The 143,635-nt window shown below is 42.0% G+C and overlaps 3 protein-coding genes, 1 long non-coding RNA gene and 1 pseudogene across 8 annotated transcripts in view; 3 read left to right on the top strand and 2 right to left on the bottom strand.

Moving 5' to 3' along the window:
• The window catches only part of LOC144280843 (uncharacterized), a 49,547-nt gene extending 29,843 nt beyond the window's left edge, over nt 1-19,704 (top strand). The window contains exon 3 of the long non-coding RNA XR_013349247.1: nt 15,474-19,704. This is a non-coding gene — a long non-coding RNA (uncharacterized LOC144280843). The remainder of the gene's footprint in view (nt 1-15,473) is intronic.
• On the bottom strand, nt 12,413-26,883 carry IL1B (interleukin 1 beta). 2 transcript variants are annotated; one of them, XM_077843269.1, is made up of 7 exons: nt 26,694-26,883; nt 17,469-17,530; nt 16,879-16,930; nt 15,590-15,785; nt 15,322-15,483; nt 13,952-14,082; nt 12,413-13,206 (listed from the first exon to the last, which is right to left on the bottom strand). In XM_077843269.1, exons 2-7 carry the CDS (start codon nt 17,513-17,515, stop codon nt 12,997-12,999), a joined length of 798 nt encoding a protein of 265 aa, XP_077699395.1. In that variant the 5' UTR covers nt 17,516-17,530; nt 26,694-26,883; the 3' UTR covers nt 12,413-12,996. The 2 variants fall into 2 exon arrangements, with proteins under 2 accessions (XP_077699395.1, XP_077699394.1); XM_077843268.1 differs by lacking the exon at nt 26,694-26,883 and adding an exon at nt 17,935-18,019.
• A 41,014-nt stretch (nt 26,884-67,897) lies between these two features.
• LOC144324543 (sal-like protein 4 pseudogene) lies at nt 67,898-72,500 on the bottom strand (annotated as a pseudogene).
• Nucleotides 72,501-74,896: 2,396 nt separating this feature from the next.
• Nucleotides 74,897-95,647, top strand: IL37 (interleukin 37). 2 transcript variants are annotated; one of them, XM_077843271.1, is made up of 6 exons: nt 74,897-74,920; nt 87,522-87,650; nt 92,518-92,580; nt 94,305-94,424; nt 94,824-94,966; nt 95,204-95,647. In XM_077843271.1, exons 2-6 carry the CDS (start codon nt 87,572-87,574, stop codon nt 95,441-95,443), a joined length of 645 nt encoding a protein of 214 aa, XP_077699397.1. In that variant the 5' UTR covers nt 74,897-74,920; nt 87,522-87,571; the 3' UTR covers nt 95,444-95,647. The 2 variants fall into 2 exon arrangements, with proteins under 2 accessions (XP_077699397.1, XP_077699396.1); XM_077843270.1 differs by lacking the exon at nt 74,897-74,920 and adding an exon at nt 85,270-85,858.
• On the top strand, nt 94,830-142,996 carry IL36G (interleukin 36 gamma). Of its 3 annotated transcripts, none has more exons than XM_077843273.1 (5): nt 94,830-94,966; nt 138,905-138,972; nt 139,429-139,533; nt 140,246-140,385; nt 142,728-142,996. In XM_077843273.1, exons 2-5 carry the CDS (start codon nt 138,924-138,926, stop codon nt 142,935-142,937), a joined length of 504 nt encoding a protein of 167 aa, XP_077699399.1. In that variant the 5' UTR covers nt 94,830-94,966; nt 138,905-138,923; the 3' UTR covers nt 142,938-142,996. The 3 variants fall into 3 exon arrangements, with proteins under 3 accessions (XP_077699399.1, XP_077699398.1, XP_077699400.1); XM_077843272.1 differs by lacking the exon at nt 94,830-94,966 and adding an exon at nt 138,165-138,403; XM_077843274.1 differs by lacking the exons at nt 94,830-94,966; nt 138,905-138,972; nt 139,429-139,533 and adding an exon at nt 139,588-139,983.
• Nucleotides 142,997-143,635: the final 639 nt, after the last annotated feature.

Genomic DNA, 143,635 nt, shown 5'->3' with positions numbered 1-143,635 from the left:
CATACCCATATGTTATAGATTGTCAGTAACTGCTTTCGAGATATAACAGTAGGGTTGAATAGTTGTGCCACTGCCCTTACGACCCTCAGGCCTAAAAGATTTGCTATCTGGCTTCTTATAGAAAATGTTTTGTGACTTCCTATCCTAGAGCATTGGATGCTAGTTAGACACTGAAAAAGCATGAGTAGTCTTTTTGCCTTTCCTTTACATTTTAGATAGCTTTTCCTAATACAGTGTTTTAGCCGTTTCCCTCTTACTTCTGGCCTCCAAGGGGCAATTCTATCATAGCCAGTCTCATTGTTTTGACTTTAGTGATGCCAAATCTGTAAAGAGTAGAGAGTCTAGGACATGGGGGTAGAGATTTTAATAGTGTGGATGAAAGAGAGGTGGAGGCAGCTCTTTGGATGCGGGCACGACCACTGGATGAGAGAAAAAGAGAATTCCAAGAAATGTGGCATATGGGCTGTATATACTTTTCATGCAGCTCATGAGAATAAGCAAAGAATCTGAATCATTTTAAAATTGCTTTTCTGTTGCCAGTGTGTGTTTGTGTGTGTGTGTGTATGTGTGTGTGTGTGGGGGGGTGTGTGGATGGGCCTGTTCCAGGACTCAGTGCTGAGACTCAGCAGCATAGTGGCCCATCATAAGGGGTTTGAAGGGACTGTTAATGCATTAGGAAGGAGTAAGACAGGCACAGCTTCATAAAGACCACTTGGAGAGTGACTGTTTACAGTCTGCTGAATTAAGAGCCCTGCAGGCAGGCTGACTTCCTTAATGTCAATGATTTTGGTGGGGATGTGTCATTTAAGAGTTGCTTGTATGCATAGAAAATACATTTTTAGTTATTGGAGCCTAAATTTACATGATTAATTTTATAACAATTATAAATTTCAAAAAACCCAAAATTTTCTTAACATTTTAAGTTCAACTTAACAAATCTTGCTGTTCTATTTATAAGGCCAGTTTTGGGTATAGCAATGAGAAAAACAACTTATACTTTTTAAGTTCATGGCTCAATTACTTTATTGCTTAACATATTAAGGCTCCCTAAATATTAAACTGTCTTTTATACCACAGTTAATCAAATTCTCTTAAGCATTTTAAATGATAAATTTAATGTATCTGCAAATTTAATATATAATTCTTTCAAACACTTCAAATGTCTGCCAAAGCAGACTTAAAAATCTAATAAGCAAAGTCTTCCCAAGCACCTAAGTAATTTCCTGTAACTCCAAAAAGAGCAGATGAAAAAAGTTTTGTAAATTAGACTCTAAAAAATTGAAACAAGTTTTACAAACATAAGCAAATTGTTTTCTACCTTTCAAATTAAAATCAGAAGTCTAATATCAATTACACATTTCATTTTTTTAATTGCTCAGTTTTTTAAAAAGATTTTATTTATTTATTCATTCGTGAGAAACACAGAGAGAGAGAGAGAGAGAGAGAGGCAGAGACACAGGCAGAGGGAAAAGCCGGCTCCATGCAGGGAACCTGATGTGGGACTCGATACTGGGTCTCCAGGATCATGCCCTGGGCTGAAGGCGGCGCTAAACTGCTGAGCCACCCAGGCTGCCCAAATTACACATTTCAAATTGAAATTACAAAAATGTTTCAGATTCTTTAATGTTTCATTTTTTTAAAAAAGAGTTTATTTATTTATTCATGAGAGACACAGGGAGAGAGGCAGAGACACACAGGTAGAGGGAGAAGCAGGCTCCCTGCGGGTAGCCTGATTTGGGACTTGATCCCAGGACCATGGCATCACGACCTGAGCCAAAGGCAGACGCTCAACCACTGAGCCACCTGGGTGCCCCTTTAAACTTATTTCTAAACACAAAAGTGTTAAAGCTATCGGTTCATTTACATCATCAGCTCTATGCTTTTTTTTTCTTAAATATTTTCCTGGACCTGTAAAGCCACTTAATACAGGGGCACAGATCACAGATTAGTCATCTGAGATGGTTCCTAGGCCAAAGATTCTGACCCTGAGGTTCCTGGGTCAAAGATTCAGGAACTTGGTGTGAGCTATTGGCTTGAGAATCTAGGACACCATCATTGGTCTCTTCTTGGTTAACTTGATGCAAACCACAGTCATTTCTTAGAGTTGGGGCCAGACTGTTAAGTCAGTGGGAATTGGTTTCACAACTTAGCCCCATGGACATCTTTCAAATGTCCCCTTGCCCATTTTTTATCTTAACCCCTTTCAACTTTTCCCACCTGATATAGATGAAATCTTGCCCCTTATCTGGATTCTAGTTAACCTCTTTTAAGCTTTATCAGCTAACTTTTTAAAATTTATTTTTATTTATTTATGATAGACATAGAGAGAGAGAGAGAGAGAGAGAGAGGCAGAGACACAGGCAGAGGAGAGGGAGAAGCAGGCTCCATACCGGGAGCCCGACGCGGGACTTGATCCCGGGACTCCAGGATCGCGCCCTGGGCCAAAGGCAGGCGCGAAACCGCTGAGCCACCCAGGGATCCCCTTTATCAGCTAATTTATAATTCCCTTAATATCTGATTTTTTCCCTCAGTGTTTGCTAATGACTACAATTCTGTACTCATAATAATTAATGAACGCTTTCTTATGCATTCATTGCCTATGATGGCATAAATTCTTATGATTTATTGTCTGTGATAGCCGCTGTTCACAGCTTCCAAGTGATAATGAGTAGGAGGGAGATGCCTCTCAGACTCTTCTGGAATCGAGTAGGACCTTAAAGGGGTTGATAGTAAAGCACAACAGTTGGAGTTTGGCAGAGGATGACTCCAAGACAATGTGCCAGTGGCTAGGTCAGCTCAACTTGTTTGGTCTGAGAGAATGAGCTGGGCAGTGAAAATGGTCCTGCTTAGGGAGCCAGGAGAGGAGAACCCAGTCTGTGCAGGAATAACACCCACAAAGCCCTGAGTAGCTAGCGTGGCTGAGCATACTCTGTGTTATCTTATTCAGAAGACAGTTACAATTCAGAAAGAGTTGCCTTGTATTTCTACCCCAGGCATTACTGACCACCTTGCATCTGTATTCATGTACATCACCTCCCTTCATCACCTTCCCTACTGGCTACTCCAGGCTTTGGCTCTTATAATTCTCCTTTTCCTCTCCTGCATTATTTCCCCCTCCTTTCTATTAATTGATTATATGAACCTACCAACAACTCCATCTTAGATGTGAAAATCCTCTTTTGATCCCACAGCCCCCTCCAGCTATCACTGTGTTTCTCTGTCCCCCCCCTGCTTTTTTATAGCAAAACTATTCAAAGAATGGGGCACCTGAGTGACTCAGTGGTTGAACGTCTGCCTTTGGCTCAGGTCGTGATCTCAGGGTCCTGGGATCAAGTCCCGTATCAGGATCCTTGCAGGGAGGGACGCCTGGGTGAGCGTCTGCCATTGGCTCAGGGTGTGATCCCGGGATCCGGGATCGAGTCCCACATCGGGCTCCTTGCAGGGACCCTGCTTCTCCCTCTGCCTGTGTCTCTACCTCTGTCTCTCTCTGTGTCTCTCATGAATAAATAAAAAAAAAAATATTTGAAAAAAACTATTCAGAGGAGCCTTGTCTACTCATTGATTCCACTTGCTTGCCTTTCATTCTCTCCTGAATCAGTTCTGAGAAGGGTTTTGTCCTCAAGCTTGGTCTTCACTTTTGCTGTGGCCATCCACAACGTCTTTCTCAAGTCCAATGGCCAGCCCTCATATACATGACCTCTCAGTATTGTTGGATTTGGTGGATCTCCTTCTACTTTACCCACTTTCTCCTGTTGTCCTCTCTCCTCTCCTGGTTTTTATCTCACTTCATTGGTTACTCCTCAGTCTCCTTCCATGGCTCTATTTCATGGTTTGAACCCCTCTATGCTGTTGTACCATTCTCGCTTTTCTAGCAGTTCACTTTTGTTAGGTAGTGTCAGGTGACTCATGATGGCATCATATGCCTTCTACATGCCAGTTGCCCTTGAATCTGAATCTCAAGGGATATTTGGATTTTATATTCTCATGGCTAATAAATATCTCAAATATAACTTGGCTAAAACAGAACCTTTGATTTACCCCCTCACAAAAAGGATACCCACCGCTTCCTGAGGCTTCCCAATTTCTTTTTTTTTTTTTTTTAAAGATTTTTAAAAAAGATTTTTATTTATTTATTCATGAGAGACACGGAGAGGGAGAGAGAGAGAGAGAGAGAGGCAGAGACACAGGCAGAGAGAGAAGCAGGCTCCATGCAGGGAGCCCGACGCGGGACTCGATCCCTGGGTCTCCAGGATCACGCCCTGGGCCAAAGGCGGCGCTAAACCACTGAGCCACTCGGGCTGCCCTCCTATTTAAAAAAAAAAAAAATTTATTGGAGTTCAACTTGCCAACATTTAACATAACACCCAGTGCTCATCCCACCAAGTGCCCTCCTCAGTGCTCACCAGTCACCCCAACTCCCCGCCTACCTCCCTTTCCACTACCCCTTGTTTCCCAGAGTTAGGTGTCTCTCATGTTTTGTCATGCTCACTGATATCTTCACTCATTTGCTCTCCTTTCCCTTTATTTCCTTTTTTTTTTTTTTTAATTTTTTTTATTTATTTATTTATTTATGATAGTCACAGAGAGAGAGAGAGAGAGGCAGAGACACAGGCAGAGGGAGAAGCAGGCTCCATGCACCGGGAGCCCGACGTGGGACTCGATCCCGGGTCTCCAGGATCGTGCCCTGGGCCAAAGGCAGGCACCAAACCGCTGCGCCACCCAGGGATCCCCCTTTATTTCCTTTCACTAATTTTTATATTCCCCAAATGAATGAGACCATATAATGTTTGTCCTTTTCCGATTGACTTATTTCTCTCAGCATAATACCCTCCAGTTCCATCCACATCGAAGCCCTCCTATTTCTTTAAATAACCCCATTTACCTTACTTACTCAGTTCTCAAACCTGTGAGTCCCCTTGATTTCTCTCTCTTCTTCATCTCCTACATCTACTCCATCAGCCAGTTCTGTTGTCTCTATGCCCAGAATACATGCCCCATCACCTGTTACCCTTGTTGAACATACTGTTATTTCCTTTTTTTTTAAAGATTTTATTTATTTATTTATGAGAGACACGGAGAGAGAGGCAGAGACACAGGCAAAGATAGAAGCAGACTCCATGCAGGGAGCCCGATACGGGACTCCATCCTATGACTCCAGGATCATGCCCTGGGCCAAAGGCAGGTGCTAAACTGCTGAGCCACCCAGGGATCCCGATACTGTTATTTCCTATGTAGTCCATTGCCATGGCCTCCTAACTGGGCTGTCTACTTCCATTTTTGTCATCCTCTCTTCCTGTCCCCAGGGTCCATTCTTCACACAACAGCAAGAGTGATAAAATATACAGAAGATCATCCCTTCTGTGTTTAAGAAATTCCAATGGTTTTGTATGACACACTAAGTCAAAGCTCCATTATAGAGATCTGGTCCTTACTTGCCTCTCTGTCCTCTGAAGCCCCTCTCTCCTGTGCTCACTTTGCTTCAGCCACGTTGGCCTTCTTGCTGTGCCTTATTCATGTTAAGTCTGCTTTTGATCTTGGGGCCCTTATATCTAGAAGTTCCCTCCTCTTGGCACACTCTTCTCCCCAGATCTTTGCAAGATTGGTAGCCTTATCTATATTCAGGTCTCTACTTAAGCCACTTTCTCAGAAGGGCCTTCCCTGACCACCTCACCTAAAATAGCACCTTTCATTGGACCTACCCAGTTACTCTCTATCCTATTGCTGTGTTTAGTTATTTTCCTATCACTGGTGATGAACTGAACCACATGTGATAGAGCTGATTATATGACCTTACCCCTACCCTGCATTATGACAGAGAAAGCAAAAAGGTTAGAGGTAAGAGTGGGCCCAGGCTTCCCACTCCAATCTTCTCTCCCTCACAATGCAGCAGAGCTCAATTAGGTGCTGTCACTGTAGTCACCTGACATCCTGACAGCAGCTGTGGTCACTCTTGGCGTTTATCCAGTCCAATAAACAGCACCAGGGCAGACAGCCACGTGAGTAGCAGAAAGGAGGCCAGACTGACCTTTACATCCCATTGTATGTTTGCCCTTCTACTCTTCAAGAAAGATGAGAACACCAGTCTTCCCACACATTCCTTAACTTAGGAAGTTACACTGCCCCTGGGGCACCAAACAAAGGGAATATTTCAGTGTCCAGTGAAGGACTCTAAGGACTTTTGTAGCTCAGGTGGTTTCCATTTCTTAACTTCCAACAAAACTGAAGGAGAACTTAAATAAGTTGTTGATTAATAAGTCATGAAACATAATTTTTGATGATAGATGATTATGTGATTTTGGCAAATAAGGTTTTCAAAGAATTGTGTGATATTGCTATAATAAATTCCTTTCATTCCTATTTGTTACTTATATGTACATATTTTCCCATTACTTACATTAAAAAACAAAACAAAATAATAATAGGATCAGTGTTGAATAGGATCATTCTAATTATGAGTAATATATAAATATATGAGTAATATATAAATATATGAAATAATTTTTTTAAAAGCTTCGTCTTATTAAGATGCATGTCGATTAAGCATCTGACTCTTTTTTTTTAAATTTATTTTTTATTGGTGTTCAATTTGCCAACATATAGAATAACACCCAGTGCTCATCCCATCAAGTGCCCCCCTCAGTGCCTGTCACCCAGTCACCCCCACCCCCCTGCCCACCTCCCTTTCTACCACCCCTTGTTCGTTTCCCAGAGTTAGGAGTCTCTCATGTTCTGTCTCCCTTTCTGATATTTCTTGATTTCAGTTCAGGTCATAATCTCAGGGTTGTGAGATTGAGCCCTGCATCAGGCATAGCACTGGGTGTGGAGGCTGCTTAAGTTTCTCTCTCTCTCTCTCTCCCCCTCCACCTTGCCCCCCCAAAAAAGTTGGTTCTCATCAAGACATATTGCTAATAATCAACATTAATGATATATTGTGTTTATATATTTATGTTATTTTGAGTAATTGTGTACTAACGATAATTGTAATGATGACTTAATCTAGAAGAATTTTTTAAAAATTTAATATCCTATGATTATATAAAAAATATATTTTTTATTTTATTTTATTTTTTTAAATATATTTTTTAAAAATTAAGTTTTGATTGAACACATTTTTATTGTTGGAAAGAAGTACCATAGAATGATCAGTAAAATGCTTTTAAGCATAATATGTATTACATTATGATAAAATTTCATGGCAGAAATGAATGAAATATCAATTCAAGAAAAAAAAGGAATATTGCTAATTTTTACCTGTTGAAGAGGAATTTGTTAATGTAATTTTTAGATGGATGACAGTAATAATCACTGTGGTATTGGGATTTTGTTGGGTATGTTTACAACTGATGTAACAATTTTTTTAAATGTCAAATTCACAATATTCCAGAAATGATAACATTAGCAATTAACTATTTAAAATTATAAAAAGTTTCAGATTTTCCTAAAACAGGTATGTTGGCAAGGGGTAGGCTTGGCTTTTATAAGCTAAAATATTGGAAGACCAACATCTATAAGGATTAGGGCCCTGAAGGGCCTTTTGGGGAGGGAATTAGACTTGCTGCTCTAGAAGTGAGGTCCATGATGGATGGTACATCAAGAGGACATTATGTACTTGGGACAAAGGTCTTATCGCTATGACTAGGAGGGCACTGAGGCTCAGCTCCCATACTTGACATCTCTTCTAGGTGTTCCTGATATGTTATATTTTAAAACCAAATCACAGTGTGTGTAGATGCTCCTGTATGTATCTGGATTCCACATATCCCTCTGCTCCAAGGATTCATCCAAACCCAGCCTTCACATGCAAACCATGTAGACCCTTCTGCCTAGGTGCTTCAGGTTGACTTGCTGTGTCAGGATGCTCAGATGGTGTCTAGGACTCCCTTGGCTCACACTTTTGATCCTTGGCAGATGAAGGATGTCATACCTTTTTTGGCTCTGAGGGCTGATGGGTTTGGGTGCAGGGAGACGCTGAGAAAGAGAAGCACTTTCACACAGACTATGTGGAAGCTCAGGTCAAGGAAGGGAGTGGCTGAAAACCAGCAATAACTTACACCTTGGTCCCCAGAGGGCCCTACTTGCCCAAGCACAGGCTTTACCTGGACCCCTTTATCTCTAGTTGCCCTATTTGCCAGAAGGTGAGATGTTCTCAGAGACAGGGAGGCCCCTTATTTGAGAGAGCTGCCCAGGCCCCTGGCACCCTCCCTGCTCCTCCCAGACCTACCTTTCCTGGTCCATGTGCTTCATTTCATTTTTTCATTACTTGCTTTCCAAAAAGGATTTGAATTTTCATGATTATTTGTGTAAGCAAACAATCATCTTAATAAGAAAGACTTTGATTCTGGACTTCCCAGGGGAAAATCTAATCACTTGGCTTGTGTCCAAAGTGCCAATTTAGGAGCCAGGGCATGGGTAAGATGTGTTAGAACTAGGAGGAGGCTCTGACTATGGTCCCACACCCCTGGGTGGTCATCACATCACTCTGGGTGGTCATTCTCACTCTGGCTTCCAGTTGAATCAGAGTTTGTGGACAATTCAGCAAGGCTGTATAGGGGGATGAGGAATGGGGCAGGGAGGAGATCTGTACAGAAGACATGCTGACTTATGCTTCCATCACTGACCAGGACATTGTAGCGGCCACCCACCTCCAACCTACCTTTCAGACTAAATGTGCTCCCACATACCATTGCATCATTTACCTTTGCCCCACCAGATATTGGCTTACTCCAGCCCAAGCATATAGGATAAGCCACATCCTAAACTTATGGACTCAAATTTATAAGCACTTGCCTGCTACTCTCTAGGTACGTGGGATATCCTTGAAGACTGGTAGGAGCTGTGGTGGTGTGGTGTATTACCTACTGGAGGTGCAGACAAATAGACTTTTCTGCCCATTGTAAAAACTTCCAGTTATATTTCATGTGGTTGGTAGTGTTGGGGGTGGGTTCTGATTCTCTCTGATTTGCACTCAAATCATCTGATCTTTTCCATTTAGAAAAGGCTATTTCTCTTTTCCAGGATAAGAACACGCAGTGCAGAGAAAGGAAGAGCTGTTACCAGGGAAAGAACTTGGCTCCAAACCAGGAATAGGATAGCCTTTAGAGGGTCAATTTTAGTTTTTGGCTCAGTTCCAGGAATTGAAACTCAGGCCTTTTGAACATTTTAATGCAGAAGGATTTTTTTAAAGAACATTATATAAGTAATTCATGAATACATTCTTCTTTTTTTATTTTTATTTTTTTGAATACATTCTTCTTGTAAAAAATTCTAACAGAAATAAAACAAGTTCCTCTTGATGACCCCCTCTCCTCCCCACCCTATCCCACTTAACCACTATTTTTGGTTTAGCCAATACCCTTCCAAAGCTCTCTGTCTTACATATTGTTAGAAGCACATGGATGTGCAGTACTTTTTTCTTTTATGTGAATAGTATCATCCTGTACTTAAGGTTTTGCAATTTGACCTTTTCTCTCAATGACTTGTCTGAATCTTTTTCCATTTCAGTACTACTTATTTTTATTTTTAACTTGCCATGGTTTATTTAACCTTTTTCTTACCCGTAGACATTTAGGTTGTTTCCATTTTACTTTGTTTAACTTTTTATAAACAATTCTAAAATAGACATCCTTGAAATTGTTTCTTTAGGGAAGACACCAAATAGTGGAATTACTGAGTCATAAGTCATGTTAAAAATAAATTAGACACTGCCAATTTTTTCTCTAAAATGGCTGTACCAGTTTATACTCACATGGATGATTCGCAATCTGGCTTCCTCACAAGATTAGATGACTTCACAGTTTGGCACTCTTTCTCATATTCTCCCTTTTGGACCTGTGAGAGATGGGTGGGATTTTATCAGTCAACCAAGGAAAGGGGACGGTATCATTGCTGGGACTCCCAGGAATACCTCTGTTTTCTTTCCTGCACTAGCAATATCATCATGTACTGGGGAATGAATGCCATTTGAGTAACTTCTCATTCTTTGCACTGTAGTTATGAAGCAGACAGAGCTGAGAGGGGGCTTTGCCAAGTTGTAGGGCCTCCATCCAGCTCCTGAGCCCTAGCTTGGAAAGCTGTGAAGGGGGAAGGGGAGGAGGAGGAGGAAAAGGTACTGGGAGTGAGTTGCTGACAACTGGGACATTTCAATTAAATCATATATATGTATGACTTGATAAGAACTATGAAAATTACAAATGAACATCCCTTTTGGCCCAGCAATTTATACACACACACACACACACACATATATATACACATACACACACATACATATATGTGTGTGTGTATGTGTGTATGTATTTTTTCTTAGACAAATACATTTTAGAAATTTTTACCATTTTATTTCTAAGTAGGTAATATATTCACATGATTAAAAAAATCAAACTATATAAAAAGTATCTAGAGAAATATCTTGCTCCCACCTTTGTTCCCTGTATCTTATTCTCCCTGGCCCCTCACAGTTACTTTTTAAATTTCTTATGTATCTTTCAGAATTTTTGAAATCAAATGCAAACACATTGGAAAGTATTGCCTTATTCCCCACTCCCGCTCTTTGTTACATAAACGTGCACTATAAACACTGTCTGCCTCTTGCCTTTTTTTTTTTTTTTTTTTTTTTTTTTTTTTTTTTTTTGGTTACCAGCATATCTTAGACAGGCTTCCATATTGGTGTGGAGTGCTTTCTGATTTTTTTTTTTTTTTTGAGAGCGAGAGGGAGAGAGGTGGGGGAGGGGGGGAGGAGACACACACACACACACACACACACACACAAACACACAGAATATCTGAAGCAGGCACCATGCCCGATGAGGGACTCCATCTCACAACCCTGAGATCTTGACCTGAGCTGAAATCGAATTAGACACTTAACTGACTGAGCCATCCAGGTGCTCCTCTGATCTATTTTATAGCTGCCTGGCATTCCATTGTATAGATGTCCCATAAGTCATTTAGCCAAGCCCCCATTGATAGACATTTGTGTTTTTTTCCAATCTTTTACTTTTACAAGTCATGTGCAGTGAATAATTTTGATCACGTGTCATTCCACATAGGTATATAGCCACCCGTAGGATAAATCCCCAGAAGTGAAATTGCTGGGCCAAAGGGAATGTTCATTTGTAATTTTCATAGTTATTGGGGGACCTGGGTGGCTCAGTTGGTTAGGCATTTGCCTCAGACTCAGGTCATGATCCCAGGATCCTGGGATTGAGCCTCACCTCAGGCTCCTTGCTCAGTGGGGAGTCTGCTTCTCCCCCTCCCTCTGCTTGCCTCCCCCTACGCCCCCTACTCTTCCTCTCTCTCTCTCTCTCTATCAAATAAATAAATAAAATCCTTAAACATTTTTTCGTAGTTATTATCAAATTTTCCTCTATAGGAATTGTACCAATTTCTGCTCCCACCTGTAATGTTTAAGAATTTCCCTAGTCTTCCCAACAGAGTGTGTCATTAAACTTTCGATTTTTGGTAATGTGATAGGAGAATACTGCTTTTTTCAAAGTACTGTTAATTCAATTTTCTTATCATAAGTAGTATTGAGCATGTTTTACTCTGACCAAGACCTAATAGTATTTCCTTTTCTGTGGATTGCCTGTTAATATAGTGTTGGATTTATGCCTGTTGTTTTGTTGGATTTATGTTCATGTTTTTCCTAATGTTTTGAGGGAACCTAGACAAATTATCCCTTTATCTGAGATACAGTTACAAATATTTTTTCCTTGGGTTGTTTCTGTGTTTTTACTTTGCTTCTGGTGACTTCTGCAATTCTGAAAGTTAACTCCTTGTGTCATTTATTGTCCATTCTTTACTCCATGCTTTTGATCATACTGGTTCCACTACTAAGAATAACGTTTCCCTTCTTATCTATATGAGGAACTCCTGCTCATTCTTTTAGGCCTGACTCATATGTTGTTCTCCTTGACCCTCTGTCCTTCACAATAGATGTTGTCATTCCTCCCGGCTATTCCTTTCATACTTTGTCTTACCTCTATTTGCCACATTGCCTTATTTTTGCTTGTATTTATCTGCCTTTCCTATCTAACTAGGAATGCCTTACCTGTCTTGTTTCTGTACCTTCTAGCTCCTAGTACATAATATTTACTTAATAAATGTTTGTTGAATAAATGAGTAAAGAAATTGTTGGTGGTGATTACCACCAACATTTCCTTCTTTACTTCAGCTGATCTAATTTTTCAAATGAAACTTGTATACCAAATATCCTTTTGTTGAGAAACAGAAGTGAAGGGGAGGGATAAGGAGGCTTGTCTTTGCTGGTTAGTGATGTTCCTAGGTATTTTGCCATGCTCAGTGATGAGGAGTGGACTTCTTGTGTCTCAAGAAGACCTCTTATGGCCCCATTTATCTTGACTCTTCTGTGTGAGATTCAAGAAAAGGCGATGAATTACCACACAGAAAAAAATTGTTTTTCAGTGAAATTTATTTCAGAATCATGGAAGCAGTGTGATCATACATAATCATTCATAAATATTCCTATTTAAACAATCTGAGCTTATACATTTTTTCAGCCTTGGCAAAAGGACTTGATATAAAGATGGCACACCAGTGGAAATTAAATTCACTTCAGAGCTATGACAAGTGGGCTTTTTCATGGACACTGATGCTTCTTGCCCCTCTTGACTTAAACTAAATAGATTAACCCACCAATAAATAAATAAATAAATAAATAGTTCAATGGTTGTTCATCAGAAGCTGGGCACAAAGGAGGGTTTCTTGGAACCTGATGTATAATGACTTCTGCCAGGCTAGCTTCAGATGAGTAGAAGAGATAAAGAGACCTGACTCAGCAGAGGGATTGGCCCTGGGAAGGGGGCTATTCCGCTTGGCTGGTGGACAAGAAATCTTAGCAGTGATTTAGGGAAGGCAGCTGTGCACTTATTAGATAATAGTGAAATTCAGCCTGAGGCCACATTTAAAACCCTTCTACTCCCTTTCCATCAGCCCTAAGGGTTACCCAGCACTTGTGGACTCTCTGGGTACAGGTCTCTAGGAAGAGAATTCCATGGTGAAGTCAGTTATATCCTGGCCACCTCTGGTATTTCCTAGGAAGACAGGCATTCCTTCGACTTGAGAGGTGCTGATGTACCAGTTAGGGTACTGAGAAGACTCAAATTCCACTGTGTTCTTGATTTCTATCTTGTTGAAGACAAATCGCTTTTCCATCTTCCTCTTTGGGTAGACTTTGGGGTCTACCTTCTGCAACAAAACAGAAATAACAATTTTTATCAGGGAAGGGACAAAGACACTCTGGTGAGGTTATTTTCTGGTTCAGCTAGAGAGGAAACTGAGGAATCATAGGACCAGGATCCAGACTCCCGATTTATCTTTGTGGCCCCAATTTTCTGTGTAGTGATTGAAAGAGCTCTTACTCTTTTCTGAAACTTAGTATCAAATGATAGGGAGCAAAATATAGGTGGGAATTTTATTAAAAAGTGAGAATTAGATTAAAATTTCTAAGAGTAGCTAGCTTTCCAGCGACTTTTGCTGTATTTTTCCATATGGCCCTGGCTAGAATGACTTCACAATGACTAGACATGAAACTTTTGCTGGGATAGCTGGTTGTCAGGAGAGGGGAAGGTGATTTTGGGAGTGGAGGAGATGACAAGTGATAGCTCCCTTGAATTGATTAATTTCCCAAGGTGTCATTTATCAAATGGAGTAACTCCAACAATGTTATAATCCTTCTAACCCTAACATTGTATAATCTGTTAGGTGGTAACAATGCCAGGACATAATATCAGAAAAATGACTTAATTTTCTGTGGTGGAGGTGGAAGTTGCATACATTTAACAATTATATTAAATTTGTTGACATTTATGCAGAATTATCAAGTAGATCTCCCAGATTTCCTGGGGGGAAAAGTGGTAGTCTTGGAAGTAAGTGAGGGCTAAGGTTGTTTGAGAGGAGCCTGGGAAGCCTTTAGCCACTTGTACTCACTCACCTCTAGCTGTAGGGTGGGCTTTCCATCCTTCATCACACAGGACAGGTACAGATTCTTTTGTTTGATGCCCAAGACCACAGGTATCTTGTTATTACTTTCATCCCCGTGCACAAAGCTCATGTGGAACACCACTAGGGAAAAGAAGGGGGCCTTGTGGTCAGGAACACATAGCAGTGCAGGGTTAGCCCAGCTACTAGACCCCAAACCCAGGACTCATACAATTAACATCTTCTGTGAGAGCCCACACTGAGGTCCCCATGGCCTAACAGATAGGATAACTTGGCTTCTCATAGGCAATAGCAGGGTTAGTTGGTTGATTCTTTTCTCCAAAGAATGTCTGGGGGTTTCTTAAAGCCTCATCATATGGCAATGAAGAATTAGGGAGTCTAAGTTTTAAAAACTGAAGGAAGGAAGCCATTTCATGACTGGTCAGTGGTGTGCCCAACCACATGAGCAAAACAATTTGATCAATGTGAAAGGCAAGAAAAGAGGTAGATCAGGGTTCCTGAAAGATATCAGGGATAAATCTGTTTCAGGAACATGGAACAACAAGTGGGAAGAACTTTGGAGAGGGGAGGCTTAGCTGGGTAAAAGGGCTCCAAAGAGACTCATTTTATCTTCCTTAGTCACAGCCATCTCATCTGGGGGCCTTGAGGTCATGCTCACAACCCAGTTCTAAAGAAACAGTTTTGTCCTGGCCTGACTGAGATGCCTTTCTCCAAGGTCAGCAGCCTTGGAAGAGAACAGGCTGCTCCCTTCATCTACTCCCTTGGCTGCACTCCTGCATGCAGGTTTCAGCCACAGTGGCAAGGTGCCAGGCAGATTTCCACAACTAATGGGCTCTCTAGACTTGAGACATTTGCTAGTTAAAATAGAGAAATAAGCTCCTACTTGTCAGTAAAATTTCCCTACAAGGAACCATCTGGTATTGGGCGGAAAGGATGTTAGGGTTAAGGGGACAGGGTTGGAATGAGGATGGACACATTATCTCTTCACCATTCTAGTTTTAACCTCAACAGCAGGAAAAAGGGACCCACAGGCAGTTAGGTCATGTCCATCAAATGACCCCTTTCTAATGGAAGGATTGACATTGCACTATCATTCAAAGACTTGGCTAGACAATGGTCCAGGATGTGCTTGAGCATTCTAATTTCTCAGAATCCCATCTCTTGCTGAGAAATGAACACACTAAGGGTGTTCTGGTCAATCTGGTGTCATTGCTGGGACCCAAATGAAAAGTTTATATATTCATTATTTTATGTTTTTTTAGTTATGTCCATAATTCGCCTTATTGTTCTACTTTGTTAAAAATGTGGAGAATTAGCAAGCAGCCAGGGAGCCAAGAAAGGAGTCAAGATGTCCCCCGTTACCTTGTTTGTTCACATTTTCCCCATTGAGGTGGAGAGCCCGAAGCTCATATGAGTTAGACAGCACCAGGTATTTGTGGCTTATGTCCTGTAACTTGCAGTCCACCGATTGCATGGCTGCATCACTCATAAAATTATCCGCATCTGTTTTGCAGATGATAGGTTCTGAAATGTGGAGCACACATGTTGAGGAAGAAAATCAGAAGAGCAGGCCAGATGATAGAAGGCAGCAGAAATTATTGGAGAACATCCAAGCATACACAGTAAATACCTTCTTCAAAGATGTAGCAAAAGATGCTCTTCAGGTCATCCTCCTGGAGGACCTGTGGGCAGGGCTTCTTCAGCTTCTCCAAAGCTACAATGACTGACACGAAATGCCTCAGACTCTTGTTACAGAGCTGGTGGGAGACTTGCAACTGGATGCCCTCATCTACCAGAGAACTGTGGTTCAGGTCTTGGCAGCAGCACTGTGGAGAGACCAAGGAAGAGTTTGTTAAGGTGGTCAGGCCAGAGAACTCCTGTTTTTTACATCAGAGAGGCTGAAGGGGCCTTGGAAATAACTGAGCTTCTAATGTTAAACTCTCTTCTCTCTGAAGCCTAGAGAGGTTAAGTGATTTATCAGAGGGCATGTGGCAAGTTAGAGGCAGATTCAAAACCAGAACTATAGGTTTTCTGATGGCCTATATGGTGTTCTTTTAGAATAAGACACATGTCTACCTCATTTATCTTTTTTATACACTGTTCCACCTAACCATAAATTTACACCTTCTTAACCTCTATGTCTTTTTGTATCCGTAATGCTTTAACACTTTGTATTTAATTTTTCATGGCAATGATGATCATAACATTTTATATTCATCTATGCTCATTCAACAAGTTTTTAATTATTCTATACAAGTTCTTTCTTTTTTCCTAAACACTGTCTTATAAGCATTCTACAAATACTTTAAAAGTGGTTACTATTTGTGAAATATGTTTCCACTTTCCCATTATTCAGAGAAACTTCCCATTATTCATAGAACTGGCGTAACTATGTGAAGGCTTAAGTGAGGTTGCCCTGGTACCATGATAATGGTTTGGATACTCAACAGATAGTTAAAGAGGCCTCTAACAACACAGAGGAAAGCTGAGTATGAGAGAAGTTCCTGCCCAGAAATCTGGGAGCAAAAAACTATTCTACTTTTAAAGGGGAGCAGATATACATTAATTCCCAAGGACTTAAGTGATTTATGTAGGCTGAATCTTCTCCTAAAAGGAGAATCAAATTTGCATTGGAGCCTTGGCTGCTTTCCTAACAAAAAACCAGCAAGCTTTATCATCACTGCCATCCCTCCACCCTGTGCAAGCATGGCCATCATCACCAAGCCATAGTAAGTGATTGTGGGAGTGGTGTAGTGACCAAGTCAGCATGCAGTGCCATCTGCATCTGTCTTACTGCAAGAGATGAAAGTCCTTTCATTACAAAATACCCTGGAAACAAGGTAGCCCAGAACCCTTTTCCTGGAGCCTCTCCCATATCAGAGTACCTCCAGGTGTTGTGAGCTAAGCCCATGGTCTCACCTTCACATTTCCAGGGCCATCAGCTTCAAAGAATAGGTCATTCTCATTGTTACTGTAATAAAACCAGAGAGATTGTTCAAGTATGTCTCTCAGACAAGTTCTTTTTCCTTCCCCCCAAACCGTCTTCACTGTTAATAGGAAACTACAAATAGTATGTCCCTTAAAGTTGCTAAAAGCTGCTGGCAAGTTTTATGGTGATATGCATGGAATGGCGTAGGAGGCAGGGCAGATATCCTAGATACTACCTGTTGGATCCTGAGACCTATCCTTCATCCACTTAACATCTGAGCTTTTCTTCTCTCTCAAGCCAAACTTTGCCAAAAGGTTGCCTGTATTGTTCACTTGTAATCTCTTTTTCCTATTTGCCATTTGCAGGGACCCTTGCAGCAACAACATGTAGATAGCCTATGGGTCCAAAGAAAGGCTAGACTTGCAGTGGGAAATCAGTCTTTAAACCATGTTAACCTAGAGCCCTGCTTGCCACTGGAAGAGGAAGTTTGGAGAACAGATCTGGTCTCCAAGCACAGATAACACCCCACTCTTGAAAGAGGAGCTCTACTCATATGGCTAATCTCAATCACCTCACTGACCTGGAGTAAGCCATCATTTCACTGGTGAGTTCGGGTACTGCTGCCATGGCTGCTTTAGAAACCTGCGTAAAGAGGAGAAAATAAATGATTCCTGCCAGGCCAGTCTCCCCCAGGGCTGCCTTCATATGTGAGTTTCCCTTAGCACCTGGTACATGGCAGGCATGTAAAGAAACAATCTTTAAATGAATGAGTGAATGCATGAAAGAACCTTCCTTTGGGTGCAGAGGAAACATTTGCTAAACCAAACCCAAACCAAGAGTATATTTGTAAGATCTGGAGCAGAGGCTTTGACACTGATTTCTCAGTTGTCAAGCTGCTACATAAGCAATACTCGTTCCCAGAAATTTTCACAAATCATAGCCATAATCTCAGGCAGAGAGGAAGGGAGAGAGGGAGAAAGAGACAGACAGAGACAGAGAGACTTGACTGGAACCCAGTCATAAAGAAGAGTTAGTTCAAGTTGTACCTGAATAGTGAAGACTGGCTGGAGAGAACAGAATCCTGGAGTAGACCACTGTACCTCGACGAGCTATGCTGTTTGCCAATTTCTACCTAACTTTTATACTCTTTAAAAGCAGAAGTAGATAGCTGAGAAATTTCCTGGTCGGTTAACAATTTCACAACCAAGTTAAAAAAAAAAAAAGAAGAGGACCAGTGGAAACTTCTAGGGTAGATTAAACTGAAATAATTGTCTAGCGCATGAAGGGCAAGTGGTAGCAAATGATGACACATTTTCTCAAATGTGTCATTATGCAAATCTATATTGTTTTTTTTGACAACTGTTACACAAATGATGTTAATATTAAAAGACAGGATTTTCCTAGGTTTGAATAATATTTTAATTTAGGGTCTCTGGGACAAAGTGGAAGACACACAGACACCTATACAAACAGGCTCCCTCACTCATGCATTGCACTTACATTTAGGAGCCTTTCAGAGAACCTGGAGATGGATTAAGGGGTATAAAGAAGTGATGGTAACCATTCCAGTCTGAACTAAGGGTGCTGTTCTCTACTTTGGGAGCTTGAGGTCAATTACAGGAGCCCCTGAAAAGATAGTTGACCTCCTAGGATGGGACAGAAAAAATATAGTTGTGCAGGGGTTCAGGCTTCTAATGGGATGGGGGGAACCTTGCAGATAAGCTCATTCAACTCTTTCAGACCAGGTGCTGGGACCCTAGCCAGTTACACATGAAATCTGTATCAATACTTGATGAACAGTGAATAAGCCTGGATTGAGAATGTATTTGAAAAGATTGTGAATAAGTCAAGGTTTCAGGATCACAGTCACTTTTTAAATTGCAGACAAGATGTTTTCTGCCTAAAATCATTTTTCTCCTAACTTTGAAAAATAGAATATTTTTTAAAAGAATATCCAGCTGTGACTATATCTCTTAATATTTCCAAGAGTTATTAGACTGTTTTTTTCCAGGTCTATTGAGATATAATTTAAAAAGATTGTTTAAGGTGTACAACACAATGGTTTGCTATACATACACATTGTAAAAAGATGACCACAATAGGTTAATCAGCATACCCATCAGCTCACGTAATTGTACATATTTATCTTTTTATGGCAAGAGCATTTAAGATCTACCCCTTAGCCACTTTCAAGTATATGATATGGTATAGTTAACAACAGTCACCATGTTGTATAATAGATTCCTAGAACTTATTCATCTTATAACTTGAAGTTTGACCAAACTATTCCCATTCTTTTCTCTGTTACTATGAGTTTGCCTTTTTTCTTTTTGTTTGCTTGTTTTAAGATTCCACATATAGGTGAAATAATAAAGCAATTGTCTTTTCTGTCTGACTTATTTCACTTAGTGTAATGCCCCCAAGGTCCATCCATATGCACAAGTGGCAGGATTTCCTTCTTCTTCTTTTTTTTTTTTTTTTGTGACTGAAATATTCCTTTATATATCATATTTTTAACCCATTCAGCTGTTGATTGACATTGAGGTTATTTCTGTGTCTTGGCTGTTGTGAATAAAGCTGCAATGAATGTGAGAGTGCAGATGCCTGAGACAGTGATTTCATTTCCTTTGGATATGTGCTTAGAAGGGGGAATTCTGTATCATATGGTAGTTCTAGCTTTAATTTTTGGAGTAACCTCTATATTGTTTATTTTCCATAAAGGCTGCACCAATTTACATTCCCACCAACAATGTTCTAAGGTCCCTTTTTCTTTTCTTTTTTTTTAAGATATGATTTATTTATTCATGAGATCACAGAGAGAGGGAGAGAGAGGCAGAGACACAGGCAGAGGGAGAAGCAGGCTCCATGCAGGGAGCCTGACGTGGGACTTGATCCCGGGACTCCAGGATCATGCCCTGGGCTGAAGGCAGGTGCTAAACTGCTGAGCCACCCAGGGATCCCCATAAGGTCCCTCTTTCTCTGTAGCCTCAGCAAAACTTGTTATTGCCTATCTTTTTGATGATAGCCATTCTAAAGGTGTGAGGCAATTATTTCTCATGCTTTCAATTAAATTTCCTTGATGATTAGTGATGTTAGGCATCTTTTCATGTAGCTTTGGTCATTTTAGTGTCTTCTTTGGAAAAATGTCTTTTGAGGTCCTCTGCCCATTTTAAAATTGGATTATTTATTTATTTTTGCTATTGAGTTATAGGAGTTCTTTATATATTTTTGATATTAACCCCTTACCTATAATATGATTTGCAAATAACTTCTACTCTGAAGTTACCTTTTGGTTTTGTTGATTTTTTTTTTTTTCTGTGCAGAAGCTGCTTAGTGTAACATAGCCCCATTGTTTATTTTTGCTTTTTTTTGCTTGTGCTTTTGGTGTCATATTCAAAAAGCCATCAGCAAGACTAGTGTCAAGGAGCTTTTCCCCTATATTTTCTTGCAGAAGCTTTACAGTTTCAGGTGTTACTTTTAAGTCTTTAATATAGTTTGAACTAATTTTTGTAAGTGGTACAAGATAAGGGTCTCCAATTTCATCCTTTTGCATGTGAATATCCAGTTTTCCCAACATCATATATTAGAAAGACTATCTTTTCTCTATTGAGTATTCTTGACTCCCTTATTAAATATTAGCTGGCCATATATGCATGGACTTATTTCTGGACTCTCAGTTCTGTTCCTTTGGTCTACATGTCTGTTTTTATGCCATTACCATACTGTTTTGATCATTATGGCTTTGTAGTTTAGTTTGAAATTAGGAAGCGTGATGTCTCCACCTTTGTTCTTCTTTCTCAAGATTACTTTGGCTATTCAGGTCTTTGGTTCCACACAAATTTTAGGATCCTTCCTTCCTTCCTTCCTTCCTTCCTTCCTTCCTTCCTTCCTTCCTTCCTTCCTTCCTTCCTCTGTCTTTCTAAAGAAAAAAGAAAAAGAAAAAGAAAGCATGAGAAGGTAGGGGAGGGGCAGAGGGAGAGGGAGAGAGAGAATCTCAAGCAGGCTCCACACCCAGCATAGAGCCTGATGTGGGGCTCAATCTCACAGCCCCTGAGATCATGACCTGAGCCGAAATCAAGGGTTGGATACTCAATGACAGCCTCCCAGGTGCTCCAGGATTGTTTTTTTCTATTTCTGTAAAATATGCCACTGGAATTTTAATAATTTAATAATAAGAATAAAATAATTGTAATAATAAATAATAATAATTGAATCTATAGATGGATTTTTTAATAGATGGATTTAAATAGTATGGACATTTTAGTAGTATTAATTATTCTTTTTTTAAAAAAATTTTTTATTTATTTGTGATAGTCACACACACACAGAGAGAGAGGCAGAGACGTAGGCAGAGGGAGAAGCAGACTCCATGCACCGGGAGCCCGATGTGGGATTCGATCCCAGGTCTCCAGGATTGTGCCCTGGGCCAAAGGCAGGGACTAAACCGCTGTGCCACCCAGGGATCCCAGTATTAATTATTCTAATCCATGAACTTGGGACATCTTTCCATTTATTTGTATTTTCTTTAATTCTTTCATTAATATCACATAGTTTTCAGTGTAGAGATCTTTCACCTTCTTGGTTAAATTATTCCTCTTTATTTTATTGTTTTATTTATTTTATTCCTATTTATTTATTGTTTATTGTTCCCACATAAATGGGATTCTTTTCTTTATTTCTCTTTTAGATATTTCATTGTTAGTGTATTAAAATACACCAGCTTTTATTGAACTCAGAGACCAGCAGAGTGCCCACCCAGGGAACTGCTCCAGGGTAGCCTTCACATTTGTAGAATAATTGAATGACCAGATCATGAACTGTGTATGGAGCCTAGGAATGGGGCCTTCATCACCCCTTTTGGCACATCTATAATACAGCACTTATTGCATTGAATTAAAACCTTGCTGACTTATCTGGTTCCCTTAGGAAGCTGTGAACTCTCAGACCTGGGTCTGGTGTAGTAGCTGGCATGCAAACTGAGGCAGCAAAAGTTTCTTGCCTGTGTGGGTAAGCAGGAATTTGACAGATTTTCCCTTAAATGATCATGTGCTTACTATGTGTCAGGTACTGTGCTTGTTCTGTGTCGTCCATGGGACAGAGTCCCTGATTTTCCAGGTAGAAGGGAAATAGACTCTAACATGGGGCAAGGATTGCCCAGCACACTGGCTCACCAAGCAGCCTTCTGATTCTTAATTTGGCTCCTAGTATCTTGATATCAGGAAAGTAGACACAAGAATGCCATATTTGGTAAGTTATATGTTCCACAGGGAATCTGAAGCTGCATCCCATCCAATGCATCAATTTCTTGTGAGTTTGGTAATCAACAGCCAGGTCTCAACTCTGAGCCCTCATAAAATTGGGTGTCTGGCTCTACAGACACTTTAGAGGTCCTGTCTAAGGAGTGTGAGGGATTTTTCTGTTTTGCCTCCATAGACTTCACTTTGTAAATTAAGCAGTGGTCCCCAAACTTCATTGAAGAAACTATCACCTTGCTCAGAGTCTTTATGCTGGAGTCAGCAAGACATGGAGATCTGACAGCAGTCTGGGCTCTCCTGACAGAGAACACAAGGATGCCTTTAGTCTGTTGATGTGGTTAGAAGTTGAGTGAAGGAGGATGAAAGCCAGTGACAGAAAGGCAGTATGCAAAAGACTGAGGTATCATTTCTGAGTTAATCTAATCTGTTTCTAAGGATTTGAGATTGAGGTCAGGAATCTTGAGTCTACTTCTCCATCTTTTAGCATCTAGGGTGCATAAGTTACTATCCATTTTGCTCAAGGGAAATTTTGGAGCCATGAGGCAATGCCCCGTGACGTAGTAATTTCTATGGTTCGGCCATGTCTCATCCCAGCCTGGACCCCAAACCTGGCAGCATCCTGTCCATCTCAGGAAGTGAAACTTCTTATTGTGTCAGGCAAGCATGTTGCAAAATGCATGTATCAAATCCTGTCTTTTCAAGGAGACTACTCAGGCCACAGCACTTCCTTCTAGTCCCTAATCAACAGAAAATGTCTCACTACAGAAACAGTTGCACTGGGGGAGGGCCTGGAAGAGTGATGATGTAGTGATTTAGTTTTGCAATGCAAACTCAAGGAAATGGAACAAGCAGAAGCGACGAGTTGGCAATGCCAGGATGGAGTCAAAAGTTTTGGGGGGGATTCTTCAGCTTTTGAGTCACTCAAGCCCTTCTCATCTGCAAGTTACCCTCTACACTGGCAGATCATTTCTTCAAGACAAGAGACTGGCATTTATTCAGAACAGCAAGTGCCTTGGTACTGTCTTATGTCTGATCTTAAGCTTCTAGCCTCTTTTAACAAGATTGGCCTCACCCAAATGGTCTTCGATCATTTTGAATAAGAAGAGAAAATAATCGTGGGTTAGTTCTTATATTATCATGTGTAATTATAGTAATATCGAGTCTCTGTCATTGGCCATTTCATTTTTGTTGACTGTTTGCACAGAAAAGCATTAAGCCATGACTATCCCCACCATTTTCTCCAAGTCTCATCTCATCCTGGCATTGACTCCCTAATACTATTCTTAAGTCTGTCATGTCTTTCCACCATTTCTATGGGTCTTTCTGGTATCTTAAAGTATTTACAATGTCCTGTGTAGCCATGGTTGTCTCCATGGATACCTCTCTCCTATTCTTTCTGTTTGAGGGGTTATTTCAGATTGGAGAGTCTAATTTTAGTTTTGAGACCTCTGCTCTTCCTCTTATAGCATCCTCTCCATGGAGTCTGCCCCTCTCCTGGATCCAGTTACTCAGAGCAGACAGGCAGGTTCCAAGGTTGCTCTATTCTCCTCCCTGGTCTAGAACAAGAAAGACTCAAACATATGATCAAGCTGCTGAGCCTAGTGAGATATGTGGTCTGCAGAGACTTCTCTCTATTGGCTAAGTCATTATTCCATCTCTGAAAGGCCAATGAAAACTTGTCCTTCCTTTGGATTCAACAGTAAAAGCCCTTTGGTATGTGAGGTGGATGCCAGGACATTTCTACTCTATATCTTTTCTTACACATAATGGGTAAAAGATAACCACAAACACAAGGCTCTCATGATACTTATACTAGGAGTCTGGAAACATTATGTATAGGGACCAGATAGTAAATATTTTAGGCTTTTGTGGGTCATAGTGTGTCTGTTGTAACTACTCAAGCCTGCCATTATTGTGAGAAAGTGTAGATAGATAATACATAAATCAGTGGGCTTAACTGGATTTGGTCTGCAGGTCATAGGATACAGGCCCCTGTGTTATATCATTGTGTTAGACCATATTTCTTGGATATAAATTTAGAAACAATACTAAAAAAAAAACCCTGTCCTTTATTGAGTACCAGGCACTTTTTTTTTTATTGTCTTATTTAATTTTTGCAACAAACTTTAGGGTAGATAATATTGACCCATTTCACCTATGTGAAAACCAAGACTGACAGATAACTTAAGACCAAACAAACAACTAGTAAATACTGAAACCATGACTCAAACATGGTTTAGTTGAACCTAAACCAGATCCTTTTTTTTTTTTTTTTTAAATCACTTTTAGTTGTTACAAGCATTTTTTTGCTCCTGTTTTATGCTGGCCACAGTGTTCATCTGCAGACTTCTTTCTCAATAATTCAATTATATTCTAAAGGGGGATGCCTGGGTGGCTCAGTGGTTGAGCATTTGCCTTTGGCTCAGGGTGTGATCCTGGAGTCTGGGATCGAGTCCCACATTGGGCTCCCTGCATGGAGCCTGCTTCTCCCTCTGCCTATGTCTCTGCCTCTCTGTGTGTCTCTCATGAATAAAAAAAATAAATGTCTTAAAAAAATTATATTCTAAATGACATTAGCTTGGCAGATTGACGTATCTCTGCATCTCTGCCCATAAATGTTTCCACACTGTCCTCTTAGGATTAGGGTAAACTCTGTTCCCTTGTCCTTCCTCCTTTTCCCACCTGGCTGTGACATGTTGTGTGAATTTTCTTCTTTCTCCTTCTCTCAGGGTAGCATTGGGACTTTCCAGATTGGGTGTTTAGTTCTCTCTCTTCTGTTTTCTGAGTTTCTTCCTTATTCTTTTCCATGTTCTCACCTGCAGCTCTCTTGTTTGATTTCCTTTATCCTTTCCTTTTTCTTTAAGATTTTGTTATAGCACTGTCAAAAAAATCTCTTTGGAGTTACTACCCCTGGAATCGTACGCTTTAAAAAAAGTAATGCTTAAAAATACTTTGCTCCTAAAATCTGTGATGAAATACTTCTCTCCTAAACTGTCTGTGGTGTGTGTATTCTACTTGCTGATTATTACATAATTAAATGTGATTTGGCCATTTCCTTCCAGGACTTAAATTAATTTCACTTCTTCAATTACTTCCTCCTTGTTGGCTGGAACTGAGTTTTCTATCTTCTGGGAATAGAAAGGTCTTAGCAAAGCCACTCAGGATTTGTTGGGTGCAATGGTCAAGACTATGACCCAGACTCTAGGTGGTTGGTCTCACCTAATTACTGAGCAATGTGGAATAAGAAAGTCTGACTGTATAAAGATATTATAAAAATTCTGCCCATAATTCAATACAATGGATAGATATTCCAGAATTCAGCAACCTCTGACTTGGGATTCCTTTTTCTCCTTGGTAATAGAGGGTTGGAAACTCTTCCAATATGTAGTAATGAATCTATGAAGCTGCCACACATGACCCATTTTTCAAAGTAGGTTTTCACAAGGGAGGATGTTTGATATGATAGTTCCAGAAATGATTTATGAAAGTTAACTAATGACATGTGCAAGCAGAAAGTTATATGTTAGAACTGGTAGTGATTTAAAAAATATCCTTCTTAGGCTTTTTGTTAATATACCTGCTCATTTTGAGAGTTTCAAATAATACAAAAGTATTTAAACTAAAAAGGAGAAGCCCTTCACTCTCTGTACTCCACTGCCTCTCTCACTGGATAAGCCATGTCACCAGAAAGTATCCCAGTCACTGCCACCCAAGTACTCACCCATCCATTCATTCGTTAACCACCTCAGTTCTTCGAATAGGTCTTTTTAGAGCACTTCCTGACTGCCTGGGATTTGACCATTTCTCTCCATCTTCATCATTATAATTCAAGCCATTCTTCCTTCTTACCTAGGTCATTTAAATCATCTCCTAATTGGTTTGCTTGCTGACATGGAAACCCCACCCATCCATTCCCTATACATCAGCTACAGGGATGTTTCTACAAAGCAAATCTGGTGACATGAAGCCTGTGCTCACATCTTATCATTGACTCCCTATCTTCTTCATGGAGGAGTCCAAGCTCCTGAGCATGGCAAGCAAAGTCCACCATGAAATCCCCTGCTCTCCTCTCCTACTGCACACTTGAGCTCTCCCAAACTATTTGTACTCCCTTGAATGCAATAATATTCTTTCTAGCCTCTGTGCTTTTGCAAAACCTGTTCTTTTTACCTGGACCCTTCTTCTCCTCTTTGTTTGTCCATTGCCTAATCCTTCAAAACTCAGTTCATACTTTGCCTCCTCCATGATATGCTCCTTCTCAAGCTAGAATAGGTGCCCTTCCTCTGTGCTGTGTGCCTCTAATACCCTTTACAAACCTCCCTCATTATGTTTTATTTGCTCATCTCCCTTACTAGTAACATACCTGTTGCAAGAATGGGATTATAGCTCTTATCTCTATGCCTGGCACATGACAGTGTTCCATGAATGTTGGCTGACCAAATGAAGGAAAGTCAGGAATGATCATGCTGCCACTCTCATGGCTTCCATCTTAAGCAACTTTCCTCTATTTCCTTAGAAAAGAATATCTTAGATCAAAAACAGAGACTCACCAGAAGTGCAATGTTCAGCTCTGAATGAATTCCTCAGTAAGCAGCCTTATTGATAATAGAGGTGGCAGGTAGGCCCCAAAGACTCGTAGAGATTTCTGGGCCTGACCAAGGGTGCTGTTCTCTTGGAGAAGTGTAGTTCCTGCCACAAAGGCACAATGAACACCTTGCTGGCTTTAGTCAGAGTCAGTGTCCATCTGCTCTTCTGGGGGAATCCTCAGCTTTTTATGAAGTTTTCTGGGATAGGGAGGTGATAAGAGCTGTGATAGTGTTCGGGATAGGGAGGTGATAAGAGCTGTGTTCTCTTGCTCTGTGTTTCACCAGAATTGCCTCAGGAGGTAAATTTTTGAAGAGACACTCCCATTTTCCCCCAAAAGGCAGTTTTGAAGTATTACTTGAGGACTTTTCCAAATTCCTCTGAGAATTTGGGAGTTCCAGAAAGATAAAATCAGAGGTGATAATACATCAGGATAAGTAGCTTTTGAAATGACTTCCATCATTTCAAAATGTAAGGTGTATTTGTGTGTGCGTGTGTGTGTGTGTGTGTGTGCGTGTACACAGAGAAAGGAGAACAAAACTATACAAGACATGGTACTCATCCTTAAAGCGTTTTTGCAAATGCCTACAATTTAAGGCAGAATATGGCAAGTGTTATGAAGTGTATAAACTGCCACAGAGGGTTGTCTACCCTTTCCTCTACATGTGCTCAGGGACGTGGCCACGAGAGAGGAAGGAGAGAAACATATGATTTGGCTCTCTGTGAACTGAGGATGCTCTAGGCTGCACACTGATATGCTGTTTGGGAATTTGTGGGTTCATGTTGGAAGGATTGTTTACTGCAGAGCAGAGGGAGGACCTGAGAGTGCCAGGAAAGGCATGAGGCAGAGCCTCCTCACTCTGGACAAAGGACTGTAGGAAAGAACTAGGCTGGCCTTGGCAAACTGGGCTGTGGACTAGTGTCTTCATGTGGTCATTGTTGCTGTCTGGATTGAAACCTTGAAAGAAATGGATATTCACTGTCAGACATCCTGGGGACAGGGGACAGGGGACAGAGGATGCTGGGACAGGAGGAGGGCCCTGGTGGGTGAGTGGTTAATCTTTCTCTGTTAGGCCTCATGGCAACTAGGGCCAGGATCCTGGGCCTTGGACCTTCCTGGAACTCACCTTGGTGGGGGGGTTGGGGTATAGAAGTGGGGAAACTGGGAGTGAGAAACATCAGGAATGAGGCAGGGAAGGAGGCCCTGGACATGGTCTGGGGGTAGCCACACTGCCCATGGCAGTATTAATTCCCTTCTTTCCTCTTCAAGCAGCTAGCCTCATTGAAGGCAGGAAGTTGGTCTCAGAGATTTAAGGGAGGGTGACATCCCCTCTCCAGGGCTGATGTGACAGAAGCAGTTAGGAGGCATTGTGTGCCCAGCAAAGCAACCACCTCATGAATGGTCCCTGAGAATAGGGGCCTGGGTGCCTTTGCTCACTGCAGTATTCCCAGACACTAGAGCAGTGTCCAGCAGGTAGCTGATTCTCGGTGCAGGTGCAGTTTGATTGACATGAATGAATGAATGAATGAATGAATGAATGAATGTCACAAGCAGCAGTCTGAATGTGGTAGCCTGAGGTGAAAGTCAGAGGGAGGATTCTGAGACAGTGTCTTAGGGACTCTCAGAAGGTCATCACTGGGAACACATCCAGGGAGATACATATCTGTTTCTGTCCTCATAGTTGGATATAAGGCAAATTTGACCCCTACTGAAACCTGGGCATGTTGTGTGTGGTGGATGAATTAAAAGGAGTAGAATGTGTCATTCAGAATGAACTAACTTGGCATGTGGATTATTTTGGGCTGAAGGCAATTAGGCTCTAAGCTCAGCTTGTTACCTCTCTTGTAACTACCTAAAATAATTTAGATAAGTGGCCTGTAACAGAGAGAGGGTTGTTACCAGAGGGAAATTTTATCTGAAAGACTTTTCTGCATGGCAAGGCAAACATCTGATTACCAAACACCTGCTCTTCTTATTTGCCTGTGAATTGCCCTCTGAAGCCCCAGGCCCCTCTCCCTTTCCCTAGCTCAGAATGGCATACATAAACCCTCCATTGCCTGACTGTCTTATATTTTTATGGGGCTCCTATACAAATGAAATTAAGTTTGCTTTTCTCCTGTTAATCTTTCTTATGTCAATTTAACTATTAGACCAGTGAACAAACCTAGAAGAGAAGGGAAATTTTGTCTGTACAGAATCTTCACCACTGGCCTTCCCTTTAGGAGCCCAACTTCATCTTCCCTCTCCCCAGAAGTCTACTTCAGCAGAGCATCAGGAAGGTTTGTACTGTGCAAAGGGAGGCATAAAGAAATGAGTATGGGGGCCCCTGCCTCAAGACATGATACGAAGGGGAGTGACTCAGTGTGTGCATTGGGGAATCAATCACAGGAGGGCTCTGAGTACCTGAGTGGCTCACCCTCGGCTAGTCCAGGTGGCTAACATTGTTTGCCTTCAGTTGAGGCCTGTCCATGTCTGTAGTTGCATAATGCTTATGGACTGGGGAGCATAGAGTTCATAACTGTGTTTGTGATGGACTCTAGATACCCCTCTTTAGGGGAAAGGCTCCCCCTATGTCCTTGGGTTTGGGGTGGATCCATGACCTCAGTATGCCCCACTGTGATGTCATTGGCTAGTTTAGGTGGTGTCTCCTTCTCTGAGACGCTTCCAAGGCTCACATAGCCCAGCCCTGCTGGCACTTTCTTCATCCCTCAGCCCTCTTTCTGTTGCTCATCACATGCAGCACGTAGGCCTTCTGTCTCATCCTTGACTTGGCGGTCTTATCTCAAGATAAACCCCTTGCAAGTTGGTCTTTTTCTCATCAAAGTCTCCTTTGACAACCCCCCCCCCCCACAGCTTTCATTCTCTGTCTCCAATTCCAACCATTTAAAAAAAATGTTAAATTTTTATAGTCTATGTCTTCCTCTGTGAAATTTCTGTTCATGTCTTTTGCCCATTTTATAATTGGATTGTTTGTTTCCTTGCTGTTGAGTTTAATAAGTTCTTTTTTTTTTTAAAGATTTTATTTATTTATTCATAGAGATGCAGAGAGAGAGAGAGAGAGAGAGAGAGAGAGGCAGAGACACAGGCAGAGGGAGAAGCAGGCTCCATGCAGAGAGCCTGACGTGGGACTCCATCCAGGGTCTCCAGATCACGCCCTGGACTGCAGGCGGTGCTAAACCACTGCACGACCGGGGCTGCCCAATAAGTTCTTTACAAATGTTGGATCATACAATGTTCTATTAGTTTCAGGTATACAACGTAGTGATTTGACAATTCTTTTTTTTTAAATTTTATTTATTTATGATAGTCACACACACACAGAGAGAGAGAGAGAGAGAGAGAGAGAGGCAGAGACACAGGCAGAGGGAGAAGCAGGTTCCATGCACCGGGAGCCCGACGTGGGATTCAATCCCGGGTCTCCAGGATCACGCCCTGGGCCAAAGGCAGGCGCTAAACAGTTGTGCCACCCAGGGATCACTGATTTGACAATTCTATACATTATTGATGCCCACCATGATAAGTGTAGTTACCATCTATAAGCTTACAATGCTTTATAGTATTATTAACTATGTTCCTTATGCTGTACTTTCCATCCTTGTGACTTATTTATTTTATAACTGGACCTCTTAATCCCCCTCATCTATTTCACCCGCTCCATCAAGCCACTCCCTTTCTGGCAACCAGTTAGTCTCTGTATTTACAAGTCTGTTTCTCTTTTGTTTATTTGCTTTGTTTTGTTTTTTTAGATTTTACATACAGACCTATAAGTGACATTGTATAGTATTTGTCTTTCTCTGACTTAGCATAATACTCTTTAGGTTCATCCATGTTATTGCAAATGGCAAGATCTCATTCTTTTTTTTTGGCTGAGTAATATTCCATTGTATATGTACATATATAACATATATACATATATATAATATATTATATTACATTTTTTATAAAACTGGATAGCTGCATGCAAAAGAATGAAACAGAACCGTTGTATTATACCATACACAAGAATAAACTTAACATGGATTAAAGACCTACATGAAGGATCCAAAGCCATAAAATTTATAAAAGGAAAAGGCAGTAGATGCCTTAGATGCAGGCTTCAGCAGCATATTTATGGATATGTCTCTTCAGGTAAGGGAGACAAAACCAAAAATAAACAAATGGGACTACACCAAAATAAAAAGTTCTAGCCACTCATTAGCACATTACTCCTGTGTATTTTCTTCTTGCTGTCTGAAATTATCTCTTATCTATTGTTTACTGACAGATGGCTCCACTAGCCTGTGGGTACAATTGGAGCATACTCCTCTTGTCTTATTTCTATTGTATCCCCAGGCCAGGGTGGATGATTAGTAATTTTTGAGTCGAGATTGATCAGATGAGCTATCTGGCTCCTGTCTCAGGTTTCACTCTACACTTTCCAAAGAATGCAGGGTCTGAAAAATCAGTCATTCAGTTCAATGTCTTTGTGGGGGTGGTTTGTGTCCTTGCCTCCCACCTGGTAGAGTGTGCTGCTCTGGCTATCTATGTAGGTTCCCCTGCCCTCTCTTACTTCTTCTTCTTGGGAGTTCCTCCTGAAATTGCTTATTCAGTCTAGAGAATGACTTTGCCCAACAGAATTCTACTCTACATGGGCTTAAGGCAACCAAGGACTCTTGCTCAGATATCTCCTACTGAGTTCTTGACATCAGTTTATGGATGAAGAACAAGACTACTCCAGGGTTAAACCGCAGATTGGGTAGGTTGCAGATTCCCATACAGATACCCAACTTCTGGCTTGAGTTCTCCCTATACTGGGTGTTCAAGTGGAGAGAGGGGAAGGTGTTACTCTGGGCTCCTTAGGAAGCCCAGGACTGAAATCTTAGCCAGGAGCTGTGTTCTTTATAGGAACTTGCTCAGCCAGTCCCAGCACTGGGAGTTGGCTCCTGCCTGACTGTCTTATTATAGATGGCTTCAAGGACAAGGGGACTAGACTGGTATGCGTAGAGGTGAGGGGAAAAGGGAATCAGCCCACAATATTTGCTCTGAACCCACAGCAGCTTTATTGGCTTTGACACAGATTGATTGTCAGACCACATATATTTTATCCTGTGGACAATCAGATCTCAGGAATCAGATTGTGAATTCTGGCAAGTTCCTTGATTCCCTGTTTCCTGAGATTGATTTTTAGGAGATATTATTTTAAAGTATCAAAGATACAATAGGATTCACCTCAGTCTCACTTTGTTTGCTGGACAGGGAAGTTTGCTCTAACTCTTTTAAGTGCTAGTCATAAGGAAAACAATCCTACAAATAAGCAAACAAACTCATCATGTCAATACCCAGAACAGAACCTTTCAATTTAGTCTCCCCCAAGTAATAAGCCTCCCATGTTGGTTAGTAGGGAGTTGCTTTGAGTGTGATTGTTTGGGAACACATCTGACCTTCCTCTCCTAGAGGGCCATGACAAAATTAGCCACCTCTTCTTCTCCTATGACAAATTGCTTATGATCAACACTCAACCAAAAGGCAGAATTATGACTGGAATGAAGGATTCTAGGAGACATTCAGTGGGTGAGTCAAAAAGAAATCAGATAAAGCTCTACTCTCCTATCCTTATTTCTGAAAGTCACACATCTTCCTGGCCAGAGTCTTTATGTTTGAAATGAAGACAACAAGACCTATCTCTTGGGTTTGTTATGAAGATAAACAAGGTCCTATATGTGAAAGCATTAACACAGAAGTGAACCATGATTGACACAGGAAATACTAGTTTGCCTCCCTCCCTCCTTCTTCCCTTCACACTGAGAGTGGCCTCCTTTTTACTATTGACGTGGAATCTCTGATAGTAGTGAAAGTCCAACAGGGATTACTGGTTATATGTGAATATGTGTGCATTAAGACTGGAAAGTGGGGAAGCCCAGGTGGCTCAGTGGTTTAGGGCCACCTTCGGCCCAGGGTGTGATCCTGGATACCCAGGATCGAGTCCCACGTCAGGCTCCCTGCATGGAGCCTGCTTCTCCCTCTGCCTGTGTCTCTGCCTCTCTCTCTCTCTCTGTCTCCCATGAATAAATAAATAAAATCTTAAAAAAAAAAAAAAAAAAAAAGACTGGAAAGTGTCGGGCAGCCCGGGTGGCTCAGCAGTTTAGCGCCTGCCTTTGGCCCAGGGCATGATCCTGGAGTCCCGGGATCGAGTCCCACATCAGGCTTCCTGGATGGAGCCTGCTTCTCCCTCTGCCTGTGTCTCTGCCTCTTTCTGTGTCTCTCCTGAATAAGTAAGTAAAATATCAAAAAAAAAAAAAAAAAAAAAGACTGGAAAGTGTCAACTGACAACATTCATTCATAACTCACTTGTCCTGAGGCTGCAGTGGGATGGGGAATCTTGTTCCCCAGTATGCATCACTGTCCCTTTGTTTCATTGGTTCCATGGGGCCTTTGTCCAAGGAATGGACCCCCCATGGGCTCACAAGACATGGGCTTCCTGAGTTTTTCAGCATCCTTAACAATTTAGTATCATCCATTCTCAAAAAGTATAATTACCTTCCATATAGTATTTTCAGTATTGCTAGGAATACAAAGATGAATTAAACATGGGTACCTCTCTTCAGGGAACTTACTTTGAATACCAGGAATTAATAGTAGTTGCTGAGAAGAGACGCTCCTTTTTGCTACCCTCAAAGCTACATACCTCTTGGAAAAACTCCATTTAGGCAATCATGCACATAGATATCCTCCTTTCTAACCGCTGCTTCCTGCCTTCTCACTCCAATATTCTCAAAGGGCCAATTATTCAACCTTATCAGGACCTCTAGCCCATAGACATCCTCCCTCTCTATCTGTCCTGCTTTTGCTTCCTTATTTAGCCAGTTTAGTTAATATGCTCCATCTCTTCAACCATTTTCTTACTGGTCTTCTCAGCAGCCTTTTCCTTTTTCTTTCTTCCCTAGCACATCCTAGGCAAAACCCCAGGCTTGGTTATATTGGTGATCTGCTTCTTCTGCATCTCTACAGGGGCTGCTAGGGGCTGTTGGGGAAAACTACCTAGCCTCAGAGATGACTGCCACTTGGATGCATGGGTACCACCACCTACTGGGCTCTGGCATTGTGTGGCAGTCCTATTAAGCTCTCCTAGTCTGCTGTGCACAGCAGTGATTTCAAATACTCACCATTTACCTCAAATCCTAACCCTAATTCTTTCCCTCATACTTCGTCCTAAAAATAGACATCATCATATGAGATCTCCTGAAACTTTTCCTTTGCTTAAAGAGAGACAGAGAGAGAGAGAGAGAGAGAGAGAGAGAGAATGAATGGGGAGTCGGGAGAAGCAGAGGGAAAGGGAGAAGCAGACTCCCTGCTGAGCAGCGAGCCTGATGTGGGGCTTGATCCCAGGACCCTGGGATCATGACCTGAACCAAAGACAGACATTTAACCTACTGAGCCACCCAGGTACCCTATCCCTCAGCATTTCCTACCACACTTCCAACTTGCATCCCACCCAACCCAGCAATCTGCTCTCTTATTGCTGGAATAGGAAGCTCTCTATCCTACATGGGCTCTTCCACCCAGGTCCTGAACGTCCTGACCCATTGTTTTATAATAAAAATTTTATCTGGTTTTTGTCCCAGATTGCTATCAGAGAACCTCTGAAACTCTTGGAACTTTTGACTCTTGGCAGTGCTCTTAGATAACTTCAGGATGGAGGCTAGTCTCCCAAAAGACCAACCATGTAATTAGATGATTGGGGCTTTGAGCCACGATGATATCAGTCAACTCTTCTCCCCGCCTCCTGAGAGGGAAGAAGTGGGGGGCTGGAGATTGAGTTCACTCATGTGGCCAATGATTTAAACAATCATGCTTAACATAATGAAATCTCAGGAAAACTCTGGACATTGGAACTTGGAGAAGCTTCCTTATTATTGAACACAGTGATGTACTGGGAGAGTGATGCATCCTGATTCCACATAGAGAGGGCATGGAAACTGTTCTCTCCCAGGCTTTTTCTCTATGTCTTGGCATTTGGCTGGTTCTCTTGATTTGTATCCTATATAATAAAATAATAATAATAACAGCACTTTCCTGAATTCTGTGAACCTTTCTAATGAATGAAAAAGCCTGAGGGGGTCTTGAGAACTTCTGAATTTGTAGCCAGTCAATTGGAAGTGTGGGTGGTCTCTGGCCAGGACAGTCTTACTGGGGATCATGCTCCTTAATTTGTGGGAACTGCACTAACTCTGGATGGTTATTGATAGGATTGAATTGAAATATACCCAGTTAGAGTTGAAATGGAATACCTATCTTCTCAAGGACCTTGGTGTTTTGGTTTCTGTCTTTCTCCCTCATCTTTGACCTTTTACTTTTTACTGGCTCCTTCTTACCAAACCCTCTCATGCCTTGCTTATCTAAGTCAAATCAAAACAAAACAAAACTGCTTTGTTTCTCTTAAAAAGTGCCTTTGCTTGTTTTTCCTCCTACTCCTCAATCTTCCATACTTTTGCTTCCTTTCTCCACTTGGTTAAAACTTCCGACCTTGTCACCACAGTCAATGATCATTTTCAGCCTTTACAAACAAACAAACAAACAAACAAACAAACAAACAAAGAACCTCTTGATTTCTCCGCAGTATTTCACACTATTGAGCATTTTCTTCTTAAACTACAACCCCCTCCTGCCCCAGTTTCTGCAACTCTACTCAACTTTTCCTCCAGCCATTCCTTTCCCAGTTTCCTATCTAGTCTTCTTCTGTCTGTAACTATGCCAAACTGCACCCATTTTCCACTTCTCACCCTCCTTTTTTAATTCCTAGCCCATGAAAGTCTCACCATCCACCCAAATACCCAGAGAATCACCTTGAGCCCTTTACCTCATTCACCACTTCAACCTCATGTCTAATGAACCACCGTGCTTGGTTCCTTTTACTTCCCAAATACCTCATGTCTCTGTACATTTATACTCTCTGCTTCTGTTACTCCCCAGTCCAGATGACAACCTCCAGCTCACTTCCTCAGTAGTTTCCTTGGTTCTAGTTGTGTGACCCTCCAACCTGTTCACTACCCTACAGCTAGAGTAGTATTTCTAGAACAGATGCAATCATCTAGGTCCAGAGCCTATATGGAGCTTGCCCAATGGCAAGTGCCAGTGAATTTCTGTTGAATGAGTGAATGAATGAATGAATGAATGAATGTTATGTCCTTGCTGAAACCCTTCAGTAGTTTCCCATGGCTCTTAGGTTCCAAGCTCCTGGTTCTAGTCCTCTTGACCTGGCCCTTGCACACTCCCCTTCTTGTCCTTGAATGTATCATGCCCATCCTCCTTCTATCTGCAACATTCCTCCCTTCCTTTGGCTGGGTAAATGTTATTCATCCTTACATCTCAGCCTTCATGGGCTCTTTCCTGCCCCACCTGCCATATGTCCTAATCACTTCCTGCTCCACCTATTATATACTTATTACATTGCATTGCAATTGTTTGCAGTACTGATTTATACACCCACTAGCGGTATCTCAACATCCTCATCACTCCACATTCTTGGCAACATTTGATGTAGCCAAACTTTTAATATTTTGATAATTCATTTAGTATAAAATGGTACCTTCCTATGCTTTAATTTCCATTTTTCTAATTTTTAATGAGGTGGAGCATTTTTTCAAATGTTTCCTAACCTTTTTGTATTTACTTTTTTTGTGAAATGCATTTACTTTTCCTGCTGGATTTTTTTTTTCATATTTATTTGTAGGAGTTCTTTATGTATTCTGAATACCAATCTTTTGTGAGATGTATTTGTTGCAAATTTTATATCCCAGTTTGTGGCTTGCTTTTCTACTTGACAGAGACTGTTCTAACTGACCATGACTCTTTGTGAACTAAGAGTTAACAACATCAATTTACATTTTGATAGTATCTTTAGCTTGTTTTAGATGAATTGTTGATTGCATAGGCTGAAGATTTATAATTTGAGGGGGAGTTGGCTGTTGTCCTTGATGGTCTGACTTATTTCAAAGTTACAGGTTACAGGTAGGGTTGTTTTTTTTTGTTTTGTTTTGTTTTGTTTTGTGAAATAGTCTGGATTCTCAAAAAAAAAAAAAATGTTGGCTTGTATAATGCTGCGAAGTACTGGGCCACTCGTCTGTAAAAGTAGGCCTGAGAAATAATTTGAGCTACTTTATAGAGGGACAGTACTGACATCTACCTCTGTCTTAACTGGCTGCTCAGATATAGATAGGAGGTGATGAGAGGAGTAGGATTTAAAAGTAGGTACTGAGCTATGTGTGATCTGGTTGATCTATAACCCAGAAGACTGAGCCAATGGATCTCAAGAAAGAGGGATGGGCATTTATTGATCCCACTATGTGAAGAGCACTATGATAAGCACTGGAAAAATGAAGCTGAGTGAGAATTGGTCTTTGATATTAAGAGGCTGACAGGTTTTGGGGAAGACAGACAAAAATATTTAATAAAAATATTTAATGTTACAAATGTTCCAACGAAGTTATATTCAAGAGATCAAGAGGAGGGTTGGTTGATTGAGTCTAGGAGAGTGGGAGAGCACATTCCAGAGCAGCTGCTACTGGTACTGAGTCTTGAAGAAGAGTACATGAGAGGGGTGGGGAGTGTCAGGCAAAAGGACTTCAGGTAGCGTCTCTGCAGGAAATGATGAAGGATAAGACCAGGAAATGGGTAAGGGACCAGATTAAGAAGGGCCTCATACAGTAGGCTAAGGAGATCTGAGTGACACAGTCAGTTTTGCATTTTAGTAAGTTCATTTTCACACTGTAGCATAGAAAAGACTGGAGCTGGGCCAGGCTCAAAGCAAGGATACAGAAAGTCTGGGGGAGGTGATGAGGCCCTGAAATAAGGCAGCAGTGGTAAGGAGAGAGTGGAAGAGACAGAGCTGAAATTTTTCCACAGTAAAATCGGAATGGACTTAGTGACCAATTGGATAGGAGTGTGTGTTCAGGAAACAAAAATTGAGGATAACTTTGAGACTTCTAAGTTGACCTACTAAAGTGGCATTATCTAACACCACCTGGAAGCCAGGCAGTTGATCAGCTTTCCTTGTTTATTTGCTTTGGACAGAGTGATATAAGAGGAGTTACTGCATTAAAGTTTGGATATGTGAATTTGGTATGCCTTCAGGATTTATAAGCAAATTTCCTCAGATGGTGATTGAATATGTCTGTGTAGGATAAGGAAATAAGAACTATTTGGCTGGTAATGTACAGTTGCAAGTGGTCATTGTATTTCCCAGAACTTAGAGAGAATAGCTAAATGGAGAGAGCAATCCTAAAGGAGCAGGGTGAGGAACTAGGGGAAAAAATGCTCTCATATCACCTCTCTGCCTCTGACTTCCTCTCAGTTTCTCCTGTTGGCTAAACCTGATTGAAAGCCATGGAGCCCTGTGGATGTAGTCCCATATAGGTCAGCCTCCTATGGACCAGAGCAGGATGGAAAAGGGTGATAGAGGATCTGGGGGTTCAAAAGGAATATATCCAGGACAACCAGCATCTGAGAGCAGGTAGTACAAGAATCGTCAGTAAAGGAGACTAAGGAGCTAGAGGTCAGAGGAAAAACCAGGCAACTTAGAAGCCAAAGTGAAAAGGAAGTGGAAATGGCCAATGGTGCCCAATGTTGCAGAAGTCAGGCGAGACAAGGATTGAGTCCATTGGATGTGAAAATTAGGAGACCTTCACAAATGTAGTTTTAATGGGGTGGTGGAACCAAGAATCAGCCAGTAAAGCTGGATTAAAAAATAAAAAAGGATTTTCATTTAGCAATATGGATGACTAGTCATGTAGAGTAATTTCTCACAGTAAAAGACATCTGAAAAAGCTGGATAACCTAGTTTTAAGATTTATTTATTTATTTATGAGAGAGACAGAGAGAGAGAGAGAGGCAGAGACACAGGAGGAGGGAGAAGCAGGCTCCATGCAGGGAGCCCGATGTGGGACTCAATCCCTGGACTCCAGGATCGTGCCCTGGACCAAAGGCAGGCACTAAACCACTGAGCCACCCAGGGATCCCCGGATAAACTAGTTTTAAATAAAATATTTTTAAAAGCATGACTGAGCTGATAAGAGAAACAATTTGCTGCCAGATGAAATGGGAAACTTATTCTGCAGCTGAGGGTAAACACTAGAGTAGGCAAAGAGTTGGTTCATTACAAAGGAACAACAATTATAATGATGGCAGACTCTTCAACAGTGATAGTAAAGCCAGAAAACAGTGCAATAATATTTTCATAGTATTGTGAGTAAATGCTATCAACTTAGGGTTGTATACCGAGTAAAATTATCTTCCAAAAATAAGAACCCATGCAAAGATGTTGGTGATGAGAAGATTCATACCAAGAGAACTTTATGAGAGTAGCTTCCAAGGGCGGTACTGCAGGGCAGAGAAAATGACCCAACTAGGAAGGCCTGGGTTATACGGGATGGTGGGCCAAGAAGATGGTCAAGGTTTAAATAAAGCTAAACAAATATTAGCTGTTTAAAATAATAATAATATGTCTAATTTGTAAGGGAACTAGAATTCTGGGCAACAGTAGGTTTGGAGAGGTGAGAGATTAGGGTTAAAGCATTCTGTGGTTCTTTTATTCCTAGTGGAGAGGGAAAATATTGATAATTTTTTTATTTTGTTAAATTAGATATGATGTTAAAAGTTCTTGGAGGTGAGGATTGCCTGGGTGGCTCAGTCAATTAAATGTCTTACTCTTAATTTCAGTTCAGGTCATGATCCTAGGGTCATGGAATTGAGACCTTGAATGAGCTCTGTGCTCAGCAGGGGCTTTGCTTGGGATTCTCTCTCTCCAGCTTCCTCTGCTCCTCCCCTTGCTCTCTCTTTCTCAAATAAAAAAAAAAAGAAAAGAAAAAAAAAAGTTCTTGGAGATGAGCACCAAAATAATAGAGATAAAATATATCATTCCCAAATCAGTAAACAAAACATTAATGGCATAATAAAAACAAAGTCATCTAAGAAGAGAAAAATGAAAAACAGAAGAAGTGGGCAAAATACACAAAATAAGATGGTAGAAGGGATTAAAATATATGAAAAGTCACCATCAAAGTAAGTGAGCTAAACTTATTAGTTAAAAGGCAAAGATTATCAGACTGAATTAAAGAAAATAGAGCTACATTTTACCACAAACACACATCAAGATACATAGTAAAATACAATAAAATAAAGGAATAATAAGTCTGAAAATAAAGTGGTGAAAAGAATATATGTTAGACTAGTTTTAAACAAGATAAAGCTGTTGATTAATAATAAAAGAAATAAGCAGTAAGACAAATCGCATTACTAGAGATAAGTAGGTTCACTCATATTGATTAAAAAATTCCACAAAGAGGGGCATCTGGATGGCACAGTCAGTTAAGCATCTGTCTTTGGCTCAGGTCATAATTCCAGAGTCCTGGGATGGAGCTCCATGTCAAGCTCCCTGCTCAGCAGGGAGTCCGCTTTTCCCTCTCCCTCTGCCCCTTCCCCCATTCATGCTTTCTCTCTCTCTCTCTGCTGTCTCTCAAATAAATAAATAAAATCTTAAAAACCTCCACAAAGATACAAAATTTAAACATGTATACACTAATAATATACAAAAATACTAAAGTAAAAAATGACAGATCCACAAAGAGTCACTGACAAAGTCACCAATACAGTGAGAAATTTTAATACACATCTCTTAGTAATTAAAGGCAATGTAGACCCATATCAGTAAAGAAATAAGAAGCTTGATTGGATGGATATACCTAGAATATGGAATCCTACAACTGGTGCCAGTTTTTCTGTGAAATGAAGATAAGAACTTCAGTCAAATGGAATATACTGTTAGGAGTAAATACGATAAACTGCTTAAGATACTTTGTACAGGGCTTAGTATGTATTAAGCACTTGATAAGTTCTTGATAAATATTTGTAATTTGTTCCCTAAGATGCCACTGGGAGATAGTTGAGAACAAACCAACAAACTCTGTCCCCTTTGAGTCTTTGACAGGTAGAACATCAAAGGGCAGGTCTGAATAAAGACGGTGGAGAAATAGCTGAGGGCCATGGGGGCTGGGAGCACCATTATGGCTTGGGGCAGTACCGGGAAAGTTCAAGGAGGGCATAGTAATGAGATTGAATGTGGTCCTAGCCACTGCTCTCCCTGCCCCTGCTTCTACATGCGCATGTAGTCTCTGTCTCAAATAAGTAAATAAAATCTTTCAAACAATTTAAAAAAAAAATCATGTTGCTTGGCAAGGTATCATTGTCTTACCCCAAGCCTGATTTGAGGAAGAGAATGCTCGTACATAGTAGCTACCCAGGATTATGGCGGCTTCTTTAATTTCCTAAGTCACATTCTTCTATATTTGTCTTTCTGAGGCTTCATCTCAGGATAGCCTTTGAGGTTCAGAGTGGCCCACTGAGTTATTCTAGTCCTAGAAGTTTCCAACACTTCTAAATGACAAAGAGACCTGATGTATGTGAGTGTTTAGTGAGGTCCTAGTGACAGGATGCTTAGGAAACATTTAAAATTCTCCCAGCCTAGAGAGAAATTCTGTGAAAAGATTGGCATTTCCAATTCCAGATATATATAAAAAGATGACATTAGCAGTGAGTTGAGGTGACTCACACTGGGTTTGGGTTTCCAACTGTGGCTTCTCACTTAGATCCATTATAAAATGGCTCCAACTTATTGGGTCACATTCTGAGGACCAGCTTGGGATAGGATAGAGTAATGGTTGATACCCCTGGCACCTGCTTGATGCCTGCCCTAAGCATATGGAGGCTGGAGTATATAGCTTTTAAAAAGCTTCCTAGAATTTTACTTTCCTTAAAACAACTGTACTTGAAGAATTTAAACAGCTAGATAAGGTAACTGTTCAGCAGGTCCAAGGATCTCCCAGGTGGAGGTGGGAAAGGTGATGTAGCATATGTTAAGTTTTTCTCTGAGACAAACTGGGAGATATTCTTAGGGAAGATACCCAATCCTTGAACCTTGAATCATCTAGGAAACCTTGGACTAGTAGGGTAGTCATATCTGTGGAAGCCTAAGAATTCCTAGATCGCTCAACTCCTTTAATTCCCAAAGCAATCCTGTATGATATTAAGGAGCTCTTGCTAGTAAACCTCCAAGTATTTACTGGTAAAGGTGGTGGTATTTTTGGCCTAGTGGTGCAGTGGGGCTGTGAGGTGAAAAGGCAGTTCATTCTAAACCTAATAATTTAATTTATTGTTTCAGAATGTTCTGATGCAATTAAACTGAGGTACAGAAGATAGGTGCTGTTGATGGACAGGGATGCTCTATTTAAGTACGTCCAAGGTGTCTTCAACCAGGATCCTTTCATGATGTAATACATTGGCGCATCTGGGGTCTCTGCTTTCTCTACTTTTTCTTCTTGGCCCTGAAATCAGGACATGGCCACTTTGTCTGGACTGGCCTTCTGAAAGCAAAACATCCTACTTCATCTTCATCATGGATTAGAACTAGTGAGGTCTTGGATGGACAGCAGATGGATCCAAGTGGGATGGATAAAGGCTGTGGAGCAAGATGAAGAATGAAATATGTAGCATTTGATGTTGGAGCTAAGGGAGTGAATGAACATAGAATTGGCAGTGAGTGGGAAGAGGAGAGACCCTCCTGGAGGAGGAGTGGATAGAAAAGGAAGTGCCCATGGGAGAGACAGAGGTGGAATGGTCTGCTGGCAGGCAGGCAGTGGTGGTATATGTGTATGTTTTGCATCCCCATGTACTCGATGAACTCTTTAGAGACAGACCCTAGGCCCTAATACTGCTTCAGTATCTCCAAAGCATAGAGCTGCATGCATGGTGGGTGGGTAAGAAAATGCCCACAGATTCATATTGCCTAGTGTTTCATGGCTGATTTTATATATATAAACATACACATATATATGACATATATATCATGATACATATGTTTGTATATAAAAATGCATAGTTCATCAAGGATTTTTCTACTACTGCTGAGATTTGAGGATATATAAGTTGGATACTGTAGTATTAAAATTCCTAGAATTTTAAAATTAGAATTAAAAAAGTGGGCAGCCCTGGTGGCCCAGTGATTTAGCACCGCCTTCAGCCCAGAGTGTGGTCCTGGAGACCCAGGATCGAGTCCCAAGTCAGGCTCCCTGCATGGGGCCTGCTTCTCCTCTGCCTGTGTCTCTCTGTCTCTCTCTCTCTGTGCCCATCATGAATAAGTAAATAAAATCTTAAAAAAAAAGTATATGAGCTTAGGGTGTGCAATCAGTGCAGAAGAGTTCATCGTAGAAAGTACAGTGCTCTGTGTCTGCTCAGGGATGGATATTGTGGCCCAGATACGACTGCCATCAATAGTGATTTTTTTCTATTTTGATGGTTATGTGGGGTGTATAGCTTAGGAGGCTTGACGTTAGGGTGGGTCTTAGAAGATCATTGGCAGTCTCATGAAGATAGACACACAGTGGGGAGATTTCCCATGGGGCTCATTAGCCACTTGTCCCTTTTGCCTCTGTGCCCAGATTGGGCTCAGGATAGCCTGCAGTGGTGGTCAGCTGTGGGGAGCATGCTGGTATGGAGTTATCAGAAGCCCACTTAATGTCATTCTGGGCTACCTGGAAGGTCTGCTAAGGGAACCAGGCCCTCTGAGGGGCTCTTAGGAAGGAAATATGCCTGTCCATTTAGGGTTTTCTAGATCCAGAGTTTAGGGAGGAATGGTTTAGCTTTAGGCCATGAGCCTCTTTGCTAGGCTGAATGGGACGTACCTGTGAGCTATTGGGCTGGGTCCTGGGGAAGAGAGCCAGGCAGGAACCAGAGGCCAAGAAGCTGATGGGGTGTAGGAAATCCCATCAAACAGGCTGGGCAGCAAAGGTGGGGGCTGAGGTGGGGGAAAATGCAGCACTACAAACCCACAAATTTGTGAGTGGTGGTAACCTTGCACTAATTCTCTGTTTTCTTCCTTTTTAAAGATTTTATTTATTTATTCATGAGAGATACAGAGAGAGAGAGAGAGAGAGAGAGAGAGAAAGAGAGAATGAGGCAGAGTCATAGGCAGAGGGAGAAGCAGGATCCCCGTGGGTAGCCCGATGCAGAACTCGATCCCAGGATCCCAGGATCATACTCTGAGCCAAAGGCAGATGCTCAACCACTGAGCCATCCAGGCATCCCTAATTCTCTGCTTTCTTGATGCATTTTGGGCTCTCTAGTAGCAAATAACTGGGCGGCTTGGGCCTCAGCCATCTCCATAGTGTAAAAACTGCAGCTTCTGAACTGGGCAAGACAAGGCTACTCTGAGTCCTGGTAGGAGGAAACGTGACAACGACAGCAGCAGCAGCAGCAGACAGATTGGCTGATGGACAGACGTGCAGGTGGCTACTCTATTAGATTTGTTTTTTGGGGGACCTCCAAGCAGAGAACCCTCAATGACTGACTGATTCAATGAGAAAGAAATGGAGGCCATCTGTGAGTCAGGCCACCACAGATGCTAAGGGTCTTAGTATCCCATCCAGTGCCTGTATCTTCTTTGCAGCTGGATCTGAGCCTAGTTGGTAAAGGATGAACTGATCAGAGAGGCCTGTTACAGAGCTACCACACATTCTTGTAGGAATGCAGTCACGAAAGCATGCACAGGCAGGAACGCTGTCACTTCCCCTTTCACCACCAGAGCCATGTCTAGGTGAGCTGGCTCTGTCATGTGGGAAACCAGATTGTACTTAGTACATAAAGATAAAGGACTTTGAGGAGCCCATCTATCCTGAGACTCTGTGTCCAGCCCATAGATATTGACAGGTGCCTGTTCATCCAAGGCTGGGTCTCAGGGCAGGCTTGTGGTCTTTTACCCACCTGTGGTATTGTCTAGCTCATGAAAGACTCCTCACCCTCTCTCTGCCTGTAGCAAGTACAGGCCCCAGGCCCTGGCAAGGAGTTGTGGCTGTTTGAGTAACTGATGGAGAAAGTGAACCAAAAAAAAGTTATCCAAATGGCATTTCCCTTGGGATGGGGGAGGGGGAAGCTTAATGTCACATGACTCCCATTTACATTTTTCAAACCTGTTCCCAAAGCTGGACATGCCATGGAGGAGGGGCTGCTGAGTAGACAATCAAGAAGGAGCTCTGCTAAGGGGCCCCAACACCTGGCCTGACCAGAGAAACACCTGGCTTCACTCATGGCTTATGTTTTAGATACTTGTGTTGACTCATTTCTGTTTAATCTTACAGAAACCCATTTCCTATGACGAGCCTGGACTGGTTACTTTCAGTTTATGCAAATCAAAAAAGAGGGATGAGGAGTTTATGCTGATGGTGCAAGAGGAAGTGACTGGGGCATCACTAGAATTGGGACTGGATCTTGCTGCCCAGCTGAAGGAAGAAGCTCCACCCTGTTCTGTATCTTGTCTGCTCTAGGAATGTGAACCAGATCCCGGGCAGGACTGGGGCTTATCCCTGCAGCTTAGGGCGAAGATCTTAGTCTCTTGGCAGAGAGTACTTTCCAGGGGCAGCTCCTCCTCTTATCATTGCCTCTTCCTCAAAGCAGCCCATGTGTAGATACACCAGGTGCAGTGTGGCCTGGAAGGCATGGATAGAGGGGAGTGGAGGCACACTGTCCAGCCCCAGGGAACGTGTGTCCTACTGAAGGAGAGAGGACACACATACCCACTTGCATACCAAGAATTGCCTAACACAGGCCACTTAACAAAGATCAGTGACATTTCCAAGTGAGAAATGCAAGCATAATGGAAGTAGGGACCCAAGTAGTCACCAGGTAGGGGCCATGGATGTTGAGGTGCCATGAAGGGGCAGCACTGACTAAAGGAAGATTAAAAAAACAAAAAAAAAAAAAAACAAAAAAAAAAACCCCCAAAAAACCCACTAGTCTATATAGCCAGAACAAAGCCACCTTCCAAGCCTCTTATTTGATTACTGGAGTAAAGGTCAACACCAGGCCTGAGTCTGAGGTTCTTGGGGCTGAAGCCTTTGCCTCGGATGATTTCTTGCTGTCTTATACATACATTATGTCTTTTGATGCATGTATTTTATAGCTATCAGTAACTTGTCATTAAATCCTCCTTAAAATGTTATAAACATTCTACTCTATTCCAATGAATCTTTTCACTTAGCCAGTAACTAACATACAACTCTCTCCAAAATGCTATACTATGCACAGTAAGGGTCTCCCTGAATTATTGCTCCTGAAGAGAACCAGACAATAGCAGTGACCATGGACTGAACATCTTCTGTGTGACCAGTGTGGGTGCCAGTAGGGTACATGCCTGGGGGCCCAAGGGCTGGAGGCTGTTCTTGTAGAAACTGAAAAGGAAGGAAAAGCAAAGGGAGAAACCCAAGTCAGAGTGACCACCATATTGTGGACTTAGTCCCCATCAGAGCCCAATGATGTCCCTTTGCCTGATCTACAGTGGATCAGCCAAGCTCAGATGTGGAAGCAAAACCAAAAGAGCCTCTGACCCCAAGAAACTATTGGAGGCAAAGGCTTCAGCCCCAAGAACCTCAGACTCAGGCAGTGGGAGAGCCTGGCCCTGACCTTTACTCTAGTAGTAAGAGGCTTGGGGGGTGGCTTTGTTCTGGCTATAAAGACTAGTGGTTGTTGGTTTTTTAAAAATCTTCCTTTAGTCAGTGCTGCCCCTTCATGGCACCTCAACATCCATGGCCCCTACCTGGTGACTACTTGGGTCCCTACTTCCATTATGCTTGCATTTCTCACTTGGAAATGTCACTGATCTTTGTTAAGCGGCCTGTGTTAGGCAATTCTTGGTATGCAAGTGGGTATGTGTGTCCTCTCTCCTTCAGTAGGACACACGTTCCCTGGGGCTGGACAGTGTGCCTCCACTCCCCTCTATCCATGCCTTCCAGGCCACACTGCACCTGGTGTATCTACACATGGGCTGCTTTGAGGAAGAGGCAATGATAAGAGGAGGAGGAGCTGCCCCTGGAAAGTACTCTCTGCCAAGAGACTAAGATCTTTGCCCTAAGCTGCAGGGATAAGCCCCAGTCCTGCCTGGGATCTGGTTCACATTCCTAGAGCAGACAAGATACAGAATAGGGTGGAGCTTCTCTCTTCAGCTATAGACCTCCTCCATGTCTACACCTGGCCCCATCCCTAGGGCCTTTAAATGTTACTCCCATATAAAATTCTCCTGCTTTTACACACAGGGAAACCCACGGCATCCAAAACAAATTATTATGCGCTCCCAAACCAGGTAGAAGTTCCCTTCTCTAATCGCAGTTTTGTATTTTTTGACAGTTTTTTTTTTATTACATGTCACGATTCTCCACAAAAACTGACTGCCTTTGCAGAGTGAATTTTATTTTATTTTTTAAAAGATTTTATTTATTTATTCATGAGAGACACAGAGAAAGAGAGGCAGAGACATGCAGAGGGAGAAGCAGGCTCCCTGAGGGGAGCTTGATGCAGAACTCCATCCCGGGACCCTGGGATCATGACCTGAGCCAAAGGCAGATGCTCAACTGCTGAGCCACCCAGGTGTCCCAGCAAAGTGAATTTTATTTATTTATTTATTTATTTTTTAAATTATAAATTTATTTTTTATTGGTGTTCATTTGCCAACATATAGAATAACACCCAGTGCTCATCCCGTCAAGTGCCCCCCTCAGTGCCCGTCACCCAGTCACCCCCACCCCCCACCCACCTCCCTTTCCACCACCCCTTGTTCGTTTCCCAGAGTTAGTCTTTCATGTTCTGTCTCCCTTTCTGATATTTCCCACTCATTTTTTTCTCCTTTCCCCTTTATTCCATTTCACTATTTTTTATATTCTCCAAATGAATGAGACCATATAATGTTTGTCCTTCTCCGACTGACTTATTTCACTCAGCATAATACCCTCCAGTTCTAACCATGTCGAAGCAAATGGTGGGTATTTGTCGTTTCTAATGGCTGAGGAATATTCCATTGTATACATAGACCACATCTTCTTTATCCATTCATCTTTCGATGGACACCGAGGCACCTTCCACAGTTTGGCTATTGTGGACATTGCTGCTAGAAACATCGGGGTGCAGGTGTCCCGGCGTTTCACTGCATCTGTATCTTTGGGGTAAATCCCCAGCAGTGCAATTGCTGGGACGTAGGGCAGATCTATTTTTAACTCTTTGAGGAACCTCCACACAGTTTTCCAGAGTGGCTGCACCAGTTCACATTCCCACCAACAGTGCAAGAGGGTTCTCCTTTCTCCGCATCCTCTCCAACATTTGTGGTTTCCTGCTTTGTTAATTTTCCCCATTCTCACTGTTGTGAGGTGGTATCTCATTGTGGTTTTGATTTGTATTTCCCTGATGGCAAGTGATGCGGAGCATTTTCTCATGTGCTTGTTGGCCATGTCTAGGTCTTCCTCTGTGAGATTTCTGTTCATGTCTTTTGCTCATTTCATGATTGGATTGTTTGTTTCTTTGGTGTTGAGTTTAATAAGTTCTTTATAGATCTTGGAAACTAGCCCATTATCTGATAGGTCATTTGCAAATATCTTCTCCCATTCTGTAGGTTGTCTTTTAGTTTTGTTGACTGTATCCTTTGCTGTGCAAAAGCTTCTTGATGAAGTCCCAATAGTTCATTTTTGCTTTTGTTTCTTTTGCCTTCGTGGATGTATCTTGCAAGAAGTTACTGTGGCCGAGTTCAAAAAGGGTGTTGCCTGTGTTCTCCTCTAGGATTTTGATGGAATCTTGTCTCACATTTAGATCTTTCATCCATTTTGAGTTTATCTTTGTGTATGGTGCAAGACAGTGGTCTAGTTTCATTCTTCTGCATGTGGATGTCCAATTTTCCCAGCACCACTTATTGAAGAGACTGTCCTTTTTCCAGTGGACAGTCTTTCCTGCTTTGTCGAATATTAGTTGACCATAGAGTTGAGGGCCCATTTCTGGTTCTCTTTTCTGTTCCATTGATCTATGTGTCTATTTTTGTGCCAGTACCACACTGTCTTGATGATCACAGCTTTGTACTACAACTTGAAATCCGGCATTGTGATGCCCCCAGCTCTGGTTTTCTTTTTCAATATTCCCTTGGCTATTTGGGGTCTTTTCTGATTCCACACAAATATTTAGATGATTTGTTCCAACTCTCTGAAGAAAGTCCATGGGATTTTGATAGGGATTTCATTGAACGTGAAAATTGCCCTGGGTAGCATTGACATTTTCACAACATTAATTCTTCTAATCCATGAGCATGGAACATTTTTTCATCTGTTTGTGTCTTCCTCAATTTCTTTCAGAAGTGTTCTGCAGTATTTAGGGTATAGATCCTTTACCTCTTTGGTTAGGTTTATTCCTAAGTATCTGATGCTTTTGGGTGCAATTGTAAGTGGGATTGACTCCTTAATTTCTGTTCCTTCAGTTTCATTGTTAGTGTATAGAAATGCCACTGATTTCTGGGCATTGGTTTTGTATCCTGCCACACTGCCAAATTGCTGTATGAGTTCTAGCCATCTTGGGTGGAGTCTTTTGGGTTTTCTATGTAGAGTATCATGTCATCTGCAAAGAGGGAGAGTTTGACTTCTTCTTTGCTAATTTGAATGCCTTTTATTTCTTTTTGTTGCCTGATGGCTGAGGCTAGGACTTCTAGTACTATGTTCAATAGCAGTGGTGAGAGTGGACATCCCTTTGTTCCTGATCTTTGGGGAAAGGTTCCCAGTGTTTCCCCATTGAGAATTATAATTGCTGTGGGCTTTTCGTGGATGGCTTTTAAGATGTTCCCTCTCTCCCTACACTCTGAAGATTTTTGATCAGGAATGGATGCTGTATTTTGTCAAATGCTTTCTCTGCATCTATTGAGAGGATCATATGGGTCTTGTTTTTTCTCTTGTTGATATGATCAATCACATTGATTGCTTTACGAGTGTTGAACCAGCCTTGCATCCCTGGGATAAATCCCACTTGGTCGTGATGGATAATCTAATTAATGTATTGTTGGATCCTATTGGCTAATATCTTGTTGAGAATTTTTACATCTGTGTTCATCAGGGATATTGGTCTATAATTCTCCTTTTTGGCAGAGTCTTTGTCTGGTTTTGGAATTAAGGTGATGCTGGCCTCATAAAACGAGTTTGGAAGTATTCCATCTCTTTCTATCTTTTGGAACAGCGTTAGTAGAATAGGTATTGTTTTTTCTTTAAACATTTGATAGAATTCCCCTGGGAAGCCATCTGGCCCTGGACTTTTGTGTCTTGGGAGGTTTTTGATGACTGCTTCAATTTCCTCCCTAGTTATCGGCCTGTTCAGGTTTTCTATTTCTTCCTGTTCCAGTTTTGGTAGTTTGTGGTTTCCCAGAAATGCATCCATTTCTTCTGGATTGCCTAATTTAATGGTGTATAGATGCTCATAATATGTTTTTTAAATTGTTCGTATTTTCTTGGTATTGGTTGTTATCTCTTCTTTCCCATTCATGATTTTATTAATTTGAGTCTTTTTTGTTTTTAATAAGGCTGGCTAATGCTTCATCTATCTTATTAATTCTTTCAAAGAACCAACTCCTGGTTTTGTTGATCTATTCCATAGTTCTTCTGGTCTCTATTTATTGAGTTCTGCTTGAATTTTTATTAAGTCTCTTCTTCTGCTTGGTGTAGGTTTTTTTTTTTTTTTTTTTTTTTTTGATGTTCTTACTCCAGTTCCTTTAGGTGTGAGGTTAGCTTGTGTATTTGATATTTTTCCAATTTTTGTGGGATGCTTTATGCGATGTTGTTCCCTCTCAGGACTGCTTTTGCTGCATCCCAAAGATTTTGAACGGTTGTATCTTCATTCTCGTTAGTTTCTATGAATCTTTTAAATTCTTCTCTAATTTCCTGTGTGACCCTTTCACCTTTTAGCAGGATGCTCTTTAACCTCCCATGTTCCAATTTCTTCCAAATTTATTCCTGTGATTAAGTTCTAGTTTCAAAGCATTGTGGTCTGACAATATGCAGGGGACAATCACAATCTTTTGGTATGGGTTGAGACCTTATCTGTGACCCAGTATGTGGTCTATTCTGGAGAAAGTTCCATGTGCACTTGTTAAGAATGTGTATTCAGTTGCGTTTGGATGTAAAGTTCTATAAATATCTGTGAAATCCATCTGGTGCAGTGTATCATTTAAAGCTCTTGTTTCTTTGGAGATGTTGTGCTTAGAAGATCTGCATTTGCAGAAAGTGCCATATAGAAGTCACCCAGTATTAGTGAATTAGTATCTAAGTATGCCTTTTCTTTGGTTATTAATTGATTGATATACTTGGCAGCTCCCACATTAGGGGTATAAATATTCATGATTGTTGGGTCCTCTTGTTGGATAGATCCTTTAAGTATGATATAGTGTCCTTCTTCATCTCTTACTAGAGTCTTTGGGATAAACTTTAATTTTTCTGATATGAAGATTGCTACCCCTGCTTTCTTTTGAGGACCAGTTGGATGGTAAATGGTTCTCCAACCTTTCATTTTCAGGCTGTAGGTGTCCTTACGTCTAAAATGAGTCTCTTGTAGACAACAAATAGATGGGTTTTGCTTTTTTATCCAATCTGAAACCCTGCGTCTTTTGATGGGATCATTAAGCCCATTCATGTTCAGAGTTACTATCGAAAGATATGAATTTAGTGTCATCATAATACCTATTCAGTTCCTGTTTCTGTGAATTATTTCTTTGGGCATCCTCTTTCTTTTACAGAATCCCCTTTAATACTTCTTGCAGAGCTGGTTTGGTGGTCACTTATTCTTTCAGTTCCTGCCTGTCTTGGAAGCTCTTTATCTCTCCTTCTATTCTGAATGAGAGCCTTGCTAGATAAAGTGATCTTGGACCCTGGATATATCCTGCCAGCCCTTTGTGGCCTGCCAGGTCTCTGTGTAGAGGTCTTCTGTCAATCTAATATTTCTCCCCATATAAATTAGGTATCTCTTGTCTCTTGCTGCTTTAAGGATTTTCTCTTTATCTTTGGAATTTGCAAGTTTCACTATTAATTGTTTAGGTGTTGAACGGTTTTTATTGATTTTAGGGGGGACCTCTCTATCTCCTGGATCTGAATGCCTGTTTCCCTCCCCAAATTAGGGAAGTTCTCAGCTATGATTTGTTGAAATATGCTTTCTGGTCCTCTGTCCCTCTCAGCACCCTCTGGAACCCAATTAAATGTAGATTTTTCCTTCTGAGGCTGTCATTTATTTTCCTTAACCTATCCTCATGGTCTTTTAATTGTCCTTCTCTTTTTTCCTCAGCTTCCTTCTTTGCCATCAACTTGTCTTCTATGTCACTCACTCTTTCTTCTACCTCGTGAACCCTCGTCGTTAGGACCTCCAGTTTGGATTGCATCTCATTTAATTGATTTTTAATTTTGGCGTGATTAGATCTAAATTCTGCAGTGATGAAGTCTCTTGAATCCTTTATGCTTTTTTCCAAAGCCACCAGTAGCTTTATAATTGTGCTTCTGAATTGGTTTTCTGACATGGAATTGTAATCCAAATTCTGTAACTCTGTGGCAGAGAGTACGGTTTCTGATTCTTTCTTTTTTGGTGAGTTCTTCTTTCTAGTCATTTTGCACAGTGCAGAGTCACTAAAAATGAGTTGTACTCCAAAAAGGAAGAAAAAAAAAGAGGAGGGGTATCCTCTGGTTCTATATGCTGTAAATCCCTTGACTTCTCCTGGAACTTTCCAGTTGCTGGGTCAAGAATTTGCTCTTCCCCTGTCCTTCCAGCTGGTGTTCTGGGTGAGGGGCCTGCTGTGCTGATTCTTAGGTGTGTGCACCTGGGGGAGCTGCCCTTCCCCCTGCCTGTTCGGGCTCAGTGGAGTTGTTTACCCCATGAGGCCCCTGTTTCCTGGTGGCCCCACTCCATCCCATGCCCAGGGTGACATCAGGAGGAACAATCACACTGGCGGCGGCCAGTTCTCCAGCCCTGGCGTCAACTTCCGGAGTAACTACTGCAGCTCCCAGTCCTCACTGGCCTGGATGTTCCGGGGCGGGGGCTCTGACCTGCACAGCTCGGGGCGGGGGGCGCGGGGTGGCAGGAGCATCCTCGCTGTCCTGTGTCCTCCCCGCCTCCGCCTGTCCCGAGGGGAGTGCCAGATCCTGAGCTGTGTCCTCGGTGCCCTGGGATCTGGGGCCTGCGCTGCTGGAATGCGCTCCCGGGGCCCGGCTCCCGAAGGCAGCAGGCGCAGCCCCCTCCGCCCCGAGCCCCCCACCCTGAGCTGCTCCCCAGGCCCCGCCGGGCGCTCCAGCCCTTTACCGTGGTCCGCCTGCGGTGTGTGGCGCGCTCTCCCCAGGGTGCACCTCCTCTGTTAGTGACCCCGGGAACCTGGGGGCTCCTCTGCCCCCCCTGCAGTGCTGCCTGGGTTCCCCGCTGAGCGCCTCTCCCTCTGGGAAGAATCCGGTGGGTATTTTTAAAGTTCCTGCTTCTCCGGGGCTGGGCTTTCCTGTCCTGGAGGCTCTCGCTGGGGGCCTTAGCCCAGCTCCTCGTGGGGTCCCTCTCCTACTTGATTCCTTTTTATTTTCTTATTTTTTTCCACCTTCCTACCTTTAGAAGCACAAATTCTTCTCTCTGTAGTGTTCCAGCTGTTCTCTCTTTAAATCTCAGGTCGAATTTGTAGGTTTTCAGAATGATTTGAAAGTTATTTAGGTAAGTTGGTGGGGACAGGTGTCTTGGGGACCCTATTCCTCCACCTTCTTGCTCTGCTCCTCAAGGTTTTTGTTTTTTTTTTTTAAATATATGAGGGACACACACACCAGAGGCAGAGGGAGAAGCAGGTTCCTTGTGGGGAGCCCAATGTGGGACTCTATCCCAGGACCCCGGGATCACTCCCTGAGTCCAAGGCAGATGCTCAGCTGCTGAGCCACCCAGGCATACCTGTCCAGACCTTTCTAGTGACTGTTTTTGTTATTTGAAGACCCCATAAGGCTTGCAGCTTCCTTGGGCTCTCTTAGATGTCTAAATCGATCTTTTTTTTTTTTTCTTTTTTCCCATCTACCCGTTACGGGGCTCTGCTTGGAGAAGGAGAGCGTTGGACAGCTGTTCCTGGGCCCTGTTCCTCCCAGAGCCCCTCTCTTCACATCAGGGCACCTATTTTAGTCTAGTGGGCAGTTGTCTGGCTGTTGTACATAGGCTTGCGGCTTTGAAGGGTGTAATTGGGCATAAGGCAGATCTCACATGGAATCAAAGTTGCCCTTGGAAATCCCTGAGATAGCCACTGTCAGCTGGCTTTTCTTAAGTTAACAAATCAGTTTTTCTTGGGGCAGTTTGGGAGGCTGGCGGTGGAGTGGGTTGCAGCGAGTGGTCAAGGAAGGGCAAAAGAAAATAAGCAGATGTATGTAGAGACAATTCTTAGTTAAATACTCCAGCTTTGCCTTGCCACCAAGGCTTCCCCTGTTCTCCATTTCCAGATTTGGGCTAACTGCCATTGTATCAGCAATTTCTCCCTATAGAGAGATAAACCAAAGGAAGCAGTGACAGAAACAAATCCTTCACATGGATACAGTGGTTAAACGGTGAGCTAGATGTTATCTTGGCGCTAGTCTGCTTTAACAACAGTGAATGCACAAGCAAAGCAGAGCAAAGGACCCCAGGGGGCCGGTAAATAAAACGTCTTTAAAAATGAATTGGTCATAAAAGTTTTCCTCTGAAGGATAGTCTTTTCATCTACTAAATAGGCATGTTCTGGAGGTCTTAAGCAGAATCTACGTTAATTTGAAAGCTCTGTGGGCAGAGCGGAGGTCACTCCGTGCCCCCTCCCCCCACGCACGAGACTCTCTCCCGCCACCTAGTGGTCATGTACCCACGGAGGAAGTACCTGGATGAGTTCAGCAGTCCAGGGTGTTACCCACTGACCTTAGTAAAGAAAAGCTAAACTCAGTAAAAGAAGTGGGAAGAAGGGAAGAGAGAAGAAATGGGTAGAAAATGTCAGAAAGGGAGACAGAACATAAAGACTCCTAACTCTGGGAAACGAACTAGGGGTGGTGGAAGGGGAGGAGGGCGGGGGGTGGGGGTGACTGGGTGATGGGCACTGAGGGGGGCACTTGACGGGATGAGCACTGGGTGTTATTCTGTATGTTGGCAAATTGAACACCAATAAAAAATAAATTTATTATTAAAAAATAAAAGAAATGGGAAGCGTGTGTGCACGCGCTCACACCCTCACACCTCCTACCCCCACCCCAAAAGTATTTTAAGAGAAATTTGGCATCTGTTTGTATTTCAGCTCTATGTCAATTTATTGCTGTCATAAATAGTGCTTATACGTGCCAAGCACTATTCTAAAATGGAAAATACATTTTTAGATGTGCCTAGTCTATGGGCATTAATAGATAGTTGATATGAAATTTGCTATGATTCATGGTTTTTTTTTTGGGGGGGGTAAGATTCAGGATTTTTTGAGGCTAAGTTGTAGCGTTCTAGAATGCTCAAAAAAACCAGTCCTGGTTGGGCTAGGAAGGCTGAGCAGGTGCCTCAGCTCAGGTGGAGTTAGTGGAGAGCATTCAGACAGATGACTATGTGAGCACTGTCCCTGCCAAAGCTGATGTGAGGAAACTGAAAGACAGCTCTTCCCAATCCTGAGAAAAAGTTAATGGTAAAAATGACATAAGTATTTTTTAACAGTTGAAATCAGAAACCATAGCATTAAGTGCTCTCACTGAAATTTGGCAATGTTTTTTATGTTTGGGAGTCTTCTGCATAGCATTTGGACATGGTTTTACATATTGTTAGAAAGAACAACAGATGATGGAGAACATCTTCCTTTTGAGCCCTCACTTGGGACTTGGGTTATTCCCACACATGCAGTTAGAAAGCTTAGATGTCAATCCCATCTGCTCTAGTGTTCCCTGCACAAGTCACTTAGGTTCCATCTCCTCCTCCTGCTAAGTTGTGTTTTGGTATTTTTTCCCCACAAAATTCAAACAAAACAGAATTTGCAGAAGAGAATCTCCAAGTCCCCCGCCGTTTTTAAAAGATTTTATTTATTTATTCATGAGAAACACAGAGAGAGAGAGAGAGAGAGCGAGAGTGGCAGAGGGAGAAGCAGGCTCCATGCAGGGGAGCCCGAAGTGGGACTCGATCCCAGGTCTCCAGGATCAGGCCCTGGGCTGAAGGCGGTGCTAAACCACTGAGCCACCCGGGCTGCCCTCCAAGTCCCCTTTGATAGCTCCTCATTCCCAAATGAAATCCTTAATGCCAAGATAACCATATATCAGCTGGTTGACATTATTCTAGGTTAAACTCTTTTCTTTGCATGTATACACAGTACATATCATGTATACCATTTATTTATTTGCTGGCCTAAATGAGGTCACACTTAGCCATATTATTTTTCCTTAAAAATTTACTTTATTGAGGTATAATTTATATATAATAAAACACCCATTTTTAAATGTACACCTTGGTGAGTTTTGACAAACAAAAATCTTGTGAAACTAATACTTCAGTCAAGTCTTGGAATGTTCCCCTTAAAGTTCCCTTTTGCCTGTTTGCAGCCAACTTGCCACTCCATCCCCAAGCAACCACTCAGCTACTTTCTGCCACTGCAGTTTCAGTTGGTTTCTTCTACAGTTTCATATAAATGAAACAATATATTGTGTAGTCTTTCATGTCTGCCTTCTTTTGCTCAGCTTATTTCTAGAATGTGGCTGTGTTTTTTTGTTTGTCAATAGTTAATTCCTTCTATCACTGAGTAGTTTTTCATTTTATAGATATACCATAATTTGCTATCCATTCAACTATTGATAGACATTTGATTTGTTTCCAACTGTTAACAATTATGAGTAGAGCTATTATGAACATTAATGCACCAGTCTTCGTGTGAACTGATATTTTCATTTCTTTTGGTTAAGTAGCTAGGTCCAGAATCACTGAGTCATATGGTAAGTATATGTTTAACTTTGTAGTAAAAACTGCCAGAGAGTTCTTTGTAACAGCTATTCCATTTTGTATTCCTTACACCCATGTGTGAGAGTTCCAGTTGTTCCATATCTTTGCCAACACTTTTTGTTTTATTTACTGTTAGATGTCTAAGTGAGAATGGAGAGATATCTCATTGTGGTTCTAATTTTCTTTTTTCTGATTACTAGCAATGTTGAGCATCTTTTCATGTACTTATTGACTATTCACATTTTTTTTAATAAAGCTTCTGTTCAGATCTTTTGCCTATTTAAAAAAATTGGTGGTGGGGGATCCCTGGGTGGCTCAGCGGTTTGGCGCCTGCCTTTGGCCCAGGGCATGATCCTGGAGTCCTGGGATCAAGTCCCGCGTCGGGCTTCTGGCATGGAGCCTGCTTCTCCCTCCTCCTGTGTCTCTGCCTCTCTCTCTCTCTATCATAAATAAAAATAAATAAATCCTTAAAAAAATTGGTGGTTTGTCTTATTGTGTTGGAAGGTATGAGATAATAGAAAGTATTTACATTGGTCTCTGCCCCTGGTTACTGGCACAGAGTTCCTAAAGCCCTTATAAATTCCTAGGTGATAAGAACACTAGGAGCATCTTTTGTTCTATTGAGGTTACTCTGGGTGGGCTCCTAAATGAAAAATGGTCACTAGAAAGGTTTGTCATGAGAGAAGGGAGAGGGGCTGGAAATGGAGTTAATAATTGATCATGTCTACTTTTGGAAGCCTTTATAAAAGAACAATAGCACAGGGTTTGGAGAGCTTCCAGGTGGATGAACACGTCCACACTGGGAGGGTGATGCATCCCAACTCAGTGGGACAGAAGCTCTTGTGCTCGAGACCTTCCTAGACCTCATCCTATCGATCTCTTCATCTTGCTGTTCATCTGTATCCTTCATCATATCCTTTAATAAATTGGTAAACATAAGTAAATGTTTTCCAGAGTTCTGTGAGCCATTCTTGCAGATTAACCAAACCCAAGGATGGGTCATGGGAACCCCTGATTTGTAGCCAAGTCAGAAAGAAGTTGTGGGTAAGCTGGAGACCTACTATTTGTGACAGGACTCTGAAGTGGGGAGCAGTCTTGTGGGACTAAGCCCTTAACCTGTGGAATCTGACACTATCTCCAGGGAGATGTGTTAGAATTGAATGGAATTATAGGACACGCAGCTTGTGTTGCAGAGAATCTCTTGGTGGATATGTGAGTGAACCTTCCAGCCTCCAATGTAATTGGGTCTTAAAATCATTACAAAAGAGTTCCATATTTACTTTTTATTCTTTATCTATTTTGTATACAAGTCTTTTGTCAGATATAATATCTGTGTTGCTACCTCAAGGACTGGTCAGATACGATAATAAGCAGGAAAATGATCTGCAAATGGGGGAGCATAATTCAAATGTTCATTAAGGGCATAATATCCTTCCTGTTGTGGTCACAAAGGCTACTTCTTCCTCATTTTTGTAGATCAGCACTATGGAGTGACCCAGGCCATTTGTGTTGTCTCCCATTAGTTAATCAGAGAGTTTTTGTTTCTCTTTTCTTGCCTTGTCATTCTAATTTGTGACACACGATCAACCACGATGTGTGTTTTCGGTTATGACACTGGACTGGAAGGCCAAGGGGTGATGTGAAGTGGGTTTCCCTGATTTTGCAACAATTGTGTGTTTTGCTGGTCTTATTACACCATATTCTGTTAATATGAATTCATGGAAGTGGAACATCTGGTAAGATACCTTGAAGATCTTCTCCCCTTCTTCATGAATTTGATTTCTCATACATATAGTGTTTGTTTGATACTTTATTATTAAAGGCAGTAAGGCTCATTGAGAAACTTTGGAAACCTAGCGTAAAGCATAGAAACTTAAAAAACCTAGCATAGAGGAAACCTAGAAGAAACATTTCCATCCCCTCAGATCCCCATTTTCTTCTCACAATAAGTGTCATTTCTGGCCTTTTAACAGTTTCTTTTCTACCCTAGTTTCCATGTGTGAGTGTTGGTCTTTTTAAATATTTAGATTTGGTCCTGGTTATCAGAGTAATATAAGGTCTTTGCAGAGAATTGGAAAGTGTGGAAAAATGGAAAAAAATAATCATAACCCCATCTTTCAAAAGCAGTCACTGTTAACATATTTCTAGACTGTTGTATTACTTCTTCTTTCTAGCCATTTTAACAGGAATCTTCAGACCATGGTCACATCTTTGAGTTTTAACCTTTCTTAGATGAAAATAATCTTCACTTAGGTGCTCTTACTAAAGAGAATTATAAAATAATAACTTAAAAAATAAGATTGAAAAGTTACAAAATAATACTTTTTAAAGATTTTAATTATTTATTTATTTGTGAGAGAGAGCAGAGGGAGTAGCAGAGGGAGAACAAGCAGACCCAGTGCTGAGCACAGAGCCCCATGTAAGGCTCGATCCCATGACTCTGAGATCATGATCTGAGCCTAAATCAAGAGTTGGACACTCAACCAACTGAGCCATCCAGGTGCCCCCAAAGGAATAATTTTTATTAACACTGGATTTGGGCCTTGGGACAAGTTACTGAGAAGAGATGCTGTAACTCATAAGGGATGAAGGAAATGAGGAAGTTGATGTTTGGAAAAAGACCAGAGATGTGGTTAGGTTTCCCAAAACAAACAGTGAGTTAGCAGACAAGCAAACTTTAGATGTCCTTAAACTAGCCACACCCCCTGGACTACTGGGCAGAGGTGACAGTAAAACTCCTATGTACTGGTTGCAGTAGGGGTTCTCACACACAGGCGGGAGGAGAAAAAGCTTTTCATAATAGCAAGTGGAAGAGGAAGGGTCAGCCTGCAGAAGAGTGTGATGAAATAGCAACCTCTAGAAATCTCTAAACTTCATGGGGTGACTTTGTCACTAGGGTGCTGGGTGGAGCTTTCTCAGCCATGCAGCCCAATTCTGGTCTTTCCAACCAAGCCTGGGATCTTCCTACCCCTAGGATCTTAGGTTATGTTATCTTCTCTACTTGAACTCAATCAATGGATATATGTTTGGTACCTACCATGTGCTCTGTACTTTGTTTAGTGAAGTTTTAGGGGTAGGACTTGGTGGCTAAACCCTACTACATACCTCTCCTTCCTGCCTGTGTCCCTATGGAGGAATTTATATGTGCAAATTATAATAGCTTACCAGAGAACAAAGGACTAATTCTGTAAAGGATTGGAGAAGCATCTGAGGGCACTCAATGTAGAGCTCTTGTGGTATCTTGTTGGGGGTGGGGGGCCTATGGATTAGCTTAAGGCTGGAGAAGGGCCTCACTCATTTCCTCCCATAAGATTGTGGATGGTTAGGTATGTGAAATAATTAAGCCAGCCACGTGGATGAGAGTTGTTTTGGAGAAAGTGTGATGGACTGCTGGGCTTCTTCCAGAAGGCTCTGACCAGGTGCATTTACTACCTGTGAGAGGAAACAAAAAGAAGAAAGGAGGATGGCTGGACCTTCTTTTTTGAGGGAGAATATGGCCAGAATCTGTCTCAGGAACCATGGCCTTCCTCAGAGTACTCCACAATGGCAAGGGGGCCCATTCTGTCTGTACAGAGAGTGGGTGGACATGGGCATAGCCATGGGCTATTAGCTGACTCCCTGGTCAAAAGCACCCCAGTGCATGTCAGAGCATCTAATTAGCAACTTCTCCTCTTCCTATGGGTGGGTGCTGAGCATATTCTCTCTCTCTTTAGGGGGGGGGCGCTTTAGGGGCATAATGAGGACAGCCTTCCTTAAAAACAAACATGTAAGCTAGGGCCTGAACAATAAGCTACAGAGGGCTGGGAGCTCTTTAGCCCTCCAGACTATGGCAGGGTGATGCCAAGGTCCCATTTTAGGTCATCTGTTTGGAAACTGGATCTCAGCTATTGGCTGAAGGTTTGAGGACCAGGATTCAGCTTCCAAGAGTAAGAAACTAGTGAGCCTGAGTGTCAGGGTTCAGTCTAGTAAAGCAAGGTGGGGCTGTGGTCACAGGGGGAGAACTGTTGTCTGTTAGGAAACCAGGAAAAACATATTTACACAGCCAGGGAAGCATAGCGGGCCTCTGGTAAGTCATTCATTCAACAAATATTACTGAACATCTGTTGTGTAACAGGTTATGTTATAGCCACTGGAGTGATGAGGTGGACTAGGTGCCTGTACACATATAGCTTATGTTCCCATGGTAGACAGCAAGGGACAAGTTAAGAATAATAAATTAGGAAAATATTCTGATAGTGACATAGTCTATGAAGAAAATGAAACAAATGATGTTGGGGAGGGCAGTGGGTATGTAACCTGTAACCTGGGAGAGGTTGGTCAGGGAAAGTCTGAGGGGTGCCCATGAGAAGGAGCCAGGTATGATAATATCTGGTGAGGAGCCTCTGCTTTGGGTATAGGCATTAGTGAGTGCAAACGCTCTGCCATGTCGGAAGACCTGAAGGAGGCCTGTGTAGCACAGAGAGTGAGGGAGAGGGGGGTGATGAAGTTAGAGAAGTAGATGGGGCCTTATTAGCCAGGGTGAAGAATGTAGATTTTATTTTAAATGAGATAGGAAACCATTGCAGGGTTTTAAGCTGGGGAATGACAGGACCTAATTTACACTGTAAAAGGATCATCTTTTACAGGGATAAAGCAGGGACTCAGGTCCGGGGATGAGCAGAAGAGCCCTACCCTTGGGGTGGGGCAGTAGCAATGGGGCCTGAGCGATATGGACAGTTGAGATATATCTTGGAAGGTGGAGTCACCACGACTCGTTAATAGACTATAGAGGAATGGCAGGCCAGGTGTGCTGATTCCTGAGGGAGAAGATTTGGAAGAAGCACGTTTGGATGACTAGGAGGCAAGAGTTTGGTTTTGGCCATTTATTGTTTGAGATTCCAAATATCAATGTGAGATTGGCAGTTAGACAAACAAGTCTTGATTCCATGGGAGAGATGAGAGCTAAGATGTGAACATGGACATCATTGGCTAAGAAGTGGTATTTGAAGCCATGAGACTGGAAGAGATGCCTTCAGTAGGTCAGTATCTGGGTACCAGCTTGGACGGTGACCAAATCCTGCCACCTGGTGGGCACTGGAGAGGGCAGGGTGAGTCTGGCTTGCAGCTGAGTCTTTTGTAGCCATATATACATGTAGCCGATTCAAGTGGGGACTGGCACTACTCCCACATCTTTCTTATTTCTCCCTCTGGAGTTCCACTCACATGTTTTCTATAAACCCACATTGTCTTCATACTCCACCAGGGGCAATACCAGTTGGGCTCTAGGGCCCAGAACAGATGTATAATGGTCCTCGTTTCCATGTGTCCTTAGGGGTCATGCCTTGGTTTTTGCCCTCTGTCTCATAAAAAGCCCACATTTATATTACATGGCAGCCCTTTCAGGCCATCTGAGGGCTTTCATATCAAGAACTGCAAGAGTTTTTTTAACAGTCATTCAGTTTTCATTTCAAAGATGGGAAATGGAAGGCCAGAGAAGAGAAGTAGCTTGGCCAGGGTTACAGAACAAATCAGTAGGAACTGTGAACTCTGGGAGGCCAGGGACTACTAGCACTGCATCTTGATCATTGTAGAGAAATATGAATTCCAATAGTAAAAGAGGCCTTTTAAAATTAAATGGCATAGCCTTTTAAGAAAATGTTTTATTTAGAAATAATTATAGGTTGGCAGGAAGGTGCAAAGGAGTATACAGGGAAGTTCTGAGTACTCTTTAGCCTGTTTCTCCCAGTGTTAACATCTTGCATTCTTACTGTACAATGGCAAAACCAGGAAACTGATATTGGTACAATCCACAGAGTTTATTCAGATTTCACCAGTTACACACACACTCATTTGTGTATATCTGCGGCTCTATGTCATTTTATTACATGTGTAGCTCCATGTAAGCACCAAAATCAAGATACTGAACTGTGCCACTCCACACATCTCCCTCTTTATAGACATACCCACCTTGTTACCCTCATCCTTAACTCTTGGCTACTACTGATCTGTTCCCCATCTCTATAATTATGTTATTTAATGGATGTTATATAAATGGAACCATGAAAAAGTATTCTTTTGAAATTGGCTTTTCTTCACTCGGTAATTTCCTTGAGGTTCATTCAGGTTGTTGGGTATATCAGTAGTTCTTTCCTTTTTATTGCTGAGTAGTATTTCATGATATGGATGTACCAGAGTTTGTTTAACTAGTCACAGTTTGTTTAATGTCCTCTTGAAGGACATTTGGATAGTTTTCAATTTGGGGACCATTATGAATAAAGCCACCACAAAACATCAGTGTGTAGGTTTTTGTGTGAACTTAAATCTTCATTTCTCTGGGAAATATGCCCAAGAGTGCGATTTCTGGGTCATATGGTAGGTTCATTTTTTGTTTTAAAAGGAACTGCCAAACATTTTTTCGGAGTGGCTGTGCCATTTTATATTTCTATCACAATGTATGAGTGATCCAGTTTCTCTACATATTTGCAAGGATTTGGTGTTATCACTATTTTTTTTTTTTATTCTTGCCATCATGAAATGTAAGGGGTGATATCTCAGTGGTGTTTTAATTTGCCTTTTTTTTTTTTTTTAAAGATTTATTTATTTATTTATGATAGTCACAGAGAGAGAGAGAGAGAGAGAGGCAGAGACACAGGCAGAGGGAGAAGCAGGCTCCATGCCCCGGGAGCCCGACGTGGGATTCGATCCCGGGTCTCCAGGATCGCGCCCTGGGCCAAAGGCAGGCGCCAAACCGCTGCGCCACCCAGGGATCCCTAATTTGCATTTTTCTAATGGCTAATGCTGTTTAATATATTTTCATTTGTTTACTGTCATTTGCTTATTATTTTTGGTGAAATGACTGTCCATATCTTTAGCCCACTTTCTTTTTTTTCTTTTCTTTTTTTCTGTATTTTTTATTGGAGTTCGATTTACCAACATATAGCATAACACCCAGTGTTCATCCCGTCAAGTGCCCCCTTCAGTGCCCATCACCCAGTCACCCCAACCCCTGCCCACCTCCCCTTCCACTACTTCTTGTTCGTTTCCCAGAGTTAGGAGTCTCTCATGTTCTGTTAACCTCACTGATATTTCCCCCTCATTTTCTCTCCTTTCCCCTTTATTCCCTTTCACTATTTTTTTATATTCCCCAAATGAATGACACCATATAATGTTTGTCCTTCTCCAATTGACTTATTTGGACTCAGCATCATACCCTCCAGTTCCATCCACATTGAAGCAAATGGTGGGTATTTGTCATTTCTGATGGCTGAGTAATATTTCATTGTATACATAGACCACAGCTTCTTTATCCATCATCTTTCAATGGACACCGAGGCTCCTTCCACTGTTTGGCTATTGTGGACATTGCTGCTAGAAACATCGGGGTGCAGGTGTCCCAGCATTTCACTGCATCTATATCTTTGGGGTAAATCCCCAGCAGTGCAATTGCTGGGTCTAGGGCAGATCTATTTTTAACTCTTTGAGGAACCTCCACACTGTTTTCTGAGTGGCTGCACCAGTTCACATTCCCACCAATGGTGCAAGAGGGTTCTCCTTTTTCCACATCCTCTCCAACATTTGTTGTTTCCTGCCTTGTTAATTTTCCCCATTCTCACTGCTGTGAGGTGGTATCTCATTGTGGTTTTGATTTGTACTTCCCTGATGGCCAGTGATGCGGAGCATTTTCTCATGTGCTTGTTGGCCATGTGTATGTCTTCTTTGGTGAAATTTCTGTTCATGTCTTTTGCCCATTTCATGATTGGATTGTTTGTTTCTTTGCTGTTGAGTTTGATAAGTTCTTTATAAATCTTGGATACTAGGCCTTTATCTGATAGGTCATTTGCAAATATCTTCTCCCATTCTGTAGGTTGTCTTTGAGTTTCTTTCGCTGTGCAGAAGCTTTTTATCTTGATGAAGTCCCAATAATTCATTTTTGCTTTTGTTTCTCTTGCCTTCATGGATGTATCTTGCAAGAAGTTGCTATGGCCAAGTTCAAAAAGGGTGTTGCCTGTGTTCTCCTCTAAGATTTTGATGGAATCTTGCCTCACATTTAGATCTTTCATCCATTTTGAGTTTATCTTTGTGTATGGTGTAAGAGAATGGTCTAGTTTCATTCTTCTGCATGTGGATGTCCAATTTTCCCAGCACCACTTATTGAAGAGACTGTCCTTTTTCCAGTGGACAGTCTTTCCTGCTTTGTCGAATATTAGTTGACCATAGAGTTGAGGGCCCATTTCTGGGTTCTGTATTCTGTTCCATTGATCTATGTGTCTGTTTTTGTGCCAGTACCACACTGTCTTGATGATCACAGCTTTGTACTACAACTTGAAATCCGGCATCATGATGCCCCCAGCTCTGGTCTTCCTTTTCAATATTCCCTTGGCTATTTGGGGTCTTTTCTGATTCCACACAAATATTTAGATGATTTGTTCCAACTCTCTGAAGAAAGTCCATGGGATTTTGATAGGGATTGCATTGAACGTGAAAATTGCCCTGGGTAGCATTGAAATTTTCATAATATTAATTCTTCCAATCCATGAGCATGGAATATTTTTCCATCTGTTTGTGTCTTCCTCAATTTCTTTCAAAAGTGTTCTGTAGTTTTTAGGGTATAGATCCTTTATCTCTTTGGTTAGGTTTTTCCCTAGGTATCTTATGCTTTTGGGTGCAATTGTAAATGGGATCGACTCCTTAATTTCACTTTCTTCAGTTTCATTGTTAGTGTATAAAAATGCCACTGATTTCTGGGCATTGGTTTTGTATCCTGCCACACTGCCAAATTACTGTATGAGTTCTAGCCATCTTGGGGTGGAGTCTTTTGGGTTTTCTATGTACAGTATCATGTCATCTATGAAGAGGGAGAGTTTGACTTCTTCTTTGCCAATTTGAATGCCTTTTATTTCTTTTTGTTGCCTGATGGCTGAGGCTAGGACTTCTAGTACTATAGCAGTGGTGAGAGTGGACATCCCTGTTGTTCCTGATCTTTGGGGAAAGGCTCCCAGTGTTTCCCCATTGAGAATTATAATTGCTGTGGGCTTTCGTGGATGGCTTTTAAGATGTTCCCTCTCTCCCTACACTCTGAAGATTTTTGATCAGGAATGGATGCTGTATTTTGTCAAATGCTTTCTCTGCATCTATTGAGAGGATCATATGGGTCTTGTTTTTTCTCTTGTTGATATGATCAATCACATTGATTGCTTTACGAGTGTTGAACCAGCCTTGCATCCCTGGGATAAATCCCACTTGGTCATGATGGATAATCATCTTAATGTACTGTTGGATCCTATTGGCTAGTATCTTATTGAGAATTTTTACATCTGTGTTCATCAGGGATATTGGTCTATAATTCTCCTTTTTGGTGGGGTCTTTGTCTGGTTTTGGAATTAAGGTGATGCTGGCCTAATAAAACGAGTTTGGAAGTATTCCATCTCTTTCTATATTTTGGAATAGCTTTAGTAGAATGGTATTGTTTCTTCTTTAAACGTTTGATAGAATTCCCCTGGGAAGCCATCTGGCCCTGGACTTTTGTGTCTTGGGAGGTTTTTGATGACTGCTTCAATTTCCTCCTGCTTATCGGCCTGTTCAGGGTTTCTGTTTCTTCCTGTTCCAGTTTTGGTAGTTTGTGGTTTTCCAGAAATGCATCTATTTCTTCTGGAAATATATGCCTACTTTATTGGCATATAGTTGTTCATAATATGTTTTTTAAATCATTTGTCTTTCCTTGGTATTGGTTGTGATCTCTCCTTTTTCATTCATGATTTTATTAAATTGAGGCCTTTCTCTGTCTCTCTCTCTCTCTCTCTCTCTCTCTCTTTGCGGGGGGAAAGAAAAAAGAGCATCCAAAATTTATTCTCCAACAAGACAGACAACATCAGCAGGTAAAAACTACAGGGGATTCCTCCACAGATCATACATTCACATGAGCATGATTTGCTTAACAGGGAGAAAGTCTCTGGTGTGTTCTCTGTAACAATATCCATTTCACAGTGTAAACAGGTACTAGCATTGTGTACTTACTATTCCAGAACGAAAGGCACAACATGATAAAAAAAATTTTTTTGGATCCTAAGGTCAGGTGCAATAACACAGACCAACTTTTGTTAAGAGTCTTGATCTACTTTTCCCCAAAGAAGGAGATTCTTCACTAGGAAATTAAGGTCTTTCTTTCTCCTTCCTTGTTCAACCATCAGAGGATGTTTCATCATTACATATACAAAAAGGGGGGGGGGAAGGTTTAAAAAAAAAAGAATCATGAAAAAACTTCAACGTCCAGCTGCTCCCACCACACATCAACTCAGGTTTAAGACAGGGCCTCATAATATTTCGGCGGTCATAAAATAGGAAAATATACACTATGGCTATAAAAATAAAAAATAAATGAGGTAGATAAATTAAAGCTTTCACAGCCATGACTTGCCTGTTCGAACATCGTAGCCTTCATGCAATACTCTAGAACAAGCTTCATACTAAGTTGGCATAAGCTGCACCAAGGACATTTTTTTTGTACAAAGTAGTATGTGAACCTGTAAGAAATATGCCCTTTCCATGAGTTTCTTCAAGAAGGAAAACTCAGGTCTTTGATTGAGTAGGCACTGGCGGGCCAAATTAAGTCACCTGAGGATCCCTGCTTAGGTGCCTAGCCCTCCTGGTGGCTCAGGAAGGAGGCATCTGGAAAGCATAGGGAGTATACATTGGCACTCTTGGGGCTCTGAATGAACTCTATTTAAATAAGCAGCAACATGCATTGACTCTCTAAGGACTAAACCAGTCCATTTGAGGGTATCCTACCTAAGGTCCCAAGGTTGAAGGAATTTTGTAATTCTACAATCTTAGTTTAAAGAAAAAAAAAAGTACATTGAAGAAAAAGAGAAAGGAAGGATGGGTACAGGAATGGGGGGGGGGGTCATACAAAACAGGTCCCTAAACAGATGCCAGATCTTGTCCACGTACCCACATACAGTCACCAGGGAAGTATACAGTACCCCCTCCCCCAATTAGGCTAACAGTTGTCCATTGTAGTTCAGTAAGTTCCAACTTTAAATAGGAGGATAGTCCTTGGAAATAGTTACTCTCGGTTGTACAAAGGTTTTATGTATACAGTTTGTCGCAAGTAACAAAGCTATTTTGCAAGACCCGCTTCTTTCCAAAATTAAAGAAAAAAAATTCTAGTTTGTATATGTTTTAGTATTTTTTTTCTGTTTCAATTTTTTTTTATTTTTCAATTGTTTTTCTTTGCAAAGCAGCATAACAACATCTGATTGTAGAACTTGCCTGAGGTTGTGATCACACTGTAAACGTCATTTGCACATCAATAAGAAAAACAGGAGGAGATGGGTTCTTTTAACAAGGAAAAGAAAAGAAAAGTAGTAGAGTTCTAGAGGTCATTCTGCCTGCATTTCTCCCTCAACAAAGAGCTTAGCTGACTGCAATCTTATTTTCTTCGAGGAAGTGAGAGAATTGGTGTTTGGGGACACTGTCGGCAGCACTTAGTTTTTCCACTGCAGCACAGGTGGCAGACTGGGAGCCATCCATCTTGAAAATGGTGGTGTTGTTCACAATGGAGGTGGCTCCCAGGAAGACTGGGAGGGTAGGAATACCCCCACTCTGGATCACAGAGATCTCATTGGTCTTCATGGCCAGACCTCCATTGAGCATGGTGGTGTACTGGTTCCACACGACAGGGTCCATGTTCACCGAAGGGGCCAGGATTTCCTTTGGAAACATCTCAGGGACTCTGTTTCCATCAGTTCCTAACAAAGTCATGGTATTCTTGATGGCCAGCTTCCTCCTATGGTGTGCCAAGCTATCGTTCACCCCATGTGTGGGGGTGGTAATGCATCTTGAGGGAGCTCTGGCAGCTCAAGACCCGGTGGCAAATGAGACATTCGTTGGGGTTGGTGGTGGCCTTCTCGATGTTCTCCACCAGCTGCTGTAATTTCAGGGTCTCCGACCCTGGCTCAGGGGTCCCACTCCCTTGGAAGCCATCAACCCTTGGGGAAGTGTGGTTTGCCCACCCCTCCCACTAGGGATCCATCCTCACTTTCCGGGGAAGGCCCGGGCTGCAGGTCGTTGGGCAGTGGGCCGCCCATGAGGTCCTTGGGGTTAGTCCCTGAAGAGAGATTCTGAGGTAGCCCTAGACAGGGGGGCCCTATTACAAGGACAGGTTTGCTATCTAAAGAGAGACTTGATTCATCTATGGGGACAGATACAGAGAGTGTATAGGGAATGCCATTGCCTGCCATCATTTTATTGTGGAACTTGGCAAAGAGCTGGAGGTTGGCCTTCACCTGGGGAGGTTGATGAAAGTGCACCTTGAAGTTGCCCTTGGTGGTGAACTGGTGGCCACAGAGCACACGAAGGGTCTCTCTCCAGTATGGGAGCGAAGGTGGATCTGCAGGGAGCTATCGGTCCCCAAAACCTTGCTACAGTACTTATACTTGTGTTTGCAGAGGATGGCCTTGTCTTTCGGTTTGGCCTCCATTGGGGATACATTCGGTGGCTTCCCCTTCCCTTTCTTGGACAGGTCTAATGCCACGGTGGAGAAAGAGCTCTGGAAGAGCACAGAGCCTGGGGCCTGAGGTAGCAAAGCACCAGGAAGGCGCGACATGCTGTTCGGCAGAACCCTCGACCTGTCAGGCTTCAGGGCGAAGGGCGCCAGCCCCTGGGAGCTGGCAGTGGAAGGGATGTTTGTGTGAGGTAGCTTGGCTGGTTTCAAGGTGTCCAGAGACAGGCCCTGGCTGCCGGCTTTCTCACTGAGCAAGGCCATGGCCGTGGAAACCTGCTGGGACATGTGGCTGCCCAGGGTCTTAAGGGTGTCTGCTCCCGCCATGCCCAAGTGGAGGGCATGCGAGGCCCACATGTTCACCTGCACACGGATCTGCTCAGTGAGCTGGATCTGCTGCAGCAGCTGCTGCTGCAGGCACAGGATCTGCTCTGGGACCCATGGGATGCTGAGCCCTGCGCCGGGTACAGGGGCTGGTGGTGCCTCAGTGCTGCACTGATTCATTGCCACCTTGGTGCCCTGCAGTGCTTGCAGAGTGACGTTAGTGTCACTTTGCCTTTGGTAAATAGCTTATGTCCTGGGACGTGGTCAGCTGGGCGGTCTCAGTCTTCAGGTACATGACAGATTCAGCACCCAGCTTCTCCTTCAGCTCCCTCAAGCTGCCGCCATCCTCCCTGTGACCATCCTTACTGCCTGGACTGTGTGGAGGGTGGCTGAGCGCGGCCCCAAGAAGTCTTCCGGAGGCACTAGCCCCTCGCTGTTGTTCATGATGAGCACAGGTGGATTTTTTGTGCAATTTTTCTTATGTTCTAAGAACTCCGAGAAGCCGAAGAACTTTGCAAGCATTTCTCACAGATGTGAGTCTCCTCCCACCGAGTCCTCTTTGCAGTCATTCCATCCTTGTTGGCTTCACTGCTGTTCCCTATGGTGGTTCATTGGAGCACCCAGCTCCCCCGCCGCTGGCACTGCTGTGGCCACATTTGCAAACTCCAGGGCCGGCTGCTGCGGTGGCTGCTCACCCTGGTCCTCCTCCAAGTTGATGTGCTGGGGTTTCGCCTGCTTGCGCCTTGATGTGGTGCGAGCATCTGGCCACCTGGAGAGCCTCGGTTATTTGCCCACTCCCCTCTTTTGTTTTTAATAAGGCTGGCTAATGGTTTATCTATCTTATTAATTCTTTCAAAGAACCAACTCCTGGTTTTGTTGATCTGTTCTACAGTTCTTCTGATCTCTATTTCACTGAGTTCTGCTCAAATCTTTATTAACTCTCTTCTGCTTGGTGTAGGTTTTATTTGCTATTCTTTCTCCAGTTCCTTTAAGTGTGGGGTTAGCTTGTGTATTTGAGTTTTTTTCCATTTTTTTGAGGGATGCTTGTATTGCGTATTTCCCTCTCAGGACTGATTTTGCTGTATCCCAAAGATTTTGAATGGTTGTATCTTCATTCTCATCAGTTTCCATGAATCTTTGTAATTCTTCTCTAACTTCCTGGTTGACCCTTTCATCATTTAGCAGGATGGTCTTTAACTTCCACGTGTTTGAATTTCTTCCAAATTTCCTCTTGTGATTGAGTTCAAGTTTCAAAGCATTGTGGTCTGAAAATATGCAGGGGACAATCCCAGTCTTTTGGTACAGGTGGAGACCTGATTTGTGACCCACCCAGTATGTGGTCTATTCTGAAGAAAGTTCCATGTGTACTTGAGAAGAATGTGTATTCAGCTGCGTTTGGATGTAAAGTTCTGTAAATATCTGTGAAATCCATCTGGTCCAGTGTATCATTTAAAGCTCTTATCTCTTTGGAGATGTTGTGCTTAGAAGATCTGTCATTTGCAGAAAGTGCCGTATAGAAGTCACCCAGTATTAGTGAATTATTATCTAAGTATGTCTTTACTTTGGTCATTAATTGATTGATATACTTGGCAGCTCCCACATTAGGGGTATAAATATTTATGATTGTTAGGTCCCCTTGTTGGATAGATATAGTATGTGATATGATATGATATAGTGTCCTTCTTCATCTCTTACTAGAGTCTTTGGGATAAACTTTAATTTTTCTGATATGAAGATTGCTACCCCTGCTTTCTTTTGAGGACCAGTTGAATGGTAAATGGTTCTCCAACCTTTCATTTTCAGGCTGTAGGTGTCCTTACGTCTAAAATGAGTCTCTTGTAGACAACAAATAGATGGGTCTTGCTTTTTTATCCAATCTGAAACCCTGCATCTTTTGATGGGATCATTAAGCCCATTCATGTTCAGAGTTACTATAGAAAGATATGAATTTAGTGTCATCATAATACCTATTCAGTCCCTGTTTTTGTGGATTATTTTTGGGCATCCTCTTTCTTTCACAGAGTCCCCCTTAATATTTCTTGCAGAGCTGGTTTGGTGGTCACATATTCTTTCAGTTTCTGCCTATCTTGGAAGCTCTTTATCTCTCCTTCTATTCTGAATGAGAGCCTTGCTGGATAAAGTATTCTTGGCTGCATGTTCTTCTCATTTAGGACCCTGAATATATCCTGCCATCCCTTTGTGGCCTGCCAGGTCTCTGTGGAGAGGTCTGCTGTTAATCTAATATTTCTCCCCATATAAGTTAGGGATCTCCTGTCTCTCACTGCTTTAAGGATTTTCTCTTTATCTTTGGAATTTGCAAGTGTCACTATTTTTTTTTAAGTGTCACTATTAAATGTTGAGGTGTTTAACAGTTTTTATTGATTTGGAGGGGACCTCTCTATCTCCTGGATCTGAATGCCTGTTTCCCTCCCCAAATTAGGGAAGTTCTCAGCTATGATTTGTTGAAATATGCTTTCTGGCCCTCTGTCCCTCTTGGCGCCCTCTGGAACCCCAATTAAATGTAGATTTTTCCTTCTGAGGCTGTCATTTATTTCCCTTAACCTATCCTCATGGTCTTTTAATTGTCCTTCTCTTTTTTTCCTCAGCTTCCTTCCTTGCCATCCACTTGTCTTCTATGTCACTTGTTCTTCTACCTCGTGAACCCTCGTTGTTAGGACCTCCAGTTTGGATTGCATCTCATTTAATTGATTTTTAATTTTAGCCAGATTAGATCTAAATTCTGCAGTGATGAAGTCTCTTGAATCCTTTATGCTTTTTTGCAGAGCCACCGGTAGCTCTATAACTGTGCGTCTGAATTGGCTTTCTGACATTAAGTTGTAATCCAAATTCTGTAACTCTGGCAGAGAGTACTTTCTGATTGTTTCTTTTTTGGTGAGTTCTTCTTATCATTTTGCTTAGTGCAGAGTGGCTAAAAATGAGTTGTACTGGAAAAAGGAAGGAAAAAAAAGAAAAAAAAAAGGAGGGGTACCCTCTGGTTCTATATACTGTAAATACCTCGACTTCCCATGGAGCTTTCCAGCGCTGCTTGGTCAAGACTTGCTCTTCCCCTGTCCTTCCAGCTGGTGTTCTGGGGGAGGGGCCTGCTGTGCTGAGTCTCAGGTGTGTGCACCTACGGGAGCTGTCCCACCCTCCTGGCCAGGTGCTGGACTCAGTGGGAGCTGTTTACCCCATGAGGCCCCTGTTCCCTGGTGGCCCCACTCTGTCCCAGGCACAGGTTGACCCCAGGAGGAACAAGCACACTGGCGGCGGCCAGCTCTCCAGCCCTGGCGTCAGCTCCCGCAGTAACTACCGCAGTCTCCCAGTCCACACCGGCCTGGATCCTCCGGGGCGGGAGCGCTGATCTGCACAGCTTGGGGGCGCCTAGTGGCAGGTGTGTCCTCAGTGTCCTGTGCCCTCCCCGCCTCCGCCTGTTCCAGGGAGGGGGAGCGTCGGATCCTGGGCTCTGTCCCCGGTGCCCTGGGATCTGGGGCCTGCGCTGCTGGAATCGCGCTCCCGGGGCTCCGGCTCCCGAGGGCAGCAGGGTGCAGCCTCCTCCGCTGGGGCCCCACCCCCACCCCCAGCTGCTCCCGAGGCCCCGCCGGGCGCTCCAGCCCTTCACCGAGCTCGGCCCACGGGGTGCGGCGCGCTCTCCCCGGGGTGCACCTCCTCCGTTAGTGACCCTGGGAGACTGGGCGCTCCACTGCCCCTACAGCGGTGCTGCCCGGGTTCCCCGCTGAGCGCCTCTCCCTCCGGGAAGAATCCGGGGGTATTTTTAAAGTTCCTGCTTCTCCGGGGCTGGGCTTTCCTGTCCTGGAGGCTCTCGCTGGGGGCCTTAGCCCAGCTCCTCGCGGGGCCCCTCCCCCACTTGATTCCTTTTTATTTTCTTATTTTTTTCCACCTTCCTACCTTTAGAAGCACAAACTCTTCTCTCTGTAGTGTTCCAGCTGTTCTCTCTTTAAATCTCAGGTCGAATTTGTAGGTTTTCAGGATGATTTGAAAGTTATCTAGGTAATTTTTTTTTGAGGGGGGGGGGTTAGGAACCCTACTCCTCTGCTATCCTGCCCTGCCTCCCTCTTATCTGTTCTTTCTTTCCTCCATACCTATTGCAGAGCCCCAATGTGGGGCTTGAACTTATGACCCTGAGATCAAGACCTGAGTTGAGATCAAGAATCAAACTGTTAACTGATCCACCCAGGCATTCCCTTCTGCCCTTTCCTAATTGCATTGTTTTGTTTTTTGAATGTTGAGTTTTGAGAGTTCTTTGTATTTTCTAGATATATGTTCTATCTATGTAAGTTCTATGTCAGATTTGTGACTTGCAAATATTTTCTCTTAGTCTGTAATTTGTTTTTCATCCTTTTAACAGGATCATTTGCAGGGTAAATATTTTAATTTTGATGAGGTCTAAATTATCATTTTTTCCTCTTATGGGTCATGTTTTTAGTGTCAAGTCTAAAAATTCTTTGTGTGGTCCTAGGTATCAAAGATTGTCTCCATTTTTATCTAGAAGTTTTATAGTTTTATATTTTGTTTAAGTCCATGATCTATTTTGAGTTAATTTTTATATAGGGTTAAGGTTTAGGTTGAGGTTAATTTTTTTGCCTGTAGATGTCTAATTGTCCAGCGCCATTTATTGAAAAGGATGTTTTTCCTCCATTGAATTACTTTTGCTCTCTCAAAAATTAATTAGACATATTTGTGTGGGTCTATTTCTGAGTTCTCTGTTATGTTCCATTTATCTTTGTGTCTATTCCTCTACAAATACCATATTATCTAATCATTGTGGCTTTATAGCTGGGAAGACTGTTTCCTCCTATATCCATCATTAATCTTGATGAAAAAAATTCCTTGAACTGTTTTTTTGGGAAGGGTAGGTTTGAGGGAAGAGATTTCTTCTTATGTTCACAAACTGAAATTTTTTTCTCCTAATTATTTTCATCTTTGAACTAGAAAACCTGATGAGAAAACAGTTTATAGAATTGTGTGTGAGAGAAGTAAATTGGTCAGGTGTGACGCCTTTACCTGGAAAAAGTTGCAGTGGACTTTATACCCACTCTCTTGGCTTCTTGGAGGCTTTCTTAATACCCATCATATCTCAGAAGAGCTTCTAGATAGTAGAGAGTATAGTAATCCTGATTCATGTGTAAATGGAGTGAGTTTAACCTTACTAAAATAGCTTAAACAAAAGGAGAGGACTTCAGGATCTGTGAATTTTCTAAACAAAGGCTGTCATATTAGTTCCAAGAATATATAATACTAAATACAGTAGCTAATGGGCATGGCAAGTGATATAATTGAAAGAAGTGAGTTGAGGTAAGAAATAAATCGAACTACCACCTGAAGGGGCATTACCACTCCATTCCAGCCCTCTGTGGAAACAAAACCTTAGTATTGTCAGGGTAAAAACAAAAAAAGGCAAAAATCCAGATTTTTAAAAATGTGAACTCTCTTGTCTTTTAATGTTAGGAATCAATCCATATTTTGAAATAACACTTATGGGCCAGATGAACTTGTCTGTGACTCTAATCTTTCCCACAGGTAGCCAATTTGCAACCTTTGCTACTCAACTGGTTCAGCCCACAGTGCGCTGTTTCTTATTGCCAGTGATGAAGGTAATGTGTGATTGGTCATGCAGTTATGTGCTGGGTCTAGTCTGGTTCCAAAGAATATGAGGGTGCATTTAAAAACAGTTTATTTGCCCATGCAAATCTTGCCATCTTGTTTACACTATTTACTTTGCAAATCTTTTGTGTTTTGTTTCAAAGAAGCCAGAGCTGAGGAGAGCTTCAGCCCAGACTCTTTCTAATGCTCCATCTATCAGACTATGTGGAATATGATTGTATTGTATTGACTGAGAACCAGTGGGTGTGATTACTTCTAGGTGTGGTGGAGATGCTGGGAATGGAGGCTGCTGGGGTCCGTGTGTGTATGCAATGTTGGGGGAAGTGGAGGGTGCAGAGGGCAATACCTAGGTGTAAAAAAAAGTGTAAGACAGCATCAGGAGGTCCATGAAGTCAAAACTATTCTTATTACAATATAAGGCATTATTTACCTTTTTCCCTCTCGATTTTTAATGTGTTTCCGGGGGAGTGTTCCAGAAGCTATATGACATATAATAATGTCATTGCTCTGATGGCTAATGAAAGATGTGTATATGTGTTTTTGTATTTTAAAATTTTGTTTAAAACAAACTTCTCTGGGATCTTAATAATATTTAAGAGTATAGAGAGGTCCTGAGATCAAAGAGTTTAAACCCTGCTAGTCTAGGGTAGTGACTGTCAACCCTATCTGTATATTAAAGTCATCTGGGGGAGCTTTAAATTAGTACTATTGCCTGTACCTCATCCCAAACCAATTGATCCAGAATCTCTATAAATGGGAAGTTATCATTATTGCCATCTTCATCCCTTTCATTATCACCATTACTATTACCATCTCCATCATCATCATTACTGTTACCATTCCCATCATCATCATCATAGTCTTTGTCACTATCATCATCATCTTCTCCATCATCATCATCATCAAAACTCTACCTCTGAACTATCCACCATTGCTCAGGCCCTGTGCTATGTCCTGTACCTCTAATTCTTACAACCACCTAGAGAGGCCAAGATGATCTTACTTTTTTTTTTTTAAGATTTTGTTTATTTATTCATGAGAGATGCAGAGAGGCAGAGACATAGGTAGAGGGAGAGGCAGGCTCTCTGCAGGGAGCTTGATGTGGGACTTGATCCCAGGACCCCAGGATCACGCCCTGAGCTAAAGGCAGACACTGAACCACTGAGCCACCCAGGTGCCCCAGCATGATCTTACTTTACAAGAAGAGAAATTTGAATCAGAAAGACTGAAGTGAGTGAGTTCACAGAGCTGGAGCAGATGGAGTCAGCATTCAAAACCAGCTTTCTCTGGGATGCCTGGGTGGCTCAGTGATTGAACATCTGCCTTCCGTTCAGGTCGTGATCCTGGGGTCCTGGGATTGAGTCCCACATCAGGCTCCCCACAGGGAGCCTGCTTCTCCCTTGGCCTATGTCTCCACCTCTTTCTGTGTGTCTCTCATGAATAAACAGATAAAATCTTTTAAAAAACCAAAACAAAACAAAACCAGCTCTCTCTGCTGTATCAACATTCCCAGTTTTTACAACTACTGAATCTTGTTGAATTATGCTTTTATCCCTCTAACTCCACAGTATATTTTGATAGATTTTTATAAACAAACTGCACTACTAATCAAGAATTTGTTTTAAATCATGTGCTAAAACCATGCAATGGTCAATGGTGACTTCTGCTTAATACAAGATCGTCAGACTATAGTACAGAGTTGAGCCAATTCCACCTAAAAGCAGAGACCTAATTTCTGGGTTAACCTGAAAGGCCTAAATGTAGTTAAATATGTATTTTTTTAATGATACTTTGAAATACTGAGAGGAGCTCATAATACCCCCACCTCACAGCTCTTATTCTTGGTGAATCTCAAGGTAATTGCAGTTCAGGGGTAGATGGTAGAAGGAAAATGAAATCTTCCATTTTTTTTGCTGAATTCTGAGTAGTAAAATGCCCTGGATGTGCTTAAAGCCTTATCTTACAAATAGACCTTCATGAACAGTTTATTTTAATTTTCGTCCGGAAACTGGCTTTATGGATGCCAGAGGATGGAGTGGGTTGAGTGGGAGAGGAAGAAAGTAGGTGCCATGGGCTCTTTGCTTCTGGAGCAGTGATCCTTTTCCTCTGATGGGGGAGGAAAGCATGAAGATTAATGGCACACAGATGCGGTGTCTGTGAGACGTGTTGACCTGCCAGATAGAGAGATGCAGCAATTTGCAGAGTCCTCTTTGCTCTGCCTTTACACAGTTTTGCTTATTCTAACATTAATAACAGAGACATTATGACCCCAAGGAGCTCCCCTCTTGGGCTAGTTAAACCTTATGTCTTCTTTAGATCTCAGTTGAAGAGTCACTTGCTTAGAGAAACCCTCCCCTCTCTCCTTGACTAAAGTCCCTATGATGAGCTGGGCCCATTTCCTTCATAGCACTTGGGCTAAGAATTGTTTTACATTTGCTGTGGTGGAGCTTCAGTTGACGTCTGTATCTCCCACTAGGCTACAATTCCCTCAAGGGTAAGAATGGTGTCTGCCTTTGCTCACCATTTTTATTTCCTGCATTTAGCATCGTGCCTCATTCACATAAGTTTTTAAAAATAAAATGAATGAATGTATGAATGAATGAATTAGCAGTGCTGAAAAAGCAACTACAGGTTTTGTTTTTTGTCTTTTTAATGTATTGGATTCCTTCCTACTACTGTTGTTCTCCATGTTCAGGGCCATGTTACTTTTTTATTTTTATTATAGTAGAATGCTGACCATTGTCTATATTTGAGGCTAGGCCAAACACTGTTAGTGCAGATTGCTAGGTCCTAATTGCCCCAAATGGTTCTCAGCTGTGTTATACATTTTATTGCACTTTTAAATAAAACGTATCAGGAAGAGGTGGTGTTTCTCCAAATTGAAGTACCTGCACCAGAATCACATGGGGGAGCTTTGTAAAATAGCCTACTTCTGGGCTTAACCCTGGGCCTGCTAAATCAGAAGCTTGGGGTATAGGGGCATGAGAATTTGCATTCATTGTTATTATCTTAAAAATAATGAATATGTGCCATGTGATCCAAACCCCCAAAGTATAAGAAGACATATGGACTTTAAAAAATTAAATGTTTAAAAAAAATGAATAGTTTTAGGCTTATAGAAAAGTTGTGAAGATAGTTCAGAGAATTCCTGTATACCCCACACCCAATTTCCTCTGTTGTTAACATCTTACACTGTTAGGCCACATTTGTCATGACGAATGAACCAGTAATATAGATATATCATTATTAACTCAAGTGTAGAGTTTGTTTGGATTTAGGTAGTTTTTTTTCTTTTTTTGTAAGTAACAAAATTCCATTTTAAGTTTATTTGTCTCTGGTTTCTTAGGCTGTTTTTTTTTAATAAATTTATTTTTTATTGGTATTCAATTTACCAACATACAGAATAACACCCAGTGCTCATCCCGTCAAGTGCTCCCCTCAGTGCCTGTCACCCATTCACACCCACCCCCGCCCTCCTCCCCTTCCATCACCCCTAAGTTCGTTTCCCAGAGTAAGGAGTCTTTATTTTCTGTCTCCCTTTCTGATATTTCCCACACATTTCTTCTCCCTTCCCTTATATTCCCTTTCACTATTATTTATATTCCCCAAATGAATGAGAACATACAATGTTTGTCCTTGTTAGTGTATAGAAATGCCACTGATTTCTGGGCATTGATTTTGTATCCTGCCATGCTACCAAATTGCTGTATGAGTTCTAGCAATCTTGGAGTGGAGGCTTTTGGGTTTTCTCTGTAGAGTATCATGTCATCGGCGAAGAGGGATAGTTTGACTTCTTCTTTGCCAATTTGAATGCCTTTTATTTCTTTTTGTTGCCTGATTTCTGAGGCTAGGGCTTCTAGTACTATGTTGAATAGCAGTGGTGAGAGTGGACATCCCTGTCATGTTCCTGATCTTAGGGGAAAGGCTCCCAGTGCTTCCCCATTGAGAATGATATTTGCTGTGGGCTTTTCGTAGATGGCTTTTAAGATGTCGAGGAATGTTCCCTCTATCCCTACACTCTGAAGAGTTTTGATCAGGAATGGATGCTGTATTTTGTCAAATGCTTTCTCTGCCTCTAATGAGAGGATCATATGGTTCTTGGTTTTTCTCTTGCTGATATGATGAATCACATTGATTGTTTTACGAGTGTTGGATTTAGGTAGTTTTTATCTAAAGTCCTTTTTCTGTTCTAGGATCTCATCCACATTACAGTTAGTCATGCCATCTCTTAGGCCCCTTCTGATTGTGACAGTTTCTCAGACTTTCTTGTTTAAAAGACTTGGACAGTTTGAGTATTTTGTAGATTTTCCATCAATTGGTGTTTGCCTCATATTTTTCTTATGATTAAACTGGAGTTACAGGTTTATGGGAGGAAGACCATTGAGGTAAAGTACCAGTCTCATAACATCATATCAAAATTACATGTTATCAACATGACTTGTCAATGTTTATTCCAACCATTGATCAGCTGACTGAGGAAGTGTTTTCCAGATTACTCTGCTGTTACATTACTCCCCCCCGCCCCGCCTTTAACACTGTACTCTTTGGAAGGGGTCAATATGGGTCAGCCCACACCTAAGATGTGAGGAGTTATGTTCCACTTCTTTGCGGGAGGAAGTCTATGCATAAATTATTTGGATTTCCTGTGCAGAGTTTTGTCTCTTCTCCCTCATTTATTTTTGGATCATTTATTTATATTAGTATGGACTCATGGATATTTATTTTATACTTTGAGTTATAATCCAATGCAACGTTGTTTTGTTGCTCAAATTGTTCCACCTTTGGCCACTGGGAACCCTTTCAGTTGGCTCTGGGATCCCTTTGACATACCCAATTACTGCCCCCCTGCCTTTTTTACTTTCTGTCACTACAGAGTGCTCTAGGCTCATCCTGTACATTTCCTGACCCAGTCATAGAATTTCAGACATTTTTCCCAAGGAGCCTTGATTCTTTTTATTAGAAAATAGTACTAAAAACTATCAGCTGGGCACTAAATATGCTTGTTGTACTGGGTATCACTGCTTCTAAGCTCTCCCAGCTGACCAATCAAGGAAATATACATGTGTATACCAACCCAGGCATATATACATATTTATAAATATTTTTATATGTAGCTCTCTGTACTATATCAAGCAAACCTGAGTTTGTGCTGATGTCTCTAATTCTAATTCATTACCACATGGACCACTTCAACCTTTTACCCATGTTTGTCTGTAAACTTTCACTGTAACAGTAAGAAACCTGGCTGGTACCATCCACTATTCATTTGCTTAATCGTTAAGTGCCAGTACCCATGTATAATGGTTTCAAAGTTGTTCACTTGTACTCAACACTCCATGGGAAACTTGACCAGCTGCATGCAGCAGGTGTATGTACAGTTCCTTTGCCTTTGGTCTTATGGGCTCCACTCATTTCCAAAGTTACTTTAGGTCAGCACCTTTCTCCCTCACTCCCTGCAGTGAGGTTATTTCATACCTTTTTAGTACATTTGGATTCCTTTGTTACAGTCTGCTGAATAGATAAAATAAGTTAAATTAATTTAAACAATTTTATATTTAAAATTTACATTCAGTAAATTTCATTTTGCATTTAATTCTATATTTTAAACCCTCCCCCAAAATAGAAAAGATGTGTAGGTTTTTTTTTTAAAAGATTTTATTTATTTATTCATGAGAGACTTACAGAGAGAGGCAGAGACATAAGCAGAGGGAGAAGCAGGCTCCCTGCAGAGAGCCCAATGCGGGACTCAATCCCAGGACCCCAGGATCACACCCTAAGCCAAAGGCAGATGTTCAACAACTGAGCCACCAAGGCATCCCAAGATGTGTAGTTTTTAAATCATAGTCACCCAAACTTAAATTTTTTGAGCACACATTTTTAATGTTTGCTATTTTAACAAGTCGTATGTATTTCGTGCTTTCCTGCTGTTATATAATTAGACATTCTAACAGTTTCCTGGAGGACAGTGGCCACAGACTCCCTGAAGCTTCCAATACTCATATGTGAGTGAGTTTGGGATGTAAGATGCATTTTCTGACAGAAAAAATGTAATTAGTGATGATTGCCTTTTCAGTCTCACCCAGACAATCCCACTTAGTTCCTTCTTTATTCCCAGCTACAGCAGTGGCCTTTTACTTATTTCCGACCCCATGGATAAGACTGTTCTCTGGAAAAAAAAAATCCAAGATCCACATGAGTTTTTAAGATTGCCTTTTGGCAAAGACTGAATGTTCCTTGAGGCGAATGGTAGGACAGTGAGACCTTAGAAATATCTGAATACAGGCTACGTACACACCAGAGCTTCTCTTCTGGTAATGATGAACTTAGGAATTCAAGGATGAAAGTAAAATGAGAATATTTTCAGCTAAACAAAAACAGAGGGTGTTTACTACCATAAGATCTGTAGGAAAGGAAACTTTAGGTAAGCACTATCCAATACAACTTTTGAAGATGATGACAATGTTCTCTATATTTGCTGTTGCAGTAGCCATTAGATGCTTGTGGCTAATGAGCACTTGAAATGTGTCTCTAATGAGACCACGGAACTGAATTTTAAATTTTATTCAATTTTACTTACTTTACATTTAAATTGTCCCATATGACTGGTGGCTACCATATTAGACAGTGTAGCCTAAAATAACATACTTCAGTAAAAGGAAAATGATCCCAGATAGAAGGTATAGATTTAAGAAGAAATAAAGAGCAAAGAAGATACTAAATATATGGGCAAAAGTAAGTTAACATTCATGCAGTAAAATAATAGTATTATCATATAGTTTTGAAAGTATATGAAATTAAAATATATGACAGTGGAAGCATATACATTGGATGAAGTTGAGGGAAATGGAATTTTGTCATCCTTGGATTGTCTGAGGGGAAGATAATGTTATTCATTAGCATTAGTCTTTTATAATTTAAGGATATATGGGGGTATTTCTAGGATAAGCACTAAAAGAATAGAAAATAAGTATATAAATTTCAAACTAGTGAGGGAGAGAAATGGAATGATGAAAAATATTCAAATCAAAAGAAAGCAAGAAGAGAGAGAAGAAACAGAATAGGAGTAATGAATATAAAGCACCATAACATTGGTAGGGGTTAAAAAAATTATTTATTATTTATTTTAAAGATTTTATTTATTTATTTGACACAGAAAAAGAGAGCGAGAGAGCAGAAGCAGGGGGAGCAACAGGTAGAGGGAGAAGTGGGCTTCCTGCTGGGCAAGGAGCCTGATGTGAGGCTTGATCCCAGGACCCTGGGATCCTTAACCTAAGCTGGGCCCATAAGACAGATCCTTAACTGACTGTGCCACTCATGTGCCCCAGTGGTAGGTTTTTAAACTCAAATGCTCTGTTTCATTGATTTTAAGACACATATTTACTCATATATTTACATTTCTAAAATTGGGAGGCATGTGGTAGACTATGGCATCACATGAGCTCTGCTGTGTCAGACCCCCCTTTGTTTGTCATCAGTTGAGTTTTGTGGATCATTATTATTACATGTATTAAGTTTAATTTCTGTTGAAAATGTTCCAAAAGATGCCCTCTGACTTGCATGAAACCGAGTAGTAGGGAAAGAGGTAATATTAGTGAAGCAATTCCTTTTTTTTGGATGAAGGTCTGTTTCTGAGATATGTGCAGTATAAAACAGGAGAATTTGCCAAATCCTTTGGAATTGATGAAAAAAACTTTGATGCAAGGAGAAGCAGGTGTGATCAATTTATACACTTCATAGTGCCATTGTTGAGATGCCATGTCATGGTTTAATTGGTGGTGTTTATCTTTCTTGATCTATAAAATATTGATGTGGCAAATGATCCATGATGTTTTAGAGTTGACATAAGTGGTTTATATGATAAGCCTGGTTACACAATGCAAACAGAATCCAATTACATGCTGTTTGCAAGAGATTCATCTAAAACATAAGGGTGGAGGAGGTGGAAAGGAAAAGGACGGGAAAAGATGTGCCACACAAATACTAATTCAAAGAAGCCATCTATATCTGACAAAGTAAACTTTGAGACAATAAACATTCTAAGAGATAAAGAGGGTCTGTCCTTAGGTATAAAAATCTCAGATCACCAGAGAGATATAAAAAATAGAAGTTTATATGCACCTAATTAACATGGCTTCAGAATATATAATGCTAAAATAGAGACCAAAATAATATGTCTGTGGCATAGTAGGGGATCTTAATATACCTCTTACATAATTGATAGAACAAGATGACAAAAAGTGGGATGCCTGGGTGGCTCAGCGGTTAAGCATCTGCCTTTGGCTCAGGTCGTGATCCTGGAGTCCCGGGATCGAGTCCCACATTGGGCTTCTGCATGGAGCCTGCTTCTTCCTCTGACTGTGTCTCTGCCTCTCTCTCTCTCTCTCTGTGTCTCTCATGAATAAATAGATTTTAAAGAGACTCAATTAAAAAAAAAAGATGACAAAAAACCCACTGAGGATAGAGAACATCTGCTCAATAGAATTAATACATCTTTCTTCTTGCTCATGGTCAGGTGTATTATACTATACATAACATCTGCTGAATATATATCAATATATATCAAACATTTACATACAGACATTGGTGGGAAAATGTAAGGTTGAAATGAGCAAATTGGTAGTCAGGAGATGTTAGTTAGTTAATAGCAACACTAATAAAAGGGGTTGCAACCATCCCTTTACTGACTTCCAAAAATTTCTTACAGCAAACATGAAATTACATAATTTCCTCTAGTTTCTTACTCTGCATTCTGTTCTGGATTCTGTCCTACTCACTGCTTAACACTGTGGCTTCTTAAAAGTTGCCAGTCTTCTGAACCTCATGCCAATGATGAAGCTGCTGCTATTTGCTGATAGGGCTCTCAGATGCTGGCTGGATGCTCAGCTGGATATGTGGCTACCACCTGACCTGGATTCCTTATTGCTATGCTCCTGCCATCTGTTAGGGCTTGGTGCTACCTATGTGGGACTCACTCCCATCTTCCTTCACCAAATGCTTGCAGAGACAGGGCATTCCCATGCTCCCTTGGACACTGTGCTCTGAACACCAGACTGAATATCTCCTGTGGGCATCTGCAACTGGGTTTGTTCCCCTAGCCCTGTGCAGCTTCTCAGGAATGGCTAGTTCTAGAACGGAGAATGCACTGTATGTGTGGACAACTCATGAGAAGTGCTAGCATCCTCTGGTGATGCAGGATGTAGGAATCAAACCAATTTCAAAATTACATTCCAATTCTTTGTTGGACAACAGAATTTATATTCAGTTGGGTTTCCCATTTTTTTAATTTCATATTTTCCTTCAAAATCTCATCCCCATCCCAGAGGCTTATCAAAAAATTCTCCAAAGATCTCTCTTTATTAGGCATTTAACAGACAAATTAGAGATTTTTATTCCCGCTATCAAGTGAATTACATTTTTCAGATCTTTAGGCCAATAATGAAATACCTTCTATCAATTAAAAATAATGTTATAGAAAAGTATTGATGAGATGAAATGATATATGAGATATTGGGGCACCTGACTGGCTCAGTCAGTAGAGCATGTGACCCTTAATCTCAGGGTCATGAGTTAAAACCCTACATTGGGCATGGAGCCTACCTATAAAATAAAAAAGAGAGAGAGAGACAGAGAGTGAGAGATATCGTCTGAAGTAGAAAAGGTGGGATAGAGCACTGGGTGTTTTACTAATGTTGGCAAATTGAATTTAAATAAAATGTTAAAATAGAAAAGGCAGGATACATTGTAAATAGGAAATAATGTTACCAAATAATTTTTTAGACACATTCCTATATTTGTCTGTTATGTAGATGTGAGCATGAAAGATCTGAAGATAAGACCCTAGTCTTAGTCTTTGAAAGATGGAGCTGGTATGTTCTCAGAAACACCTGGGCTGCCTGGAACTCGGTGTGTGATCTTGGGGAAATTGCGTAGCCTTTATAAACTGCACTGCCTTTTACAGTGGAAGCTGAGAGGACAGCACCCAGACCCAGGATGAGCACAGGATTAAGGGAGTTAAGTAATGCAGTGGGTTTAGCCCAGCCTGGCACACTGAGAGCAAGCAGTAGACTGCTGTGGCTGTTGCTCTTGCTCCTGTGCTGTTGTGCTGCTGCTGGTGCCCTAGCAGCTATGATCTTACTTGGTCATGTGGATTTTCCTCTGAATGGACCAGCTGTTTTTAGCATTGTAAAGCACAAGCGTACTTGTTAAATGACAAGAGCAAATGCAATGCAAAATACAAAATGAAAAAAAAAAAAAGAATAAGTAAAGCAAGTAAATAGCCAACAGGCTATAGGGAGAAGCCAGTTCTTGGTGAGCTTGATCAAGAAAGGTCCCTTGGGGGTGTGTTGCACGTCACCATTGAAGAAGAGTGAACCGAGAAGAGGTGGATGGGGGTATCAGTGACATCCTGGAGTGCTCTTTAAGGAGAGATGAAAGGAGGATATTTTCTTCTGGGATGTGAGGCCCCACCGAACTGAACTCTGGGACTGGAGTAAAGAACCAGCATGAGAACAGGGATTCACCTGCTCCTCCCCAGGCTCAGTGTCCAGCTCAGACCCTGCGTCTCCCCTTTCTTTTCATTCATGTTTCTTTCCTACACCCTCGCTGTCAGACTAGACTGGCAGCCACCCAGTCTGTCTTAAGTGCCTTGAAATGTGTTGAATGGATGTGGCATAGTCCTTGGCAGAGTGACACTACTCCACAGGAATTTGTTTATTCCTTGGTGTAGGACATAGCAGGTAATGAGTATGACTGATAATCTAAGATGTTGTTTATTACTGGATAAAGGAATGTTACTGTTACATTTGCATATACACTCCCAAACCGATTCTTTAAAATAAGGACCAGATCTGGCCTCTCCATATCAGAGATCCTAAAGGGAGAAGACAAGGTGAGCTCCAGGAACCAGAACTTGGGGATCCTTGGCTCAGGTAAGTGGTACTGACTCCAGCTTAAGAGGCCAACTGACATGAATGGGGAAGCAGAACGGCATCTGGCCCTGCCTACCTTTTTTTCCCAGAAGCATGACCTTCTATGAATTTCCTGAATTTCTAAATATTATCTCTGATACCTGGCCAGAACACCTTGCTCTCAGCCCCAAGAGCAGCCTGATGTCTTCTTGGAGGGCTTCTGCCAATAAGCAGAGCATTGCCGAAGAGCCAGGTAGACAATGGAGAGCTTAGGAAACCTGGAAACCCTGATAATGCTAGCCTTCTCTGATTTCAGATTCTAGGCAAGACTGACTTTAGAATCTAGAAAGTACTGGTCTTCAGAAAAAAATATTTTGGAACCCTCTACATTTTGAGTTTTCTTAGGTGAAAAAAGAGTTATCTCAGATGGGTGAGTGTACTGCTTCTCCAGGGAGCTTTGTGGAAGCCACCTGCATTAATTTTTTTTATGGCAAATTCCATAGTGGCTCATGGAGATATCCTATGTGCTCCAGCCTGTGGGCATCATTCTGTCCTCACCACTGCCTTCATGTATTTGAGAAACTATATTTCTGCTAGATATGTCTTTTTCTGATCATGTGGCTGCCAAATTCTCTGCCTTCTAGATTTAGGGGATGCAGCCAAGTAACAACTGAAACTCAAATAGTGGCTGTCCATGCCCTTAAAGACCTATCAGGTGTCTCACCCTCCTTGAACCATTCAGTGATCATCCACCCCTCTCCTTCCCTGCCTTTGATGCCAAGCCCTAGAGCTCTTCCTTGCTATTTTTAATTTTTGCAAAACTAGTTAGTTCCCTTTGTCTCACTCCTAAGTCCTTCTCAAAGGATTGGGTTTCCACATAAACTGCCCATCTCTGCAAACTTAAGAGTTTTGTGACCTCTGAGAATTCACTTACCTTCAGGTCATCTGTAAAATGGAAATACTAATTTTTGCCTCACTTCCCTCACTGTGTTGTCCTGAACTAACGTTGGGGAAAGTTCTTCATGAACTGAGGAGTGTTTAGAAATCTCTCTCCTCCAAGCTACACTCATCCCCTCCAGGAAAGAAATCTTGTGTTGTTAGGAGTTGAGCCTCCTACGAACTTGGAGGCTCAGTTTTCCATGAAGAGAGGCTGCAAAGAAACTGCCTTTCTCTGCAAAGATTAGACTACAGCAGAGGGTCAGCAAACTTTTTCTGTGAAGGTTGGAATAGTCAGCATTTTAGGCTTTGCTCACCAGAAGATCTCCATTTCAAATACTCATTCTGCTGTTGAAGCTAGAAAGCAGCCACAGACAATATGTAAAAAAGGACATAGCTATGTTCCAGTAAAACTTTATTTAAAAAAAAACAGGCAGTGGGACATATTTGGCCTGTGGGCTGTAGTTTGCCAACCCTAGGACTGGCACAATACACTTTGAAATTCCTATTTCATTTTTATAAAGTGTCAAGATTTGTAAAAATGATATTGTGACCTACAGTTTGCAAAACATTGCTTTGGAGGGGCAAAAACCAAAGGAGTGATAGAAGAGGCATGGTCCAGCTCTACAAGGACACAAAACATTTCTAAGCAGAGAGCAAGGCTGATGACCCATTCAGCACTAGGGGAGTCCAGCAAGGTTTCCTGGGGTCAGAGATCAGTAGACTGATCTCCTTCCTGTCTACTCAGGTCCTGCCCTTCATCCCAGGCTCCTGTTGAGTCATTTCATCACGTTAAAAATGTCATTTTTGGAGGACTCAGGAGTGAAGATGGAATCTGAAGACTGGGAAAGAGATGAGCCCCATGGCTGCTCAGAAGGTAAGATTCTTGCAAATATCCATAAAGAGCCAAAAAATAACTCCTAAAGTAAGACCTTGTGAGGTCTGTGCACAGACTTGTTCTTCCCTGTTGACCTTGCATGGTAAGTGACCTTTGAGAATTTCCCTGGTAAATGAATTTGACAAGGGAAATCCTTGAAGGGAAATGAAGCTTTGCCACTGGTGCGCAGGTACATAGGGTGGTTAGATACACAGATCACCTTGATCCAAAGATCTAGAACTTTGAAGTCTTGATTCACCAACTGGATGGCTCTGAATCCTTGAAATGCATCCTTTTCCCTCCCAGCCTGCTCAGGCAGAGGAGAAAGCCAAGTGGTGGGAGGGATTGTCTGAGTCTGGGATGGGAAATGACCCTGGCTCAGGACTTCTGAGTGCCCCAGAGAGGAAGGCACTTGAGCATTGGCTCAAGGGGGATGAAAAGAGGAGGCTTTTAACCTAAATGACTAATGCATGGAGTGTGAAGGGAGAGGCCTGTAACTTGACAGAGGCCCAGCCCCTGAGCCTTCAACTCACACATGGCAATCAGAGTTCCCAAATTAAAAATAGGACATTTGTGTAACAAATGTGGATCTGCCAACAGAGAGGTTTGGAACCAGCCCTATTCCTGGAATATGGGCCATGTGGTGGCTGTAAAGCACATTCTGTTCCTTAGGCAGCAGAAGTATGCACCAGGAAGGCATAAGCACCAGATACTGTAATTTCCCAACTCTAGAGAACTCCAAATGGTGACATTGGGGCCATGTCCTAATTCTGCCTCTGTTTGTTGGTGACATGTGTGGAAGGGGAAGAACCTTACTCTGGCTCCCAACAGAATCCTGAGGATTTCTGTCTGAAACAGGCCTGGGACAGCTCTACCTTCCCCCATCCTTTCTCACCAACGTGCAGTCCTCCTACTTCCTGGAAGCACAGACTGTCAGAGCTGGAGGGACAGACAGGGAAAACAAGGCTCAGAGTGGTGAGAAGAAGAGTTGCTTTAGACAGTCAAATAGTTAGGAAGGCCGAGACTATAGAATCTTTATACTAGAGCACAGGATTTGGGTTTTCTTCTTCCCTTGGTGCTATGTGTTTTTTTTTTTTTTTTTTTTTTTTTAGATTTTATTTATTTATTCATGAGAGACAGAGAGAGAGAGAGAGAGAGAGAGAGAGAGGAAGACACAGGCAGAGGAAGACGCAGGCTCCATGCAGGGAGCCCGATGTGGGACTCCATCGCAAGTCTCCAGGATCATGCCCTGGGCCAAAAGTGGTGCTAAACCACTGAGTCACCCCGGCTGCCCGGTACTATGTGCTCTTAATGTGCAAGGGTTGTTTGGATAATGGCCAGAGATTTCATTTGGGCATTTCTCAAACTTAATGTTTTATCAGGTAGTATCCTCCAGATTATTCTCAGAGTAATGTAGACAATGTATACTAAATCCTCTGAATTATTGCAACACATATAATTTAGTTTTTTTTAAATTTCAAGTTTCTATTTATTTTTTATTTTTTTTTTATTTTAATTTTTTTTAAATTTTAATTTAAAATTTTTTTATTGGAGTTCAATTTGCCAACATATAGCATAATACCCAGTGCTCATCCCATCAAGTGCCCCCCTCAGTGCCCGTCACCCAGTCACCAACACCCCCCACCCACCTCCCTTTCCACCACCCCTTGTTCGTTTCCCAGAGTTAGGAGTCTCTCATGTTCTGTCTCCTTTTCTGATATTTCCCCCTCATTTTCTCTCCTTTCCGTTTTATTCCCTTTCACTATTTTTATATTCCCCAAATGAATGAGACCATATAATGTTTGTCCTTCTCCGATTGACTTATTTCACTCAGCATAATACCTGCCACTTCTATCCACATCGAAGCAAATGGTGGGTATTTGTCGTTTCTAATGGCTGAGGAATATTCCATTGTATACATAGACCACATCTTCTTTATCCATTCATCTTTCGATGGACATCGAGGCTCCTTCCACAGTTTGGCTATTGTGGACATTGCTGCTATAAACATCGGGGTGCAGGTGTCCCAGCGTTTCACTGCATCTGTATCTTTGGGGTAAATCCCCAGCAGTGCAATTGCTAGCTCGCAGGGAAGATCTATTTTCAACTCTTTGAGGAACCTCCACACAGTTTTCCAGAGTGGCTGCACCAGTTCACATTCCCACCAATGGTGCAAGAGGGTTCCCCTTTCTCCACATCCTCTCCAACATTTGTTGTTTCCTGCCTTGTTGATTTTCCCCATTCTCACTGGTGTGAGGTGGTATCTCATTGTGGTTTTGATTTGTATTTCCCTGATGGCCAGTGATGTGGAGCATTTTCTCATGTGCTTCTTGGCCATGTCTAGGTCTTCCTCTGTGAGATTTCTGTTCATGTCTTTTGCCCATTTCATGATTTGATCGTTTGTTTCTTTGCTGTTGAGTTTAATAAGTTCTTTATAAATCTTGGATACTAGGCCTTTATCTGATAGGTCATTTGCAAATATCTTCTCCCATTCTGTAGGTTGTCTTTTAGTTTTGTTGACTGTTTCTTTTGCTGTGCAAAAGGTTCTTATCTTAATGAAGTCCCAATAATTCATTTTTGCTTTTGTTTCTCTTGCCTTCTTGTATGTATCTTGCAAGAAGTTGCTGTGGCCAAGTTCAAAAAGGGTGTTGCCTGTGTTCTCCTCTAGGATTTTGATGGAATCTTGTCTCCCATTTAGATCTTTCATCCATTTTGAGTTTATCTTTGTGTATGGTGCAAGAGAGTGGTCTAGTTTCATTCTTCTGCATGTGGCTGTCCAATTTTCCCAGTACCATTTATTGAAATTTTTATTTAAATTCTAGTTAACATATATAGTAAAATTGGTTTCAAGTGTAGAATTTAGTGATTCATCACTTACATATAACACCCAGTGCTTATCACAATAAGTGGCCTCCTTAATACCCATCACCTATCTAGCCCCTCCCCCACTTACCTCCCTTCATCAACCCTCAGTTTCTTTTCTATAGTTAAGAGTCTCCTACGGTTTGTTTCCCTCTCTCTCTCCCCCCCCCAATGTTCCCTCCCCTATGTTCATCTGTTTTGTTTCTTAAATTCCACATATGAGTGAAATCATATGGTATTCTCCTTTCTCTGAATGACATTTCACTTAGCATAATACACTCTAGTTTTATCCACATCATTGCAAATGACAAGATTTCATTCTTTTTGATGGCTGAGTAATATTTCATTGTGTATGTATACCACATCTTCTTTATCCATTCATTAGTTGATGGACATTTGGGCTCTTTCCAAAATTTGGCTATTGTTGGTAATGCTGGTATAGACATCAGGGTGCACGTGCCCATTTGAACCAGTATTTTTGTATCTTTTGGATAAATACTTAGTAATGCAATTGCTGGATCATAGGGTAGTTCTATTTTTAGCTTTTTGAGGAAACTCTATACTGTTTTCCAGAGTGGCTGTACCAGTTTGCATTACCTACCAACAGTGCAAGAGGGTTCCCCTTTCTCTACCTCCTTGCCAGAATCTGTTTCTTGTGTTGTTTATTTTAGTCATTCTGACAGGCATGAGGTAGTATTTCATCGTGGTTTTAATTTGTATTACCCTTGTGGTGAGTGATGTTGAGCATCTTTTCATGTTTCTATTAGCCATCTATTCATGTCTTCTGCCCACTTTTTAGCTGGATTATTTATTTTTTGGGTGTTGAGTTTGGTAAGTTCTTTGTAGATTTTGGATACTAACCCTTTATCCGATATATTGTTTGCAAATATCTTCTCCCATTCTATAGTCTGCCTTTTAGTTTTGTTGATGGCTTCCTTTGCTGTGAAGAAGCTTTTTGTCTTGATAAAGTCCTAATGGTTCATTTTTGCTTTTGTTTCCCTTGCCTCTGGTGACATGTTAGTAAGAAGTTGCTATGGTTGAGGTCAAAGAGGTTGCTGCCTATATTCTCCTCTAGGATTTTGATGGTTTCCTTTCTCACATTTAAGTCTTTCATCCATTTTGAATCTGTTTTTGTGTATAGTATAAGAAAGTGGTACAGTTTCATTCTTCTGCCTGTTGCTGTCCAGTTTTCCCACCTCCATTTGTTGAAGAGATTGTCTTTTCCATTGGATATTTTTTCCTGCTTTGTCAAAGATTAGTTGATCATATACCCATGCAGCCATTTCTTGGTTTTCTATTCTGTCCCATTGATCTATGTGTTTGTTTTTGTGAATACATAGATTTTTAATAAGTCAGGACTCTAGCAATTTCCACATTCAGAAACTGAGTTAGTTCTATTTCATCTCCATTTCCACCATTTTTGGCCATGGAAATTTTTTTTCTTGAGAGAGAGAGAGAGCAAGAGAGAGCAAGAGAGAGCACATGGGCACAAACACAAGCAGGGGAACAGAAGGGGTGGGGCAGAAGGAGATGGAGAGAATCTTAAGCAGACTCCATGCTAAGCACAGGGCCTAGCGCAGGGCTTGATCTTATGATCCTGAGATCACCAAAACCAAGAGTAGGACACTCAACCAAATAAGCCATCCAGATGCCCCAACCATGATAACTATTTTTAATATTATTATTGTCTCTCTGCTTTAGTGTTCACAAAACACACACAAAAAGAAGTAAAGGGGATCCCTGGGTGGCTCAGCGGTTTAGCGCCTGCCTTTGGCCCGGGGCGCGATCCTGGAGACCCGGGGTCGAGTCCCATGTTGGGCTCCCTGCATGGAGCCTGCTTCTCCCTCTGCCTGTGTCTCTGCCTCTCTCTCTCTCTCTCTCTCTCTCTATCATGAATAAATAAATAAAATCTTAAAAAAAAGAAGTAAAGCATTCAATGACCTCTGATGTTAAATCCTTAGAACATCCCAATTGCATGTGCTAACCTCATTGTCTCTGATTCCAGACTTGGCCAGAAGTCCCCTGGAGCCAGGCCCAAGCCTCACTTCCATAAGCTCTGCCCACTCATGTAAGGCCCCTGGGTGAACAGATGAGGGTGGCAAGGGATGAGGAAGGGAGTGGGGTTGGGGGTGGGGTTTGCTTAGGGAAGGAGGAGGATCAGAGACTGGGGACACCTAAGGGTGCTGGGATGAGGCTGAGGCTTTTCCTTTACAGAAGTGAATCTCAGGAGGGTCAATAAGAAAGAAGAGCCCTGGGCGGATCTCTATCTTTACAGAGAGGTGCAGGTAGCACATATTTGCTGAATGGCACAGGAGAAGAAAAGGAACCTTCCAGATCCTTCTGACTATTGCCATGGAGTGGGCAACTGACCTCAGAGAACTTCTGAGAAACAGAAACTTGGCCAGCAGGGGGCGACCATGAAACCGATGTCAGTGCCATTGCCACTGGGCTCTGGGCTAGACCCTTCTCACAGGCTATAGTATGAACCGCTAGTGTAACCTCACAGTAACCACAGATGAAATTGTTAACATTACCACTTTTCAGGTACAGAAACTGAGGAAGCGAGAGAGGGTACCTGCCCCAGGTGACACAGGTAGTAAGTGACAGATGCTGGAATTTAAAAGTATTGTAACATCTGTCTGCCCAAGTTTAAGGCTCCCCGCCACCACCCTCTGCACAGGCAGAGTCAGGAGACCTCAGCCTGAGTCCCAGGTCCCCCGCAGGTGAGCTTCCTCCCTGGTAAACTGGCAGTGAGTGCACGCAGGTACATGGCAAGCTCCCATGACTCTGTGAGGGAGGTTGCGTCAAGCACTACTGCTGCTACCATTGCTGCTGTTGCTCCTGCTGTTGTTTGAGAATGGACTCCCTAGAGAAAAATATGTTAAAACCACTTATACCTCTTCTGTGCCTTGAGAAGGAACTCTGAAGAAAGCATATGGCGTCAGGAATGATGTGAGAAAACACCAACTAAGAGGATACTGTGCAAACCTCAGTGCGTGATGATGGGAGGCCCAAGTCAGTGTGTGATAGGAGGGAAACAGAAGTAACAGAATGACAGGTTTTGGAAATATTTAAGAGGCAAACAGCCCAATGCTAGTGCTGGAAATGCAACTTACAGAGCATGTCTCGGTGTCTCCCTAAACAATCAGCATCTTAAAGCTGTGGGGTGCAGGCATCCATGGCCATAAAATGTCACCCTTCAGATGGCTATCAGTGTATGGTTCTTAGCTCCTAAGGTACTTTCTGTCTAATTTCTCACCCCCCACTCTTCCACCTGGCCCTCCAGTGCAAGGATTTGTTCCATCTCAGGCATTGCTGATGATGCCCCTAGTGAGAGGCTGCAGGAAGTAGGGTTGGAAAGAATAAAGATTAACATGTACTGAGATCTTTATATGGTTCAGACACCTGGCTAAGTTTTACTTATTTGAGTAAGCATGTTAATCTTTCCAACACCCATACCAGGTAGGTGCTATTGCTACACCTGTTTCACGGGTGAAGACATTGGGGTTTGGAGAGATTTAGTAACTTTTCCTAGGTCCCAAAGCAGTAAGTGACAGAGATTGGATAGGATCCATCTGTGAAAATGGATAACCCATGTGCTTGCATGCATGCTGAATTGCTTGTCCAGAGCGAGGTAGAAAGCCTGGGGGCAGGGGAAATCTTCAGTGGGCTGTGATGTTTGAGGCCACAGGCAGGTGGAGAGTTGGTGCTGGGACACTTGCATGTGTGCTAGAAAGGACTGAGTTTTCCATTCTCAGTATGAAGTGTTGATATCTGATTATATTGATCTAGGTCCAAAAGTGAAAGTCTCATACCCAGAGAAATTCAGCATTCATGACCGAGATCACAAAGTATTGGTCCTGGACTGCGACACCCTCAGAGCAGTTCCATTTAAAACCTACATACGCCCAGGTGACTGTCAGTCTTGGTTGTGTTTTCTGTCCTAACAGCCAGGTTAAGACCTTCCTGTAAGGGGCTCAGCTCAGCCTGTGGGACACCTCCAGCTCCTGGAGGTGGTAGATAAGTGGGCAGCACAGCAGATGAACCCCAGGGACCATTAGGATTTGGATGGAGAGTTTGTAACAATGAACAAATCTGAGGGAAGCCTTTATGGAAGGGATGAAAGAAGGAAGGAGCCAGACAATGGAAGAAGAGGAGGCTTGGACTAGTGGAGGGGGACTTTCACCACAGAGTCATGGGAGAGGGATTACACATCATGCCTGAAACCCCAGAAGATAGAAGGGTCTCTTCCCTGCTCTGGGGACTGACAGGGAAGAGACATCAATCATGTTTCTGATTGTCTTTTTCCAGAGATGTTCTTTGTCTTGGCCTCCTCCCTGAGCTCAGCCTCTAAGGAGAAAGGAAGTCCAATTCTTTTGGCAGTCTGTAAAGGAGAGCTTTGTCTCTGCTGTGAGAAGGACAGAAGACAAAGCCAACCATCTCTTCAGCTGAAGGTGAGCATTCTAGCCCAATTTCATTTACCCTCAGGCACCCCAAAGTGAAGGGCCAAGATCCTAATGCCTCTCACTTTCTACAAATTCTTATCTTGGTCAATATAACAGGGACATTCACCTTTCTGAAAGCATTGGGTAGGAGTTTCCTGCCCTACTATTTGATTCTGTGCTCCAAGAGCACACATGCTGGGTTTTCTCCCTCTCAGAGATTGTACTGTCTAATCTTTTACCTTGTAGAAGAAGAAACTTACCAACCTGGCTGCCCAGAAGGAATCAGCACGTCAGCCCTTCATCTTTTATAGGACTAAGGTGGGCTCCCAGAACAGATTGGAGTCAGCTGCCCATCCTGGATGGTTTATTTGTACCTCCCGCAATTCTGGTGAACCTGTTGGAGTGACAAATGTTCTTGGAAAAAGGAAACACACTGAGTTTTCATTTCACAGAGCTGAAACAAGTCCCAGTGAGGTTAGCGGGTAGGAAATTGCCCCATCAAATGCCTTCTTGTGCTTTTCTTTCTAACTCAGACCAATTATAGAAGGATACAGAATATACTTACTCTTACAGAATATACTTACTCTTTCATCTCTCATCAGTACTTTGAGAATTTGTGTCTTTAGGTCAAAATAAGAAAGAAGGATTAATTAAAGAGTTTTAGATGAAATAAAATTCTGATTGGAATGATCCCAGCCTCTGCTTATTTATGGATTACCCTGAAAAATCAGTCACTTAGAGCCTGTGTTATATTGCATGATTTGCCCAGACAGAGTCTGAACTTGCTGCAGAAAGTAGCAGTTAGCTGATGCTATGCTCTAGAATTAGCCATTCCTACTGGGGTTTAACAGGCACTGGAGGAAGTTCACAGAAGTAGTTGTCTGTGTCTAGAACCCAGTATGACAAGAAGAAAAACACTAGTGAGTCACCATCTAGCAAAGTGATAAGTGGAAAAGGTTGAGGTGGGTCCCAGACAAGGATCAGGGTGACTTAAAACGTGGGAGAAGCACTGAGATAAGGAATCTGGGTCAAGGGACAGTGAGGAGACCAGATGAGCAGCCAGCTGGCATGTGGGAAGTCTATCAACAAGGGCAAATTCCCATTGCTAATTTGGGCTCAGATTCTAGCAAAGAGTGATCCGCAGGTTGATTGAACAAACAGAAATCTGGGGTGTGGAAGCAGGATATGGGATTGAGAGAGAAAGGTGGAGGCTTGGGACTTACTTGTCTACTGGTTACAAGCAACAATAATTGATTTAGGCATACTTAAGCAAAAAGTATACTAAAACAACAAGGAGGGCAGCCCAGGTGGCTCAGCGGTTTAGCACTGCCTTTAGCCCAGGGCCTGATCCTGGAGACCTGGGATTGAGTCCCACGTCAGGCTCCCTGCATGGAGTCTGCTTGTGTCTCTGCCTCTCTCTCTCTCTCTCTCTCATCAATCAATAAATAAAATCTTTAAAAAAATAAAACAAGGAGCTTACTAGAAGGATATTGAGCATTTTAGTTTCTTATTGCTACTATAACAAATTACCATAAACTCAGTGGTTTAAAACAATGCAATTTATTATCTTATCTTTTAGAAGGTCAGTCTGAAGTGGGTCTCATTGGACTAAAATCATGATGTAGGCAGGGCTGCATTTCTTCTAGAGGCTCCAGGGGATAATTAATTTCCTGCCTTTTCCAGCTCCTGGGGGCTACCTACATTCCCTGGCTTGTTGCCTTTTTCTCATATTCAGAGCCAGCAATGGCTGGTTAGGTCTTTCTCATGCTGCATCTCTTTGACCATTCTGCCTTCCTGTCACTCATAAGGACCCCTGTGATTACACTGGGCTCACCTGGATAATCCCCATCTCAAGACACTTAATTTAATCACACCTGCTGAGTCCCTTCTGACATGCAAGGTATCACATTTACAGGTTCTGGGGATTAGGATGTGGACGTCTTTGGGGTCTATTATCCTGCCAAGCCCACGAAGGACATGCTGAAGAGACAGAAATTTCTAATAGGTCAGAAATGACAGGAGCCTGGGAGGCTTTGGCCCCACCACTCAGATGAATGAGGACCAATCATGTTTTTCATCACTTAGCAAAAGATTCAGATTCCAAGTAGAACACATGACTGCCTTAGTTTGGGTTATGTGTCTGTTCCCTATTTTGGATTATGTGTCTGTTCCTTGGTCAGTTAAAGGCATTGCACCTTGATCAACACTCTCTCTGAGATATGTTTCCAGGGAGGCCAGTGTGGGTTCTCAAAGTCAAATTGGAGAGCTCATCTCAAGAGAAAGGTGTGTAGGTGCCAGGCAGGAAGATAAACCTGAGTCTCCTGAGTCTCCTTATTTGTACCTAGAAATATGACACAAGACCAGTCTCTGAGGGTTAAGGGAGACAAGGGCCAAGGGAAGACCTCTGACAAGGTCAGTTGCTTCTGTTTCTGATTTGATGATGATGTTGACCAATACCAGGCCAGTAATAAAAAAATACTTAGTACTTTCAGTGTTTGAAAATTTGTCCAGGTAGTACTGATGCTTGGGTGGGGGTGAGGGGGCATGTCTTCCTCATAAGATCACAGAATCTGTTTCGTAATCAACACAAAACTATTCATATTAGTCTCTGAGCCAGGGCTGTCCCATAGCAGTGCTCTGCTTCCCTATGGACCAGCTGAAAAGAGGTGAGGCTCACTGACCATGGCATTGAGGATGCCACTCATGTGGCCCAAATAGAGACAGCCATAGCATGGGCTCTGTCCTGCTTCAACCTGGTGATATATAGCAAGTCACTGTGACACTGACCACCTGGGCTTCTGTGAGGCTCCCCCGAGATCACAAATATATCTGCACCTTGCAGAAGCATAGGCCCTGTGTGCTGTTGCTTTTATTGGTGGAAAGCTCAGGTGAAATGGTAATCACATAGGTGTGGCACCTCATTTAATGCTGTGAGCTGCTTCCTACTGTCAGCACTACCAGCCCCCCTTTATGTGTCCCTAGTTTTTGTTCTTTATAGCATGCTATATAATTTGCTTATTTATTATGTTTCATGTTTATGTCATCCACTAGATTTTAAGTTCCATGAGTGTTTTGCTCTCTGATGTATTCCAAGAACCTACAAAAGCACCTGGCACTTAGAGGCACTCAGTAAGGTTTTAAATGAGTGAATGAAGGAAGAAAGACAGGAGGGAGGGAGAGACAAAGATGAAAGAAAGAAAGCAGGGAGAGAGGAAAGGAAGTTGCTATTTACTCGATGGTCTCTTCCTTATTACTATAGCTAGTATGACTTTCCCCTGCAAAGCACATACATTTTGGAAACCTTATAGAAAGCAAACTCAAGCATTTTGAAGTTAATTTTCCTAGCTGTCATTATAATTATGGGTCTGGGTGTTAGGTGAAAAAGGTTTAACCCCTCTGTATTACACCTGAGAATCCCAATGCTTTCATTTCCTAGAGCTGCTGTAACAGAGTGACATAAACTGGGTAGCCTAAAACACCAGAAACTTATTCTCTCACAGTTGTGGAGCCTGGAAGTCAGAAATCAAGATGTTGGCAGGGTCCTATTCTTTTTGAGGGCTGTGAGGGAGAAACTGTTCCATGCCACTTCTAGCTTCTGGGTTTTGTCAGCAGTTCTTGGCCTTCCTTGGCTTATAGATGCATCACTTCAATCTATTCCTATTTTGTCATATGACCTCCTTTTCCCTGTGTCTCTTTGCCTTCATATGGCACTCTGTGTGTGTGTGTGTGTGTCATTGTCCAAATTTCCCTTTTCTTATAAGGATACCTGTTATATCGGATTAGGACCCTAATTACTTCATCTTAGCTTGATTATCTCTATAAAGACCATGTTTCCAAATAAGGTCACCTTTACAGGTACCAGGGATTAAGATTTCAACATGTCTTTTTGAGGGGGGCATAATTCAACCATACCACCCAACATTCCAACTGTTAACCTCAAGGAATTCTCTGTGCCTCTAAAAGGGCAATCTCAGGGTATTTGCTGTGCAGCGGGAGCTCCAGCAGGAGCACCCTAAACCAGAAGTGCCCTTCACAGCTGGCCACCTTTCCTGCTCCCATCCAAGATCCTGGGGCAGGGTAAGGCAGGTGAGGGCAAGAGGAAGGCTCTTCTGGGAATAGAAGAAGAAGATGCTTATCTATCCTCTACTCTGCTCGGCAATGAGTTACCTGCACACAGATGACAGCCTTAGAAGTGGTGTGCTCCAAGCATTTTGGATCTCAGTGACCCCAATCAATTAAACAAAACTGGGGACACATGTACAAAATGTGGGCATTAGTACACTATGAGACTTACATAAAATTAGAAAATTCACAAGGACTAAATAAAATAAGAACTGACATTTAGTGGTTTCTTCCCACATTCCAAAGCACTGTCTGGCTCACCCAGCAGCATTCTACCTGCATCCCAGTAGACACACACCTAGCAATGTGCTGGCAAATGTTTGGCAACCAGTTCTCTGGGGATGGGTGGAAGTGGGAAGGAGCTCTGATATATGGCTTGTGCCAGTTTGCATGGTGTAATGACTCGCAACATGGCTGACTTCAGACTGCCAACATGAAGTCATTGAACATGGATTTGGGAAGAGATACCAACAATTCGCTCTTGCAAGCTGATGTAAGCTGATTCCAGCCACCACAGCAGCCAAATTTAAGATCTTCACGTTAGAGCAAGGGCTGGTTGGAAAACTATATAGCCTGCAGGCAAAATCTGGCTCACTGCCTGTTGTGTATAGTTTACCGACACAGTCTGTGGTTGCCTTCAAGCTACAACAATAGAGCATGTGGTCTCTCAGCCTGCAAAGCCTAGAATATCTGCTATATATCCCTTAACAGAAAGTTTGCTGACTCCTGCTATAGAGGACAAGAGACCAGAGACTGTCTGCAGCCTCTGGTCACTCATGCCTGAGTCAGTCTTGTGCTTGAGGCACAGTTTTTATCAGAGAGCTGCAATGCATGATAGGTGAGTTCTCCATCTCACTCACAGAAGCCTATACTATTTTTCACTACAAAAGTAATATTAGGTTTTTTTAAAACTTAATTAGCTAACATATAGTACATCATTAGTTTCAGATATAGAGTTCGGGAATTCATCAGTTGCATGTAACACCCAGTACTCCTCACATCACCTGCCCTCCTTAATGCTCGTCACCCAGTTACCCCATCCCCTCCCCACCTCTCCTCTAGCAACCCTCAGTTTCTTTCCCATAGTTAGGAGTCTCTCATTGTTTGTCTCCTGTGTTTTATTTTTATTTTTGTTTAGCTCAGTATGTCTTAGCAATTTTCAGTAGGAAAATGCTTTCTAAATTCCACATAATCAAGAGATCCAGAGTGATTGACAACTACCTGTTACTTCCCCACAGCCCTCTTACAGAAGGTGCTTGTTAGAGCACCTCCATGCAGGAGCTCAAGGCAGGATCAGAGGTCATTTGGCCTAAGGTGGCAGGGATAGGTTCTCTGTGCAGAGTGTGTGGAGGGAACTGTTTGGCAGACTTTCATGGCAATTTCTGGTCTCTAAGGTAATTTTCACAGTGCATTGGGTGATTGTCAATATCAATAATCAATATAATGCTGTGAGGAGGGCAGAGTGGGAATTATTATGCCCGTTTCATAGATAAGGATAGATAGACTCTGAGACAAGGAACTTGACCAGTCACCCAGACTGTAAATGGCAGACTTCCAGGTATTCTGACTCCTAGTACAGAGCAATTTGTCCCAGAGGTGCTAAAAAATGACTGCCTAAGAATCAACTGAGAGGCTTCTGAGGAACCTTGAAAAAAGGTTCCACATGCTATGTGAAAAAAGTCAGACAGAGAAAAACAATAATGTATAATATCACTTTTATGTTGAATCTAAAAAAGTTGAGCTCAGAGAAATGGAATATGGAGTAGCTGGAGTCAGGGGAAATGGGGAGATATATCTCAAAGGATATAAACCCCCAGTTACAATATTAACAAGTTCTGGAGATCTAATGTACAGCATGGTGATTATACCTAATAATAGAGTATTATATACTTGAAAGTTACTAAAAGAATAGATCTTAAATGTCCTCACCCCATACACACACACAAAATGATTATGGGATAGGATGGAGGTGTTAGTTAATGTTATGGTGATAATCATATTGCAATACATAAATGTATCAGATCAATAGGTTGTACAGTTTAAACTTATATAATGTTATATGTCAATCATATCTCAATAAAACTGGAAAAAAATTTTCAGAGTTGCACCCCCTGAGATTCTGATTTAGGCATTCTGAGATGAAAGTCAGGGATGTAGATGACTTGTTAAAAAGCCCCAAGTAATTCTGGTTCAAATAGTTCTTTCTGGTCCATACTTTCAGAAATGCTATCTCCTCCCTGTATATTTCATTAGAAAATGATAATGTGCCTTTGTGATTGAGAGCCATTTCTTTTTGTTTGTTTTTTGTTTTGTTTTGTTTTGTTTTGAGAGCCATTTCTGAGTGATTGGGTACCATTAGCCAACTGTATTAGCGTTCAGTCTATTTAGTCTGGGCTGAAACATGTGCCATGAAGGAGGTCTTACTTCAGGTGATGTGAACCTGAATCATGAAGAAATCCCATTGCATGGCACATCTGATGACTGTGAACTATTCCCAGCAGCAAGATGCCCAGCAGAAGACCACTAAGAAAGGCGTACTCACACAGAGCTTGCACAGTGTGTGTTGGCCTGGTGAATCTACTGCCAGTTGTCTCATTCATTACAGAAGTGCTTGTGCCAGGCTCTGGGTTAGGTGACAAGGGTGAAAGGCTGAGCAGACTCAGATGCAGACCCTGACCTTATGGAGCTTATGGTCTGGTAGGGAGACAGACATTAATCAGGCTAACCACAAGTAAAGAAGCAGTGCCCAGTGTATGATGGGGGTGTGTGTGCAACCCAGTCAGGAAATCAAAAGGGCTTCCTTGGAGAAGAGACACTTGAGCAAGATCACAAGAAAGAGTGGGTGTTAGCTAGGCTCAAGGTGGGAAAGCTTTTGGCTAGACAGACATCTTTGAGTGGTCCTGATGAATTTCCTTTATTGATATAGAAAAAAAGCAAAGAGGGATCCCTGGGTGGTGCAGTGGTTTGGCGCCTGCCTTTGGCCCAGGGCGCAATCCTGGAGACCTGGGATCGAATCCCACGTCGGGCTCCCGGTGCATGGAGCCTGCTTCTCCCTCTGCCTGTGTCTCTGCCTTTCTCTCTCTCTGTGACTATCATAAATAAATAAAAATTTAAAAAATTTACCTTAAAAAAAAAAAAAGAAAGAAAAAAAGCAAAGACGGAAAAAGGAAGAGATGTGAAAGCATGGAGCCATTTGAATCTCCTTACCTGGCAGGAATAGTTTGCCACATCCCAAGCTGTGGTACCCTGATATTACATTGATATACCTTTGGGCACCTCCTTTCTAAATGGGGATGCAAAGACAAGGGACAGTGCTCTGAAGGCACAGGGAGGTCCTACCACCCATCCCTCTTCTACCCTATCTTCTGACATATGCAAAACCCATTTCCTGACCTGATAAGTGAAACAAGTGTTGCTGGAAAGGCAATGAGTAAGAATGGGCCTTGAGCACATCCACAGCATGAGACAGACTGTACCTTTTCCTTGGAAATTTGGGAAGACAAACTGCTTTATTCTTTACACAACCCTAAAGAAGATCCTGGCCCCTGATCCATTTTCTGAAACTGTGGCCATAGTCCACATATTACCAAAGGCTGCAGAAGAGAGGAAAGGAAAGGCAAATTTCATAATGTTTTTGGATACTAATTACATCCTGGCTCAGTCATCAAAATCCTTCAAGAGATGGGTGAACTCAGACCAGCACTCACCAAACAGCAAATTAAGATGGAGGGAAACACTGTTTTGCTAAGGAAGAGGGCTGGCCTGCAGTCTGTAATCTAAGTTCACTGCAAATCCCCCCCACACTTTTTTTGGACCTCTGTAGGACTAGGAAAGTCACCTGCTTATGTATGGGCCATAAGAGCTGCAAAGTGGCCACTTTCATTGTAGATAATATTGGAGCTCTACATTTTTATCAAGCATGGTCTTTCAAGAAATATACAAGTATATTTATTCCAGTGCATCAGGCATGGTCCTTTAAGAGTCAAGTCTAGTCAATCTGCCAGCCAGTATCAGACTAAGGATATTTATGATCTCATCTGAGCCTATTCTGAATTATCTCAAGGCAGCAAAATGAAGTTGAGGAACCTCTTACAATACACATCAGTGGCTAAATGCCACTGCCAAATGAGAACTGTCAGTAGTTAGAGCTCCCAAAATGAAAATAAATGCCAACAAAACACATTAAGTATTAGTTGAGTACTAACATAATCATATAAAATGGAGAATTCTTGAAAACACTGCAACCACAAAATAATTTTGATTATGTATTCTCTTTGGGTTGTTTATAGTCAAAGAAAAAAGGCAACTGAATTGTTAAATCTTGCTATTATTCATCAAGTCACTTTAATTTTAGATATTAGTCATGTTGTTTTGGACTCTGTATCAGCAATTGACTCCAGCGAGTAAGCTAATTTTCTAAGTATCAAGATTTTCAGTTAGAAAGTAATTGTGTAGCTCACTGAATTATAAAAGAAAGGCATAGTGTTTCAGTAAACAGTTGGCTTTAGTTTAAGATGACACAAACCTGATACAAGGGGAAAGACTAACAACAGAACAAAAAGAGGCATCAACCTCCAGACCCCACATTTTTACTAGGCTTTCCCAGGGCAGATGACAATTTCTGAGTGGATGAGAATCACCTAGGCTTTAAGCATTAGATCTATTATATGAAACCTAGAAACCAAACTGATAACTAGCCTCCAACATCCCCTCCAACTCCCCCAAATTTGTACCTGACTCCTGAGTACCTATTAGGATTGCCTGCCTGGCCACCATCCCCAACCTGCTTTAGCATCTGGACCTTGCTTGGCTTTGGACCTAAACACAGATGAGTCCAGAGGGTCCTGCTGCCTGCCTTCAGGCCTCCCAGAAGCAGCTTCTCCCAATTCTTTGTTACTGGTTCCTCCCACCTGTTCACGGCCGCTGCCCCGTCCTCCTGCACTGAGGACTCACAGACAGTGTCTTGCCATACTCCTTGGACCCTGGATCCCACTGAATCTCTCTCAATGTATCTATAGCTGGATCAGCTTCCCTAGAATTTGTCATCCATATGCATCACTTAGTATAGAGCTTGCATTGTCCAGGCTGGCCTCCTGGAGGAGATAACCGGTAGAGCCTGACTATAACTTGAGAAACAAAAGCACCCAGGTGAGATTGGGCCTGTTTAGGAAAGCAGCACACCCACAGGCACTGAGATCATCACTTCCCAGAAATTTATTTCACCTAGAACTTTGTAATTAACCACACTGTACTTTTTAAAAAATTATGTATGTATTTATTTATTTATTTATGAAAGAGAGTATGTGCAAGAGTATGAGCAGGGGGAGGGGCAGAGGGAGAGGGAGAAGCAGACTCCTCACTGAGCAGGGAGCCTGACTTGGGGCTGAAACCCAGGACCCTGAGATCATGACTTGAGCCAAAGGCAGATGCTTAACCAACTGAGCCACCCAAGCGCCCCTACGCTCTACTTTCTATAGCCGAAACAACATACACTTTAAAGAGACAAATGACACTACAGGCAAAGCCCATATGCTTGCAGGGTGAAGACAATATGGTATAGGGAGAAGATATGTTCTTATTTGCTATCCTCTATAGAAATACACAATTGTTAATGCAAAATGAACAAACCTTTAAGAATCTCTAAAAGAAAGAGAGAGAATTTTATTTGAGCCCAAGATAGCTGTCTGGCAAATATGCTCTTCACAGGGAAGAAAGTGCTCCAGGGAATGCTCAGTTTTTATGGTTACACAACTTGTAAAAAGCTCAAAAGATAATAGATTAACATATAAGCAGGAATCACAAAATTTAATGTCAAGGAATGTAGGGAGGAGCATCGATTTGTATCTTAAGGACAAGATGATTTCCTTTAGGCTACTCATTTACAAAGCAGGTGTATAATCTGCTTGGTGGGCCATAAATCGGGCTTTTAGTTTAAACAAAATTTTTGTATAGTCACCCTGACTTGGAAAGAAATCTCAAATGGCTTCCCTTATATATCAGGCCTTTAGAGAAGGCCCTTCATGAAGACCACTCAAATTTAAGAACAAATAGGAACTATGTATTCAGAGTTTGCTCTAGCAAAGGAGTCAGCCACCATCACTTGCGTTTGGCAGTGATTCAAAGGCAGGCAGAGGAGCAGGTAAGCTATATGGTGAAAAAGGGGGAGGGCTTCAGGTGTGTGTTGACTGGAGTTGTTAGTGTGGGAAGTTGGAGGTGGGGCATCCTGTGAGATTGGTTTGAAGAGCGTAGTTGGCTTCCTCTGGTTGGCCCTGCATCAGAAGTGGAGACAAAAATAGAAAAGCTGGCAGTCATTGAGTATGTCCTGATTCTGGGCCATTTGCTATAGACGCTGAGGGTTGAGTCTTGTTGTCAGGGCCATTTTCATTTGCATATTCAATCTCCTACTGTATGGAGATTCACATGGTATTTTGAAATTTGAATTGAGTATTCTTTTCTTTTCCTAGATCTTTCCTTACTCCCAGTTTGTCTCTGTATGTTAGAGGTATGGATGAAGTATCAGGGATTTATGCAGCTGACCCCAAAGTGAAATAGGAACCAACTGGTTCCTTGAGGAAGGTGAAGGGATCTTCATTGTTCAGTAAGTTCAGTTCTTTGATGTTCTTTTTCTTGAAATACAAAGGAGATTCTTTTTAAGAGTTTTGTTTATTCATGAGACACACACACAGAGAGAGAGAGAGAGAGAGAGAGAGAGAGAGAGAGAATCTTAGGCAGCGGGAGAAGCAGGCTCCAAGGAGGGAGCCCGATGTGGAACTCGATCCCAGATCCCAGGATCACGCCCTGAGCCGAAGGCAGACACTCATCCACTAAGCCACCCAGGTGTCCCAAGGAGAATTTATTAGGTAACCAGGCTACTCTGTGAAGGAAAGTAGAAAAGACCGGGGAGTCTTTGCCAAAGTTTGGGTTTTCAACTTCAGCATTCAAGATTCCCGCTTCCCTGAATTGGGAGGACAGGAAACATTTCTTTCCCAGATCTTTTACTTTCAGTTGTAGGGAGAGATGCTTTGGCTTTATGACTATCACAGGTGGGACAGAGCTCTCCTTCAAAGACAACCAAAAAAAAAAAAAAAAAACCAAAAAGAAAAAGAAAAAGATCTTTCTTGGTATTAGCTTTTCTTTAGTGTGAAGTTAATATATAAAAGGTCTCTGGAAAAAGTCAGAAAACTAGGTCAGCTCTAGTACTAGAAAAATGAACTTTTTTCTCTCAACATTTCCAGTGCAACACCCACTTCCCTTTAGTATAGTCACCAAATTTTCATATGTGAGTTGGCCCAGGAGCCAAGAACATCTCAATTCTTGGAATTTCTCTTTCCCTATGCCTCTGGCTCCTTCTTCCTTACAACTCTTCCAGGTAAACTTCTTTTAGATCCAGGACCCCATTGGGCCCATATCGTTTCACTGTTGCCCACTACCAGCTGGTCTTTGAGGCTATTTCCTAGGAGGCAGCCCTTTGCCCATCCCAGAGCAGAGAGAGTGGCTGAAGGCTTCATCAGAATAGGGGCTTTATACAGGCCAGGTGGGAAGTGAGAGAGAATGAGAATCATTTCTGCTAAATAAAGCAAGGTAGAGAGTCACCACAAAAGCTGTGGTGCTTTTATCTGGAACTGCTTTGAGGACCTTGCCTTCTAGAAAAGAACTTACTGGTTTGGGTCTCGGAAAGTATGTATATCTAAGGTGATGGATTTTATTTTTATTCCTGAAGAACAGTACCAGAGATTGTGAACAATGAATATGGTTCAGTTCACCAGCCTTGGATCCCCACTTTGCCCATCGGGCTCAGGGAATATGTACTCCTCTCATTAGTTTTTCACTGCAACCTGTTAATCCATTCATAGAGAAACTGGTAGTTAACCACACCACTCTGGAGTCAGACTGAGTTGGGGCCAAATTCCTGTCAGTCATTTACAATCTGAACAAGTTACTGAGCTTCTCCAAATCTCATTTTGCCCACCAGTAAAATGGGGATGATAAAAGCTATCATACATAGGCTTGATGTGAGGAATAAGGGGATTCAATGAAAGTTCATCATCATTATTAGTAATAGTATTGATAATATCCAATGGAAGTTCATCATCATTTTTATTAGTATAGTATTGATAACATCCAATGGAAGTTCATTATTATTATTATTAGTAGTAGTAGTAGTAGTAATAGTAGTAGTAGTAGTGATAGTGGTAGTAGTAGTAGTAGCGGTAGTATTGATAACTCTTTCTTCTGCACCTTCTCACTGGTAGGCCTGTGACATCAGCAATACCTGAGTGGCATGGATGTCTGCCATGTTGGATACCAGATGGGACAACGGTGAGGACAGTGAAAGGGTGAGGATGACAGGATGAGGCAGGAGACACCCATAAACAGCAGCTTTGTGTCAGTAAGGGGATGGAGATGGCAGGAGTCTTGAGAAAAATAAAGAATGGTTGTGGAGTCTGTCTGAGTGGGCAGGACCAGCCACAGCAGTGGCCAGGAATCTGCCTGACTATGGGGAGTTTAAAGATTCAGTTGATCAGCCCTGCTTATGAGGGGTTGGGATGGGGGACAATTCTAGACAGGGAAATTGTCCTTATGCCACCTCTTATAGGGAAGATGAAACACCAGTGACTGAATTCAGGCTTTGCATGGGGGAGTGTACGAGCCCACACACAGGACTGATGATTGAGTCTACATAGAACAACAGATATAAAATGTGATTAATGTGATAGATTATCTTGTAGATTTGCATTTATACTATATAATTATATGCAAACATAAACAAACACAACAGTCTTGTTTCTGACTCCATAAACATACATTTAGCAGGGATTTATGGTTTGAACCCTCTTCGATGTCACCCACTGATCTTAGGAACACCTGAGGAGCTTTAAAATTACAGATCTGGGTCTCATCCTCCATGACTGACTCAATTAGTTTGGGGTGGTGCCCAGGCATTGGTATTTTTTGAAAGCTCCCAAGCAATTTTAATGTGTGGCCAGGGCGAAGAGTCATTGTGCTATAGGGTTGGGTTCCTAATTAGAAACAGTTTGCACCATCAGGCGATACAGTTTCTGATAATAGTTAAGCTCCCCTCCTAGATTTTCTGATACAAGATGAGTCATGTTGACAAGTTTGTGTCAGGAGAATAATTATTTGCTGTCCTTGGTTTTTCTTCTACTATTTTTTTTTTACTATTTAAATTCCTTTGACATATTTATTTTATTTTATTATTATTTTTGTATATTTTTTATTGGAGTTCGATTTGCCAACATATAGCATATCACCCAGTGCTCATCCCATCAAGTGCCCCCCTCAGTGCCTGTCACCCAGTCACCCCCACCCCCAGCCACCTCCCTTCCCACCACCCCTTGTTCATTTCCCAGAGTCAGAAGTCTCTCATGTTCTGTCACCCTCACTGATATTTCCCACTCATTTTCTCTCCTTTCCCTATTTTTTATATTCCCCAAATGAATGACACCATATAATGTTTGTCCTTCTCCAATTGACTTACTTCACTCAGCATAATACCCTCCAGTTCCAACCACGTTGAAGCAAATGGTGGGTATCTGTCATTTCTAATGGCTGAGTAATATTCCATTGTATACATAAACCACATCTTCTTTATCCATTCATCTTTCGATGGACAACGAGGCTCCTTCCCCAGTTAGGCTATTGTGGACATTGCTGCTATAAACATTGGGGTGCAGGTGTCCTGCCTTTTCATTGCATCTGTATCTTTGGGGTAAATCCCCAGCAGTGCAATTGCTGGCTCGCAGGGCAGGTCTATTTTTAACTCTTTGAGGAACCTCCACACAGTTTTCCAGAGTGGCTGCACCAGTTCACATTCCCACCAACAGTACAAGAGGGTTCCCCTTTCTCCGCATCCTCTCCAACATTTGTTGTTTCCTGCCTTGTTAATTTTCCCCATTCTCACTGCTGTGAGGTGGTATCTCATTGTGGTTTTGATTTGTACTTCCCTGATGGCCAGTGATGCGGAGCATTTTCTCATGGGCTTGTTGGCCATGTCTATGTCTTCTTTGGTAAAATTTCTGTTCATGTCTTTTGCCCATTTCATGATTGGATTGTTTGCTTCTTTGGTGTTGAGTTTAATAAGTTCTTTATAGATCTTGGATACTAGCCCTTTATCTGATATGTCATTTGCAAATATCTTCTCCCATTCTGTAGGTTGCCTTTTAGTTTTGTTGACTGTTTCTTTTGCTATGCAGAACCATTTTATCTTAAGTCCCAATACTTCATTTTTTGCTTCTACTATTCTAACTCCAGAGCTCTTTGGAAATCCCATCAGGAGATGAATCTAGAAATTTACTCTTTTGGTTACTTCAGAGAGTTAAATGTTGGCATTTGTGCTAGCTTTAGTTGGGACTGGTAGGAAACCAGTACCCAGGCATCTCTTCTCTTCCATCAACTTCAGCCCCCATCTGAATCATATGGAGTCATTGCCACAAGGTTCTCTTACTTTGCTAGGATATTTGGTGGCCACATTTATCCCAATTATTAGTTTAGAACCATGGTTCCCAAAGTGTGCACCAATGGGCCCTGGGGTGCTTCACCACACTCACAGAGGTGCCATGGGATGTTTTAAGTTTTCAAGGGAAACACAGGCATCTGTCAGACCCATGAAAACTACTATTATTAAGTTATTTCAATCTGACTACTTAATAAACAGAACTGACAGCCACACCTATCTTAGAGGCTCTGTAAAGAAATTCCTGAGATAAAGGGCATAGTGAATTGAGACAGTTTGGGAACCTGTGTTTAGAAGTTGGAGGTCATGTTTCTTGGGCATGTTTCTTGGGCCTGGAGATTAATATATCCTTTTGACAGTGCATTTAGATGTGGGATGAAATCTCAATGAGTGGGACTGAGATGTGCTAGGAGACAGTACTAGATCTATCTGCCTGATAAAGAAGAAATACTCTGGGGGCACCTGGGTGGTGCAGTTGGATAAGCATCTGACTCTTGGTTTCTGCTTAGGTCATGATCTCAGGGTCCTGAAATGAGCCCTGCCTGGGCTCAACATAGAGTCTGCCTAAGATTCTTTCTCCTTCTCCATCGGGCCCTCCCCACTCAAATATATAAATAAATCTTTTTTGGTGTATATTTTTTTCTAAGAGTTCTGTTTGCCAACATATAGTATAACACCCAGTGCTCATCTTGTCAAGTGCCCCCTTCAGTGCCCGTCACCCAGTCACCCCATAACCCTGCCCACCACCCCCTTCCACTACCCCTTGTTCATTTCCCAGAGTCGAGTCTCTCCTGTTCTGTCACCCTCACTGATATTTCCCACTCATTTTCACTCCTTTCTCCTTTAATCCCTTCCACTATTTTTTATATTCCCCAAATGAATGACACCATATAATGTTTGTCCTTCTCCAATTGACTTACTTCACTCAGCATAATACCCTCCAGTTCCATCCACATTGAAGCAAATGGTGGGTATTCATCGTTTCTAATGCCTGAGTAATATTCCATTGTATACAGACCACAGCTTCTTTATCCATTCATCTTTTGATGGACACCGAGGCTCCTTCCACAGTTTGGCTATAGTGGACATTGCTGCTATAAACATTGGGGTGCAGGTGTCCTGCCTTTTCACTGCATCTGTATCTTTGGGGTAAATCCCCAGCAGTGCAATTGCTGGCTCGCAGGGCAGGTCTATTTTTAACTCTTTGAGGAACCTCCACACAGTTTTCCAGAGTGGCTGCACCAGTTCACATTCCCACCAAAAGTACAAGAGGGTTTCCCTTTCTCCACATCCTCTCCAACATTGTTGTTTCCTGCCTTGTTAATTTTCCCCATTCTCACTGCTGTGAGGTGGTATCTCATTGTGGTTTTGATTTGTACTTCCCTGATGACCAGTGATGCGGAGCATTGTCTCATGTGCTTGTTGGCCATGTGTTTGTCTTCTTTGGTGAAATTTCTGTTCATGTCTTTTGCCCATTTCATGATTGGATTGTTTGCTTCTTTGGTGTTGAGTTTAATAAGTTCTTTATAGATCTTGGATACTAGCCCTTTATCTGATATGTCATTTGCAAATATCTTCTCCCATTCTGTAGGTTGTCTTTTAGTTTTGTTGACTGTTTATTTTGCTGTGCAGAACCTTTTTATCTTGATTAAGTCCAAACAGTTAATTTTTGCTTTTGTCTCCCTTGCCTTCATAGATGTATCTTGCAAGAAGCTGCTGTGGCCAAGTTCAAAAAGGGTGTTGCCTGTGTTCTCCTCTAGGATTTTGATGGACTCTTGTCTCCCATTTAGATTGTTCATCCATTTTGAGTTTATCTTTGTGTATGGTGTAAGAGAATGGTCTAGTTTCATTCTTCTGCATGTGGATGTCCAATTTTCCCAGCACCATTTATTGAAGAGACTGTCCTTTTTCCAGTGGACAGTCTTTCCTGCTTTGTCAGATATTAGTTGACCATAGAGTTGAGGGCCCATTTCTGGGTTCTGTATTCTGTTCCATTGATCTATGTGTCTGTTTTTGTGCCAGTACCACACTGTCTTGATGATCACACCTTTGTACTACAACTGGAAATCTGGCATTGTGATGCCCCTGGCTCTGGTTTTCTTTTTCAATATTCCCTTGGCTATTCGGGATCTTTTCTGATTCCACACAAATTTAAGATGATTTGTTCCAACTCTCTGAAGAAAGTCCATGGGATTTTGGTAGGGATGGCATTGATTGTGTAAATTGTCCTGGATAGTATAGACATTTTCACAATATTAATTGTTCTAATTCATGAGCATGGAATACTTTTCCATCTATTTGTGTCTTCCTCAATTTCTTTCAGAAGTGTTCTGTTATTTTTAGGGTACAGATCCTTTATCTATTTGGTTAGGTTTATTTCTAGGTATCTTATGCTTTGGGGTGTAATTGTAAATGGGATCGACTCCTTAATTTCTCTTTCTTCACTTTCATTGTTAATGTAGAGAAATGCCACTGATTTCTGGGCATTGATTTTTGTATCCTGCCACACTGCCAAATTGCTGTATGAGTTCTAGCAATCTTGGGGTGGAGTCTTTTGGGTTTTCTGTGTACAGTATCATATCATCTGCGAAGAGGGAGAGTTTGACTTCTTCTTTACCAATTTGAATGCCTTTTATTTCTTTTTGTGCCTGATTGCTGAGGCTAGGACTTCTAGTACTATGTTGAATAGCAGTGGTGAGAGTGGACATCCCTGTTGTGTTCCTGATCTTAGGGGAAAGGCTCCCAGTGTTTCCCCCATTGAGATGGGGATATTTGCTGTGGGCTTTTCGTAGATGGCTTTTATGATGTTGAGGAATGTTCCCTCTATCCCTACACTCTGAAGAGTTTTGATCAGGAATGGATGCTGTATATTCTCAAATGCTTTCTCTGAATCTATTGAGCGGATCATATGGGTCTTGTATTTTCTCTTGTTGATATGATCTATCACGTTGATTGCTTTACATGTTGAACCAGCCTTGCATCCTGCGGATAAATCCCACTTCGTCATGGTGAATAATCTGCTTAATGTACTGTTGGATCCTATTGGTTAGTATCTTATTGAGAATTTTTACATCTGTGTTCATCAGGGATATTGGTCTGTAATTCTCCTTTTCGGCAAGGTCTTTGTCTGGTTTTGGAATTAAGGTGATGCTGGCCTCATAAAACGAGTTTGGAAGTATTCCATCCCTTTCTATCTTTTGGAACAGCTTTAGTAGAATAGGTATGGTTTCTTCTTTAAACGTTTGATAGAATTCCCCTGGGAAGCCATCTGGCCCTGGACTTTTGTGTCTTGGGAGGTTTTTGATGACTGCTTCAATTTCCTCCTGGTTATCGGCCTGTTAAGGGTTTCTGTTTCTTCCTGTTCCAGTTTTGGTAGTTTGTGGTTTTCCAGAAATACATCCCTTCTTCTGGATTGCCTAATTTAATGGTGTATAGCTGCTCATAATATGCTTTTAAATCATTTGTATTTCCTTGGTATTGGTTGTCATCTCTCCTTTTTCATTCGTGATTTTATTAATTTGAGTCTTTTCTCTTTTGTTTTTAGTAAGGCTGGCTGATGGTTCATCTATCTTATTAATTCTTTCAGAGAACCAAGTCCTGGTTTTGTTTATCTGTTCTACAGTTCTTCTGGTCTCTATTTCATTGAGTTCTGCTTGAATCTTTATTAACTCTCGTCTTCTGCTTGGTGTAGGTTTTATTTGCTGTTCTTTCTCCAGTTCTTTAGGTGCGAGGTTAGCTTGTGTATTTGAGGTTTTTTCCAATTTTTTGAGGGATGCTTGTATTGTGATGTATTTCCCTCTCAGGACTGCTTTTGCTGCATCCCAAATATTTTGAACTGTTGTATCTTCATTTTCACTAATTTCCATGAATCTTTTTAATTCTTCTCTAATTTCCTGGTTGACCCATTCATCTTTTAGCAGGATGGTCTTTAACCTCCATGTGTTTGAGTGTCTTTCAAATTTCTTCTTGTGATCGAGTTCTAGTTTCAAAGCATTGTGGTCTGAAAGTATGCAGGGGATAATTCCGATCTTTTGGTATGGGTTGAGACCTGATTTGTGACCCAGTATGTAGTCTATTCTGGAGAAAGTTCCATGTGCACTTGAGAAGAATTGTATTCAGTTGCGTTCGAATGCAAAGTTCTGTATATATCTGTGAAATCCATCTGGTCCAGTGTATCATTTAAAGCTCTTGTTTCTTTGGAGATGTTGTGCTTAGAAGATCTGCATTTGCAGAAAGTGCCGTGGTGAAGTCTCCTACTATTAGTGTATTATTATCTAAGTATGTCTTTACTCTGGTTATTAATTGATTGATATACTTGGCAGTTCCCACATTAGGGGCATAAATATTCATGATTGTTAGGTCTTCTTGTTGGATAGATCCTTTAAATATGATATAGTGTTCCTCTTCATCTCTTACTACAGTCTTTGGGATAAACTTTAATTTATCTGATATGAGGATTGCTACCCCTGCTATCTTTTGAGGACCATTTGAATGGTAAATGGTTCTCCAACCTTTCATTTTCAGACTGTTTGGTGTCCTTAGGTCTAAAATGAGTCTCTTGTAGACAGCAAATAGATGGGTCTTACTTTTTTATCCAGTCTGAAACCCTGCCCTTTTGATGGAATCATTTAGCCCATTCACGTTCAGAGTAACTATTTAAAGATATGAATTCAGTATCATGGCAATATATACTCAGTTCCTGTTATTGTGGATTCTTTGGGCTTCCCCTTTCTTTCACAGAGTCTCCCTTAATATTTCTTGCAGAGCTGGTTTGGTGGTCACATATTCTTTCAGTTTCTGCCTATCTTGGAAGCTCTTTATCTCTCCTTCTATTCTGAATGAGAGCCTTGCTGGATAAAGTATTCTTGGCTGCATGTTCTTCTCATTTAGGACCCTGAATATATCCTGCCAGCCCTTTGTGGCCTGCTAGGTTTCTGTGGAGAGGTCTGCTGTTAATCTAATATTTCTCCCCATGTAAGTTGGGGATCTCTTTATCTTTGGAATTTGCAAGAGTCACTATTAAATGTTGAGGTGTTGAACAGTTTTTATTGATTTTAGGGGGGGACCTCTCTATCTCCTGGATCTGAATGCCTGTTTCCCTCCCAAACTAGGGAAGTTCTCAGCTATGATTTGTTCAAATATGCTTTCTGGTCCTCTGTCCCTCTCGGTGCCCTATGAAACCCCAATTAAACGTAGATTTTTCCTTCTGAGGCTGTCATTTATTTCCCTTAACCTTTCCTCATGGTCTTTTAATTGTTTTTCTCTTTTTTCCTCAGCTTCCTTCCTTGCCATCAACTTGTCTTATGTCACTCACTCTTCCTTCTACCTCATTAATCCTCATCGTTAGGACCTCCATTTTGGATTGCATCTCATTTAATTGATTTTTAATTTCAGCCTGATTAGATCTAAATTCTGTGGTCATGAAGTCTTTTGAATCCTTTATGCTTTTTTCCAGAGCCAGCAGTAGCTCTATAACTGTGCTTCTGAATTGGCTTTCTGACATGGAATTGTAATCCAAATTCTGTAACTCTGTGGCAGAGAGTACTGTTTCTGGTTCTTTCTTTTGTGGAGAGTTCTTCCTTGTAGTCATTTTGCTCAGTGCAGAGTGGCTGTATGAGTGGGCTGAGTCAAGAGTATCCACCCGGACCTGCGTAAATTTCTCCCTAGATGTTTCTGATGAGATCAGAGACAAGAAATTGAAAGCAAAGGTCAGAATGAAATAAAACAAAAGGACCACTAAAGTGAAAAACAAATTTTAAAACAAAGTAGTAAAAAATAAAAGGCCAGGAATCTGAAAGAAGAAGAAATACAAAAAGAGAAAAAAAGAAGAGAAAAAGGAAAAGAAAGAGGAAAAAAAAAGAAAAAAGGTGAAGAAAAAAAGGAGGGGACTGGGAGATGGTGGGGTGGTGATGAAGTTGTAATGGAGGGAGAATGTAGTCTACTTGAGGGGTCGTAGAGGGTGATCCTCTTGATTCTGAGTATATAAAGTTCTGTATGTTAGAAGATGCTCAGTCCCAAATTTATATAAACCAGAAATACTTGTATAGAGCCCCACGACTGACCACCAAAATGTAAACGAGATAAAAGAGAGGGGCAGAATGGGAATGAATAGAGAATATAATCTCACAGAATGAACCAGCATGGTAAATCCTTGGTTCTGGGTGTGTGCTGGTCATATTTTAGAAGGTATTAACCTCCATCATTGTAGAACAAAATGAGTCAGAGAAAACAAAAAACACGAAACAAACAAAAAAAACCTTATCTTTTATATCTCCCAAAATTAAATTGAGTATGTTGAAGGGAATCTAGAAGTGGAAAATTTATCTAAGACCTGTAATTGTAGAAATATGAAAGTTGAAAAGGAAGAAACTTAAAACTGAAGAGGTGGTAAAGTATTGTAGTTAAGGTGAGAAAAGAGAAAAAAATTGGAAATTTATAGTCTGATATAAAAATAAGTTGTACTGGAAAAAGGAAAAAAAAAAAGGAGGGGTATCCTCTGGTTCTATATGCTGTAAATCCCTCCACTTCTCCTGGAGCTTTCCAGCGATGCTTGGTCAAGAACTTGCTCTTCCCCTGTCCTTCCAGCTGGTCTTCTGGGGGAGCGGCCTGCTGTGCTGAGTCTCAGGTGTGTGCACCTGGGGGAGCTGCCCGGCTCCCTATCAGGGGCGGGCTCAGTGGGAGCTGTCTTTCCTGTGAGGCCCCTGTTCCCTGGTGGCCCCGCTCCGTCCCAGGCACAGGGTGACATCAGGAGGAACAAGCACACTGGCGGCGGCCAGCTCTCCAGCCCTGGTGTCCGCTCCTCCAGTAATTCCCACAGCTCCCAGTCCGCAGGGGCCTGGATGCTCCGGGGCGGGGGCGCTAATCTGCACAGCTTGGGGGTCCCCCGGCGGCAGGAGCGTCCTCGCTGTCCTGTGTCCTCCCGGCCTCCGCCTGTCCCAGGGGGAGTGCAGGATCCTGGGCTGTGTACCCCCTGCGCCCTGGGATCCGGGTTCTGTGCTGCTGGAATCGCGCTCCCGGGGCCCCCTCCACTGGAGCCCATCCCCCACAGCTGCTCCCGAGGTCCCCCTCCCGCCGCTCCAGCCCTTTACCACGCTTGGCCCCCAGGGTGTGCCGCGCTCTACCCCGGGCGCACTTTCTCTGTTAGTGACCCTGGGAACTTGGGGTCTCCTCTGCCCCTCCTGCAGTACTGCCCGGGTTCCCCGCTGAGCGCCTCTCTGTCCGGGAAGAATCCGGTGGGTACTTTTAAAGTTCCTGCTTCTTAGGGGCTGGGCTTTCCTGTCCTGGAGGCTCTTGCTGGGGGCCTTAGCCCAGATCCTTGTGGGGGCCCCTCCCCCACTTGATTCTTTTTTATTTTTTTCCACCTTCCTACCTTGTTAGAAGTGAAAACCCTCTGTGGTATTCCAGCTCTCTTTAAATCTCAGGTTGAATTCGTCGGTTTTCAGGATGCTTTGAAAGTTCTCTAGGTAAGTTGGGAGGACCAGGTGAGTTGAGGTCCCCTACTCCTCCCCATCTTGCCCCCTAAATAAATAAATCTATCTATCTATCTATCTATCTATCTATCTATCTATCTATCGAGAAGGAATACTTTGATGTGTCCACAAGCAGCCAGAGAAGGTTAAGGCATGGAGTCTGAGAATAGAGAGAAATTGAGGGAAATGAGAGGAAAAGGAGGCCTGGGAGCTGGGACTAGAGGAGTAAGGTGGTCACTGAGAAGTTCCTGAGAGTGGTGTTACTGATAGGTGTCAACCAAGAAAGGCGTAAATTGTTTGCTGGGCTGTCATCCCCCATATCTTCTGGCTCCGTGGTAGTCAAGGTGCCATCTGGGGATCAACAGTGTCATTTGAGAGCTTGTTAGAGATGAAGAATCCGGGTAGGACCCCATGCCAGACCCAGAATCAGACTGCATTTTAACAAGATCCCCAGATCATCTTTATGCACAGGTATTTGACAAGTACTGTGCAAACTGAGAGATGCCAAGCACTGCTGACATTGCTATAGCCAAAGGAGTTTTGAAAAATACTGAAACTCTTATTTAATTGATCTAGGGAGCAAAATTGACATCAGGACATTTAAAAGTCTTCCAGGTGTTTCTAAAGCCAAGTTTGAGAACTACTGGGCTGGTACAATTGCTTTGTGAGAGTGGTGGGTTTTTTGTTTGTTTTTGTTTTTATTTTTATTTTTGTTTTTGGCAGGGTGGGGTTGGAGGAAGAAACCAAAGTTCTGTTTCAATTTTGGACAAACATAGGAAAAAACTGAAATATGTGAGCTATGATAGAGATCAACAGATATAAGAAACCAGTGACTATAAAAGAGGTGTCCCTAAGGTGTTAGGGAATAGGCATAAGGGAAATTGAATTTCCACTATATATTGGATAGGGGATTAAGTGAATTCCTACTTAAACATTGCAAGAAGAATGACTCCAGTAGCCTGGAGCAGTTGGAGACATGTAGGTGACTGACGTTTAGTTATAGGCAGAATTGGCTCACAAGGCTAATAAAATTCACAATAGATCTTCTGAGGTATCCACTCAGGTGATAGCCACAGAGCTACCTAAAATAATGTTATATTCAGCCGTCTGGGATCTGTATCCATCAAGCAAAAAAGTCTCAAAACAGTGGGTTCCAAAAGTACTTTCCTAAAAATTCTCTATTTGCCTGCAAAATTAGTCAGTCCATCCACTGGACTAGAGGGAGTGAATGACATGTCAGTGGTACCCTACCACAACGTACCAAGGTATGTATTTTCTTAAGCTCCATTCTCTCCTTCCCCCTAGATCACTGACAACCCACTGGTTTCTAGGGAAATCATTCCTGGGAGAAAATGGCTGTTTTTGTACCTTGGAGAAAGTTGCTCAGAGCAGGTCTTAGGGATAAAAGTTGGAAAAGTTAGAAAAGCTATAAGGAGGAGGTCCTCCTAGTGAGAAAACAGCCAGTCCAAGCCAATGAATACTACTATTCCATCTCCCCATCCATGAGGGTTCATTGCTGAGGGTGTCAATTTTGGGTTGGGCCAGAGGGTTGAGAAGGGCCAAAGTCTATGGTGTCCACAGTCCAGGAGGGTGTTCCAGAAACTGGGGTAAGGACCACATACCTGGGTCAGGATGTATTGTGCCTGCAGTTCTGAATGGATGTCTGGAGCTATGTTGTGTCTTTTTTTTGAGAGAGAGAGAGAGAGAGAGAGAGAGAGCAGAGTGAGAGACAGATCACAAGCAGAGGGGGGAGGGGCAGAGGGAGAGGGAGAAGCAGACTCCCTGCTGAGGAGGGAGCCTGATACAGGGCTCGAGCCCAGGACCCTGGGATCATGACCTGAGCTGAAGGCAGATGCTTAACTGACTGAACCACCCAGGCACCGTAGATGTTGAGTCTTATATAATATTAAGACTATTGCCTCATTGAAAAAAATAAAATGGGGGTGGGCTGATGTGAAATAATGAAAGCAACAAACAATTAGTCAATAATTCATTGGAAGGGCAAAATAAATACATTGCAAATTCCTTGACATTCTACTCCTTGATGGGGTGGTCAGCGTTCCCTCCTCTTGCCTCTGAGTGGGTCTGTAATTGCTTAACCAATATTTAACAGGATACAGTAGAATTCTCCCCTTCTTAACCACGTCCAGATATTAAGGACTGGCAACTTAAAAAAAATTGAGATAAAATTGACAGATAACATTGTGTAAATGTATAATGTATTGGTTTGATACATATATTGCAATATGACTGCTACAGTATTTGGCTAACATACCATATAGTTATAATTTCTTTTTCTTTTTTTTTTTTTTAATTTTTATTTATTTATGATAGTCACAGAGAGAGAGAGAGAGGGAGAGACATAGGCAGAGGGAGAAGCAGGCTCCATGCACCGGGAGCCCGACGTGGGATTCGATCCCGGGTCTCCAGGATCGCGCCCTGGGCCAAAGTCAGGCGCCAAACCGCTGCGCCACCCAGGGATCCCTATAATTTCTTTTTCTGTGTTGGGAACAGTTAGGATCTGGTCCGTTAGCAACTTTAAAGTTCCCTGGGTGGCTCAGTGGTTTAGTGCCTGCCTTCAGCCCAGGATGTAATCCTGGAGTCCCGGGATCGAGTCCCACTTCAGGCTCCCTGCATGGAGCCTGCTTCTCCCTCTGCCTGTGTCTCTGTCTCTCTCTCTCTCCCTGTGTGTCTCATGAATAAATTTTAAAAAAATCTTTAAAAAAGTTTATAATACAGTTTTGTTGATTATAATCACTATGTTGTGCATTAGACCTCTAGAAGTTGTTTATTTACTATTTGTGATTTCAGACCCTTAAATAACATCTCTCCAATTCTCCCATCCCCCAGCTCCTGGTAATCATTTGACTCTGTTTTTGTAAATTCAGGTTTTTTTTTTATTCTACACATAAGAGATATCATGCAGTATTTGTCTTTCCTTGTCTGATTTTTAAAAGAATTTATTTATTCATGAGACACACAGAGAGAGGGGCAAAGACATAGGCAGAGGGAGAAGCAGGCTCCCCCTAGGGAGCCTGATGTGGGGTTGGATCCTGAAACCCCGGGATCATGACCTAAGCCAAAGGCAGATGCTAAATCACTGAGCCACCCAGGCGCCCCTCCTTGTCTGAGTTATCTCAGTTAACATAATGCCCTCAATGTCCATCCATGTTGTTGCAAATGGCAAGTTTTCCTTCTTTCTCATGGCTGAGTAATATTCAATTGTATAAGTATATCGTATCTTCTTAATTCACTCATCCACTGACAGGCACTAAGGTTGTTTCCATATGTTGACTATTGTGAATAATGCTGCAATTAACATGGGTGTGCAGATATCTCTTCAAGATACTGCTTTCAGTTCCTTCAGGTATATATCCAGGAGGGGGATTGCTGGATCATACGGTAGTTCAAGATTGAATTTTTTGAGGAAATGCCATACTGTTTTCCATAATGGCTGAGCCATTTCACATTGCCAGCAGCAGTATAAAAAGGTTCCCTTTTCTCCACATTCACACCAACATTTGTTATCTTTTGTCTTTTATTTTGTTATATTTTATTTATTTATTCATGAGAGAGAGAGAGAGAGAGAGAGGCAGAGACACAGGCAGAGGGAGAAGCAGGCTCCATGCAGGGAGCCCAACGTGGGACTCGATCCTGGGTCTCCAGGATCATGCCCCAGGCTGAAGACGGTGCTATACCACTGAGCCACCTGGGCTGCCCTTCTTTTGTCTTTTTGACAAAAGGGGACAGGTAGCTTTTATGTCAGGTCTCCTGAAGTATGCATTGCACACCAGTCATCACATTGTGAGAAATTCCTAGCAGCCTTGTGAAGAGGTCCATGTGGAAAGGAATTAGGAATTAGAAATTAGGGCCGCAAAACATTTTTAAAGGAATTGTAGTAGCTTGGACTGAAAGGGACAGAGAAGTAAAAAATAAAGAGAGGCCTTGACATATTAAATATTATAAATATAACATACAATACAATAATATTTTATATAAATATATTTTAAAATACAAAATAATATATTACATTATAATAAATAATATAATAAAAATATAACAATATGTGAGTATATTTAATATGCAAAATACAGAATATTTTAATATTATATTTATATTTGTATATTTAAATATATTTAGATATCATATAAATATATATTTAATATATATTATATATAATAAAAATAGTGGCCCCAAAGATGTGTATATCCTAATCCCGGAACTTGTGAATATGTTGACTTACATGGCAAAAGGGCCTTGCAGATATGATTTGGTTAAGGATCTTGAGGTAGGGTGATGATTCTGGATTATCCCAGTGGGCCAAGATAATTACAGGGGTCCTTATAAGTGAAAGAGGACAACAGGAGGGTCAGAGTCAGAGTGATGCAGTGTTTAAAAAGATTTAATTAGCCACTGCTGTCTTCAAAGATGGAGGAGAGATGTGGAATATGGGTGCTTCCTAGAATCTAGAAAAGATAAGGAAACAGGTCTCCCCTAGAGCCTCCAGAAAGAGCCTGCCAACATCTGGATTTTGGCCCAGTGAGACCCATTTCCAACTTCTGACCTCCAGAACTGTAGGACCATGTTTAAGTTGTTTACATTATCAAGTTTATGGTAATTTTTTTTACAGCACTGATCAGAAACTAATACAGATCTCCAGCTTTCCATTGGCAGGAAGCACGCTGAGAGAAGTACTCGCTGCAGACATGGGCTACTCCATATGGAAAATAAGGGTAACTCAGAGGCTGGAGCTGATAGCCCAGGGGTAAGCCTGCTCCCAGAGAACAGGGTAGCTCCCTAATTAGGGAACTGGTGATGTGGTCCCAGCTGGGCTTGCATGTCTGGAACCTTTTGTTTTGAACAGGAAGATCTCCTGTGGTTGCTCTCTGTCTGTTCACCATTGCATGATGAGTATGTGTGGATAAATAACTTGTCTCTTTAGTTCACAAGTCTTTAGATTAGGAGAAACTTCTTCCAATAATCCGTATCTATACCTGGACCTGATTTAGACCAGAGGTGGGCAACTTCTTCTGTAAAGGACCAGTTAGTAAATCTTCTGTTTCACAAGCCATATAGTATCTATCATGTCTACCCATCTGTGCCACTCAAGCCCAAATGCAGTCATATACAATGTGTAAATGTGTGGGCAGGCCAGATGTGGCCTATAGGCCATACTTTACCTGATTTAGATGATGAAATCCTAGACAACAAGCTGAGGCTGTAACTGGATGAGACTTTGGGAGCCCTTGGGTGGGTCCAAGTCTATTTTGCATAAGTGAGGACTAGAAATAAGGCAGACTGCGAGGGATTAAAAATAAGTGCAAATTCCTTGACATTTTTCTCATTGAGAGATGGCATTTATGTGTATTCCTATTGAATCAGTGTAGGTTCTGTGATAGATCAATAGAATTATGACAGAAATAAAGTTTTGCCAGTTTCTGGGTCCAGGCAGAAGATTAGCAACTTTGACTGTCTTCTGCTCTTTGGGAGGTTGGGATACTTGTTCTTGGAATGCAGCTGCCATTCTGTAAAGAGGCCTTAGCAGCCGCAGTATGGGTTATATGAGCATTTGTGGCTCTGAACAATTGACTTAGAAATAGACCCGTGGGGGATCCCTGGGTGGCACAGCGGTTTGGCGCTTGCCTTTGGCCCAGGGCGCGATCCTTGAGACCCAGGATCAAATCCCACGTCGGGCTCCTGGTGCATGGAGCCTGCTTCTCCCTCTGCCTGTGTCTCTGCCTCTCTCTCTCTCTGTATGACTATCATAAGTAAATAAAATTAAAAAAAAAAAAAAGAAGAAATAGACCCGTGGGACACAGTCTGTTCCTAATTCTGGCTCTGTGTGTACCTTTTAACTGGTACACACAGGCCTCGGTGAGTGGTTGCAGCTCTGGGCCTGGACCCACGGGGCCATGGGGCACAGAGGTCGTGCTGGTCCTTGCTGAGTGATTCTCATGATACACTTCCATAGAGCTGTGTGTTTTCCCTCAAAGTCTTTAATTTATAAATTAGTTCTCATAGCAACAACAGAAGTAGAAGAGCAGGAGTCATTCCTTCATTTAATATATGAAATGCTTATGGCCTACAAGCATGTATAGGGCAGGAGGGGCCAAAAGGACTCTTCTGCCAGTGGCAAGTTCTGCTCTCTCTGTGGGGCTAGGCCCCGGAAGAAGCCAGAAGGGCCCTGTGCCCTCCAGTGCCAACTGCCAATGATCTGTTTTCTCCCAGCTCTGATTCTAGGACAATGCCTTACCACCTGTGGGCTGAGAACCATGGTAAGTCATAAAAATCAATGAAAAACAAAAAGGAATAGAACATACATCAGAATCCATTAAACAAAGTGGGGGTGAATAATATATTATGAAATGCCTATTCTACATTTAGCTCACAAATTCTCGGTAAAGCTCTTTTTCAGCAGGAATATTCTGCTCCCATGTCTTAAGGAGCTGAAAATGGTTTGGATGGGAGCAGTTGGGTTTTTTAAGACACACCAATATTTTAGCATCATGTATTGTGGAATTCAGTGGGCTTGGCAAGATTTTACACCCTAGGGGCACCTGGGTGGCTCAGTGGTTGAACATCTGCCTTGGCTCAGGTCGTGATCTGGGGGTCCAGGGATCACGTCCTACATTGGGCTCCCTGCATGGAGCCTGTTTCTCCCTCTGCCTGTGTCTCTGCCTCTCTCTGTCTCTGTGTCTCTCATGAATAAATAAAATCTTAAAAAAAAAAAAGATTTTACACCTAGATCTTCTCTATGAATTCAATAATCACCCAAAGTAACTGAATCTCAGTGCTTTCAGAAAGAACTTGACATAAAGCCATGACACCTTTCTATTTCTGCAGCCCATCACCAGGACACAAGCTTCTCCAGTGCTTCTAGAATATCTTATTTATTTTGAGCATTTATTTGCTCATGAATAGTCAGCCCCAGTAGCTTGTCTTATAGAATTTCTCTTAGGGATCTTAACTGCTGTGGTAATCGTGCTTGTTATTTACATATTTTTTACTGACCTGAAATTAAAATTTTAACTTGATATTCTATTAGTTATTTGAGAGTAGAACCTCTTATCCTTGCTCCATTGGTCTCAAACAGTGTAAGAGCTTTTACACAACGTGGGTCAGGGACTGATTCTAGCACTGTGTGAGGTATTTGCCTTTGACAGTTAACTGCGTCATTCTGTGACTAGCTCCTGTTGTAACCAAGCTTGCAGAATCATTGTTTTTATTTTGCACTTGCAGACACTTTGGGAATCTCCATTGACGTGCAAGGTGTCCCCACAGTTTGTTTCCTGCTCCTGGTGAAAACTCCTCCATGCAAACAAGACATTTAAACTAAGGAAGGGAATTATTTGGAGCATGAATCCAGATATACGATAATTGTTATTGTGTCTGCTACAAAATAAGACACCAGGACCAAAATGGAGTCATTCATGCTAAGCCCCATGTTGCACGGAGGCTCAATTACAGTTTCAGCTCTCCCTGAAATGGAATCTGAAACTAGCAGTGAAACCAAACCAAACCAAACCAAAACTCCCAAGTCGTTCAGGAGTCACCTGATCAGCACTAGTTAGGTAATCTGCCTGAGAGACCCCTGCCATCCCCTAAAAGAAAGTAACCTTGCAATAATCAATAACCAACCTGATTTTTTGCCGAGTATGACTTCCTTGTTTTCACTCCTTTCTGCCTATGAAAGTCTTTCATTCTGCACAGCCCCTCAGAGCTTCTTTCTCTCTGCTTGACTGGATGCCACTTGTTTTGAGTTGATTTCTACTCATATAAATTCTCAAAATGTTTAATATGCCTCAGTTTATCTTTTAACATGTTACAGAGTTTTGTCTCTGCAACTGTGAATAGCTTGTGAATCAGATATCCTAGTTTTAATTAAAATGTTACATATCCTGTTCCCTAGAAAATAAACAACTCATGAAAATTAAATGTTTCATCTTAAGGAGGCTGTAGCCCTTTATGACTTTACACAGTCAGATTTTCATATTTTTTATGTTACCTCATTTTATTTTATTTTATTGTAAATTTATATTTTATTGGTGTTCAATTTGCCAACAAATATATTATTCTATATAATTCTATATAATAACACCCAGTGCTCATTCCATCAAGTGCCCCCCTCAGTGCCTGTCACCCAGTCACCCCCACCCCCCGCCCACCTCCCCTTCCCCCACCCCTAGTTCGTTTCCCAGAGTTAGGAGTCTCTCATGTTCTGTCTCCCTTTCTGATATTTCCCACTCATTTTTTTCTCCTTTCCCCTTTATTCCCTGTCACTATTTTTTATATTCCCCAAATGAATGAGACCATATAATGTTTGTCCTTCTCCGATTGACTTATTTCATTCAGCATAATACCCTCCAGTTCCATCCACATCAAAGCAAATGGTGCAATTTACACGTTTAATGCAATCCCTCTCAAAATACCATGAACTTTCTTCAGAGAGTTGGAACAAATTATTTTAAGATTTGTGTGGAATCAGAAAAGACCTCGAATAGCCAAGGGAATTTTAAAAAAGAAAACCATAGCTGGGGGCATCACAATGCCAGATTTCAGGTTGTGCTACAAAGCTGTGGTCATCAAGACAGTGTGGTACTGGCACAGAAACAGACACATAGATCAATGGAACAGAATAGAGAATCCCAAAGTGGACCCTCAACTTTATGGTCAACTAATATTCGACAAAGGAGGAAAGACTATCCACTGGAAAAAAGACAGTCTCTTCAATAAATGGTGCTGGGAAAATTGGACATCCACATGCAGAAGAATGAAACTAGACCACTCTCTTTCACCATACACAAAGATAAACTCAAAATGGATGAAAGATCTAAGTGTGAGACAAGATTCCATCAAAATCCTAGAGGAGAACACAGGCAACACCCTTTTTGAACTCGGCCACAGTAACTTCTTGCAAGATACATCCACGAAGGCAAAAGAAACAAAAGCAAAAATGAACTATTGGGACTTCATCAAGATAAGAAGCTTTTGCACAGCAAAGGATACAGTCAACAAAACTCAAAGACAACCTACAAAATGGGAGAAGATATTTGCAAATGACGTATCAGATAAAGGGCTAGTATCCAAGATCTATAAAGAACTTACTAAACTCAACAGCAAAGAAACAAACAATCCAATCATGAAATGAGCAAAAGACATGAAGAGAAATCTCACAGAGGAAGACATAGACATGGCCAACAAGCACATGAGAAAATGCTCCGCATCACTGGCCATCAGAGAAATACAAATCAAAACCACAATGAGATACCACCTCACAGCAGTGAGAATGGGGAAAATTAACAAGGCAGGAAACCACAAATGTTGGAGAGGATGCGGAGAAAAGGGAACCCTCTTGCACTGTTGGTGGGAATGTGAACTGGTGCAGCCACTCTGGAAAACTGTGTGGAGGTTCCTCAAAGAGTTAAAAATAGACCTGCCCTACGACCCAGCAATTGCACTGCTGGGGATTTACCCCAAAGATACAGATGCAATGAAACGCCGGGACACCTGCACCCCGATGTTTATAGCAGCAATGTCCACAATAGCCATACTGTGGAAGGAGCCTCGGTGTCCATCGAAAGATGAATGGATAAAGAAGATGTGGTTTATGTATACAATGGAATATTACTCAGCCATTAGAAACGACAAATGTTACCTCATTTTAAAGGATGTATCAACTCCAAAAAAAATTAATCATAAAACAAGAAAAACAGGGTATACTGATACAGTAAATTTCATATATTCAGTAACTAAAAATCTGAATATTTCACCAAAAAAGGCTTCAGTCATATAAATGCAAACGGTACGTACTGTTTTAAGTAATTTGCAGAAGGTACAAAGACCAAAAGTCTACTTTCATTATCTAAATTTAATTTTGTTGAACTATTTTGTATTTATCAAAAATTCATTTCATAATAAAATTACATCAGTCAGATTTGGGTAGGTTAACAATTACAAGCCAGTAATAAATTTACACGAATGCGTGAACTGGGTTGCAAGTTAAAATGTATTTCAAACCGAGCTGCAGTAAAAAAAGAAGTTTGAAAACAGGATTCTAAACTTGCCACAAAGTCCCGTCTTCAGGCGCCCGCGCTGAGCTCAGAGCTCCAGCAGCGCCCCCTGCCGGGGATGTGGCCTCCGGAGGCTCGCCCTTTAGATTCATTCGGTGCCAGCGCGCCCTCTGCTGGTCAGAGGAGGCCCAATTTACCGCTCAGCCGGGGCCTAGCTCTAAGTCCTGAAGGTGTTCTGGGGTAACCAAAGGATGGTCTCTGGATTCCTTGGCAGCCAGACTCTCTCTGTAGCAGCATCCAGGAGTGAGCAGGCGTTTGTGATGAGCCAAACACTTGCATTCATGAAGTTACAGTGAGCGAGGTGGTGAGCTGAATCAGCTCATGATGGGTCTTGGGGTCTCACTATGGAGCTTGGACTTGCCAGGTAGAGAGTGGAGAGGGTTTTACTAGGGGGAATGGTGTAATAAGATCTGAATTTCAGAGAGTTTTAAAATAATTTTTAGATTGATTTATTTATTTGAGAGTGAGAACAAGAGCAGGATGGGAGAGCGGCAGAGGGAGAGAGAGAGTCCCAAGCCGACTATGCCCTGAGCACAGAGCGCATGACCCTGAGATCACCACTTAGTAAGAGTTGGACACTTAACCCACTGGTCACCCAGGTACCCCTAGAGAGATGTCTTGGCCAAAGTTGAGGCAGGCAGCCTGGAGCAGGGAGCACCTGGAGGTGGGTAGGCAGTTAAGGGCTGCGCCAGGAATCCAGGTGATAGGTGGTGCCCTGAGCCTCAGGAGAGTGAGCCCCATGTCTCTACCCATTCTGTGTCTGTGAGGCTGACCTTGTGGGCTGCTTTAGGGGTCTCCTGTCCTCTGTCTCTTGGTTGGCCTAGGCAATGGGAGATCAGAGGGAGGGAGGAGAGTTTGTTAGAATTCCTCCCCTGCCCCCTTTCCTTGCCAGTTGTCAGTAGCTGTGTTCCCTTCCTATATAGAAGCCACACTTCAGCTCTGGGTATACCAGTCAGTGGCAGGTCCCCTTACCCCTTTACCTCTTGGGGGTGTGGGGATAGGGGAATACAGCTGTTGGCAGACCCCCATGCTTCACCATCTCCTCTGCTTTCTCTAAACCTGCCCTTGCTTACAGTTCTCCCCAATGTGCACCTTCAGGACTTGGAGCTAGGCCCTGGCTGAGCCATCAGCTGTGCTTCCTGGGACCAGAGGGTGTGTACTCTTATCCCTTGTGGCCATGTCCTGAGCCATGCGAAAGGGTTTGAACTTTATTGTTCAGGCAATGGGGACTCATTGAAGGTTTTAAAGAGGGCAGTAGCAAGGGCAGAGGTGTATTCAGGAGAAGTCTGCCCAACTGAAGTGAGCAGGACAGCCCAGTCAGTGACGATTTGAGGCAAGTAAATCGTTAACAGGCAGCAGGAGGAACCCAGGTGATAAGCCAGGACTCTACGCCCCACATCATTGGCTCAGGGAATGGCAGAGGGAAGCCAAGCCATTAGAACAGCATGCCAGTTACACATATTACCTGGTAATCAACTTAAAGAACCTGTGCATTTAATGTTTTGGTTTTTTAGTGTTGAAAACATAGGTGTGTCAAAAGTGTCGCACCAAAATGTGTTTTTCCTTGGCTCTCTACCCCTGCCCCTTCCACACAGGCTGGACCAAGTGGCCACCTCTTCATTGACGTGGTACCTCAGTCTTTCTGGCACCAAAGCTGCACCTTTAGAGTAGTGTTCAATCAAAATGTAATGAATGGTGAACCACAAATATGAGCCATGTATAGAATTTTAAAGTTTCTAGCAGCCATGTTAACAACAGTAAAAAGAAATAGGTGAATCTCTTAACATTCAGTGATGTGAGAACAGACAACCCAATAAAAAATGGGCAAAAAGAGACACCTGAGTGGGTCAGAGGTTGAATGTCTCCTTCAGCCCAGGGCATGATCCTGGGATCTGGGATTGAGTCCCACATCAGGCTCCTTGCAGGAAGCCAGCTTCTCCCTCTGCCTGTGTCTCTGCCTTTCTCTCTCTCCCTGTGTCTCTCATGAATAAATAATAACATCTTAAGAAAAATAAAATAAAAATGGGCAAAAAATCTGAATAGACACCTCGCCAAAGAAGCTATACAGATGATAAATAGGTATATGAAAAGAGGCTCACCATCATATGTCATTAGGGAATTACAAATTAAAACAATGAGATACCATTACACACCTATTGAAATGGTCAAGATCTAGAACACTGACAACACCAAATGCTGGTAAGGCAGCAGGAACACACCATGGTACAGGCTCTTTGGAAGGCAGTCTGGTGATTTGGTTTTTTATTTTGTTTTGTTCTTTTTACAAAGCTAAACATAGCCTTACCATCTGATCCAGCCATTGCATTCTATGCAAAATTTGCACCTGAATGTTTATAGTAGTCTTTAGGGCTTCGGAATGTCATAATTTCCCCTAAAATATTATCCAAAATGTTGTATTAATATCTTGTGACTATTTTAGAAATTCAATTGTTTAATAAATTGGTTACCAAAATTTTAATTTATTAAGTATCATGTGATTTGTGTTGAAATATCCTTAAACATAAAGATGACTAAAGTTTTAAGAATTCTCAGGAGCAATAAGGCCTTTATGTATTTATGTGTAAATAGACTAATACTTTATGAAGATTTACTTTCTGGCTAGCATAATAGATAATTTTGATCAAAGCTGAGAAGTCTCAGATTGACAAGACAGATGTTTGTTTCATTTGGGGGAAAAAAAACAAGAAAATAAGTTTATCTTATTTAATTTTTCCAAGAAACTAAGTTTAAATCACCAAGTAGGCAATATACTAGGGAACACCTCAGTTTGGATTTGCTCAACTGATAATTCCCCTTTTCATTAGTCTAAACACCTTATTCGTATGGAAAAATTATCAAAGAATCAGCAGTACTCTAACCCAACCACTCTAGCAGTTTACCATAATACATTCATTTCATTTTTCTTTTTAACTTTTTATTAGAAATAATAATAGACACACCAAAAAAGCTGAAAAAAATGTACAGAGAGTTTACACATATAATTCACCTAGCTTCCTCTAATGTTAGAATAAATAGCCGGGCAGCCCCAGTGGCACAGTGGTTCAGCGCCGCCTGCAGCCCAGGGTGTGATCGAGTCCCATGTCGGGCTCCCTGCATGGAGCCTGCTTTTCCCTCTGCCTGTGTCGCTGCCTCTCTCTCTGTGTGTGTCTCTCATGAATAAATAAAATCTTAAAAAAAAAAAAACACTTAAAAAGAGCCATCATCTCCAGTCTGGAGATGGTAGCTACCAATGAGTTCTTCAGGAGACTGGAGTGCCCCTCACCAACACATTTGCTATTAGTTCCTCAGGTCTTCCTGGGGTGGATGATTAATGGGCAGCCGACTAGGTTATACATAACATATGTCTTCCAACATTCTCACCATCTCCCTGAGCCTCCTGTACAACAATGGCTCAACCTGAGCTCTCTCTCTCTCTCTCTCTCTCCCCATGTGTATATATATATATATTTAGAACGTCAGCACTCTGTAGTGATGACTAATTCATTGTAGGGTTTCTAGAAATAGATGAAGATGCTTCTAAGGTGCTGCTTAACTTATGTGAGAAAAGATTTCTAGGCATGGTAGGCAGAAAATCTAACTTGAATTCATGGCTTCATACCTGCTTTCCAGATTTAAGGAAGATCACAGACCTGAAGCCCTTGGAGGCAAAGGCCATGTCCCTTTGAAGAAGAATTTTACAGTGTGTGTTACAGACTGAATTGTGTCTCTCCCCCACTCATCATTCACATGTTGAATCTTTAACTCCTAATGTGACTGTTTTTGGAGATGGGACCTTTAAAGAAATGATAAAGGGTAAATGAGGTCATGATAGTGAGGGCTCTAATCTAAATATGACAACTGTCCTTATAAGAAGAGGAAGAGACACCAGGGATTTGTGTGCACAGAGGAAAGGCCGCAGTAGGGCACAGCAAGAAGGAGAAAAGCCTCAGAAGAAACCAAAACTGCCAACCTTTCTCTTGGATTGTCAGCCTCCAGAACTGTGAGAAACAAATTTTTTCTTTAAGCCACCCTGTGTGTGGTATTTTGTTAATGGCAGCCCCAGCAGACTAACACAAGGTGACAGGTAAATAGTAGGACTCTTCCCCTGAGCCCTCCCCAAGACACTTGTAGCCATTATTTGAGGACTGTGAACTGGGAAAAGAGAAGGACTTTCCAGGGATTTCAAAGATTGACTCCCTACTGATGCTGATTCCCAGAGACACAAAATGCTGCTGTGGTCCATCAAGCCAGGCAGAACATTATGAAGGTCAGGAGACAGATGGACTTTGGAGCTGAGTCTGTCTGAAGATCCAGCCTTAGAATATTTTCTCAAGCTTAGAATTTATCTAATTTAAATTGGTAAATTTAGGGATTGGCAACATGCCTGGTTTTGGGTTCCTTCTCATAACGTGAGTGTTGCTATAGAGAGAATGGAAAGGAGAAGCCCCTAGATTTCTTTCTTACCCCTGCCAAGATAATAAACCAAAAACTAAAAGCAATACTACACATCCGGGAGAATGACTAGAATTAGCGTCATCATCAAAGACTTGAAAGATGCAAGGCTATTAATTTCACATCCCCATTTAATTTGCCTTTTTGGTGGGTGCAAATACTGCCTAGGTTTCAGAGAATGTCAGTAGATCATCATAAACTTAACCAGCTTGTAAAGCGAATTGAAGCTGCAGATCTGCATGTTACGTCTTTACTGGGGCAAATAAACACAGTGCCTGAGAGCTAGTATTTACCTAGAAAATGTTTTTTAAAGCTCATTTCTGTGAGCAAAGATGACTAGAAGCAATTTGCCTTCACATGCAAGACTCATGTCTTGCCTCATGTCTATATCAACTCCCCAATTCCTTACCACTATAAGTCCTGGGGACCTGGTGCTGGCCTATTACATTGATGACATTATGCTAATTGAATCCGGTAAGCAAGAAATAGCAAACACACTTGATGCTTTTGAAAGAGAAATGCATGCTAGTGAGATGCATTCAGGGGGTCTGCCATATTGGTGAAATTTCCAGGGGTGCAGTAGTCTAGAACATATCAGAATATTGTGATAGACAAATTGTTGAACCTTGTATTTCCCAGCATGAAAAAGAAAGGCATGGTGCTTAATGGGCCTCTTTGGATTTTAGCGTTAACACATTCCTTGTCTGGGCACGCTGTTTTGGTCCATGTACCAAATAACCCATAAAGCTGCTCTGCGTCCTAGATCCAGAAAAGATTATGCCAAAGGTCTAGGCTAGGATGTAAGTCCTGAGGGCAGGCCTTAAGAATTAACAGACCCACTGGTTCTAGAAGTGTTTATGGCAGATAGAGGTGCTGCATGGAGCTCTTGCAAGCCACAGCTGAGAAATGACAAGGAAAATCCCCAGGATATGGGAGTAAGGCTGCGTCCTCTCCTGCTTTGCTGTAAATCAGCTCCTGAATTACTATTTGTTTATGACAGAGTTTGAATTCCTAACCATGAGACATGAAATGACTATCTACTTAAACTGCCCATCATGAGCTTGGACTGACTTGATCTACCAAAAGACTGACTTGATCTACCAAACCATAAAATTGGACAGCCACAGGAATTTTCTATTTAAAAAATAATGGTATATGGGAGACCAGGCCAAGTATATCTGAAAGGCAAAAGTCAACTTCATAAGCTAGTAGCTCAGACTTCCATGGTATCTCCTCTTAGAGCTTTTCTACCTATTTCTTAATTCACACCATAGTCTCATGGGGAGATATAGAACAGAGAAGTGTAGGCCTGATTGGACATATGTATGGATCTGCATAGTATGTTGGCCCCAGCTGGAAATAGATGGCTACTGCCATTTCACTATAGCCCCTTCAGGTTGCCTTGAAAAGTAACGATGAAGGGAGAGCCTCCCAGTGGGCGGAACTTGAGATAGCATATTTGGTATTCATTTCATGATGGAGGAGATCTGTGATACAGATCTACACTGATCTGTGGGCCAGTGAGTTGACTACCTGAGCAGAGACTTAGAAAGAAAAAGTTAAGAAAGTTGGCTAGGAGGAGGAGTAGAGAGTGGCATGCAGATGCACTTCTCAGAATGGGTACAGAATGGGTAATGTGAAGATACTTGTTTTCCAAATAAGTGCCTACCAAAGGGAATCTACAGCAGAGGAGGATTTCAATAAATGGGAGGTCGAAGTGTCCCAACCTGTGGTTGTCAGTCTTCCCCAGTCATTTGCCTACTCAATGGGTCCATGTATAAAGTGACCATGGAAACAGATGTGGAGATTATGTATGACTCAGCTGCTTGATTTCCCCTCAACAAGTTCAACTTGGTTACTGCTACTGAAGAGTGTCCAACTTATCAGCAGCAGAGATGAACAGAAAACCCCTGATATGGCACTTTTCCTGGTAAAACCAGCCATCTCTGGTGGCAGATTGGTTATACTGGACTGTTCCATTATGACGAAGTCAATGCTTTTTTCTTGTATAGATATATATAAATTTCGTGTATTAATTTATCTTCTCAACTCATAGTACTTCTGTCAGCAACACCATTTGTAGACTTACTGAATGACTTTATCTGAGATGTCTCACATGGCATCACTTCCAAATAAGTGTTACATTTTTCAGTAAAGGAATTGTGGCAACAATTTCACACTCATGCAATAATTCATTGGCTTTTCTCCCTGCACCATCATTGGCTTTACCATATGCAGCTGTCTTGGTAAAATAGTGGAATGGTCTTTTGAAGAGTCACATGTGGTGCCAACTAGAACACACACTTTGAGAGAGTGCTGTCTTAATGAAAGCAGTGTATTCCTTAAACTGGTGGTTGATAAGTGTTGTTGTCATCCTCATGACAGGAGTGAAGAGGTTCAAGAACTGAAGGGTGGAGTAGGGAAGAGCCCCTGTTATGCTTAAACTAAATGGCATACTGTAGGAACTTTTTCTTGTTCTGTGACCCTAGGCTCCCTGGAAAGAAGGTTCTAGGGCCCAGAAATGAAATGCTTCCCCTAGGGAATATAGTCTGAGGAAGATCTGAGGAATTGGAAGCTGAGATTGCCCAATAGCCATTTGGCCCCTTGTGTCATTGAATAAACAGGTAGAAAGGTGTCATCCTACTGGTTGGAGTTATTGATCCTGATTCTTCAGGGAAAACTAGGTTGTTGCTTCTCGATGGAGGTAAACTCAAGGGATTCCCTGGAGCAGGTCTTATTTCTCTGCCTAGTAGTTTCAGACAATGGAAAACTGTAGCATCCAAAAAAGAAGAGCACCAAGGAGTATATTTTGCTTGGGATGGGGAATACAGATTTCCAATTTAAGGAGGAAGAACATGGACCTGAGGGGCAAAAGGCTTAGCCAATGTTGGATGACTTCCAATGACCCTTCACAATTCATTGGAAGGAAATTGGAATATGGGAAGAGAGTGAGGTCAGGGTATTTATTCCTGGTTGCGTCTCTCTGGGGTCACCCCAGGCTGTTTTTCTTGAGGCGGGTCATGGCTCCTAATATGTTGTCCTTTCTACAAAGCTCTCTCTCTCTCTCTCTCTCTCTCTCTCTCTCGGTTCTGGTAACTGTTTTCTCCTCTTGTCCATTCAGGTCTATGGGTGATAAGGGGTGTATCCTACTGTGACTAGCCCTGGGGTTCAGCATTATCTATGCCTTGGGGTTTCCCTATACTCTGCCCACATCTTTATAAATAAACCCTTTATTACATTTACCTCAAATTGCCAAATTTTGAATGTGTCATATATTTCTTGTTAGAACCTGATTGGCACAGCATAGCTCCCAAGTTCACCCAAGCCGGCTTGAAAGACTTTGATGTGGGAGAGACATTCTCTTTCTTGCAAAGATGTAAATAACTGAACATGCAATTTTGATTCTCACAGAAAATTATCTTATAAATGTAAAGGAATTTGGCCTTAAGCAATGAATGTCAGGTCAGAGAATTAAATAAATGCTGATCTTTGCTGACATTATGGAACTAACAGATCAACAGTTCTGATCCTGTAGTACTTCTGGACTTCCAATTTTGTGATCTAATGAATATTTTGATCACTTTGATTTGGAGTTTTCCAGCTTTTGAAGCTGAAAGTAAACTTAACTGATAGATTTTTTTGGAAGTAGAACCTATGAGTCAAGGGGTACATACATTTAGATTTTTAATAGCTTTTGCTAGATTGCTTTCCAAAAAGGCTGTGCTGATTCACACATCCATCCATACAGTGAGTGAATCTGTTTCCTCACCACCATTGCCTACCACCTTTTTAATTTGTGCCTTCCTGATGGGTGGAAATGGAATCTCATCATTGCTTTGATTTGCATTTTACTAATTACTAGTATGGTTAACTATAATTACTTCTATTTGTTGGATATTTATATTTTCTTTCTAGTGAAAAGCTTGTTACACCTATTATTTACTTTTCTATAAAATTACTTGCATTTTAAAAACTAGTAGAAATTACTTCAAAACTCTGAATATTAGGTGTTAGCTTGTTAGATGTGTTGCAAATATTTTTCTTGTAGGTACCTTATCTTTTCATTTTAACCCATGGTGTGTTTTGTCTGAGTTTGTCCAAAATTCTAAAATTTTGATGATGTTCAATTTATCATCTTTTCTTTCATGGCTTTTGCATTTTGCGTGATGTGGATCATTAAGCTAAAAGTTCTCTGTCTTGGCTCTTTGTCTAGGAATTTCAAACTTTAGGTATTTTACCTAAACTTTTCCTTAAATGTTTTACCACAAGCTGTCTGATGAAGACTTTAGTTGATTTTTTATTTTTTGGTCTTCATCAGACAGCTTGTGGTAAAACATTTGATTCTGTATATATTTGTCAATTATAGGAGCCAGATAACCTCTACTACTTCATTGTTCTTTCTGCTATGAATGTCAGCTTAGATACATGAATATGTTTTTATGGAGGTTGTGCATCTATGAACAGGTAATAGAGATTCTAGTAGTGTATAAGCAAGCTCTCTCCCTCTTCCTAGTTTCCACTGATGTTCCCTCCACTTATCAAGATCATGGGCATGCTAAGTAAGCAAAATGGCAGGACTTGATGTCAAACAAGCATGGATGATAATATCTTAGAACTTAAAAATTGGAATCTGGGCTTCATGATCTCTTAAAATTTTTTCCATGTCTAGGGGTTTTGGCTTTATGAGTACTTACTTGAATTCAATTCAAGCCATACTTAATGGTGTACATAGTTTTCATTGTTGGATGTGACAATAAAACATTATTAGAAAGAATCTGACAAACTGTTTATATAGCAGAATCATAGTCTTTACTTTTTATAACCAGCATGAATATTGATAGTCCTCTTGGAAACAACTAGGGCATCATGTAATCATATTATCCATCCCTTCTACTCTAAGACAAAAGTTCTGGTCCATTTCTTCAGAAGATGTGCTCTCTGATCCTCAATTATCCACCCCAGTGGTTCAGTTCTTCCCTCTTATCACCATCACTCCTGTTCTAATTTCTCTGATACTCATTCACACTAAAGTTTAAACTGGGGACTTCAGAATGGATACTGATTGCTGGCAATTCTGGAAAGTACTGGATGTTTTGAATGTTGGGAAGTGAGGGAAAGGTCAGAATCAAGTGGAATAAGAGGCTGAGGCTAATGAGGACAGATGTCATCGTAAGACATAGGTTTTTGCAACCTTTTTCTGGGCATGGGAAATTCAAGCTATATTCAATGGCTTTTGAATCAATGAAAATATAACTCTCTGAGTTGTATCCACATTGGTGGTTCATGGACTGAACATACTACACTCTCTTTTCAGAGGTCTGAGCATCAGTTTGGCCGAGGGCCCCTCTTGAGGTCTGGACATCAGTCCTACAAGGTCCTTCCTTTGAGCTCCTCAGGTCTTTTGTTCCCTTTTGTTTCTATCCTGCAGTTTTTACTATGGGATACTTTGGCACCTCCTTTAGCCTTCTAACATATTTTGTGACCAGTTCCCTTTGTTTGAAATTCCTTGTGTGGGTTCTGCTTTCCACATTAGATCCTGATTGAAACAAAGACCTAAGGAATATAGGGACCAAGTGATAGGACCCTTTAGATGCCATTTTGTGGCAAACATCCCAAGAAAGGAGGTTAATTGACTGATACATGATGGAGAGGCTCTTCAGTTGGACAGAGGGGACCCAAGAGAGGTGACACTGGCTGAGCCTGGCTTTGAACACAAGTATGTCTGAATTTATTATCACACTATCTCCTGGGGTAACGGATAACCTGGAAGCCAAAAGTGATGGGATTGAGGCCTTGACATAAAAGGATCATGTTCCTCCAAGGCCAATAAGGAGATGGAGGTGACAGTATGAGAGGTTAAACAAGGAGACTCTTCAAGTCTGGGAAGAGGAGCTCATGAAGGTGCTTGCCTAAAAGGCTCTGTCTTAGCCTGCCCCCCACCCCCAACTAGGCAAATAAGTATGAAGTTGTTCTCACTCTGTCTTTTGAAATTCATCTCAGTCAAGTTAGCTTGTGCTGCAGAAAATTTTTGTGCTTGACCTCAGCAAATGGAGAATGGAGGTGTAACAAACACGGTACAAAAAAATAGTAATAAAGCTGTTACCATTCATTGAAAACCTACTAATGCCCTGCATTGGTAGAACAGAGGGTGGGAAATAAGTCAGAATCTGGGGCTCAGTTTTTAAGGAGATCATTGCTGACCATTTCAGTCCTCAGGCAGTTGTGCATTTTGGGGGCACCAGGGACCAGGCTTGCCTCAGTGAAGGGCATGCTGCTCAGTGCCTGTGGCTTCCCAAGGGGGTGGAGATGTATTTCTGAGGAGCTGAAAGTAGACAATATGGCATCTTTCAGCCTAACCCTCTTTTCAGGAGTGGCCCAAGGTGGGTTCAGGAGGATTGGAGGGCCAGAAATGCCATGTGGACCCTGCCTGAAGCCCACAGCGAATTTTGCAATCACAGGACTCCCTTAGTGGAACTATAGAGGGCAAGCTTACCTGCTCCAGCAGATGGACTCCTTTTGTGAAGAGCCTGGAATTTCCAGTTGTAGCCTGAGTGACAGGCAGGAGAACTGAGTTCTGGGGAAGTCCCTCAGTCTCCCCTTGCTGAGAAGCCTGGGGTCTGTCATCAACTCTATTTCCCTGTGGGTGTGGCTGGGTGCCTCCTTCTCTGGCAGCTCATGCTGATGCTATGATTTCTCCATCAGAGTCTCACAGGATCTTCTGACATACAATTGCCACGCCCCACCAAAGTTGGTGGCACCTCCCCATGCTCACCAAATAAATGTCAGTCTCTGTCAGAACCCGCCACTGCTCTTGGGAGCTATTGGAGCTGTGATTCAATCCTGTGCACTTTTGATAAAGGTCCTCCAACTTTTCAACCTTCCCTCTTTTCTGTGCTTTAGGGCTCAGGGAAGAGATGAGGCCATGCCAAGCTCTGTGTCTTGTCCAGTGCAGGGCTAGCTGCTTCTCACTTCTCACTTCCCAGGGAGTTGCTAGGATCCTGGCAGAGCTGCCCTGCTCCCAGGCAGAAGCAGATGCCAATGGGAGAAAGAGGAGGAGACGCAGGCATCAGGCAGCTGTGAATATTTAGGGTCAAAAGTCATACCTGGCTTAGAACTTCTGGGGAGATACTGTCACTGGCTAGATCTTTGTGTCGAGGAAATTCTGCCCAATGTCTCCTCCCTGTTACTACCTTGAAGTTTTGTCTCAGGAGGTGGCTCAGATTTTCTGACTAGGGCTTCATGTCAGGCCAGGCTTCACAGCTCCTTGTCCAGAATGAGGATCTCAGTAACTAGTGTCCTAGAGAGGTCTCGGAAGTGTCTCCTTTCCTGGTGCTCATGTCTCCTATCCCTGTCCCCACAGGTATTGAGATAACCCCGCTATGACATGCATTCGAGGAGTCCCTATGTCTAAAGAATCCTATACAGCAGGTGATGTTAAGATGGGGCTCTGGAGGTCTGGGACACCTGTACTTACACCTGTCTGTTCTGGATACCCCAGCATTCTTTGCCCCTCTTTCTGTATGGCCTTTACTACCCAGTGCTATCCATCTTCCACTGGACAGTGAGCTTCCACAGGGTGGGGAGTAGTGCTTGTTCTCTGCTCTGGCTCGAGACCAGCACCAAGCCAGGCACAGTGGCATCAGAGGGAGTATCTGGACCTTGACACACATGTACTATGTGTGACAGTTTACTCTCTTAGACCATACCTTACCCTCCTCACCACAACCTGTAGCTTTCCCATAAAGAAAAGCTGAGCTGAAGGTCATGTGAATTCTGTCACTTTTGGTGTGTAAATCTGGGACCTTCCTTCCCGAAGGGCCTAACATCTAGAAAAGTGGCCTAATTATAATGGGTCTTCATTATTCTTTTCTGTTTAAACCACAGCGAATAAACCTCACGTTGGGGAGGTCTCCGACTTGGATCAGCAGGTGTGGATCCTTCAGGGTCAGACCATTGTGACAGTTCCACGGAGTGACAGTGTAACTCCAGGTGAGTGGTCATCTTGGGGCTGTTGCCTTGGAGGCAAGGGAGGGGTCACACTGGTGCCCCTGGGAGACTAGCACTGGCCTTTTGTGAAAGGGTGGCTTTACAATAGGGCGGGGGAGGATTTCACACCAGCCTGGGAAGCCATGTCACCGGATGGAGGAGGATTTCACACCCGCCTGGGAAGCCATGTCAGTGAGAAGTTTGTCTGGACAAGAGTGTAGAAAGCAGAGAGGGAAGAGCAGTCTCCTGGGGAGCAGGAGAGATGCTTTCAGTGACTGACTGTCCCATGGAAGAGGAGTATCTTACTCTGCCTGACTTCAAGGTGTCCTAAAAGGACTAAACGAATGAGTACAGGCAGGCAGATTTCAAGATCATATTGGGCAAAACTTGCTTATGGACAGAACTCTTCGAGGATCAGAGGGGCTGCTTGGGGTTGGAGCTTCCCACCTTCAGGTGTTTAAGCAGACGTGTGATAATCCCTAGGGCAGGGTCTGCTATCTGGGTAACTCTTGTGTTTGCTCCATTTCCTAGGGCAGTGATGGGTACATGGCATGAATGAATAAATGAACAAATGAATGCGGTAGTTGGCCATTTGGTGGCCTTGGGATAGCAGGGATTATACTCTTAGAGTTTCTTCCTGCCCCACCTAAAAGATGCTGGTCTTGTCCTGACTTCAAGAGCAAATTGATACCATCTCCCTTCTTATCTTTATTAGTCACTATCACTGTTCTCCCATGCAAGTATCCAGAGTTGCTTGAGCAAGGCAGAGGCATTCCCATTTATTTGGGAATAGAGAATCCAGAAATGTGTCTGATTTGTGAGGACAGTGGAGGGCAGCCCACATTGCTACTAAAGGTGAGTAAGAAAAATAATGTTAAAAAAGGCCAATTTCTTTTGTTTATTTGATAAATAACCTAATTTTAGAATTAAAAAAGAAATATTCTCCTATTTTTAAACATATTTAATATTCCTAGATATTTTTTAGTTATGTGCATGCAACTGAGTTCTCAAGCCTCTCACTAGTTGAGGATGTTTGTTTTTCTTGAATTTTGAGATAGTCTCAACCATTGTTTCTTCAAGTATATTCTCTCCTTTATTCGCCTTACCTTTCCTTTTAGAATTCCTATGCCTTGGTCATTGGGTCTTCTTCCCTCTTTAACATCTCATCTAATTTTCCATACTTTCTATCCTTTCATTGTTTTTGTGTTTTGCTTGATGCATCCTAGGAGAATTTCTTGGTGCAATCTTCCAAGTCATTATTACATTTTAAGCTTGTCCTGTCTGCTAAATCATTCTTCCATTGTGTGTTCTGAAATTTCAGCCTTTACTCTTGTTCCTTAAACTTCAGTTCCATAAACTTCAGCATAGTTCTCTTCAATTGAACTCAACCCAATCCAACTTAGTTCAGCAAATGTGTGAGTTTTTACTGGCCTTCAGCACTGCTGTGGCCATTTGACATCCACTGGGGCACAGAATGGCAGAGGGCCCTGCCCTGATAGGGCTTGGATTCTCCGGGGGAGAAATGGTAGACAATGACTATAATAATAGGTAAGTTTGAGATGCCTTTAAGGGTGTTATGTTCCCTGGGAGAGCACAGATAGACCAGGATAAAGAGGCTGGCAGTGCTAGACCCGGGTAGAGTCGGGCTGCCATCGAAAATAGTGCAGTAGGCGTCCTAAGATTTCAGCAGACAGTAGAAGGCAACAAGAGAATTAACCAGCAGGGTGTCAGGGACAGCAAAGATTAGTGGAAAAATAGCGTGACAGTAGTGAATTAATGGATGAGGAGTGCAGAGAGATAAAGGCAGATCACAAAGGGCCTTGCCCGCATATGGAAGGACTTTGCCTTTCAATCTGAGTGACATGGGGAATTATTAAGAAGTTTTTAACAGGAGAGTGACATGAATGGACATAGGTTTAAAAATAATTGTTTTGGCTGATAGTTGAAAGCTGACTGTGGGGTGGGGGGCGCAAGGGTGAAAGTCCTGTGGGGGACTTCGAGGTGCTCTAGGTGAGATGTGATGGATGAGAGGATAGCAGTGGAGGTAGGTGGAAGCCAGTCAGATTCTGAAAATATGTTATTTAAATTGAGGCAACAGGATTTGCTGGCAGAGTGAATGTGAAATATGATGAAGGAAGATCGAGAATTACATTTTCAGCTACATCCTGTCTAGTAAGTCACCCTTCTACTATGGTTTTGTCCTCAGATGGATTGAGAATTGGACATTGCATTCTGTCATGTGTGAGTACTTAGGACCTCGGTGACAGTGTTGTTGTTGCAGCGCTGGAGGTGAAAGCCTGGATGGAGGGCGTTGAAGAGAGGGATAGGAGGAGAGAAATCCAAGACAGCACATATAGGCAATTATTACAGGCAGGTTTCTGCAAAGGGAAGCTGGGAATGGTGGTGGGCAATCAAAACAGTTATTTTTTAAGATGGTAGGATGACAGCAAATATGCTAATGGGAACAATGGAGAGAAAGCCAAAATGATGAACTGCTGGAGGAACAGCCCTAAGCTGGGAAGGGCAGATGGGACCTGCAGCCCAGGCCTTCCCAGGCAGGGAGTCGAAAGGGAGGAGGAAGACATATTGGAGTTTGAAATGAGAAAGTGTCTTTTTATTTATTAAACACATATGTATTGACTTTTTCTGTGTCGAGGAATACAATGATGAACAAGTCTGGCAATAATTATATGATTGTTGGCTAAATACACTAAGTTCAGATGATAATTGGACCTAATGAAGGTAAATAACCTGGTAATGAGATAGGGAGGGGCTTGAAGATGGCTGAATTATGGACCATTCCTGTGTAGTGGCTCTCCGGAGAGCTTGTGCATGTGTAATTTAGAGGTCCTTGGTTTACTGCTGCAAATCTGCATCTCCTTCCTTTTCCTACCCACCCACCCTGTCACCTCTTGTGTGACAAGAGTTCCAATTCATTCTTCAAGTGTGCCCGGTTGTTTATTAACCTGTCCCTTGTGTCATTCTGACTCCATCTCTGGATTTGAGGCTGGGCGCTGGGAAGGTGAGATTGTGTGCTCAGTCTGTGGCTCCTTTGGAAATGTATTTTTCTAGGCCTGTTTTAATAGAAGGATAAAGCTTTCTTGAACTTTGGAACATTTACTGATTGTGTGCAAATAATTCTGAACTACTCAAACAGTCTCTGCTTCTCCTACTGGGTGTTCTTTGTTACATTTCAGGAGGAGGAGATACTGGCTCTGTACAATGAAATGGCGCCTGTGGAGCCCTTCCTCTTCTACCACTCAAAGAATGGCAGGACCTCCACCTTCGAGTCTGTGGCCTTCCCTGGCTGGTTCATCGCCTCCTCTGAGAGAAGCCACCCCATCTTCCTCACTTCGCATCAGGGGGGAATGTACAATGTTAATTTCAACTTAAATATCAACGCTTGAACTCAGGCTGGAGGGGGCAGCTTGGTCAAAGGTCTTTGTGTTAAATTTTCTAGTTCCCAGTGTGCTTTCCTCTGTATTATTGCAGTGTCATTTCACATCAGTGCTGAGAGGTGGGCAGAACACTATTATCACCGCACTTTAGGAATGACTTCATGGTGACTGAGGCATAGAATGTGGGCTCAACCGTAGGAGAGAGGGTTGATGTAAGGTTCTCCTCTCAAGCTGAAGCTGTCCATTCCACAGCCATCCGTTTGAGGATGTCAGGACCCAAAGACATTAGGGCATTCTCTGGGGTGTGGAAATGGAGAAGCCTCAGAGCTCAAGAATCTTACCCAAGATCGGGTGGCTGTCATGGAGCTGATTGTTTTGTTTTGCTTTGTTTTCCTTCCTATTTGGATTACCTTTTCCATATGCTTTTTGTTTTGTCAGTATATCTCAGGTTGTATAATGTATCCTTTTAAGAGTTAAAGAACTTTTAAAGATAAATAATTTTTAATAACAGTTAAATTATTTTCCCTAATTCTAATATGTAAACATAAAGCCAAATATAAACTTCGTGTGTTTACATAATTAAAAAAATCTAAAACTAAGAGATAAAATGAAATAACAAACATACCGAACTGAAATTACAAATGTAGTTGAGTGAGGATAGCTCAGTGGGTGAGCCTGTGACTGGGGCTTAGCTGAGGGGAGAAAGA

This window comes from Canis aureus, chromosome 12 (genome assembly GCF_053574225.1).
Source record: "Canis aureus isolate CA01 chromosome 12, VMU_Caureus_v.1.0, whole genome shotgun sequence".
In the NCBI taxonomy this organism is placed as follows: domain Eukaryota; kingdom Metazoa; phylum Chordata; class Mammalia; order Carnivora; family Canidae; genus Canis; species Canis aureus.
Note: the sequence above shows the minus strand (reverse complement) of the source record. Positions and strands in the feature narration are given on the sequence as shown.

Bases quoted from the DNA above. Each gene is read 5' to 3' on its own strand.
- IL1B (XM_077843269.1), bottom strand. From the start codon at position 17,515: ATGGCAGCAGTACCCGAACTCACCAGTGAAATGATGGCTTACTCCAG. The intron at 16,931-17,468 runs GTCAGTGAGGTG...GTTTTATTACAG, and splicing joins GAAATGATGGCTTACTCCAG to TAACAATGAGAATGACCTAT. The intron at 14,083-15,321 runs GTAACGGGGGAC...TCTTTTCCCTAG, and splicing joins GGAAAATGTGAACAAACAAG to TGGTGTTCCACATGAGCTTT.
- IL36G (XM_077843273.1), top strand. From the start codon at position 138,924: ATGACATGCATTCGAGGAGTCCCTATGTCTAAAGAATCCTATACAGCA. The intron at 138,973-139,428 runs GTGATGTTAAGA...TTTAAACCACAG, and splicing joins TAAAGAATCCTATACAGCAG to CGAATAAACCTCACGTTGGG. The intron at 139,534-140,245 runs GTGAGTGGTCAT...TATCTTTATTAG, and splicing joins GAGTGACAGTGTAACTCCAG to TCACTATCACTGTTCTCCCA.
- IL37 (XM_077843271.1), top strand. From the start codon at position 87,572: ATGTCATTTTTGGAGGACTCAGGAGTGAAGATGGAATCTGAAGACTGG. The intron at 87,651-92,517 runs GTAAGATTCTTG...CTCTGATTCCAG, and splicing joins GCCCCATGGCTGCTCAGAAG to ACTTGGCCAGAAGTCCCCTG. The intron at 94,967-95,203 runs GTGAGCATTCTA...TTTACCTTGTAG, and splicing joins AACCATCTCTTCAGCTGAAG to AAGAAGAAACTTACCAACCT.